The sequence below is a fragment of the Euleptes europaea genome, chromosome 7, assembly GCF_029931775.1.
Source record: "Euleptes europaea isolate rEulEur1 chromosome 7, rEulEur1.hap1, whole genome shotgun sequence".
Taxonomy (NCBI): Eukaryota; Metazoa; Chordata; class Lepidosauria; order Squamata; family Sphaerodactylidae; genus Euleptes; species Euleptes europaea.
The window spans coordinates 21,408,037-21,552,215 of NC_079318.1; the positions used below are offsets into that span (position 1 = coordinate 21,408,037).

At 43.2% G+C, this 144,179-nt stretch overlaps 1 protein-coding gene and 1 non-coding gene across 3 annotated transcripts; both read right to left on the reverse strand.

Moving 5' to 3' along the window:
• Positions 1 to 21,354: 21,354 nt before the first annotated feature.
• On the reverse strand, positions 21,355 to 59,605 carry FRMD1 (FERM domain containing 1). Of its 2 annotated transcripts, none has more exons than XM_056852787.1 (13): positions 59,486 to 59,605; positions 52,271 to 52,361; positions 45,760 to 45,839; positions 43,521 to 43,597; positions 37,451 to 37,637; positions 33,847 to 34,002; positions 29,762 to 29,827; positions 28,790 to 28,858; positions 27,928 to 28,102; positions 24,763 to 25,095; positions 24,505 to 24,618; positions 23,600 to 23,679; positions 21,355 to 21,681 (listed from the first exon to the last, which is right to left on the reverse strand). In XM_056852787.1, the coding sequence occupies exons 1-13, from the start codon at positions 59,552 to 59,554 to the stop codon at positions 21,394 to 21,396; spliced, it is 1,785 nt and encodes a 594-aa protein (XP_056708765.1). In that variant the 5' UTR covers positions 59,555 to 59,605; the 3' UTR covers positions 21,355 to 21,393. The 2 variants fall into 2 exon arrangements, with proteins under 2 accessions (XP_056708765.1, XP_056708763.1); XM_056852785.1 differs by having other exon boundaries at positions 21,355 to 21,684.
• Positions 59,606 to 92,205: 32,600 nt separating this feature from the next.
• Positions 92,206 to 92,281, reverse strand: TRNAA-AGC (transfer RNA alanine (anticodon AGC)). The gene has a single exon. It is a non-coding gene; the product is annotated as a tRNA-Ala (tRNA).
• Between the last annotated feature and the right edge of the window lie 51,898 nt (positions 92,282 to 144,179).

Below are 144,179 nucleotides of genomic sequence, written 5' to 3' on the forward strand. Positions count from 1 at the left end.
CCCTAAAGCGACTGTGCGTTTTTGCCCGTTATCTTTCGGCACTAATTCAGCTTGCACTGTGGAAGTGGTTTGCTTTGAAGTAAATTAGAAAGAGCTGTTGTATGTACTGCAGATTTTTCATAGTGCAAAGACTTTGAGCGAGATTGGATCCAGCTGCTGTAGCCACATCAAATTCTGCCGGTAATCAGAGCATAGAGAAAGAGCTACTCTGGCCAGGGGTAAAATGGTATACAGACTTGAAAAAAGAGAGCCAACTATACTTTGCCCATCGGTGCAAGCAATGACTGATTCACAAAACCTCAGATTATATATTCAGGGATGGGGGGGGGTGAGTGAAAGGAAGCTCAAGGATAGATCTGCCAAAGGTCCTAGATCTGCTTCCTTTTTCACTAGCCGTACATCTATGCTTCAACAGCAACCTGGTGCACATAAATTAAACAGGTAAAACTTTCTACCTATATATATTCCAACCAGGGAAAGAGTAATTTACGTAACTCTTCATATCAGATGGCAATCCTAGAAGGTAGAGACATGGCATTCTCTATATATTGACTTCTCCAAAGCCCTTCTTTACCCTACATGTCCCAAACAGGATTGCTACCTCTCCTTGGACAAAATAAGTAAATAAATATAAAAAAAAAACCCTACCCTGGCAATGGCTAATTTGGAGGATGCACCAAATTTTCAATTGTATTAATTTCCATTCATGACCACAGTATTCCCAAGATTTTGAAACTAAAAATGGAGTGTATTAAACCCTCTTTTCCCTACTCCCACCCTTTACTTTTGTAGCACTTGGGGACAAACTAGATGTGATATTTGTCCCATGGTACCACAGGAACTTGCAGCCATATGCCCATTCCCCATGTTTAGCAATGCCACAGGGACTGTGGATGGGGACCACAGTGGGTGTGGGGAAGGGCACCTGTTTCCCAAAACACACCATTTTCCAGAGGTCTGCATGTGTAAACATTCAGTGCACATGCAGCTGCCCGAGAGGGCAACTAACACCCTCAGATCATTTAAGCTCTGGAAAATGGTGTGTGGGAGGGAGAGCACCCCCTCCCCACACACCAGGGCCTCAGTCTGAATTGGGGCCCTGTGGTGCTGAACTGGGGCCCTGAATTGGGGCCCTGTGGTGCCAATGGCCAAAGCGGCCATTTTCTCCAGGTGAACTGATTCTCTATCGCAGGGGTGGGGAACCTTCTTCCTGCCAAGGGCCATTTGCTAATTTATAACATCATTCAGGGGCAATAACCAGGTGTAGATCTCCCTGTACGGGGGTGGGGGGGGAGAGGCTAGGGTTGCCAGGTCTCCAGCCACCACCTGGAGGTTGGCAACCACAGGGGAGGCCATGCAGAGGAGGCCTGGAGGGCACCCCACTCCCCCCTCCCAGGTGGGAGGGCAGCCAGCGGTGGGCCCCGAGCAAACAAGGCGCCAGGGGGGTGCAGCCCACAGCCGATCCTCAGGGAAGGGAGGGAGGAAGGAAGAAAACAGAGAAATGGAGGGGGAGAAAAGGACGGAAGGAGGCAGACAAAGAAAGAGATGAGGGAATATCCCTAAAACGCCAGAAATGATGTTATTAAGTATTATACCAGAAACAATATTAACTCAGAGATCTTTCTTGATATATGCCACTACAGCTGCAAGATTGGTTTATGCAGCAAAATGGAAACTTTCAGAGATACCGGGTAAGACGGACTGGATAAATAAAATGTTGGAACTAGCAGAAATGTCTAAACTTACAGCATTAGTAAATCAAAAGGAGAATAAAGTATTTGTGGGAGAATGGAAGGCATGGACAATATATTATCAAAATGAATTTAAATTGGAAAGTATTGAAGGTTATGTTTTGTTCTAATTCAATTGATTAAGGTAGAAATACTATTAAGATTAATGATTTATATTTTATGAATTGCAACCTGATTTATATTTGAAGTATTGTATTGAATTAGATGCAAAGGTGACAATAAAGTTATCAAAAAGATAGAGGAGGAGAGAGGGGAAGTCAACATAAATATATGAATTAATTAGTTGTATAGAATAGAGAAATATTGTTTATATCATACAATTATTTAAATGAATGATGGAAACTACTGTAATATAAATAATAATAAAAAAAGTTATTAAAAAAAGAAAGAGATGAGGGAGAGAGAAAGGAGAAAGAGTGACAGAAAAAGAGAGAAAAGCCTTCCCCCCCACACACAGACACCTGCACACGCTGGCCCCATGCAACCGGGCCCCAGGCTCCCCGCCTCCCCCAACACACACACACGCACACACACACACACGGCAGCACACGCAGCCCCGCGTGACTGGGCCCCAGCCTCCATGTCCTCCCACCTCCCCGAGTCCACAAAAGGCCTTCCAAGCACGATCGGCTCCCGTGCGCATGTTCCACTGCCGGGAGCCACCGGCCTCTCCCCCCCCTCGCCACTTGACAGGCGGTGAGAGGGGCTTACAGTGTGCAGCAGTGTTCCTGCATGCCGCGACTGTAGGGGGCAGCCTTGGGGGAAGCGTCCCTCCCCCCTCCTCTCGCTGACCAACAGTCGACGAGAGGAGGTCCAAAGGGCACCGCAGCCCCAGGAACACCTTCGGGGAGGGCCGCTCTGTGCTGCGCCTCCGCGGCTAAGCCCTGGAGCTCCCAAGGGCCACTGAAAATGTCCTTGGGGCCACATATGGCCCCCGGGCCGGACGTTCCCCATCCCTGCTCTATCGGCTTAGGGTTGCCAAGTCTTTCTTCGCCACCGGAAGTGGAGGGAGGGGAGGGACTTCAATGCCATAGAGTCCAATTGCCAAAGCAGCCATTTTCCTCCAGGTGATCTGATCTTTATCGGCTGGAGATCAGTTGAATTAGCAGGAGATCTCCTGCTACTACCTGGCAGTTGGCAACCCTATATCGGCTGGAGATCAGTTGTAACAGCAGGAGATCTCCAGCTAGTACCTGGAGGTTGGCAACCCTAAGTGGGGTGGATTGGAAGGCACCCTCAGATTGGGAGCAGGGGATGGTAGCTGCCTTGGCTTGTGGGCCAGATAACAGTGCTCAAGGGGCTGTTCTCCCTTCTAAAATGCATATTATATGCAGTGTAGCCAGCCAAGCAATGCAATTGGAGGCAAAGGCAGACATTGTTATAGCCAAGTACCAGCAGTTAAAGGGTTATATCACCAGTCCTACTATAAAGCACTGTCAATTGGAGGACCGTCCAGAGGTCAGCAGCAGGGTGCTAGACTCTTAGAAGTTACAAGAGAAAGTTATTGGCACAGGAAACAGACAGCATTAAACAACTTAAAGACATTCTTTTTGCCTCTGTGTTCTCTAATGAGGATTAATAACCGATGCCAGAAAGAGAGCCGTCTGCCTGTCTCAAGGGAAGACAAATACTTAAGTCAGACCAAAATCACAGCTGAGGAATTGTAAGGATTGAAGGCTGTGTGGACATTTCCTCTGCGAGCATCTCAGAAGACTTGAGACCTGAAGGAGAAAGGAGTCTTTCAACTGTGAAACTGTTTTTAATGCAGAATTATAAAGAAGTTCCCAAAGCAGACAAATATCAAGTTTTTTTTTAAAAAAAGACAAAGATATTTTAAAACCATTAGATGGTTTCTGGCGTAAATGGCAGCCTTTTTATGACAAATACATATGATGATTAAAATTAACCAATTGTATTTGGCAGGGCATGAAGAATTAATCAGATATTAAAATGTATATATACATGTATTACCAATGTAGAGATTTAGGTAGAACTAGGTAACGATTATAAAGTGAGTAATCATTTGACTGAGTGCATAACAGACTTTCTTTTGTATAATGGAAATTTTTTATGAATTTTTATGAATTGAATTGAATTTGGATATTGAATATCAATTACTATTCTGTTTCCCTTTCCCCAATTTCCCTTTTTATCTATGTACCCCAAAACCCATCAACAATTTTTTTAAAAAAAAGATATTTTAAAACTTTTAAGATATGCATGTTTCAAAAAAGTGTTTTAAACATCTTAATATCACTTATTTATTAGTTGTTTCAGACTTCTCTTAAAAGCTCAGTGTGGTTTTGCAGCAATAAAAAAGGGAAAAAATAAAGTTTAAAATCTTCCTTTGTGCATCTATTGGCGTATCTGTTTCTTGAACTCACTGTGCTTCTGCTGGGGTGAGCCCCTGTACTGTAGAAGCTGTATGCATATAGGATGCTTGCTTGAATGCTGAAATAACATGGCCCCTATAAGACAAGGAGTCTTCAAGGTGGCAGAAACACAAGCAGATGTAACTCTGTAGTGATGTATACAAGGGGCTCTACTTATTTATAAATCAAAATGTTGTAAAGGCTATAGAACTATAACCCTGATCTAGAATGGTGCGTGTCTTTCAGTGTGCATACATATGTGCCAGTCTCTCATTCTGCGCATGCAATGGGATGCTTCTAATGCAGTCAGAGGATAGGACTCGCAATAATGGGGTTAAATTGCAGGCAGAAAGGTACCGGTTGGATATTAGGAAAAAATTTTTTACTGTAAGAGTTGTTTGAAAGTGGAATCAGCTACCTAGGGAGGTGGTGAGCTCCCCCTCACTGGCAGCCTTTAAGCAGAGGCTGGACAAACATTAGTCAGGGATGCTCTAGGCTGATCCTGCGTTAAACAGGGGGTTGGACCAGATGGCCTGTATGGCCCCTTCCTCTATGATTCTATGCGAGTACAAGATGCTCAAGCTACAGAAGTGCAGCCCTTGGTCACCCTCTTTGTATCCACCACATATTTCTGGATCAGATCAACAGAACTGGAAAGCTGCCTTGTTCAAATACCTGCCCACACAAAGGGAGAGGGCTGGTAGCTGCTTTATACCTTCTCCCCCCCGCCCACCTTGCCTTCACTGATCAAAGCATATGATTCTGACCCAAATGTGCCAATGGATAAATAGCAAGAGAGGCTTATGGATAAACAATTATCGGTGACTTGTTTGTGGGTGCATCTTCCTTCAGAAAAAAACTTGACTATAACTAACCTTCCAATACTACTCAGGGATCTGTCTTTTAATACCAACTTCTCAGGAAACCTAATCAAGAATATAGTCAAAGCCATCTTCTGGCCAATGTTAACAGATGTTAGTCAGACCTGTCACTCAAGTGACTCAGTCATCGCATCCGAGTCCAGGGATAGCTCAACCACCAGGCAAACCTAGGCAATTGTCAAGGGCACCAGATTTTGAGGAGCACCAAAAAGGCCTCCTCTTCCTCTTGGACCTTTCTCTGGGAGGCTGAAGGGAAGCTGTTGGGGCTGGAGCTGTCTGGCTTCCACTGCCTGTGGCCACTGCTCCTGGAATCAATGGGGAGAAACAGCCACGTAACAAAAGAACTGCGGAGGTGATCAGCAGTACCCAGCCAACTCTTGCCTCACCTCAAGCCCCCAAAGTAGGGTTGCCAGCTCTGGGTTGGGAAATAACTGGAGATTTGGGGGCTGGAGCATGAGGAGGGTGGGGTTTGGGGAGAGGAGGGGCTTCAATGGGGTTTGATGCCATAGAGTCCAATTGCCAAAGCATCCATTTTCTTCAGGGGAACTGATCACCTGGAGATCACTTGTAGTAGCAGGAGATCTCCAGCCACCACCTGGAGGTTAGGTGATGAAACAATTCGACAGAAGTCCGGTTTTCTTTCTGTTTCGGCTTATAATGACAGCCTTCCTCAGGGGCCACTATATAAACAAAATGACAATGTGCAGTATGACGGCATATACAATAATCAAAAACATGCTTACTAAGAAAGAAAATTATTAAAGCACTTACACGCTAGCTGTAAATTACAATGCTTCAGCGTTGGCAAAGTAGCCATGTTACCGCCCCAGTTAAATAGAGTACAATCATGTGGGTACAAGGTATGGCTCGACTTTAACAATTTAAAGATACAGAGTTCTAAATATAATGAAAGCACTATAGCTAACACACATGCAATTATACAGAGACATCAAACAACAATTATAAACACTTACAGATAGCATGTTAAGTCTAGCGCAGTATTTAAGCCTTTAGGATACAAAGTATCAAAGAGTTGTATATATTTAGATTCTTGACATTTCAAAACTAGGTCAAGATCTACTCTATCATGATTGTGTGCGCTTACAAAGTGCCATAACACAAAAAAGGACAAGTCCTCATCAGAGTGATTTTTCTCAAGAAAATGTGGTGTTAAAGGCGCCTCAGCTACTCGGTTCCTCAACCTGGACCTATGTTCGCTGATGCAATACTTTATGGGTCTCGATGTTTTACCAATATACCAATATTGGCATGTACAAATTATACAATAAATCAAATTATGTGAGTCACAATTATTAAAACTGCGTATGGTAAAGATTTTCCCTGTAGTTGGGTTGGTAATTTCTTTCATGGTCAGCATAAATCTGCAGCTTAGGCAAGAGCCACATTTATAATTACCATTAGGCAGGTTTGATTTGGTGCTCTTGCAATGTGTGTTTTGTACTAGCATGTCCCTAAAAGATCTCGTGCGCTTGTATGCCACACGAGGTGGCAATGTACATCCTGGTAGGTGCTGTACCAGGTGCCAATGTCTATAGATAACTTGTCGAATTAGAGAAGACATTGATGTATATTGCAACACACAAGTAAGGCGTTCGTCCTTCTGAGTGTGTGATTCTACAAGTAACTCCGCTCTAGATTTCCGTTGGGCTTTACACTTTGCTCATTCTATCACATGTTCTGGATATCCTCGATGCCTTAAATCTTGTGTGAACTGCTTCATAGATTGTTTATAGTCTGAAACCTCAGATGAATTTCTTTTGAGCCTTAAAAGCTGGCTAAAGGGAAGATTGTCCTTTAGGTGGAGCGGATGAAAAGAGTCATAATGTAGAAGAGTATTCCGTGCCATTGGTTTGGTATAAGGACGGACACCCAAATTACCGTCAAGTTTCTTGTATATGGTAAAATCTAAATATGGGATTGCTGTATTGTTATATTCACCACAAAGGGTGATGTTAGGATCTTGCAAATTAATCCAATTGCAGAATGCATGAAAGCTGTGTGTGTCAGTCATGACCAGAAACAGATCATCCACGTACCTGACATATGAAATGATGTTTTTGCTGAATGGGTTGTTATGTAAAATATGCGCATGGTCAAAAGCCACCATATATATGTTGGCTATAGACGGAGCACATGCGCTGCCCATAGCAACCCCATGAGTCTGCATGTAAAATGTATTGTCATATACAAAATAGTTTTTCTCTGTTACAATGTCCAACAAATTCAATAAAATTTGAGTGGGGGGTTGTAAAGACGGGCGGGTATCAAGAAGTGTCGCAATTATTGTCCGTACCTCGTCCGTCGGTACATTAGCCGATAGAGATCAGATCACCTGGAGAAAAATGGCCACTTTGGCAATTGAACTCTATGGCATTGAAGTCCCTCCCCTCCCTAAACCCCGCCCTCCTCAGGCTCCACCTCCAAAATCTCTCGCTGGTTGCGAAGAGGGACCTGGCAACCCTAAGCCAACAGAGCAGGGATGGGGAACATAAATACCCTAGTATTTACCCATGAAATAATAATATAAGCATGGGATCCTAGCAGGGCCAATTAGGTTCAGATTTATCCTCAGACTGTTCTTCTACCACTTCAGGGTGTAAAACAAGGTTTCGTGGTCTGTGGTCAGTTCACTCCCCAGGGTTGCTCCTCCATCGTTGAAATAATAGGACAGCAACCCCTATTCTGCCCAGACCTCTCCCTTGTTACTTCAGGAACTTTGCAACTGCATTAAGACTGCTGAATAAGGTCATGTAAGACAGTTTGCTTCTTTAATCAACGGCCCCATATCAAGGTTATTTATTTATTTATTTATTTATTTGCTTTATTTGTACTCCACCTTTCTCCCCAAAGGGGAATCAAGGTGGGTTATACAATTTTCCTCTCCTCCATTTCATCCTCTTCTCAAAGAGAAAACACAACCCTTGCCCTTTTACCTACCCCCCCACTCCATGGGTAGGACACTGAGTGCTCTTAACAAACAGTCTAGGGTTGCCAGTCTACAGTTGGCACCTGGAGGTCTCCTATTATTACAATTGATCTCAGACAACCAAGATCAGTTCCCCTGGAGAAAATGGCTGCTTTGGAGGATTGACCCTATGGCATTATACACCGCTGAGGTTGCTCTCCACGCTAAACTCTGCCCTCCCCAGGCTCCACCCCCCAAAATCTCCAGGTACTTCCCAATCTGGAGCTAGCAGCCCATTGAATTCTGATTTTGGATTAGCCTGAGGGAGGAATGTCTAGCATAACTGGGATGGCTTCCACTAGGAATCATCTGATTTTCTTATTGCTTTCCCCCAAAAAATGTGTGCGGTTTTATATGCAATCATAACTCAGTAAACCCTTAAATTTAGTATTTTGCACTGCCTCTTCCATCTATCTTCATTTCCCTGCTTTTCCCCCCTGTTGTTTTTATATGTTCAATAAAGATTAAAACGCAAGTTCTGTCTGCCTCACTGTCTGCTTCTACCATGAATCCCTCCCCTGAGGTACTGCCCAGATTTGTGTCTGTTCAAGTACAGATCAAAGGTCTCTTACCCCAGGAATCTGGAGGTGGCCTTGTGAAAGAACATCTACTCCCAAGGTCCCCCCATAATAGGATAGCTAGAGGAAGAAAAATCTCGGGTAGGGGGAGAGTTCTAAAGATCTTTTAAATAAATTAGCTTTGGGAAAGAACAAGCTATTGAAAACATTAGTTAAAGAGAAAATGGCAAAAACTGTCTAGACAGCTGTTTCATAATTTAAACATTCTGGCGTACACATTAGTTTGTAACACTGATTTTTTCCTTCTTGTCTGGCTGCCCTCAGTTGCCTTTCAGGTGGCTTAATATAGGAAAAACAAAGCATTGGACAACCTCCCATATCTCAATCCAGAATGCATAGCCCCTGAGAACTTAGTGGTGTTAGAGAAATTCTCAAGTGGTAGGAACAGTCATTTGAAAGACAAACTATTATTACAGGCACAACACCTCTGGGAGAATTTATAAGAGAAAAGCAAGTGCCCCTTCAAGTGAGAGCAAAGTTGACTATGCTCAGGGATGTAAACAGCAAACACCAAAATGTACACTGCTAATCTCCAACAGGCTTCAGCAGCTAACTCACGCAGCAGCTTGCAGTGCAAAGATTATGAGCAGAAGCCGTCCCCTGACAAGAAGGGGCTATATAGCTCATTGGCGGAGCACATGCATTGTTTGTGTAAGTCTCTGCCATCCCCAAGGAGCCCCGTGGCGCAGAGTGTTAAGCTGCAGTACTGCGGTCCCAAGCTCTGCTCACGACCTGAGTTCGATCCCGACGGAAGTTGGTTTCAGGTAGCCGGCTCAAGGTTGACTCAGCCTTCCATCCTTCTGAGGTCGGTCAAATGAGTACCCAGCTTGCTGGGGGTAAAGGGAAGATGACTGGGGAAGGCACTGGCAAACCACCCCGCAAACAAAGTCTGCCTAGTAAACGTCGGGATGTGACATCACCCCATGGGTCAGGAATGACCCGGTGCTTGCACAGGGGACCTTTACCTTTTTTACCTGCCATCTCCAGTTAACAGGCTGTGGAAGACCTCTACCTTAAACTCTGGAGGGTCACTACCAAAGTAGACAAAGAACGATGCAGTAAAAGGCTGCTCCTTATATAAAGAAACGGCAAATCAAAAGTTTTGTCCAAACTGGAGCTGTGCTAACATAATTTAATCATCGGAGGACTTGCTTCAGCTATGTATGTAGAGATCTGGTGACTGGTGTAGGTACCAACAAAAATTGTGTTCAGATTGTACCAGTTGCAAAATCATGTGGCTGTGGAGACAGACATCTGGAATTATCCCACATTCAGTCTTTCTGGTGTATGTGAATTGGGTGAGTTGAACTGTGGATGCAGTGTAGTGTTGTGGGTAGAGCGTTAGACTCAGCTAGGGTTGCCTACCAGAGAAAGATTAATGCCCGGTGAATGGAGAAACAAGCACACTGTGAGAAAAACCACAGTGCCTGAAAAGGCCCCAGGAGTCCAGCTGAACAACCAAACAGCATTCCGTGGAAAAGTGAAAACTCTTGAGTGCTATTTGACAGCTTACTGAGAACTTCTCTAGATCGCAGCTCAAACACACACTCATGTTGATATGCAGCATTTGCTGTGCTCTTGTTTTCAACTCTCTGCACTTTCAACATCTGCCAAATGTTAAGCAACCCTGATTCACATGACCGTGATCTGACCCATGCCTAGGGTTGCCAGGTGCCCGCTGGTGGCAGGCAAACCCCCGGCAATTTGCCCCTCTGCCCACCAACCACCTGAGGCTCAGCAGGCAAACGTGCATGTGCATGTGCATACCGCCTCATGAGGGGCCTTATACCTCTTAGTTTGAGTGGTAAAAGGCTGCTTTACCACTCAAACTTAGAGGTATAAGCCCCCTTGTGAGGCGGTGCTTCCGGTTCTATACCGGAAGTGACACGCGTGTGTCAGCGCACGCACACACGCACACTTTTACGCTACAGCCTTCCGGTGAAGGAGAAGAAGGACCTGCAGCCCTACCCATGCCAAATAAAAAAAAAGTGGGACCCACCTTGGCCCACATCCTTTTCTTGCCCCCAGTCATTAAAACAACCACTGCGAAACTGAACACTATCACTTATGTTTTGTTCTTGATACGATGACCAAAATAATGACCTGGTATCACGGTGGCTTAGCTAGAGATTTTGTGACCTGGTACAGAACAGTAACTCTTAGAGTTGCTAGCCTCCAGGTGGTGCCTGGAGATCTCCCGCTATTTCAACCGATCTCCAGGCGACAGAGATCAGTTCCCCTGGAGAAAATGGCCATTTTGGCAATTGGACTCTATGGCATTGAAGTCCCTCCCCTCCCCAAACCCCGTACTCCTCAGGCCCCACCCCCAAAATCTCCAGGTATTTCCTAAGCCTAGGAGGAGGAAGAGGAAGAGGAAGAGGAAGAAGAAGAGGAGGAGGAGGAGTTGGTTTTTATATGCTGACTTTCTACCACTTAAGGGAGACTCAAACCGTCTTACGATCACCTTCCCTTCCCCATAATAGACACCCTGTGAGGTGGGTAGGGTTGCCAGCTCCCTCTTCGCCATCGGTGGGAGATTTTTGGGGCGGAGCCTGAGGAGAGCGGGGCTTGGGGAGGATAGGGACTTCAATGTCATAGAGTTCAATTGCCAAAGCTGCCATTTTTCTCCAGGTGATCTGATCTCTATCGGCTGGAGATCAGTTGAATTAGCAGATTTCCTGCTACTACCTGGCAGTTGGCAACCCTAGAGGTGGGTGAGGCTGAGAGCGTGTGACTAGCCCAAGGTCACCCAGCTGGCTTCATGTGTAGGAGTGGGGAAACCAATCCAGTTCGCCAGATTAGCATCCACCGCTCATGTCATGTGGAGGAGTGGGGGAATCAAACCCGGTTCTCCAGATCAGAATCCACTGCTCCAAACCACCACTCTTAACCACTATACCACGCTGGTTCCCAGTAACTCTGCACCTACATCGATGGACAAAGATATCCAGTGCTGATCAAGTCTGTACTGCATGTGCCTCAGACTGGTGCTGATGTGAGAAAACTGAACCTGGGATCAAGTTCCAAGCTAGATTTCCCTTTTTTTAAGAACAGGGGCTCTAAGTCTTTAACAGCTACATTGTGGGCAGCAATCAGCCCTCTATCACGACATGTCCGTACTGGATACGCTTGATTTTCAGTAATTACACTGGTAGGTAGGAAAGGTGGTAGCATGATTTCAGACCAGGTGCATATGAAGCAATTCAGGTTGTTCTTAGACATTTCTATTGTAGATGAATGTGACAAATTTAGCTGGGTGGACCTGGATTTTTTCATCCAGAAACCGGTTCCAGATTTCGAGTGCACTTTTGACATTATGACAATCTGGATGGTTCTGGGTGGTTCCAAAAGATCCATTGGCTTCTTCAAATAGTATGTAACTGCACCCCCCACCTCAGCAGTTCCACCATAATATCATGGCTATAGTGAAGGCAACCTCTGGCCAAAACACCCCTGGATCGGGCCTCACCAAGTCTCCAGAATCAGCCAACCACAACCTTCTGATAAGAGAGAAAGGAGTTTTCACCAGGCTGCCTCAAACAGAAGGCTCAAGGAAGCCATGACACCACCCACCTAGATCTGGCTGACTCCCACCCCAATCCTAGAAGGGAGGCGGGCACACTCCATGCAGGGCCTGAAACACAAAGGAGTATAAAATCCAGCAAAGGGCAAGGTGTGTGTGTGTGAATCTCCTTCAACACCTGTCAGGATTTCCAAATTCAAATTGTGTCAGCTGCATCTAAAGTTGGACTAGGTATGTATGGAGGTGTGCCTGTTTCTGAGTGGAATACCATGAGGTGCTTTTCAATTTCCTTGGCGTGAGCTTAATAAACATGACTTGTGTATTCAAGAACTTACTGCCTGGCTTTCTCTCTTGTCTCCATCCCACACCTATGGGAAAAAGTCCTGCTGGGTCAGAGTGGATTTGTCTGATCACCCTTCTAACTCATTTGCACTGGGCCTGGGCTCATTTTGGCCTTGACATCTCCATGACATATCCTACCATATCTCAATCCTGATGCACTAGGGATGCCAGCCTCCAGGTGGGACCTGGGGATCCCCTGGAATTAAAGCTCATTTGCGGACTATAGAGATCAGTTTCCCCGAGAAAATGGATGGTGTCGATGGTCGACTCTATGGCATTGTACCCCACTGAGATCCCTGTCCTCTAGAGGCTCCACCCCCACATCTCCAGGTGTTTCCTAACCTGCATCTGGCAACCCTACCTCCTCTTCTCCCGACGGAGGCCAGGGAGAACCTGGCGACCATACAATACACTGACATCACTCCCCATGTGCCCAGAAGTGATGCTGGGGATGTTGTTTCTTCTGGACAAAACTCTATGGCTAAACCATAGAGTTTTGTCCAAATGCCAGACCATCCCCCTAGTGTCCCCCGGCAATGCACTGATGTCACTTCCTGGTGCATGGGAAGTGACATCAACATGTAAGTGGCGACATCATTACATTGCCACCAGTAAGTCCCCTTGCCAATTGCCAGGTCCTGCCTGGACATCCTAGCCAGAGTTCTGTTTCACAAACTCATTCAGTTTCCAGCACTGGATTCAATCCCATGTGTCATACTACAGCCTTTTTGGTAAAGGAAATCTCTTTGCACGCATGACACAAAGTGGAATGATCAAAAGGCCATTGCACATGTGCAGTAATAGCTAATGTGCCTCTAGAACCAGGACTGAACCACACTTAACTTTTCTGGTGCATTCCAACCCCGGTTGGAACCGCATATTTGGTGATGTTTCTAAGATCAGCGGCCTCATATGTTGTTTGTTGTAGCAGCCACAATACTTTAACGAAAGACCCTTGTACCCTCCTGAAAAATTAGGAATTCACATTTTCATCAACTGACATTCGGTTGGTTATAGTATATTTGGTTATACTATATTGCTCCTTGCTCCTTGAGTAGTTTAACACAGGATGATAGCAGGATGGTTCTGAGGCGTAGACATTTTTGCTTTACAAACTTTTGTGCTGTTGCAAGTACATTCAGATCTTAAATTAGTCTACATATTATGCTAATCTATTAGTCTATCTGGAATGGCGAATAATAAATAGAATCAGAAGAATACACCTCAAAACAAATACCTTAGAATTCTAGCTTTGGCAACTTGCCATACTAATAAAAAGGAGCAGAATTAATATCACGGACCACCAAAAAGACAAATAGGTGGGTTCTAGATCAAATCAAACTAGAAGCTAAGATGACTAAACTGAGGCTATCATACTTTGGTCACATTATGAGACATCAAGAGTCACTGGAAAATAATGCTAGGAAAAGCTGAAGGTGGCAGGAAAAGAGGAAGACCCAATACGAATGAATTGGCTCAATAAAGGAATTTACTTTATTTTATTCATTTGTACCCCACCTTTTCCCCCAATGCAGACTCAAAGCAGCTTACATCATTCTCCTCTCCTCTATTTTATCCTCACAACAACCCTGTGAGGTGGGTTAGGCTGAGAGAGTGCGACTGCCCCCAGGTCACCCAGTGACCTTACAAGATCAGATGACTCAACTAAGGTTATCATACTTTGGTCACATTAGGAGAAAACAAGAGTCACTGGAAAAGACAATCATGCCAGGGAGAGTTGAAGGCAGCAGGAAAAGTGGAAGACCCAACAAGAGATGGACGGACTCAATAAAGGAAGCCACGACCCTCAATTTGCAAGACCTGAGCAAGGCTGTTAATTATAGGACATAGGGTCACCATAGGTCAGGAGCAACATCACAGCACATAAACAGTTTTTTTTTCCAGATCCTTTATTATTTTATGACATATGGTTGAGCCACAGCACTACACCAATGCCCTCTTGTGTCCCAAAGAGACAGTGCAAGCAAGCCAACACAGGCAATACAGCTAAGATAAGAGAGGATTCATTCTTTTCCCATCTTTATGTTATGAAACTGGGTATTTTTTAATAGTGTGAGCTTACTGAAGAACATTGGGGCCAGATATTCTAGAGAATTTACATCCATGCAGTGCTTTTAAAAATGCTAGGTGTAGGTGAAAATGTTTCACTGGAATCTCTTTACTGTGCAAACAAAATGTAATGACCATGTTGTTAAAAACAACAGATGTGTAATGTACACCATTTTTTCTTTTCTTTTCAACTTTATCTGTCAATTTATTCAAAGATGGTTCTTTGGGTGGAGGCCAGGTTCCTGAACATGATCAGGCTAACAGGAATTACCGTACCATCCTCCAAGACTTTCTCTTAAAATCCTACTATGTATGCTATAGTCGGCTACCTCATGATTATACGCGCTGTCAGTGGATCAAAGAAATACTGTTGATTAATCACCTGCCTTTTAGTGATTTAAAAGACATACTTTAAATCCACATATGTTTAAATTCACATATAATCAACCTGAGTCATGAATTATGTGGATAATTTACAAAGCAATAAACCATTGCTGCCCACTCATAAATAGAAAGAAACAGATTAATCCAGAAGCCCATGAATGGAGCTTGCATTTGTGGATGAGGAAGAAGGGGGGTTCACTCCTTTCCCCTCCCCAGTCCAGGCCCCTGCATGCCCTATGATGCTGGGAATAAACTTTTGGGGGGGGGTGTCGAATGGACTCATGGAAGGGAGGAGAACATGGGAAGATCTGTGATACTGGCACTAGTGTATTGTCAGACCTGAATCACTATCGGTCATTTTTTTTTAAAAAAGTTCCCTTTAATGGGAAATTTTGGTGATCTTTCAGGTTTCTATTAGACTTGAATTTTGGTTTTGCAGGCTGCAGCTAATGTAGAGGGCTAGGGGAATAAGGAAGCCCTTAAACCGCCTTAAGCCATCACTCCCCATACACCATGATCCCAATCTGAATTAGGCAAACAGGAATCTGGGAAGCATCGAACTCCCAGACCGCATCTTTCAACGGGACCCAAGGATGTACCTGGGAAAAGTGTATCTGGTAGTTAGAACTATGTTCTGAGATAGAACTATGTTTAAGGGCCCAGGCTTAATCTCTACCATCTCCAGTTACTGGATTTCAGCTAGTAGTCAGTGATTTACTTCCACAGACCCGGCTTAAATGGACTAAATGGACCAGTGGCATGTGTCTGTCTGGTAGTTAGGCCTGTCTGAGGCAGCTTCCTATATAATATTAATCTTCACATTTCCCTTCTGTAAATAGATAAAAGTATTTATGTGCATCAGCCAAAGTACCATAGCAGATAAATACTATATACCTGTGTAGATGGAAAAACTGTAGTGATCGGAATGCTGATCTCCCCCCACAAAACAGTAACATTAAAAAATGCATTCATAGTAATTTTAATTTTTCAGCTGGATAAAAAGTCAAGCCAAACTAAGGGGGGTGGGGAGAAATAATGTGGTCAAGAAACAGTTTCAAGAAGGTCAGTTGATATTAAAGATTCAAACATGTAGTATTCTTAGTTAGAGATTAAGGGTAATACTATACAGCCTGAACCAACCACTGAAGGGAGCCAAAAATGTCAATAAACATGCCGCAGCTCAATAACCTATTGGGTTCCCAAAGGATGGCAGGAAATGAATGTGCCAAAGAATAGCAAGACAGAAACCAACTCTTCGAGAAAGGGAAATTTGAGCAGGTACCCAAGTATGACTTGAATAGCAATCTTTTTTTCTCTTTAAAAAACCCAGGTTTTCACATTAAAAAAATTAGCAGTATTCATGTTATGAGGACAGGTCTGTGCATTTATAGACTCATAGAGTTGGAAGGGGCCGTTCTGGTCATCTAGCATCCCTGACAAGTGTTCATCCAACCACTGCCTGAAGACTGCCAGTGAGGGGGAGCTCACCACCTTCCTAGGCAGCCAGTTCCACTGCTGAACATCTCTTACCGTAAAAAATGTTTTTCTGAATATCCAGCCAGTAAATTTAAACCCATGAGTGTGGGTCCTATCCTCTGCTGCCAACAGGAACAGCTCCCTGCCCTCCTCTAAGTGACAGAGCAATCATGTCCACTTTCAACCTCCTCCAGACTGGACATTCCTAAGTCCCTCAGCCTTTTCTTGTAGGGCTTGGTCTCCAGGCCCCTGATCATCCTCGTTGCTCTCCTCTGCACCCGCTCCATTCTGTCCACAACCTTTTTGCAGTGAGGCCCCCAGAACTGCACACACTATTGCATACAGTACTCCAGGTGCGGCCTAATGCGGTGTACATCAGGACTATGACATCTTGCAATTTGCTACGCCACTGTTGATACACCCCAAGATCACATTAGCTTTTTTTGCCACTGCATCACACCGGCTTCTCATATTTGGCTTACAGTCCCTCCGTACCCCAATATCCTGTTCACACACACTGCTACCCAGAAGTGTATCTCCCATCCAGTATACGTGTTTATCATTTCCCAGATGTAGAACTCTGCATGAAGATGGTTGGTCAGAATCATCTTCAGGCAAAAATAGCGCTTGATGGGTGGGTTAGAAATGCAGGTGGAATTTAGGAAGGGGCCTGGGGTTGGTTATGTTTAATTGACCAGATTTAGGCTGGTCCTGACGAAAGGTATTACATGACTTTTGTGTTTACAGATTTATGACAAACTGCTTTTCTTGTGCTTCTCAAGTAAGATGAAGCGCAGCTTCATACAAAGCAAACTTTGAACATAGAAGGCCCTTCTGAAAAGGAAAACATAGATAACCTTTGGATAGATGACACACTTCATATCTGATGATCGGACATACATGCTATGTACTATGGACTAAAGTAACCGATAAAAGTGATGGAAGTAACAGATAAAAGATATGGGAAATGTAGACTTAAATGCTTGCCCAGCCCTGAAACTCACTGTGTGGCCTTGGCAAACCTGAGAATTCTCAGTCTAACTTACCCGCATGACTATTGTGAGAATAATTTTCTTAATAAAATAGAAAATATGCTGACTAAACTATATAGAAAATATGCTGACTTAACTATACACACACACACACATACAGAGAAACTTCCATCAATGCAGATACTTAGCTGGGATTGTAGCCAGAGGCATTTCTGGCATGGAAAGAAGCGTGGAAGAACCGGCTAGCTTATTAGGAGCAACTGAATACTGTCGCTTTCTCTGGTGCTAGCAGGTAATTAGCCTGGGCACGACAAAGGATCTTCCCTCCTTTATGGTATTCCCACAACAACCCAGCAAGGTAGGTTAGGCCGAAAGAGAGTGACCGACCAAGGTCACCCAGTGAACTTCCATGTCAGAGTAAGGGTTTGGACATGGGATGACAGAACTGGGTGTCCCGCTGCTGGTACCAGACATGTGCACAGTGGATGATCTGACCATGGGGCCAGGAACGCGATGGCTATGATGGAACATGTATTTGATACGCAACTTCTCTTTTGCGATTCATAACTCAAAGGCACTTTTTACATTCTTATTCCACACTTATATAGCACACATTTAACTCTGCTTTTCTAGCAATCTCTTTATTAAGTGTGTACATTATATATATATATTTGTGTATTTATATATACATACATGTGTGTGTTTTTCCCCTCGTACAAAAGATTTCCTTTCATGGAAAGGAAGAACGTAGAATGACTGCAACAAGTATCTTATGGCCGAACAAGTATTGACAGCTGATTTTCATATTTTCAGTAGATTAAAAGAGGCTTTCTTTTCACCCCCATACTACTGCTAAGCTCAACAAAAAAACTGAAACAGGGGGTTACCGCACTTTGTATTCCCAGCGACGTATTAAGAGTTTGAAAATGTTATAAAAAACATCGCTTTAAAGGGGTTCTTGGATACCACAGCTAATAAATGGTTGGAAGACGTCTTCACAGCGAAAGGGGCCAAACAAAGTGCGAACAGTATTTTTTATAACGTTTTCAAACTCTTAGTACATCGGTGGGAATACAAAGAAAGTGCGAACAGTATTTTTTAATAACATTTTCAAACTCTTAATACATCGCTGGGAATACAAGTGCGGTAACCCCCATAACTTCAGGATTAAAATAAAAATAGATCAGAATTCGTAAGGTCACGTGAGTGAAATAAGGTTGCGTAACTGCCATCAGAAATGCTGAAGCGTTTTCATTAAGACAAGCGGAACAGTTTCCAGGACTGGCTCTCATATTACCCTGGACACAATCCAGCCAAAGTTCATCATTTTTAAGTACCACTAATTTAAGTGAAAAAGAGTTAGGCATGTCAAAGTGATTAACTTTGGCAGAAACAGTCCGGCTCGTGATTGTCCAAAAGAAGTAGCCGTCACATTAGACACAATTTGGGTAATCCCCTCCCCCATCATCTATTTTCAGGAATCAAGACAAAGTATGCAAAGTTGCAGGTTCTTCATTCTTGCTAACTATAAATAAATATGAATATATGGATAGAAATACAGAATTCAAGAGCTTGTATAGCAGTCTTGAGCAATGGGCAACATACAAAGGAACTAATCAAACATACAAAAGTAACCCAAATATGAAGAATAGTGGCTGACATAATATCTGGAATGCAGTGTCATAGTTTCAGTAAATAGGGCTGCTAATTTCTAATAGTTTAGAGCAGTGGTTCCCAACCTTTTTTTGACCAGGGACCACTAGGACTTTTTTGTTCGGTGCAGGGACCCCAAGGTTCAAAATAAAAATTCCAAGAATTCGAAAATAAACTTTAATCATAACTGTTAGTTAAACATTAAACTTAGAATAATATTTGAATATATTTTATAATAGAGAACTTTTAATTAAAAATATTAATTTATTATGGGTTTATAACTTTGTTTCGCGGACCTTAATTTAGTTCTCGGGGACCCCTGGGGGTCCGCGGACCCCCGGTTGGGAACCAGTGGTTTAGAGAATTAACGGTTGGTTTGGTAGATGTCAGGCTGGGGAAAGGAGACAGATGTCCCAATCCACTGGGAAATTCTTTTGCACAAGCTCTGTAGAAGAACAGCTTCCATTCACTGCTACAGGGCATACGCAAGAGAATGTCTATGGATGTCACTAGAGTTTCCAATTTTGCAATTTGGTGGTGGTGAGGAAACAATAAATCTATAAAGAAATCTTCAACTGAGAGAGCCTGGGATTTTCTACTGCAAAAAAAAGTTCAGTGCCACACAAATACTGCACGCGGTCTAAGTTATATTCTAAAATTCTACATCAAAATGGGCTCCGATTTGAGATAATGTAATATTAATACTGAAAATTCCAGGCAAAAGCAAGGCTATAAAGATGGCTCTCAGTCAAATGCGTGTGCAACTGATTTCCTTGGAAAGTACTGTATGATGGGGGCACTCAAATATGCAGGTCATTGATGTCAACAAGTGATGAAATGCATGTATGAACTGGCCCTCAGGAAAACAAATCATATAGGAAGCATATGAAAAAGCTGTTTTGCACTCCTACTAGAAATTAAGACAAATTAAGAAAATAAGAGTTAAGCTGAAAGTTGTCAGCATGATTAAGAAATGAAGCAACGCTCCACTAGCCAATATTTCAGAATTGGGGTAGTCAAAGTGCAAGGATCTATCATTATCAATATATCTAATTCTGAACCTGATCCCCATGTAAATTGATAGAGCAAGTGAATGGGGCCAGGTTCAGAAGAAAGAGATTTTTCTACAAACTCAGACTCCGCCAGTGTGGTGTAGTGGTTAAGAGTGGCGGACTCTAATCTGGGTTCGAACTGGGTTCGATCCCCCACCTCTCCACATGAAGCCTGCTGGGTGACTTTTGGTCAGAGTTCTCTCAAAACTCTCTCAGCCCCCACAGAGGCAGGCAATGGCAAACCACCTCTGAATGTCTCTTGCCTTGAAAACCCTATAGGGTCGCCATAAGTCAGCTGGGACTTGACGGCACTTTCCACCCCCACAGTCCCCACAGGTTTGCAGAAAAATATGAAGGCTTTACAAAAATGGATGGGGTTAAAACTTCCTCAAACAAAGGAATTTGTTATTTCATAAAACTAGACAGGACCTCTTTGCTTCCATTCAAAGTAGCAATCATAGAGAAAACTGAGCAGGGTCGCATTGAAATCAATGCATGGCAAACTGCATTTGCATTTCAGGTTGCAGCATCATCCTTGTAGAACTCCAGCAGAACCAGTATCTTGACCTAAGGAACATATTGCTCAAAGGGCACATTCAATGTCATATTGATCTCCAGGATCAAGGCATCAAACTCTTGGCCCCTGCATTTTTAAAAAATTGAACATTTGGATCAATTTTGATAATCAATACATCATTTGTAGGCTTTGCCTCTCTGCTAGTTGTTCTCACTCTCTGCTGCTCCTCTTCTCCTCTTTCTCTGCAAGAAACAGCTGCATAGGACATTTGGTCCCTTCCAACTCTGTGACTTGGTGACAAGCGTTAGGTTTGAGAAAAGAAAGTTTATCAAGACAACAGCAATGGAGTGATAGAACTTCTACCTGGTAGGCAGCTGATGAGGGTACATTTGAGGAAAACCAGCTCCATACCCACTGAAACAACATGAAGACCAAGTGGCCAATACCTTGGACCACCGCTGGAGAATTCCAGGCAAATATTTCTGTATCCCTTACTGGTATTTTAACTTATTTGTCCATCAGCCTTTTTAGTTTGAAAACTGTTTCTGCCAGTAGTCCAGGATTCCTCAGATGTTGACTGGGAAAGGTACTGATGGTATGGTTTTAACTATTAATTTGCACTTTAATTAAGACTGCTAGACAGAACAATGGAAAGCCAGAGAGGTTGTTTTTATCACCTGGAACAAGAATGAAGGGCAAGCATCCCAGATGATGAGGTATGTATAACGGCTTTCATTTCCCACAAGTTTCATAGCAATAGTCATTTTGTGTGTGTATATTCTTCTCCAAAATAGTCCAAGAGGTCTCCGAATGTGATTACACCACAAATTCCTCTGGGAGTGGATCTTCTCCCAAGAGATCTAGAGACAGACAGTTCATGGACCTCTTCCCATATAGGGCTGACTTGGTTTTGCAGTCGGCCGTTGAATACACACAACCATAGTTGGCCAGCTTATCCTCTAAGGTACAACCAAACGTGTAGCTATGGGAGGTATCTGAAGACAATGTGGCACTTAATGGTGGATGAAGATGCTTGTGAAGGCGAATGTCATCTAAACTTTGGCTGTACTGGTCTGGACTCTTCATAGCTTTGGACTGCGCCACCTGCTAGTTTAAGACGGGAGAATATGTTAAAAACAAAGCAACATGAAATAAACAAGTAGAACAAAGTAAAAAGATCATACACGCGTGATCTCCCAAAGCATCTCGTCTCAAATTGTTAACATTCCTCTCATCCTCTTTAAGGAAATTGCCTTGATGAAGCTGTGAACCATTATGGAATTGTGAAGTCACTCAGTTATTAATGCCTAGATTTGGAGCTCAGCACACGGTGTCCCCACTGGCGTGGACAATGAACCGTTGGAAAGGAATCATTTAGCTGAAATGACAGTGCTTGTCTAGGCAGCAACAGGAAGGAAAGGGTAGCGTTTCATGAAGTTTAATTATCCTAAACACAAGGTTCGTTCTCATGCTTGTGTCTGCATCATAGCTCATTTTTTTTATCTTATTATTGTCAAATGGCTTCTTCGGCCCCATGAAGCAAGATCTAGTATTTGTTATTCTGCTCTAGGTTCTTTGAAAGTTAAAGGTTTTTCAGGATGATCTTACCCCATCACAGGCCATTAAAAGAAAGATTTACCACGTGAAAATATCATGGCAGGCCACACTTCAAAACCTATGGGAAAACCTCTATTTGTGACAGACTTGAATCTCTAAGGTTGTACTGAATAAGAAAATAAGAACTGGATTGTCCCAGAAACATTTGATTTTCAAATGTGGCCAAGCTCTCCTCTCTGGTTTGTCCTCAACATCTGGTGTTCAGAAGTACGTTGCTTTTCACCACTGCAGCTCTTTTTGGCAATAACAGTTTATTTTATTTACTTATTATTTAATTTCTAGCCCACCCTCCCTGGCCAAGACCAGGCAGGTCTAATGAATATGATTCTTGTTAAGTATAGCTCTTAAAAGGTAAAGGTCCCCTGTGCAAGCACCGGGTCATTCCTGACCCATGGGGTGATGTCACATCCCGATGTTTCCTAGGCAGACTTTGTTTACGGGGTGGTTTGCCAGTGCCTTCCCCAGTCAACTTCCCTTTACCCCCAGCAAGCTGGGCACTCATTTTACCAACCTCGGAAGGATGGAAGACTGAGTCGAAAGGATGGAAGACTGAGTCGACCTTATTAAAGCCTTCCAATAACACTTATGAAATCCCTCTTAAATCCTTCCAAGTTGGCAGCCATCAACTCGGAAGGCTTTAAGAGGGGACTAATTGTTACCTAAAAGCAGGTCCTGATGAGTTATCCCCAAGTAGGCGCTATAATGTCAATGCTTTAAGCACATGCTTCTCTCTCACCCTCGCTCTCTCTCCCACACACATGCACACCCTCTGGGGGGAAAAAAGAGGCTGGCTGGATTGTACCCAACAGTTTATCAGGATCAGTCCTTCATAGATACACTTCTTTGAAAGTATAAACCACCTGGTTGATCTTCATGGATTATTAAAACGTCAAATGAATCAATCCTAACTAAATTTCCTTTGCAACTGACAACAGAGGGAGTTTAATCTTACTTTCAGATCTCAGCTGTTGGGAGACGAAATTTTAGAAATGTTCTTAGCTGAGCAATTTGTGCTGGAACCGCAAACCAAGAATAAACAACCTTGCTTTGGCTCATGGTCTCTCCTTAGGATGGCAACCACATTTTGGGATATAAAAACATTAACATTAAAATTTAGAGTTGAAAATGTTTTTATAGTCCAGAATATTATTGCTTAAAACTCAACGTAAGATTCGACTTCTGGAAACCCAATCCAATAGCTAACCCCAACCCTATGCCTTCTTTGTTTTGGGTTGTATCCAGCTTCCAGTGATTTATGTTATGTTTTATGCTTAGAAATCAATATTTCGCAAGACAAAAGTCCCAGAGCCTTAAACCCAGAATTCCTGTATTATATTGTAGTCACTCATTTTGCTACTGTAGGGTGCAAACAAGAAGAGTATGTGTTGCTCAGCCTTTATCTTACCTGATGAAGGGATTCCACACTTTGTCCTTTGACTTTTATTAAGGTGACCTGGACTACTGAAAGAGGGTTCCTATTAAATGCTGTGGGAACAAAAAGAGAAGTCATCAGAATTGTAAGAGCAAACTTAAAACAAAAATGTGGACTGAAGCGTGCAGAAATGGGATGTGCAGAAATGAACTACAGAAGCTGTGCATTACAACTTCTAGAAATGGGATCCAGGTTGAAATTCTAAATTTGGTGGAGAAAATCAGTTTCTTATTCATGAAGGTGCTTTGCTTGCGGAGAAGCATATCAATAGTAGAGGGCGCATGAAAAGCTCACAGTTCTCTGTGGCTCCCAATTCACATTGCGGCCTGTCTTTAAGTAAAGGTAAAGGTCCCCTGTGCAAGCACCGGGTCATTCCTGACCCGTGGGGTGACGTCACATCCCGACATTTCCTACTTTGTTTACGATGTGGTTTGCCAGTGCCTTCCCCAGTCGTCTTCCCTTTACCCCCAGCAAGCTGGGTACTCATTTTACTGACCTCAGAAGGATGGAAGGCTGAGTCAACCTTGAACCGGCTACCTGAAACCAACTTCTGTTGGGATCGAACTCAGGTCGTGAGCAGAGCTTGGGACTGCAGTACTGCAGCTTAGCACTCAGCGCCACGGGGCTCTTCTTTACAACCTTTTCAAATTACAATTCTCTACATACCCTCTCAGATTCCTCTCAAGCCATTACCCTGCTTTACCCCCACCCCCACACACAAATTTGGCCAAAAGGTGCTATTGGGATATTTGATACAAATCGAGTTACTCTAAGCTCAACAATGTCACCAGTTTTAGCTAGAGAATTGGGAAGGCTTTAAAAGTAAAATATGAAACAGGATGCAAAGTTGAAAAACGACTGTGGAAATGTCAACTCACTTTGACAGCAAAGACCGCCTACTGCAAGAGTATCCACAGACATTCCATTCATGGCCTCTTCTGAGTGAAGCTCGTCCACAGATACCTCTTCTGGCTCATCCACCTGTTCAGCTTCTAGAAAAAAGGGAAGAAGTTGGCGTGATGACCCATCCTTCCCTAACCTCACCCCATTCGTTCCATTTACCATCTTTCTCTCTTAATTTTACTGCCGCACAAAGAGAAACAAACGGTAGCCACTCCATCCATTCCTTCTCTTACCATCATCCTGGGAGTCGTCTGCTTTGCCTTTGCTGCCACTATCAACACCAGAGCTGCCATAGCTGACGGTTGAGCTACAGGACTTCTCCTTCTGATGAACCCGATCCATGATGAAGGGTTCATCCACAGACATTTCCACGGACATCCGATGCCTCGAGTCAGCCTCAATGCCAGATGTGTGTGAACTGCCATGGCTCTCTGTTGACTGCCGAGACAGACAATTGTTCCTTTCGCTTCCTCTGCTGCTCCCGCTGTCATGTGAATGCTTGTCTGATGGATCAAGATCCATCTCCAATGTGTCGCTGATGTAAGATTCTCGATATCGTTTCTTTTCTACAAAAATTGGGAAAGTGAAAAATAAAAAAATTATTTAATAATGTAACATGCCCCTAATGTTAGGGGATAGTTATGCAAATCTATCCGGTTTCTCTGAAGGTGAAAAAATGGAAAGGAGGACCAAGAGCTATTAACAAATGGGGGAAAGAGGGGTTTAAAACCAAAACAAACAAACAAAACAGCAGATCAAGGCTGCCTAGACTCCTCTTGCTTCTAATTTACCCTTACATCTTCTTACTATCATACGAGTCCTTGCCATATTTCAAAATTTCGTGCAGAACATAGGATAAAAATACCCAGATGCGTTTATTTGAAAAAACAAAATGTGAATTCATTTCTACTGGTTTGTGTTACATGAGCGCAAAAGTGTAAGTTTCTTGGCAATTTTTCTTGTGGTGTATCAATGCTCATTATTTTTGATGTCTTTTGTTTATTAGAGCCATAATGTAACCAAAGGTAGTAATAACGGAAGCATTGGACACCACTTACATACACCAGAAACATCCCCAAATCTGGTAGTTTACTACCTTAAGAACACACAAAGAGTTTCAAATATAAAAGATGCTGGAATATGCAAATATGGATAAGATGACTTACTTTATGAATTTAGACGACACACAAAATGTTGAGCAATTTAATCAGAAATGGTTACCATGGTATACTTATATATCTTCAAATATTTAACTCTAACATAACTTTTCTCCTTTTCATGTCAGTGAAAGTTACTTATGTGTATACATACTTTACAGATGACTATTTTTAGAGAAATTGACCACGGTTTATCTTAAATATTATCTTAGTAATATTACCGGCTGCTTATTATGCACAAAAATATACATGACTACTTTTTATCGAGTAAAAATAGAATAGAAATTAACATTTTGAATCAGCAGTAATAACTACAATAAGTATAACATAATCTAGGTACTACGTTTTCCTATGTGTGTATATCAATGATTGAGACAATGTCGTTTATTGCAAACGGATGCTAACTTTTCCCCTTCCCCTTCTTTCCTTTCTGTATTCCCTAAAAAAAAAAAAAGAAGGTTCAGATATAACCGAGGGCCCATTCAAATCCTACAGCTCCCATGCAAAGTTAACTGCTTCCACAAGGTGGCACGCCATCAACCAAATAATACTTGGCGGCCATAAAACAGATAGCAAAATGACCAATTAACATACAGAAAGGGGGTCAGGATAATAGCCTCAGTTAAATGCCTGGGCAAATAAAAGTTTAACTTGGCATGTAGAAGGCAAAAGAGTAGGCAGCGGGCAGACCTATAGGGAGTGTGGCTTCCTTGACTGTTTTCAAGTGTGTTAAGTTGTTATTTTTAACTGATACAATTTGAGTAGGTAAAATATAACAAGAGGAGCCCTGTGGCGCAGAGTACTGCAGTCAAAAGCTCTGCTCAAGACCTGAGTTCGATCCCGACGGAAGTCGGTTTCAGGAAGCCGGCTCAAGGTTGACTCAGTCCTCCATCCTTCCAAGGTCGGTAAAATGAGTACCCAGCTTGCTGGGGGTAAGGGGAAGATGACTGGGGAAGGCACTGGCAAACCACCCCGTAAACAAAGTCTGCCTAGTAAATGTCAGGATGAGATGTCACCCCATGGGTCAGTAAGGACTACCTTTACCTTTTTAAAATATAACGATTTGAATATTTTTAAAGCCTGATTTATAACAGCTGAAAACTGGAAAGGGAGGATATAGAAATAAATGACATGCTTGAAGAACGTTAATCAAAGGATTCCATTTGAAAAAATGAAGCCTGAGGAAAATTGGGGCCCCTCACACAAGGGCACAATTTTCTGCTCCGGGGATGGCTTGAAGAAGGAGGACCCCCCCTAGCAACAACCTTTGCTTGCTAAAGTAGGGCTGCCTTGTCATAAGAACATAAGAAAGGCCCTGCTGGATCAGACCAAGGCCCATCAAGTCCAGCAGTCTGTTCACACAGTGGCCAACCAGGTGCCTCTAGGAAGCCCCCAAACAAGACGAGTTCAGCAGCACCATCCTGCTTGCACTCCACCACACCCAATATAATAGGCATGCTCCTCTGATACTAGAGAGAATAGGTATGCAGCATGACTGGTATCCATTCTAACTAATAGCCATGAATACCCCTTTCTTCCATGAATATGTCCATTTAGGGTTCATAGATGACTGTGTACCCCCTCCTGTGTCCTCCCCTCACATGCTTGGATTCCCTCCTTCCTTTCTCCTTTCCTGGCACACAGAGGACAGGAGGACAGGAGAAGACAAGGGAAAATGAGGTGCCAGGCTGAGAGTTTTTTTAGTTCTTCTAGAAGAGCTAACTAAACTCTCAACTTTGCACCTTGTTCTCTTTCTCCTGCCCTTTCCTGGCAAGATGTAGTTTGATGTCACATATGGACAAACTACAGTCTGCTTGGAAACCCGAACGGAAGCCCAGGGTTTGACTGTGGTTTGCAAGTCTGGTTTCCAGGAAAGGACACAGGGAAAAGGTAGTAGTGTATGAGGGAGGAAGAAAGGTAGGAGCCCATGGAGAGTTCCTGGACCTTTAAACCACGGGATGGATGACTGCAAACATTTCCAATCTGAAATTACCCTGACTGAACTGTGGATCAAAGCAGCTTTCTGACCTGACTTGTTAAATAAAATTGACTACTGGTTATTGGGGAAGGCACCGGCAAACCACCCCGCAAACAAAGTCTGCCTTGGAAACGTCGGGATGTGATGTCACCCCATGGGTCAGGAATGATCCGGTGCTTGCACAGGGGACCTTTACCTTACCTACTGGTTATTAAACTGACAGCCATTGCCCTCTGCAAAAATGAACCCTCACTATCACATACCTTCTGCATCTTCAAGCATCTGTATCTGCTTAAGCACGGGCTGGATGTTAAGGAACAGCCGATGGCTGTTGCTGAGCAGCTGAAGCAAATGCCGAGAACGGAAGGGACAGCCTGTATAGTAAATCAGCTTCCGGGCAGAAGGCAAACCATCTGGCTGGATCACAAATTTTTTCCCCTAGATTGCAAAAGGGAGAGGGGATTGAGGAGAACATCAGAGTGAGTTATCAAGATTAAGTCTCCCTAAAATTCAAAATATTCTCTTAGAAATACAAGCAGCACCGCAGGTATAAATGTTTAATGGGGGCAGAATGTCAGGGCTTTGGCCTGTTCTTGCTTCCCAGGGATTCTTTAGTGTTTGTGCTTTCGGTTTAGCCCGGCCAAGCACCTGGACCGTATTGAGTCTTCAGCCGTGGGAATCCTTATCTTCGGGTTGCCTGGGCAGCGCTGGGCCGGGACACCAGAAGAAGTGCTTTTAGTCTAGTAACTTTCCTAGGAAAGTATTGCCTGCTTTGCTGTGCCTGTGAGCAGTCATGTCTGTAGTCTTAGCCTGCTTGTCTTTGAATAAAGCGTTTTTACAACAGACCACACCTGTCTGAGTGAGTCCTTTGCCTAGATCGAGAGGCGGACACCTGAGCTTGACAGAATGATAAGAACATGTAAAGAGTCACTGCTTGAGGCTGGTCACAGACATCGAACCCCCCTTCCTGGAGTTTTTACCAAAGCCTGGGCATGTTCTGAAAGCAGAGCAAGACAAGCGCATGGGTTTAACTTTTTACTGTCTATACGTGTTCTTTTTAAAAACCACAGTGTGGTTCAAATAACAGGCAAGTCCAATAGCATTGTCAAGTTCTTCAACACTCACCAGAAATGCGAGTTTTCCAATATGTGACCAGGGGAAGTCATAGAGCAGCTCTCGAACATGGTTCACATCCTATAACATTATCAAACACCCAGGAAAAACGGAGAGATAACATTGTCAGAAGTATAATGGAGCCAAGGCAATGCAAGGAGATTTCACAGGCTGCAAAAAAGATGGACATGCAACGAAGTCTAGGGTGTGTGACCAAGGTGACAAAGAGAATTGCTGGGGAGAAGGGTCAAGCAGAATTATTGCAGTATTTCAAATATTTTTTAAAACTCTTTCCCTTGCACCTGGAAACCTTGTTGATGGGATTAGAACCAGAAAAACTTAGAAAAAAACTTAAGACCTATTTAGGTATATGACAATGGCGGCAAGGGTTGTCTTCGCAATGATGTGGAAGCAAGAGGAGATTCAGATTTGCATATTCAAAGTAACACATCCAGTTCTTCTGGAATTCATTCATCTTTCTTCCTCTCAACATGGTGGTTAATTTGGCAACAGAGAAATGGCAACAAAAAATGTCAGAATATGCAGTGATGGCCAAATTAACCACCATGTTGAGAGAAAGAATGATGAATGAATTCCAAAAGAACTGGATGTGTTACTTTGAATATGCAAATCTGAAGTTATAAAGTTAGACATCAGTATGCTATAATAGAGACTAGATATTGTTATCTTGGAAAGAAAGACAGTAAAAGCTAAAATCATTAAGAAATTAAACAATATGTTAAGAAATCATAGTTTATAGCAGAAAGGATAGATAGTTATTATGCTGTTTAATATGAATCTAGAAATACTAAACAATAATGTAATAAGTAAGACGGTTGTTTATGGTGATGGTAAAAATGCTAAATATTAACCCTGGAAAAAGCCCAATCTGTATGTGAATGGGAATGTATGCAGTTTATGCTGTTATGTATTGTTAAAAACTAATAAAAGGTTTATTAAAAAAATATTGTTTTAAACTCTTACCTGATAAATCTGTATCCCTTTAAGGGTCAGGCCCAGGATGATAGTAGGGCGATCCTCTTTCTTATCCTAGGATATAGACAGAGGCGCAGCATGAAAAATAAGTTGGCGTCCACCAAGAATGCTGTTAGCAGGCATGGCCGGATCACCTTTCATTGGATACGTATATTGGTTAGGCTATGCCTCTTCTTGGAAAAGAAGGATCTTGACAGCCCTCACCCATACCCGTGTAACCTTTCAGATTCACTACCGAAAGACGCTATCCACAAGACTGTCCTTGAAAGCTGCTCAAAAACTTTCAGCGGGTACAGAATGCGCTGCTTGCTCCTGGAGGATGCAAGCACCTAGACTTCAGTTCTCGGACAAGTGTACTAGTCACAGGTCAGTTTCAGGACTCAATTCAAAGTGCTGGTTTCATCCTTGAAAGTGATTCATAACTGAAGACAGGTATACCCACAGGATCACATCTCCCCATACGGTTCACCCCCCCCCCCCACACACACACAGAAACAACCACTGCCAGTTCAGATTTCCATTGGGTACCCTGACTAGTGGTCCATAATTGTGAGAGGTCAAGTTGACCACAGCGAGGAGGAGCACAGGGGTGGTGGAGTGGCCTCCTAGAGGAGGGTCATCAGAGCTCGCGTGACTTTGAAAGAAGATGCGTAATTCAGAAAGGCATTCGGGAGGGGAGGTTAGCTGATCTGACTACTTAATTGCTGCTGTTACCAGACATTTTAGCTGCTTGTAATTTTGTTTTTATTAATAGCAGGCATGTGGTTTTAATTAAGTTTGCAAGCTCCCTAGAGCATGGGATGAGGTAAGTTCTAAATATTTTAAATCAGTGATAATATAACAGACTGCGCTAACGGCACACTGGAGTTCTTTAGCTGCACATCTGTTTCTTTTGGGAATGATTTAAATATGTCCCCTTTTTAATTTGCTGCGGAGCAACTGCAATAAAGTCTAGACTCTAGAGAGCTCTTTTTCTCTCAAATTTTCGTGCTACAGTAAAGGCTATATTCCATAAAAGAATAACCCATAGTGGATGCACTGATAAGTCCCCCCCCACACACATCTTATGCCTAGTTATTAGGGTTGCCAACCTCAAGGTAATAGCTGGAGATCTGCTATTACAACTGATCTCCAGCCGATGGAGATCAGTTCACCTGGAGAAAATGGCCACTTTGGCAATTGGACTCTATGGCATTGAAGTCCCTCCCTTCCCCAAACCCCGCTCATCTCAGGCTCTGCCCCAAAAACCTCCCATCGGTGGCAAAGAAAGAACTGCCAACCCTACTAGTTGTACACGTGTTATAAGATTCTCCCAAAGGTTAATTTCAAAAGTCTGCTCTGTTCATACTGTATGAAGTCAATGGCCTCAACTGCTTCAGGGATGTATTGAGCAAGAGGGAGGCTCACGCATGCCCAAGGAGGGAGGAACATCCGGGTAACCTCATTGGCTGCATCCAGTTTTTGATGAACTGTTGGGTCATGCTCCAAAGGAATACTACAAAGGCTACAAAAAGGAGTTCAGCAGGGGGCAAGCAGCACGTATGCCCTTGGTTGCCCACATCTGCTGTAGCGAATAACCATCCTCTGAAAAACAAACTGTGGCTTTAACTTCAGTAATCATCTCTCTCTCACTTTTTAAATTCAAGAATAGTTCCCAGTTTCTCTTTTACCCCACCTGTGCTGTTACTCCTAAAATAAGGCACTCGCAAGAATTTATCAAAAGCCCAGAAATGGGCCTTAGGAAACAGGTGACTTAGCCCATGGAAGAGACAACTGTTAATAATGACTTCGTACTCTTGGTTGTACTCTATACCTGGGATTTCTGGTGTTAGCACAGAGCTGCAAAAATAGTCTGTCTTTCCCTATAGCCTCTAATGAATAGTGGTAATAAAAAAATTAATCTATTAGTATATGCAAAAAGTGCTCTCTCATAGACACACAAACACACCCCAGTATTTCAAGTCAGGCAGGCATTCAAGTATTACAGCAACTGATTTCTGATCTTCATCATTCCTGGGCATAAAGCATGTCAAATCTTGCTGAACGTATTCCTTCTCAAGTATTCTTACAGCTGTCTTAAGGAACACTTGTGCTGTGAGAAAACACAGGAGGGGATAAGGGATACCCAGACTTTCAGTATCTTTAACACTTGCGTAGCGTAGGGAATTTTTGGCAATGAGCTTTTGGAACCCCCTGCAGCCATGTGACATGGTAAGCTGCACTTGTTGAAATCCTCTTTTCTACACAACCATTAAAGTAGCCTTACTTTGGAAAAGCTGGATGTCTTTGATTTTGTCAGCTGCTTTGAGGCACTGCTGGGAAGTGGGATAGAAACTGCAGAGGTAACAACCAGGGTTGCCAACAACCTGGAGGGAAAAAAACCCCCCACTATGTGGTGCCCCTTTAACACAGGCTTAATATGTGGAAATGCACACATTAATACAGGCACAGTGAGACTAGAATTTCAGATCGCTCTCTAAGAGGGTCTCGAAAAATGCTACTGGTATGTATGGTTTTGAATTATTATTCTAGATATTGTGAATTAGATACTTTAAACTGAATTAGATTTATTTGACTATTATATTTGAAATGGATTTTAAAACTGAATAGTATGTAATACTTGTTTGCTTTATTGCATACATTGTAAAATGTCATTGCATACATCGTAACAAAGTGTAAAGACTTTGTAACTTGCATTTACACATTTTTATTGTTAGTATCTCAGTAAAAAGACTTGCTTTTTAAAAGTAGGTAAAGTCGTTGAGTCCTGCTTAGTGAGTGACTGGATGAATAAGATAACATATCACTTCTCAGGAAGTGGTCCTTTCTAAGAGCCTATCACTTCAACAGCACGACCAGCTTCATGGGCAGGTGAAGCTTTTCATGGTACAGAGATTAAATAATCATCCCATTCAGCCTCTATTAAAGGACATTTGTTCTTCAGGTTGTTGGCAACCCTAGTAGTAACTTGACTAGAATTTTACCTTGGAGAATATTTTTGTTTGAGAGGCAGGCGCCACAAATATTTTAATAAATAATCCAAGCACAAATTGGAAAGTCCTTCCCTCTGATTTCACAGCAAATGCAACTCTTAACTTAAATAATATTGCTTAAACAGCCAAAAGGCCACAAGCAGCGCCGCACTGATATAATCCCCCAAGTTAACCCTTTTTACATTTAACTACCGCTCACACAAGTTTAGCCACTAATAATGTGATTCTTTTATTGGCACCAAATAACCACTGAACTAAACTTTGCGGGGAGAGATAAAATTGATAAAGTAGGAGTTGCCCTAAATATTTTCATCCCAACGACAACAGTACAGCAAAACATGTTCCAAGGACTCTGTATGGCCATCCCCACATATGCAGCAAATGCAACACTAAAGAAGACATGACAGCTAGATAGGTTTTGCCAAGCTTTTTGATAAAATAAGGGCCTAAGGATGTGTTAGGCTGGAGACCAGTGACAGGATCTCCCACTGTACCTTTGAACCTCAAGAGCAGATGTGGGCGGGGGGAGACTTGGACTTGGGCTGGGACACTGAGAAAAGAGTTTCATTCCCCTTGAAGCCACCCCCCAGCTGCAATTAGCCCTGTTCGGGTGGGGGAGAGGAATAGGTGGGGGTGGGAACCTCTCTCGTCATTACTGCCTTTTAGGGTCTAAAAATACATGGAGAGGTCTGATCGCAGATTTCCAGTGGGATCCCTTTAGGAGCCAGAGGACAAACTGGATCAAAACAATTCTACACAATATCCTAAATAGATTGTGATGGCTATCATCAAACGCTTTGATCAGGAGAATAATCAGCTAAACGATTAATGTATTAATCAATTTTAATCTGTGAAACTTAAATTGAAGGGCATATTTCTTTTGAAGGTTATTTTGGCTCTGACTTAGTAGTGTGATCGAAAATGAAAACGTTCACAGCCTTTCCCTCTAACATGGAACAGTACTTCTGTATTAAATTCCAAGGTCCCTCGGCCTTCCTTTAATATCCCCCCAATAAAAGCCCCTGTGAGGTTTTAGTAAGATATGTTTAAATAGCATTGATAATCAACCAAATACTCAACCTTCTGCAATCTGTAGAAGTGAACCGGCACATCTTCCAGCAAACAGGACTCCTTGACATATTTCAGAAGAGCTTCTTTTGTGGTCAGGCCCTGCTGCTCTCGGTGGATCTCTGGTGCATGCTTCAGGATATAATCGCTCCCTCGCTTTGCAATTATCTGCCACCAGGAAAAGAAACAATGTCAGCAGCTTCCTCGGCTTCTGGCTCTACAGTTCCACGAGAGAAGTCAGCTGGGATTCATTGCGTGTTATGTGTGTGTGTGTTTGTGTGAGTTCAGAGAAGGGTAACCCACCCACCTCCAAACTTACAGAAACTTTTCTGCTAACTTAAAACGGTGCATAAGGTTAACATAAAACACAGCTTAAATGTTCCCCCAGAAGAAGAGCCATCTGTTTAATTTGCCAACTGAATATTGGGAACTTTTAACATGCTTGTCTTTTCAAACATGGTAACAAACATTTAAAAATCACTACTGAAGAATTCATTCACAGTTAATGGAAATTTTACTCACTACTTCTAACTATGATCTTTGCCCTGAGATGGATGGCCCAGGCTAGCCTGATCTCAGAAGTTAGGCAGGGTCAGCCCTGGTTAGTAATTGGATGGGAGACCACCAAGGAAGACCAGGATTGCTATGCAGACAAACGCAATGGCAAACCACCTCTGTAAGTCTCTTGCCTTGAAATCCCTACAGGGTCGCCATGACTCGGGTGCGACTTGATGACACTTTACAAACACACACAAGTATGATATCTGATTAAGACTGCAAGATTTAATTTGGAATGTGAGGATTTCAGCAGTTGTACATTCTTTCATCCCACTGAAGCACAAGAGAAGCAGAATGTGATTAACTTCTTTCTGCACAAGTACAAAAGAAGAAGAAGAGTTGTTTTTTATATGCCGACTTTCTCTACTACTTAAGGGAGACTCAAACTGGCTTACAATCACCTTCCCTCCCCACAACAGGTACCCTGTGAGGTAGGTGGGGCTGAGAGCTCTTAATAGAACTGTGACTAGCCCAAGGTGACCCAGCTGGCTTCATGTGTAGGAGTGGGGAAACAAATCCAGTCCACCAGATTAGCCTCCACCACTCATGTGGAGGAGTGGGGAATCAAACCCGGTTCTCCAGGTCAGAGTCCACCGCTCCAAACCACTGCTCTTAACCACTACACCATGCTGGCTCTCACAAGGACACACAAGAGCAATGCTCTATATGAAATTCATTCTCCAACTTTCTATTTCCTATCAAAGCCTCAAATACTGGTACTTAAATGACTACCGAAAGGTGATCAGGAGTAAAAACCTACTTCGGTCAGACAGTATAAATCAAAACTGCAATACAGACAATGGAATTAGGTACAAATAACTTATTCATTTTATTTATTACATGGCACTACTCAGACTGAGGCCTGCTTGGCTTCAGTCATGTGCCTGCTGTATCATGTGCCTTCCAACCTCAGTCTGGAGCCTGCTGAGAAAGAGCTCTAGTGCCTGTAACCATTGTGAAGCTGAAAGACATTTCAGTGTAGGGTTGCTAACCTCCAGGTCGGGCCTGGAGATCTCCTGGTATCATAACTGATCTCCAGACGACAGATCAGTTCCCCTGGAGAAATGGCTGTTTTGGAGGGTGGTCTCTATGGCATTATGCCCCGCTGAGCTCCTCTCCCCAAATCCCTCCTACTCCCAGGCTCTGACCCCAAAATCTCCAGGAATTTCCCAACCTAGGATTGGCAACCCTATTTCAGTGAAGCAGGAAGCTGAACTGTAACCATTGAAGGTCCAGCCAGCCATGGGTAGCTTTATGCAAATTAATACAAAGAATGGCAAAATGCAAAGTTCAGTGATGTCCACCATTCCTCTCTCCTGCTTCTGGAAGTCAGAAATCATTGGAAGGTGAGAGGGCAGAGCCAGCAGGAGGCCGTGCCTGGAGAGGTCTGGAAAGGGATTCTCTGCAGTGGCTCATAGCCGATAACAAACTGGATAGTGCTACAGTCCCTTGCAAACTTCAATGAGCGGAAGATTTTTTTCAGCATTCCCGTGAGACGACTAATTCGTTCCCCCCCATTTAGGAGGCATTCCTTCCAGCCTGGATCTAAAACGTAGGCAAAAAAGGCTCACTGTATTTTCAGCTGTAAATCTTAGCTCTCCTCTTTCTCGGCTATCACTCACCATAGAGTAATTTCAAGCTCTTTTTTTTTTTTTTTGCAAGTGAATAATATTCCCTTGAAGGGGGTTGTACCTGCCAAAGTACAAGCAATTTCTTTAATCACAGGGAAGTTCCATCAGGTAGCCTTGCTATGTCTCCCTCTCTGTCCCTAATAAGACCTTATAATTATCCTGCTGCCAGGAGGCCCGGTCTTTCTTAACCACCTCCTCAGCCAAGGGCTCTGAGTCTAGGAATCCTCTTCCTGAACAAGATTACCCGCTTGCTGTTTTGCATCCCCACCCCTTCCTGGCATCATTACTTTCATTCTCCATCACGCTCTACTGCAATCCTGAGCCATGGAGCTGAACCGAAAATTTTTCACGTCGCTGCAGTTGCCCCAGGGACAGAGAGAGAGAGAGAGGTGTGCCGCTGGATGTCACATTCCATCTCTGGCGGTAAATTATCCAGGAGTCTGTTTGCAGGTGAAGAACGGTGTGGCTGGGATCTGCCTTAGACTTTGGCTTGTTTGCACGCTTTAAAATGTGTTGTGATAAGAAAAGATCTGTACTCCCAGCCAACAAACATATTGCTATAACCAGCTGAGAAGGGCAATCCATGAAGTAGGGCAAAGGTTGGCTGGGACTGAGGTTGCACTGGGATATTGTGCCAGAAAGAGAGCTCATTAATAGGAGGAGTCTGGACTTGCTATTGCTCTTTCTAACCTGCCTCCCTGATGCACCTCGTTCCTGCTTTTCTTGGTTGTCAAAGGATGATACAAAGTGTTATCACATGGGGATTTTTGGTTGACATGACTGGGTCAATCAATCAATCAATCAATCTTAATTTTACGGTCATTTGACCAAAAACAGAACACATCTAATCAAGAGTAACATAAATTTGTAATAAAACAGTATCAGTCAATCGAAAAGTCCACAAAATAAAATATATCAATAAAATCCCATATCTAAAAAGGTAAGTAAGCTAGCTTCTAAAACGTTTATCTGTCAAATTGTACCTATTTGTACATTACATACTTTCGTGCCTTATATATCAGCACAAAATCTGGCCACACTCCTCAAAGTTTGGGTGTTACTATCTTCCAGTAGTCGTTGGATACAAATTTTATCAGGTAGCCCTGTATTATTTCTTAGAATTTCTTGAATAGTCTTAGAACTTAACTCATGATGGAGAGGGCAGTATAAAAAGATGTGTTCACGGGTCTCAATTTCTTCACCATTGCACGGGCAGACTCTCTCGGAAAGAGGATGACATGCCTGGGGTATTTCCATAGTTCTCAGGGCACTGTGTCACCAATTCGAGTGAGTTAGTTAAGAGGGGTCAATTCAGACACGCTGCTAGCAACCACAGTATTCAGATAAGAACTGGAAGGGGGGGAAGAAAAACTTCTTAAGGCTTCATTCAATCCCAACCACCTTGTCCTGTTCTCATGGCGACTTACCCATTGCGGAAAATAAGTCTGGGGTTGAAAATAGTTCACGCTATGTAGGTTTTCCTGGTAGTCACCCACATCCGCTTGCAGACCGTAAGCAGCCAGCAGGAAGTAGATTTCTTCTTTGTTCGGGCACCGAGACCTCAGCACTTGGTCCCTGAGATTGCAGTAGTAATAGTGCCGCGATACCTTGTCACTGTAGGAGTCAGAAAAAGCAACATTCCTCAAAAAAGCAGCAGCCCCTGGAAAGAAAAGCAGCCACCAACATGGAGTTCCATTGCTACACAATTTATCATTCTGAGGACAACCTATGTAAAGGCATCGTTTTATCGCCAGCATCTATCACTGGGCAAAGGAAAGGTGAGAGCTAGGGCAACGTAGCAGTTAAGAGAATGCAGCGGTGCCTCTCCAGGAAATGCCCTACTGAGCATGCGTTGCTTGCCACATGGTGATACTCTCAGCCTCACTTACTTCACAGGATTGTTATTGCAAGGATAAACTTGAGGCTGAACAATGCTGTAAGCTGAGATGGTGGGGAGTGGGGTAAAAAATCATTATGGGGTGAGGTTATTGCCTTGAATAAAGATGGACATTTTTGTTTATACAAGGTTTCACAGGAAGTGGGAGGTTTACATTAGTCTGCATTTACGCAGCTAATCAAAAACAAAAGTCCTTTTTGGAACAAATTATTTCCTTGTTCACAAATTGGGTAGAAGGTGAATTGATATTGCAAGGAATTTGAATGAAATAAAGGAGATCTCCTTGGATTCCTCTTCAGGTGTACAATCACAAAATAAGATCCCCAAGCAATTTAAGAATTGGTTAAAAGATGTCATTAACTGATGCTTTTAGACTTAAGTACCCGTTTAAAAAGGATTACACATATTTTTCATACAGGTATAACTCTCACTCATGCATTGATTATATCTTTGCAGATTTAAATTTAAGAGGATATAAAATCTTAATAGTAGCATTGTCTCTGATTGACCATTCTCCCATTGTTCTGGAATTTGATATTAAGTGACAGTGTAAAAAAACAGAATCGAGGTTTAAATAAACTTTTATCACAAAATGAAAAGTACTTGGTAGAATAAAATTGGAGATAAAGTCTTTTAAAAATTAAATTCTCGCCAAGAAGTTAAATATACAACAATTTGGGATTCATTTAAAGCATTTATAAAGGGAATTCTAACATCTCACTCAAATTATATTAAGAAAGAAAGAGATATGGCCAGAAAAGAATGAACTTCAGATCTTAGAATAAAAGAAACTAGGGATAAAACTACTAGATTTGAAGAGGATAGAAAGATGTGGGAATTTGCCCAAGATAAGTTAAAGCTCTATGATACTTTGACAATTGCAAAATCCGTACTGTATGTAAACTAATAGATATTTGAACACAGTAATAAACCACGTAAGATCATAGCAAAACTGCTGGAAGAAAAAGGACGAGGTTATAAGACCCTCAGAAATAGAACATGGCATGCAAACACAAACAGGTGTGCAGACTTCAAGGGAATTTCAAAATTCCTGTTCAGATCTGTAAAAGGCAGACAGCCCTGAGAGGGAAAAAAAATAAAGACATTTATAGTCTCTCCATCCCTAATTTGTTATCAGAATATAGGGAATTCTTAGACCGACCAATTTCTAGATCAAAAATAAGAAAAACGGTCAAGAATGTAAAAATAGGTAAATCACCTGGTCCAGATGGGTTCAGCAATGAATTTTATAAAAGTTTTGCTGAGCAACTAGTCCCACATTTAGAAAAACTATTCACATATATGCAAAATATGTGAGAGGCCTTAAAACACTGGGCAGTTTTAAACTTAGCTCTTATCTTAAAGGAGGGCAAAGATCCACACAATGTGTCATCTTATAAATAAGCGGCTAAAAGAAAATATTTTAAGACTGGCAGAAAAATAAATTAGACAGCAGCAAGAATAACCTTAAATCTGAATATATCATTAGTAATAGTCAATGATAATAGATTTTAAGAGTATGAGCTCAATTCTTTGCTTTATTTCTATTTTTTTAATTGAACTGGGTGTATGATAATTGATGGATGAAACACTTTTTTATGTTATGCATTGTTTATTGATGCGGGAAGGGAAGGAGTGTTTGCTGCTACAGCTCCTGGATTGGGATGGAACAAGGAGCAGGTGGAGGCAACAGTGAGATGGTGCTGGTGGCAGAAGAGGCAGAGCTGCTGGTCCCCATAAACTACCAGCTGAAAATCTCTGTTTCACCACATTACAGACCCAGCCCTGAGAGAACAGACTATGATCCAGAAGGTCCCTGGTTTCAACTTGACTTGTAAGATAGAATGCAACACTTCATCTACTGCATGTGTGAGGTACCTGAAGGTACAGACTGATTTGACTAAAGTGTGTGACATAGGGTTGCCAGGTCCCTCTTTGCCACCGGTGGGAGATTTCTGGGGCGGAGCCTGAGGAGAGCGGGGCTTGGGGAGGAGAGGGACTTCAATGCCATAGAGTTCAATTGCCAAAGCGGCCAGTTTTCTCCAGGTGATCTGATCTCTATCGGCTGGAGATCAGTTGTACTAGCAGGAGATCTCCTGCTACTACCTGGCAGTTGTGGAGAAACAAAGGTATCAAGCTCACAATAGTAATGCAAAAAGTGCTCTATTATTTACAAGTGCAAGCATCAAAAATATCATGAACATATACATATATAACACAATGACAATGTGTAGCTGAAAGCTACCCGAAGAAGACAAATGTTTGCAAAAGTAAGTACAATGACTTGTTTGACAACTTTCTTCTTTTAGCAGAAAGCAATAATGGATCCTAGAAGCAGGGGAGGCACGCCTCTGCTGAAGCATTTGCGGGATGATTTAAACGCTTTCGCCGTCCGAAGACAGCTTCGTCAGCCGGTGGCCTCAAACTGTTGCTCCTATGATAATATAATATAATAAAGCAGTGTTGCTAAATAGAGAATTCTCTTGAGAATTTGTTTTGCGTTTGGTTTGCTTGATGAAAGAAATGATCATATTTATTTAATACCAGCTTAGGCTTATTTGTTTTCTTATTTTGAGCCTCATGCTGCCTCCTTCTCCAGTCAAGTACCTGGAGGTTGGCAACCCTATTAACTAAGGAGCTTACGGAAGCAGTACAATGAAGGCAAAAGGGACAGAAAAATAGCAAGAAAAATCCTAGGAAGAAAAGACTTCTGCCCTCTGCTTAACACAAGCAAAAAAGTGGGCTTGTTCAGGTGTAAACAGGAGGTGTTTACATAGGTTAAAAGGCTGCACCTAATTTTAGCCCCTCTGAAAGCCAGGCCCTCTTAGCTTACTGAAGGGCCTGAATGTAGCCTGCAGCCATGATGAAAACATATTCTGTCAGTTGCTCAATTTTAACGTTTAGTTCTGCATGGTCAGGTAGGGTGGCTTTGTATAGTAGGCATCTTGCATTCCAAGTCAATAGAGCCTGCTCAAATGCCAAATTTTCCTACTCCTCCTGCATTCCTTTTCTTCAGTATCAGAGCTGCAGAGGAAAGCAAATGCGGTTCATGACACAGATGCAAAAGCCCCATAAAATAAAGTTGCTATCGTGTGTACAGGCACTAGCACTTTTCTTCACTAATGCACCTCTGAGGGGTACTGCATGCTTTATGTGACAGCCATGCTCTCCATGCCAATGTTTCCTGCAACGTATGTGCAAAGTGTGAGAGACACATGTCCGCAAACACCTGTGTGCTCTGGGCTGAGGGCTACAGTCCAATCAGGGATTCCAGTTGCATATAAAAAATGCTTAAGGAGATACATCTGTCATTCACGAGTTTTACAGCATTGCTGCAGAAACTGCTGGCGTAACTCAAATTCAATAGTCACAAAGTGTGGAGCAGTTGTTACTAGTGCTGTCATCAAGACAGAGTTCATATAAACACAGTGTTGCCACTGGAACCTGTACTAGTTAGAAGAGAAGATTTCCCCTCTTTAACTTATCATGCTAACTAAAAAACAATAAATATACCATGGTGTTATGGTTAAGACTCGTGGATAGAGTTACAGTGGCTGGAGGATTCAGTCAAATCACATTGTCTTGTGGTTGATTTCTTTGATTGCTGTGTTGTTCATACAATTTGCCTTGTTAATTTATTCTCTTGTTTCTGTTTTTGTGATTCAACAATTTAGCAAATTTATTAAAGAAATCTTATTCGTAAAACAAGACTGAAATTAAGAGCTGCCCATTTATAAGCTTCACAATTGCATCACATTAATCATCGGTTGCCCTGACCTGGATGGCCCAGGCTAGCCTGATCTTGTCAGATCTCAGAAGCTAAGCAGAGTAGCCCTGGTTAGTATTTGGATGGGAGACCACCAAGGAAGACCCCACCATGGATAAAGAATACTTCTTCACTGAGAAGACGCATATAATCAATTTCTTACAAAACAGAGAAGTGTGTAAACCAGGAAGAACAAATCAAATATTATCACATCTGAAACAGCACTAGGTACTACAGCCCTCTCTTAGCAGCCTACAAGATTCTAACTTCTTGAATTGGCTAGATTATTTTGTCGGAACACTGTTTCCAGGATCAGTAAATAACTGATATAGTCCACTTTAGATATGAAGATTCTTTAAAACTGTTGCTGATACTACAGCAAAATAACTTCAAAGGGAGACTCCAATATGAAACTGCTGAATAAGAATCCATCAAACTCTGACAAACATCTTCCAAGAGATTACCAAGGATCTGGGATTCCTCAACCACTACTGGTGTTATCTAGTTTAGCAAAACTGGGGAGATTGCTGATTACAGTTATTGTGAACAGGTCTCTCTTCTTTTCTTTAAAGAAACTGAGGTAGAGTTCCAGTAGGATCTCTGCATACTGGAAGAATGGGCATTAAAATGATAAATGAGATTCAATGAGAGCAAGTGTAAAGTGATGCATATTGGGGCAAAAAATCCCAACTTCACATTTACACTGATGGGATCTGTGCTGGCAGCGACAGACCAAGCAAGGGATCTTGGGGTGGTGGTGGATAGCTCAATGAAGATGTCAACCCAGTGTGCAGCTGCAGTAAAAAAGGCAAATTCCATGCTGGCCATAATTAGACGAGGAATAGAGAATAAAATACTGCCCTTGTACAAATCTATGGTGAGACCACACTTGCAATACTGTGTACAGTTCTGGTCACCACACCTAAAAAAGGATATTACAGAGCTTGAGAAGGTGCAGAAAAGAGCAACCAAAATGATTAGGGGACAAGAGCAACTGTCCTACGGGGAGCGGTTAGGATGCTTAGGGCTGTTTAGCTTGGAAAGAAGGCAGCTAAGAGGAGACATGATAGAGGTCTATAAAATTATGCATGGTTTGGAGAGAGTGGACAGGGATAAATTTTCTCCCTCTCCCAAAATACTAGAACATGGGGTCATCTGCTAAAGCTGGAGGGTGAGAGATTCAAAACAGATAAAAGGAAGTATTTTTTCACACAACGCATAGTTAAATTGTGGAACTCCCTGTCCCAGGATGTGGTGATGGCTGCCAGCTTGGAGGGCTTTAAGAGGGGAGTGGACATATTCATGGAGGAGAGGGGTATTCATGGCTATTAGTTAGAATGGATACTGGTCATGCTGCATACCTATTCTCTCTAGTATCAGAGGAGCGTGCCTATCATATTAGGTGTTTTGGAACACAGGCAGGATGGTGCTGCTGCAGTCGTCTTGTTTGTGGCTTCCTAAAGGCACCTGGTTGGCCGCTGTGTGAACAGACTGCTGGACTTGATGGGCCTTGGTCTGATCCAGCAGGGCCTTTCTTATGTTCTTATGTTTATTACATTCCAATTTTACATAATTACAATTTACCCTGTATTATTTCATGGCCCTGACTTCGTGGTACACAACTGTTAACATTTAACAGTTTTGTGTATGTGTGTGCGTATTTGCTATCAATTATCAAAAGTGAAAGAATAAATGGGAAAACTCTGCATTAAGGAGACAGTGTTAATTATAACCCATAAATGCCAATGTTGCTCTCCGACAGTAGAGTGGTGGCAAACAGAACAAAACAAAGATAAATGTATATAGCTCATTTCAAAGAACAAGACAACCATACCTTATAACCCGTCCATTTTCCACATAGTACTGCACTCTAAAGAATGTAACCAGGGGAGGGCTGAACTTCTCTGTTCCCTTCAACAGAAACAGAACATAGAGTTAGTCAATTCCAAAATAAAGACAGCGCTTTGTGTCTCTGTTACCACTAGGAATTCTCCCCCTTTCCTTTTAACACTTTAACTCTCAAATGTGCTTAAGTAACCAGCTGCCATTTTGAAACCACATCATCTATTGGCTCATATCAATGATACTGGGGTGAACAAGGATTGCAGTTTTGTGGTTCTCTCCAGTTTTCTGGTTCTCTCCGGTGCAGTGCAGTGGATAGGGCATTGGACAAGGATCAGGGAGATCCAACTTCAAATCCTTGTTTGAGAAGCAACAGTCTGCTAAAGTCTAGTTAATGTAAATACAGCTGAAAAACTAGTTTAGTCTACTTGTACCCCAGGGGGAGCTGTGGACCATTCTCTAGCGTTTAAGTAGGGTTGCCAGGTTCCCCTTCCCCACCGGCAGGACCTTTTTGGAGTGGGGCTGGGGCGGTGATCCAGTGTGCGCGGCTGCGCGATTACATCACTTCTGGGTTTATCCCGGAAGCGCCGCATTTCATGGCATGCTCTAGCACTCTCACCCCCAAAACTCTATGGAAATCCCCATCATGATACAGTGCTTCTCGGGTAAACCAAGAAGTGACACAACTGCGCTGTGCGCGGCCATGCATGCACAGGATCGCCAGAGAGAAGAAGCAGAAGAACTTTGGCCAAGTTAATTGCCCACCAGAACCGGGCAGTTGGTAAGTCTATGTTTATTGAATGTTTTTTCTTGTAGTTTAGCCTGCCTCTTGTTTTTCTTTCTCTGCTGTGTGTTAGCATGTGCTTGTGCTCTGAAGGCCTCTCTATGTATCAGTGGCCTGCAGTCAATTGTTGCCCCTTGCAAATCCTGTTGCAGTATAAGTCACTGAAAGCCAACTCCAAAGCCTGGGTTTGGATTATTTCTCAAATTCTGCCGACAATCCTCACTCTATCATGGAGGTTCGCTGGGTGACCTTGGGCCAGTTAACTCTCTCAGTCTAACCTACTTCACAGGGTTGTCACTGTGAGGATAAAACTGAGGTAAAATAGGGTTGCCAACCTCCAGGTACTAGCTGGAGATCTCCTGTTATTACAACTGACCTCCAGCCAAAAGAGATCATTTCACCTGGGGAAAATGGCCACTTGGGAAGATGAACTCTGGCATTGAAGTCCCTCCCCTCCCCAAACCCTGCTCTCCTCAGGCTCTGCCCCCAAAACCTCCCGCTGATGGCGAAGAGGGACCTGGCAACCCTAAGGTAGAACAACGCTGCTTGCTACTTGGGTGTGGGGGGAGTGGGGTATCAAACGAATACATAGCTCTTGACTCTGGACTAGATGACCCTGGTGTGGTCTCTGCAGCAGTTAGCTACTTATCCCCATACTATGAAAAGATTTGGTGGCTAATTACTGTAGATCAAGCCACTGTTGTGGGATAGCTACAGGGGTAAGTTGAAAAGCCGGCAATCCTACCCACACTCTACCCATAGAATCATAGAGTTGGAAGGCACCACCAGGGTCATCTAGTCCAACCCCCTGCACAATGCAGGAAATTCCAAACTGCCTCCCCCACCACACCCCCAGTGAACCCTACTCCATGCCCAGAAGATGGCCAAGGTGCCCTCCCTCTCATGATCTGCCTATGGTCATAGAATCAGCATTGATGACAGATAGCCATCTAGCCTCTTCTTAAAAACCTCCATGGAAGGAGAGCTTACCACCTCCCAAGGAAGCCTACTCCACTGAGGAACTGCTCTAACTGTTAGAAAATTCTTCCTAATGTCTAGACGGAAACTCTTTTGATTTAATTTCAACATAGCATGTTCCCAAATTTTTGACCATGAAACCATTGCTAACTGACTTCTGATAAACTTACAGCACAAACACTTTGCAAACTTGACTGGATGGAAGTCACTGAACATTGAGGCAGCTGTGGAAAACCTAGTTTAGTTCCCAACTGTGTCACCTTTGTTTGATCTTGGTGGTACTGAAGAATTTTAAACTTCCCAAAAACAGCAGTGAAAAGAAGACTGACAAAACAACATGTGTGGAACAATACCTACGTGAAACAGGAATCTTCATTCCAGTTTCTACAAAAGGAAGCCTCAGTATACATCACAGTCACAAACTTAAGTAAAAAACATATAATTTATTTTGCTCGGACTCTTTACTTACTTTGCTTGTCTCTTTCTTCCATTCCTTTATAAAGTATTTGCAAAGCTTCTGCTCCAGGTCAATAAATACATATTCATTGTCTGAGAAAGAAACAGAAGAACCAGTAGAAAATGGACGACTTCAAGGCCAAACAGAGACATCTTTCATTATGATATGTGCCAGTAAAAAAAAAAAACCTTCTAACATCAGTGTAGGGCTGTCGATTCGGTTCGTCCCGAACCGAAAAACAGCCGAATTCCCCCTGATTCGGCGGTTTTTAGTTCAGATGGAACCAAACTCAAAAAAGGTGGGAAAACGGGGAGCTGAATTCAGCGAGTTCGGTGAATAAATTCGGCAAATTCGGGGTTCGGCACAGACTCTAATCTGGAGAACCGGGTTTGATTCCCCACTCCTCCACATGAGCAGCGGACAATCTCTCAGAACTCTCTCAGCCCCACCTACCTCACAAGGTGTCTGTTGTGGGGAGACGAAGGGAAGGCGCTTGTAAGCTGGTTTCACTCTCCTTAAAGGTAGAGAAAATCAGGGTATAAAAAACCCAACTCTTCTTCTTTTTCTTCTTTTTTACTGGTTCATATGTAACAGCAAACTGTGGGCCAAACTAGATGTGACGGGGGCTCCACAGGCACCTATACATGCCCATCCATTTACGGGCAGTCTATTTTTAAATAAAAACAGAGTGTGAGGGCAAGGGGAGTAGACCTGCTTCTTTCCTCCTCTTCCTGCCATCTTCTACTGTAAGGATTTTTTTTTACCCACCTCAGAAGAAGAAGAAGAGTTGGTTTTTACATGCCGACTTTCTCTACCACTAAAGGGAGAATAAAACCAACTTACGATCACCTTCCCTTTCCCTCCCCACAACAGACACCCTGTGAGGTGGGTGGGGCTGAGAGAGCTGTGACTAGCCCAAGGTCACCCAGCTGGCTTCATGTGGCGGAGTGGGGAAACCAACCTGGTTCACTAGACTTGCGTCCGCTGCTCATGTGGAGGAGTGGAGAATCAAATCCGGTTCTCCAGATTATTGCCCACTGCTCCAAACTACCGCTCTTAACCACTACACCGTGCTGGCTCCGACAACCGAAGGAAGCTGGGCTGGAAGGAATGTGATGAAACTGTAAGAGCACAGAGAGATAAGACATATGAAGTTGCCTTGTGCTGAATCAGACCCTTGGTCCATCAAGGTCAGTATTGTCTACTTAGACAGGCAGCAGCTCTCCAGGGTCTCAGCCATGTCTTTCACATCATCTACCGCCTGATTCTTTTAGCTGGAGATTGAACCTGCGACCTTCTGCATGCCAAGCAGATGCCCTACCACTGAGCCACGGCCCCTCCCCTGACAGGGGAAGGGTGTGGCTTCCTTGCCTCCATTGTTGTTCAAAACTAGATGCACACTCTCTGATTTCAGATACGAACAGGTAGCCACACCTATACATCAGTTTTATGCACTGCTTGGTACTATGATTAGTCCCAAACAAGTGCGGTCTGTAACGGGAAGAAGAATTGCACGAGTGAGCCAGAAGCTCTTTCAAGGCTCATTCACATAACACAAAACCATGGGCACCTAAACCAAGCCTCCCTCCAACCCAAATTAACAAGGTGAGAACCAGAATAAGAAAACCAACATAATGGCAGGTTGGGAGGCATTTAATAAATTACATTGATCACGGACATACAATTATTTTAATAGGAGGCCAAATTCGTTTTGTGTTCTTAATTTACATTTTATACAGTTTAACTGCTTAACAGTGCAATCCTTAGCAAAGTTACACCTATCAAAGTCTGCTCACTTCAATGGATTTATCTCGTCAGATCTCAGAAGCTAAGCAGGGCCAGCCCTGGTTAGTATTTGGATGGGAGACCACCAAGGAATACCAGGGTTGCTATCCAGAGGAAAGCACTGGCAAACCACCTCTGTTAGTCTCTTGCCGTGAAAACCCCAAAAGGGGTCGCCATAAGTCGGCTGCGACTTGACGGCACTTTATACACACACACAGCTGAGCTGTGGATTGCACTGCCTGTTATTTTCAGTGTTGTTGTAAAACGGGTTATCAGGTTTTGACATCAATAAAAATTGAATACAGTACACAGAGAAGGTGAAAACAATTTACTTTACCATCCCAGAGCAATAAAGAGGTGTATTATAGACAGAGGGCAGCGTGGGCTCCAACAGCAGTTTTCCAGCTGCTGATTCTGGTGTTCTGTGCGATACTCCTCACATGGGGAGGCAGGTACGAGTGAGTGCTCACTTCTCTGCAGCTCCAGTCTAGTACAGAGCAGCTTACTCCTAAGTAGTGCCAGGACTAGGGACTGTACAAGCATTGTGTCTCAGCAGAGGAGAGAATACAAGTGGTCTGCACAAGGAAGTAAACTGCCTTACCGGAGAATAGAACAGTCATTTCCAAGTGGTGCCTGTAGATACTATCACCCTGTTCACAAGTTACATTGGATGCACACATAAACTGTGGACAGTGTACACTTTGATTTCCTTTATACATGTGTTAAAAAAAGTCTCAAGTTACATTCAACCCATGAACAGCTGAACATGTGACTGAAACCACACATTTATCCAGGTACTGGTCCCTGATTTCATTCGTAAGGTGAATGCACGGTGGCTCTTTCTTACAAACTGATGTACACATGTTCAAGGACGTAAGTGCATTCACTGTAACATGTGAACAAGGCACCTGCCGATGGGAATCTCAATACTCATTTGCTTCTTCAACAGAGTATCTCTTCCTCAAAGCAAAGAGCCAGCCCTAGTTTTCCTCTGCCTCTTTGAAGCAGGAGGTACTTTGGAAGAACCCTGCAGGCATTTCCTTTCTTGTCTGCAGAGAGTACCCATTCAGAGCAGCTATCTCCATCATAGGAGAATGCTTGACTTGCTGTCTCCTAAGATTGTCTTATTGGCTCCAGCGTAGAGTTGCCACGCCTGGTATGGTAACTAGATGGGGAGCGCAGCAATAATATGATGTCACTTCCGGGGATGGGTGGTGGGAAGAACCCCAGAATCGCTATCACACCTATGTAGGAATCACCGGACACTCTATTGTAAAACCATAGAGTGATTCCTAGAGAGATGTGACACTATTTCCTGGTTTTTCCAGGAAGTGATGTCATGCTGTTGACCTGGTGGCAATTTTTATTTTTCTCCTGCCGCTGCTCTTAGCAGAGGTGTGAAACAAGAGCCAGGAGCTGGGCCTCACAATATATATACCTCACCAATATATAAAATGGCCAGATGTTCACTACATGGAATACAATGTACACTACACTAGATTAAATACAATGGCTTCGCACACTTGCTTGGACCAGTCACACTTTCTCAACCTAACCTACCTCACAAGGTTGCTATGAGGATAAAATGGAGGAGAGGAGAACAATGTAAGCCTCTTTGGTCCCCACTGGAGAGAACGGTGGCGTATAAATGAAGTAAATATCTCTATAAATACACGGTACCTTAATGTTTAGACATGTACACATATATGCCTCAGAGATGTGATACACCCACCTCCAACTTACCAAGATTTAAATTCTACAGGCTGAAACCTGAAGAATGGCAAATTTAACAACTCACTCTAACAAGATTTTCATAATGAATCCCCCCAAATGGGAAAAATGAAAGACAATGATTTACCAGGGCCAAGGATCAGACAATAGGGGCTACCCCTCTTAAACAGAAACAGCTGGGGCATATGCTTGCGCCAAACAACTAGTTGAAACCCAGCAACGCCTGGATGAGAGACGCCCTAGGATCTCCCCAAATGCCACCATCAGTTCCCATAATGGAAGAAAGGCAGGATCTAAACCTAATAAATATAATAAAAATGAGATGTCTATAGCCCATCTTTATATTTGATTGGTTGTATCATTTGTAATAACCTGACCTGGATGGCCCAGGCTATCCTGATCTCGTCAAATCTCAGAAGCTAAGCAGGGTCAGCCCTGGTTAATATTTGGATGGGAGACCACCAAGGAAGACAAGGGTTGCTGTGCAGAGGAAGGCACTGGCAAACCACCTCTGTCAGTCTCTTGCCATGAAAACCCCAAAAGGGGTCGCCATAAGTCGGCTGCGACTTGACGGCACTTTACACACACGCACACAACATTTGTACTATCTCAGAGCATTTGTTGTCCAAAAAGGACTTGTTGAGGTACTTTTCTGAGAAGTGGAGAACTAAAAATGGAAATGATTTCTTATTTATGGGTTGGGTGAGGGGAGGAGGCAACCTACGGGACTCATTAAGCCACTTCAGAACGTTATAAATTGTGCGGGATCCCCCTGCCTTCCTCACTCCCCCTCTTCCCCCCTCACAGCCTGCAGTCTTGGCCATCCTCCCTTCAGTGCAGGAATGTAGCATAACATTCCTACTCTAATGAGGTTAATATTGTCAAAATGCCAACTTGCGGTGTAATCCTCAAGCTACAGAAGTGAAAAGCCCTACCCCCAAACTTTCTTACATAAAAGCTCATTTTTTTTAAAGTGGATTAAAGGTGAAGCTTACAAATCTTTGTCATATGGTTGAGGTGCCTCTTTTTTTTACGTATTCTTCCGATTAAATGAAACCTGAGCACAAATTCAATCCGCTTAAGGCAGAAGTGGAAATAACATGCCTTAATCAGGTACACACATTTGTAGGCTTTAAACCAGTGGTTCCCAACCTTTTTTTGACCAGGGACCACTAGGACTTTTTTGTTCGGTGCAGGGACCCCAAGGTTCAAAATAAAAATTCAAAAAATTTGAAAATAAACTTTATCATACCTGTTAGTTAAACATTAAACTTAGAATTATATTTGAATATATATATTTTATAATAGAGAACTTTTAATTGAAAATATTAATTTATTATGGGTTTATAACTCTGTTTCGCGGACCTTAATTTAGTTCTCGCGGACCCCTGGGGGTCCATGGACCCCTGGTTGGGAACCAGTGCTTTAAACTGTCCCTTGCGAAGCATACTAACTTTGGAAACATTGCGCTGTTTGGGGCACATGGGCTTAATTTGTGCCAGGGTTCAACCTCATAATCCGTAGTGCCAATGCTCAGCCAGTGAAATACTCCCATTGAGAACATGCAGAGTATATTTCCTGCTTCACATTATACAGCTAAAATTAGGGAGGAAGATTTCCAAATAGAAACAGGGGATTTCCAGGCAAACCTGCGTCCCCACAGCTTATTTCAGTAACAAAATATCGTGAGGCACTGATAACAACTGTGGAGATGGTCATCCCATGCAGAAATTAGAAATGTTTATGTCCGCTTGCTTCCCCCCATTCCACATACTCAAAGGCCCATTTACACAGGGACTGTGGAGTAAATAGTCTGGGACTACCATCTTTAAATTTTATTTATCTTCATTTATATCCTGCCTTTCTCCCCAATAGAGACTCAAAACAGCTTATGTCAGCCTCCTCGCCTCCATTTTATCCTCACAACAACCTTGTGAGGTAGGTTAGGCTGACAGCGTGTGACTGGTCCAGGGTCACCCAATGACCTTTCGCGGCTTAGTGGTCATTCAAACCTGGGTCTCCCAGATTCTAGTCTGACATTCTAACTACTACATTTAAAATAAAACAAAACACTGTCTTCTGTTGTGTTTGTTTAACTTGCCACAACCCACCTCAAAGGTCCACCTTTTGGGATGGATGTAACTGATCTGAATGAAATGCATCCTTCATGGAGCTGTGATGGGCTAGGGTTTTGTGTTGTGTGTGCACTTAGCAGCCAGCCAGATTTATGCATGAAATGGCCCTAAGTAGACATGGGTAGCTAAAACATCCTTGGCTTGCTTAAGTATATGTTGCTAATTTAAATACCTGTGTAATCCTAAACTTGTTTATCTCTGTAGAAACCTCTGGGAGAGTAATACATTTTAAAGGAACTCTTATAGTGAGAAAAAGGGGAACAAATAATAAAAGATCCCGTTTCTCCTGTCGCTGTAGAGCTCTGACAGAACTGGGAATCAAAATGTCAACGGTCTGCTTTCTCCATCAGGTTTTCTACGCCTTAAGGAAGTTATGTGTGGGTCATCTAATAAACTGGTGCTCTCCAAGTATCAAGGTGATGTGGATTAGGTCCAAAAATGTTCATTTGGAAAAATTCTTCTCTTCTTCCAGATTTTGGTTCAGAAAAACATTAGTTGTCTTTGGACTTCAGAGTCTTTATGATAGCCTTGTCAATATTGTCTCTTGTTGTACAAGTAATACTAAACTATAGCTAATGGTGCCAAAATAAATGATTAAAAGAAGAGCTACTAGAAAAATGGAAATACATTCAAAAGCATCTCTTTCTCTCTCTCTACCCCTGAATAGATGTGCTCACAGATCAGTGAGCAAAGGAAACTGACATGATTTTTAGTGATACCCAGAGCTACTGACCATATTCTGAATAACTTCTGAAGCACAGGCACAGAATCAACATGCTACAGATCTCTGCCAAATAATTTACTTCCATATTCATATATTCCTATCCCGTATATTCATAAGAATGTAACTTTTCCATAGAAACCTTCCTTACTTTTTAAGACACTGATACCGAACAAGTGAGGATCTTTAATTTGCAGTAAGTCACAAACTTTCTGGAAGAGTTCCTGTCCAGTGGCTTTTAGCTGCAAAAACAAAAACAAAAAGAATTTAATTTAAAAGAAATTATAAACAATCTAGTATTTCAATAGGTTGCAGCAGAATTCCCTGGTCTGAGATGATTAATGGACACTTGGATATTCTGATCAGAAAACTAGATGAGGCAAAAAACCAAACTTTTTTTTTGGGGGGGGGGAACTGCCTCATGACCGAGTGTGCCATTGCAACATGACATCAGACAGCATGAACTGAACCCACTGCTGCAAGCATGGTTACAATTTAATTGGAACCAATCATGTCTGGAGTCTTGAGCAATGCCTATTGTTCACATGTCTATTTCCTTCACAATTAATGGGCTTAAAGAAATGTATTGCTCCTTACTTACTCAACAATTGGACACTGGAGATCCAAGTGCAAATCTGATCAACCATATAAGGTCGCTACTTGGTCTTGAGGAACTCACAAACGGTTTTCAGAAATTCTGAATGGGAAGCAGGGTCACAGCTGGAAGCGCCATCCCCAAGCTTATGCACATGGATTAGAACCCAGAATTCTGATTGTGCAAAGTTACACACACACACTCACACACAGAGATGGAGGCAAGTTCTGTATAGACATTCCAATGAATGAACATAGATTTAACACGCCATTGTGATGCCGTGACATGTAAAGCACATCGTACATTAAAAAGGGTTAGCAAAATTGTTGAGTATAACAAAGTGGCGTAAACTCTGTTCTTCCCTTCCCTTTCCCCCCTTCCCTTCTTTGTCCGTTTCCCCTTCTCCTTGTTCCCTCTGTCTCTGTTCCTTGGAGGACCTGGGAATTGCTGGGTTGATGTTGGTCTCCTGAGTATCACCTTAGACCATCCTCACCATCGAGGATATTCTTGTCATTTCTAAGAAGCGGTTATGGAGTTAGGATGCCATCTTGTTAATCTAGAATGGACAACTGGTTTAAAATTGTATGTTTTAATCTTGCGTTTACATTGTAATACATTGTGAGTTGTTATTGTTGGAAGCGGTCCTGAGCCTTGCCTTGCAAGGAAAGGGCAGGGTATAAGTTAAATAAAAAATTTTTTAAAAGTGGCACAGCTCTGAAGATTATACAATTTATGCAGCCTGTAAAAACACCTCAGAACAGGTGCTATACTTTTTTTTCTTGATATTCTGTATTGAACATGAGTCTGTCTGTGTTTATGAGCATTCTTCTTTAGCTAGGAATTAATGTTCCCATTCAACTTTCTCTTTTAACAACTGCTAAGAGCAATCTAGAATCAGAGGTTTAAAAATTCTGTCAAAAAAACCCAGCCTTTCAGGCATCAATATTTAGTCAGCATGCTAAAGAGTCATTTTCGAGACTGAAAACCAACACACAGGAGAAGGTAGGGTTGCCAGGTCCCTCTTCACCACCGGTGGGAGGTTTTTGGGGCAAAGCCTGAGGAGGGTGGGGTTTGGGAGGGACTTAAATGCCATAGAGTCCAATTGCCAATGCGGCCATTTTCTCCAGGTGAACTGATCTCTATCGGCGGAGATCAGTTGTAATAGCAGGAGATCTTCTGCCGCAACCTGGAGGTTGGCAACCCTAGGAGAAGGACTTTGGACAACTTTTTGAAGATTATTTTAAAGACATCACATGCTCAGGAGGAAAGGAGTACAGATTTGATGAGTGCCCGGGAATGCAAACCTACTTAGATCTAAACCTCACCACATAGAACAAGGGCAAGAGTCCAGTAGCACCTTAAAGACTAACAAAAATATTTTCTGGTAGGGTATGAGCTAGAATGTATCTCAAGAAGTGAGCTGTGGCTCACGAAAGCTCATACCCTGCCAGAAAATATTTTTGTTAGTCTTTAAGGTGCTACTGGACTCTTGCCCTTTTCTGCTACTGCAGACAGACTAACACGGCTACCCACTGTGAATTATCTACATAGAACAAGTGACAGAACGTCTGTTTAGTGCACTGGTTCCCAACCAGGGGTCCATGGACACCCAGGGGTCCACGAGAACTAAATTAAGGTCCGCAAAACAAAGTTATAAACCCATAATAAATTAATATTTTCAATTAAAAGTTCTCTATTATAAAAATATATTCAAATATTATTCTAAGTTTAATGTTTAACAGTTATGATTAAAGTTTATTTTCAAATTCTCGGAATTTTTATTTTGAGCCTTGGGGTCCCTGCACCGAACAAAAAAGTCCTAGTGGTCCCTGGTCAAAAAAAGGTTGGGAACCACTGGTTTAGTGGAATATAATATTTCCATGGACATTTTGCAGCAATCGGTACAGGAATGAGCAATTCATGCCCAAATCTCTTGTATATCACGAGAAAGATCTACCTTTGACCTTCTTGAAGCCCAGTCAGTAACCTCCCTTGTTGGAATGGTGCAAGGATTAATCAGGGTTTTACACAGCAGTCTGAAAAAGCAACGACTGATGCAAACCCCATTTGATTATCACTGGAAGCTGAACCAAGATCAGAACTCAGGTTTAGCGAGGCACTTAACATGTGTTAGGCTGCGGGGTCCTTTGTAGCACATGTTATGAGGAAGTAAACTATGCACAAAGTATTTTAATCCTTCTGGAGAAACTTAATCAATGTGTGCAGTAGTAGAGAGAAGGAGGGGGGCAGAGCAGATAAGGAATGTTTATTTTAAGCCTAGTATCTAAGATCGCATTTCTGGAGATAAGAGCCTATCAGAGGAATTCGATCCACCTCTTTCTACTTAGAAAGAAGAGCCGGCCGCCTCATATTGGGATAAACAGGCAAAAACTGATTTTATTAAATTACTTAGTGAGTTATAGAAATTAGCATTTTTTTAATATTTTTATATTTTATAGTAACAAGTTTGAAACTGTCATAGCACTTCTTCGGAAGTCAGGTGAAGGGTCACAAAAGGTGATAGGTGGTAGGAAAAGGGGTATTTTAATAATGATACTTTTAATTGTATTAGTGAATATATATGGATACTCCTGGTTTTTCTTATTGTTACTTTGGTTATTATATTTTGTTGTTGTTGTTGTTGTAACAATTGTTATTTTTTTTCTTTTTTTTCTTGTCTTTTCTTTTTTATGTTATAAAATTTTTTTAAATAAAAAATTATTAAAAAAAAGAAAGAAAAGAAAGAAAGAAGAGCCCTTAGGACATAACCAACTATGGAAGATACTGTAATGATAAAGGTCCATCCAGCGGAGGCATTGAAAAATCCACAATTGGATCCACAGCACCTTTTCTCTTCCTAAATAGCAGAGGAGTTCCTGGATTTGGACCAGGAGACCATGGTGCAGTAGGAAATAGGTTTTAACCCTTTCCCCTGACTGCGGCCACATTGCTGACCCCAAACAGCCCCCCTCCAAGTGCTCTTTGGCCAAATGGAGAAAACAGAGAGATACCACCTGAACGAATTCCCCCAACAGTCCTAACAGCAGCTCCAGAGAGACAACTGAGGGCGGAGAAATGGTGCAGAGAAAAAGTTAATTGCCTCAACTCAATGCTGTGGCCCCGGTCTGGGGCTTCCCATGGCTGCTATCCCCAAAAGGAAAATAGGCCAGGGATCCAATTACAGATTTTACAGTTTCTTGTTATAGTTAAGACTTTATTGGTGCATATTCCAGCATACAATGCTACCCATGACAACTACTTCCAAGCTGCAAATTATATGCAGCAGCTAGGGTTGCCAACCTCTGTCAAGCCTGCTCTCCTCTCTCTGCATTTGGAAGTGTTTTGTCTGCTCGCAGATGCTTTGCTCAAGGATTGTTTACCTAACTGTTGCATTCCTCTCCAGCCTTTGATGCCCGTGGGAGCCTGGCACCGTTAGCCTGGGGTTGCCATGGGTTGCCATGTCAACCTGTACTATCTGGTATGACCTGTATGACCACTATTCCTCCATATATTCTGCTGTATGTCCTTGCCTCCCCATTCCTGCCTTTTTACTTCTGCAAGCTCTGAATACCTGTATGTTTTCCAATAAAGTCAACTCTGCTTTGGACTACCTGCCTGCGGATGTTGCTTTTGGGAGTACTACGGGGACAAGTGCTTACAACCTCCAGGTACTAGCTGGAGATCTCCCGCTATTACAACTGATCTCCAGCCGATAGAGATCAGTTCACCTGGAGAAAATGGCCGCTTTGGCAACTGGACTCTATGGCCTTGAAGTCCCTCCCCTCCCCAAACCCCACCCTCCTCAGGCTCTGCCCCAAAAACCTCCTGCTGGTGGCTAAGAGGGACCTGACAACCCTACCGATTTGTCCAGTTGCGTAGGATACCTTTCAGCTTCTGCAGTCTGAGGATGTGGACAGGATTCTGGGAACTCTGAGACCTACCACCTGCTTGTACAACCCTCACCCCTCCTGGCTGCTTAAATCTGCCCGGGGGGCTGGAGGACAGGGTCCAGGACAGAGAAAATGCCTCAGTGAGGGAGGAGGTGGTCACTCCAGCCTTGACGCGGGCAGTGGTGCATCCACTCCTAAAGAAATCTGCCCTGGCCCCAGGAGAGTTGAAAAACTACCCTCCAGTCTCAAATGTATCATTCCTGAGCAAGGTGATTGAATTAGTGGTGGCTGGCCAACTTCAGAGATTCCTGAATGAAGTGGAAAGTTAGATCCATTCCAATCTGGTTTCAGGCCTGTTTATGAGACTGAAATGGTCTTGGTCGCCCTGGCGGATGACATGCACCAGGAGATGGACAGCAGGAGTGCAATCCTGTTCATTCTCCGGGACCTCTTAGTGCAGGGGTGTCGAACTCAATCATTACGAGGGCCGGATATGACATAAGCGTCACTTGGTCAGGCCAGGCCATGCCTCGCCAGCCCGGATCAAGAGTAGGGGGGTGGCTGCCTTGGCTGGTTCGTGGGCCGGATAAGAGCTCTCAAGGGGCCGGATCCGGCCCCCGGGCCTTATGTTTGACACACCTGTCTTAGTGGTTTTGATACCATAAGTCATGGCATCCTTCTGGATTGCTTTTCAGGACTGGGAGGAATTATTCTATGGTGGTTCTGGTCCTACCTCGAGGGTAGGTTTCAGAGTGTGGTGCTGGGGGACTCTCTCCTCTCCCTCTTGGCCTATGGGGTTCCCCAAGATTCCATCTTGTCCCCTATACTTTTCAACATCTATGCAAAGCTGATGGGAGAGGTCATCCAGAGATTTGGGCTGAGGTGCCACCAATATGCAAATGTTAGCTCTATCTTGTGCTACCAGGTGATCCCAGGGATGCTCTGGAAACTATATGCAGGAACCTGGAGGTAGTTTTGGAATGGATGAGGCTTGCCAGCTCCAGGTTGGGAAATACCTGGAGATTTTGGGGGTAGAGCCTGAGGAAGGCGGAGTTTGGAGAGGAGAGGGACTTCAATGCCATAGAGACCAATTGCCAAAGTGGCCATTTTCTCCTAGGCAACTGATCTCTGTTGCCTGGAGATCGGTTGTAATAGCAGGAGATCTCCAGCCACCACCCAGAAGTTGGTAACCCTCCCCCAAACTCCACCCTCCAAATCTCCAGGAATTTCCTTTCCTTTATCCCTTAGAAGCTCCTTGATCCATTGATCTGGAACAGCATAAATCTAATGTTTGAGGGATATAAGGACTGAAATAAATCTTGCCACTGACAATGTAGCCTTGGAATCCCTGTCACTTAATAAAAAGGCACTATGTCAGACACAGAGGCATTAGATTTATATGTTAAAAGGGGAGAGATATAACGTGATCAAAGTTCCTCATAGAAGCGGCATTCCAAGAGGGCAGGAGCTAATGAATCAATAGAGCCAGAAGAGCAAGGACAAGTATGGTATGTTCTGGGTATGGTATGTTCAAAATCCTGCCCTGCATAACCATAGAGGGGCTAGCATTCAGTCTAGCTAAACAGAAGGCTCTAGAAAGACGAGGAGTTGTCAAATAATAAGTACAAGTGCGGCCAGGAATTTCCAAACCCAGAGCTGGGATCCCTAATTGGAATCCACAAATCAATCGTAAATTATTAAGTGCGTTAAGCCTCCCCTTTGCACTTTGTAGTCTGCCAGTGCCACTGCTCATTAATATGTTATTTTTTTTATTGTTTGCTATTCTCTAAAATACCCCCTTAGCCCTTTATGCTGCTCGTTTTCAAGCTACTTTCAAAGGCCGTGTTACTGGAAAACAGAGTGGGAGAACACAGAACAGCCCCTTTGATAGTATACTTTGATCACGCACAGCTGTGCGTTATCTCCCCTCCAGGGATGGCTTTAAAGTGCTCCGTAGCTTTATATCTGTCAATAGCAACACTTTTAATAAGCTTTGCTTCTTCTGTTGTTTACACATTTATTTTGCAATGCGTGTTTCATTGGCAGCACGGATGAAAAGGGAACAGGCAGGTCTGTGCACGAGAACAAGTTGCTGACCAATTCAGATTGTATATTTTTGAAAGGTGAACAGGTGCATGGCGCATAAAGGGGAGGATCAATTGCCTATTACACAAATGTGAAGAAAATAATACATTCCCCCCCCCACCGCCCCCAGTGACACCAAGGTGGTTTTAAAAGCATGGAAAGTGAGTGTTTTTTAAAGCTTTAACAGAAGAAATTACTACAATATTTCTTTAACATACTACCCCTTGCAGACAGAATTCTTTGATTTCAGTTCACACTTCGGTAGGTTTCTAATTTTTATGGAGACATTGTATGACATAATCACCACTTTATTCTGCCCCAAGCTATAAGGCGGCGGTAAAACTATGGAAAACACAGCTTCCAGAATCAACACAGCTAAACCAACACAGCTCAGTGCCACAGTAAGAAACGTAAACTATTCAATAAGGTCCAAAGTGTGATGAATATTTAATTAACTCAAACGCAAGTGTTCTTTTAATGTTCAAATGGCACAAAACTACTAGAGAAACTAAAAAAAACAATTCAAGGGAGAAACAGCAAACCTCTGAGTCTGATCAGTAAGGCACGGTTTAAACCAATGAAATGTACAAAAACACGTTAAATTCAAGAAAAGAGACACTAGTAGATTCGGTGGTGAGTACCAACTATCCTGAATATCACAGTCTTTCGGGCAGTCAACATATCTCTGAATAATCCAGATTTAATATGCCGAGCTTCACCATTTGCATTAGCTGCCTGAACCCACTCTCGGTAAAATCCCTATTGCGATCTCGGAAGGAAACAGGGAAGCACTCACCCCTACGGCCACGCTGAGCTCCTCTCGGTTCGGCAGGAGGACGCACACTCTCCTGAACTCCAAGGGCATCTTGCTTCGCAGCAGTTGCTTGCTCAGTGCGAAGCCAGTTGTAAACTTCTCATCCCCTCTCCGCCACCGAACGACGCAACGAGCTGCTTCTCAGAACTGAAGCGGGGCTATCTTCTATTCTGCACACCTGGCAAACATAAATCCGTAACGTTTGTTCGCTGAAAGCTACAGGACGAAGCCCGGAACACCAGGAAGCGTGCACATTAAAGGAAATGCTTCAGCTCCATTCCAACTATGACACTAACCGAAGGCTGCATTCATAGTAATACCGTCATAAGTCATTCTAGCATTAGTCAGCTCTTTTGCTGATTAGTGGCTGGTTACGCTACACCGTAGGTGGGAATGCACAGCTCAGGGACGCACTACTGGACCCAAGAAAAAGGCATCTGCAGCACGCATTCCAGTCTTCTGAATCATTCTTTTTGTCCCCCATGCCGAGTATTGTTACCTCTGGATTTTTTTTTTTATTCACTATTTATGTGGACACTTAGCTTTTAAGAACACAGTCTGGTGTGAGTCACTGGAAAGAGTCAGAGAAAGCTGCTCAAGGAGCAACAACACATGGGGGGAAAAAGTCATAAGACTGCAAATTCAATAGTAAATGGCACAACACCAGGGGCAGCATTCCAAAAGGTGAATCAGAGAAAAAGCCGCACGTTCCACTGCGGGTTTAAGATTAGTAGTAAACATGGGAAGAGCCAGAAAGTTTTACTCCGACACCTGATGATTAGACTGGACCAGAGTGGAAATGAATCACACCACAAGTATGCACCGGGCTGTGTAACAAACCAGTCATGGGATCAGTACACCTCTGACTACCAGGTGCCAGGAAGAAGCAGCAGAAGTCGGTTGATTTCATTCCCTGCCTGTAGACTTCCTAGAGGCATCTGGCCAGCCACAACCAATAGGATGCTGGCCTGGAGAGATCCTTGTGCTGGCCTAGAGGGGCTCTTCTTAGGAAACTTTCTCTGGATTCATTTACTTTATTTATAGCCTGCCTTTCTCTTTTTCACCCTGGATGGCCCAGGCTAGCCTGATCTCGTCAGATCTTAGAAGTGACGCCGAGCTGTCCCCAATTAGCATTTGGATGGGGGACCACCAAGAAAGCCCAAGGGCGCTACGTAGAAGCAGGCAATGGCAAACCATCTCTGAACATCTCTTGCCTTGAAAACCCTATGGAGTCTCCATAAGTCAGCTGTGACCGCCACTAAATTATAGGTAACCAATGGAGTGATGGCAGAATGGATGCAATAGGCACACTCTGTCTATCTCCCAATAGTAACTGAGCTGCAGTTTTCTGTACATCCTGATGTTTTCTAGCGTTGCCAGCCTCCAGGTGGGACCTGGGGATCACCCAAAATTAATCTCCAGATGATGGAGATCAGTTCCCAATGAATGCTTTGGAGAGTGGACTCTATGGTATTGTACCTCACTGAGGTCCCTGTCCTCCCTAGGTTCCACCCTCAAATCTCCAGGAGTTTCCCAACCTGTAGCTGGCAGGGGCAGACTTCAGGGGCAGACCCATGCAGAGCTCATTTCAATACTCTAATCTCGAAGTCACATTGGCATGGATCCATGGATCCAGATTGGCAGAGGGCAAGGTAGGGAGCAAACCACCTGCTTCTCACTTACCTTGAAAACCCCTTGCTGGGGTCACCTCACATAAGCTGCGACTTGACAGCACTTTACACACGGCACTTTACAAGGTAAGGAACCATCTTTTGGGTCCTATGAAGAAAGTGTCTGTGTGGTTGTTTTTTGCAGCTGCATTAATTTGCTTCTACAATAATAGAGCTGGGTCCAGTATAACTCCTAGACTTTTAACCAAGTCAGCAGGGGTCAGCTGCACCCCATCAAATGTGGGAAATCCAGTGTCCCTCAAACTTCAGCCTTCTCCACCAGCATTACCTCCATCTTGTCAGGATTCATTTTCAACTTGTTCCCTCTTAGCCATTTAACAAAACCAGTCAGGCAGGGACTCAAGAGGTCTACCACGTCACCAGGCAATTTGGATAAAGAAATATAGAGTGGGGTGTCATCAGCACAGTGATGACAGCCAACTCAAAACGCATGAATGATTTGTCTTAAGGGATTTAGATTGAATCTGAATAGCATGGGGGATAGGACTACGCCTCATGGAACCCCACAGGACAAGTCCCACAATGATGACAACTGGTTTCCAACAGCAACCCTCTGAGTCTGATCAGTAAGGAATGATTTACACCAATCTACAGTACATCCCCTGATACCTACTTCCACCTCTAACCATCTCAACAAGAAGGTCCACAATAAATTCAGAAAGAGCAACAAAGAGGCATGGCCCTTGTCTACTTTTAGACAGAGATCTTCAACTAAAACCACTGGTGCCATCTCCATCCCATAGCATGGCCTGAAACCAGACTGAAAAGAGTCCAGAGCAGATAAGTCATCTAGGAAGACCTGGAGTTGTTCTGCATCAACTATATCATCTTGTCCAGAAAGGGCAAATTAGAGACTGGGTGATAATTGGATAAATCATTCTTCAGTAACAATGCTTTTAGAGTAATGGATGGATGACTGACTGTTTTAGTGGCCAAGAAAAGGTGCCTTGAGTCAGTGCTTGATTTGTGATGGACATCAAGGACTCATTAATGTGACCTGTGCATGATTTCAGCAACCAGGATGGACAACGATCCAGATAACAAGATCAGATCAACATCCATCATCACAACCAGGTGAAATGATCCATAAGTAGACCAAATGATGCACTAGACATTTCTTGTGTCTGAACTGTAACAATCAGCCTTCAAATTGAGACGTATTTGAAAGATTTTATCATAAAATTGTCACAACTAATTACCTGTTCGAGAGAATTTAAAGACTCAGGACAATTTAAAAACTTATGAGTCTGCAGGTGCTGAAATAGTGAGCTTCCTGTAAACTAGCTGATGCAATGACAGCAGAGACTTCAAATTTTTTTGACATAATTGGGCTCCTTAATTATAAAAGGACTGGTGACCTCTGCAGTAGAGAGAAGCTCTGGGGTCAAAGAAGGCTAAAGGATAGATTAATTTCACTTGATTATCATTTTTGGCTATATCTTTTTTAACTCCATCTTGTTGACATTCTGCAATTACCGTATTTTTCCGTGTATAAGAAGCCTCCATGTAAAAGACGACCCCTATATTTTTTAACCCAAAATTAAGAAATCAGGGGTCGTCTTATACATGGGGGTGTACGGAAAAATATGGGTGGAGAAGGGAGCGGGGACCCTGGGAAGGCCAGTTGCTGGCCAGCCAGGGCGACCAGGCTCTTCTCCTGCTCTCTTCCCCACCCGTCAGCTGATGGGCGGTGAAGAGAGCAACCTTCCGTATATAAGAAGACCCCCAATTTTTTTCCAAATATTTTTAGAAAAAAGGGTCGTCTTATACACGGAAAAATACGGTATAGTGAGGCAAGTTCAGACCAACCTGCACTTACCGTCTCCGCAAACAAGAGTAAATTGAACCACACTTTGACACTTCATTCTGGACCTGCTAAACATTTGGTCACTAAAGTGAAAAAAAAAATCACTATGAGAAAAAGGTTATAAACACAAAGCAAGAAGCCAATCAAACGCTGGCTGCTGATGTTGGAACAGCAATTTCTGGTGCAAATGTGGTCACCTGCCCTTCATCACTACATTAGCACCTTGACACGTTTATTTGTTTTTATACATCACAAAGGAGTCTACAGCCACCGTATACCCTTGACCGAAGAACGGGACACTCCTATCTGGAATGGTCATGCTCTTCCACTGAGCAAGCAGCTTTGGGAGGGGCGCACATGGAGTGGTGAGGGAGGTAGGGGACACCCGCCTAGCCAGCCAGATCAGCCGAGTCAACCCTGGCGATCAACGGGGTGACAGATGTCACAGCCAGATCACCCTCACATCCCAAAGGAGTCTATAGAGGCTCCCACCCAAGGCTACACTAAGGTTCATTTTCTGTTTTTCAGGAGGCTGTTTGTTATGCTGTAATAAACAGACCGAAACAAATTACGTGTCAAGGTGTTCCAAATTCTTCCTGAAGAAAAGCCACATTTTTTGACTATGAATTACAAGCAACACATGCACATTTGCTTAGTTGTTACAATAATTTGACTGACTTTTGCTAGTCATACAGAAAGGCAATACATTCAATAAGGCAATGGAGTGCTCTACCTTCCAAACACTGGCATTTTCCCAAGACGCCTTCCCCTTAACCCCAATCCTTTTAAAAGATTTCACAAGGGATAGCCTACACACAGGTCAAACATATATTCACAGTCTTGAGACTATAAACACTTCCTCTATAAAACAAAAGTTGACGTTTCCAGAAGGAGAAGAGTTGGTTTTTTATATGTTGACTTTCTCTACCACTTAAGGGAGTCTCAAACCGGCTTACAATCACCTTCCCTCCCCCTCCCCACAACAGACACCCTGTGAGGTAGGTGGGGCTGAGAGAGCTCTAACAGAGCTGTAACTTGTCCAAGGTCACCCAGCTGGCTTCGTGTGTAGGAGTGAGGAAACAAATCCAGTTCACCAGATTAGCCTCCACCGCTCATGTGGAGGAGTGGGGGATCAAACCCGGTTCTCCAGATCAAAGTCCACCGCTCCAAACCACTGCTCTTAACCACTACATCACACTGGCTCTCTCCAGCATGCTGAATGCTTATTGCTATACTTGTATGATGTAACAGCAGAATTACAGAATATGTTAGCCCTTTTCAGATGTTACAATTACATGAACCAGAACAAGCATGCACATTTCCAAGTGCAATTGCCATTCTGTGTAAACAGGATGGCCTCATGTTGCCCAATTCACACGTAATGGCAAATGCATGCATCAGGAGCATCACAGGTAGCATGAGCGTCCACTGGTGGGCTTCTGGTACACATGGCTATAACATATGAAAAGGGCTCACCGGTCCTGCAGATGGGTGATGGCAGTTTCGGCCCTCCCAGTCAGGTATTATGAACAGCCATCGAGGAACACAGGAAGGCTCCCCTCCTAGACAGTGCTACAATTCAGCTAGCACTGTCCTGTGGTTGCCACACTGACCATCAAGGACATACATAGCCTTAAGAGCACCGCACATTAGGCCTGCATGAACTGGAACCGACCTTTCTCCCCAAATTTGGGATTATCTGGAGAATTCCAAAATGGTTACAAGTCTGAGTCAGATCTGCAAAAATAAAACAACCCATGCTGCGTTTGAAATATTCTGCTTACTGTGGCTCAGCCATATAACATTATGGGAGTCCAGTACATGATGACACACAAATCATAATGGCTGAAAAAGAATAGCCTCAGGGTGAAGGAAGCAGAAACATATACAGCAGAGGAAAGAGTTAGAATTCATTAAGGTTCCTAACCTCCTAACACAGATGTAATCTAAAGGGGAGGCATGTTTCCAGAAATTTCAAGGGATGAAAATATTTTGATGTTGGATTTTCATGATGCCCACTAAAAACAACACACCTTTAAGTAGGTAACCCATAGTAATTAAAAAGTGATGGGCACAGCTTAGAACCCCCAAGGTTGATAAAACAGAATCGATTAATACTGTATCTAGTACATTTCTATACATATGTATCCTTTCTTCAAGATCAGGGCAGTGTACATATCTCTCCCTTCCCCCATTTTATCTTCACAATAACCTTCGACTTGAGAGTGGGTGACTGGTAGGGTTGCCAATCTCCAGGTGGTGGCTGGAGATCTCCAGCCGATAGAGATCAGTTCACCTGGAGAAAATGGCAGCTTTGGTAATTGGACTCTAAGACATTGAAGTCCCTCCCCTCTCCAAACCCTGCCCTCCTCAGGCTCCACCCCCAAAATCTCCAGGTATTTCCCAACCCAGAGCTGGCAACCCTAGTGACTGGCCCAAGATCACCCACGCACCAAGCTGTATGGCAAAGTGTGCATTTGAACCTGGGTTTCCCAGAACCTAGTCTAACGTCAATCATTGCACCAAACCATCACATATGGAACCCAGATTCCACATATTCCTAACTTCAAAAGGTGTGGACAAAAAAGATTAGAATGAGATTATTTTAATCTCATTACATTTCGATGGAGTTACACCTACTGAGCCTCCCTTCTTAAACCAGAATCTTGTTCTGTTAATGACTGAATGACTGGAGGGCAGGGATGCAAGGAAAACTCTCTTCTTCTTCAGACCGATGCTGGAAAGTCAGGTGAGTACCGTGCAACACAAACTAACCCAATTATGAGTCGTAAGAACATAAGAAAAACCCTGCTGGATCAGACCAAGGCCCATCAAGTCCAGCAGTCTGTTCACACAGCGGCCAAACAGGTGCCTCTAGGAAGCCCCCAAACAAAACGACTGCAGCAGCATCCTGCCTGTGTTCCACAGCGCCTCATATAATAGGCATGCTGCTCTGATACTGGAGAGAATAGGTATGCATCATGACTACTATCCATTTTGACTAGTAGCCATGGATAGCCCTGTCCTCCATGAACATGTCCACTCTCCTCTTAAAGCCTTCCAAGTTGGAAGCCATCACCACATCCTGGGGCAGGGAGTTCCACCGTTTAATTAAGTCCACAGACTTGGGCTGGTCTCAACAGCCAACCATTTTGTCTAGTAGCCAGCAAAGTGAGGCTCTCTGATTTACTGATCCATAGAAATACAGTAGGTATATCCCTTTCTAACCTGCTGTCTGTGAAGGAGCAGCAGCAGCAGGTAGATTATGTGGGTAGTAATCCATGCCCTCCAATTCATGGCAATATATCCCCATTCCAGCAAAAGATAAAGAATGGCCTCATTTTGAAAGGTTTCTTGAGGGTGATTTCCCCCCTTCTAAACTGACTCTTATGGTCAAGCATCCTGGAGACCAGAGTAAATTTCTGCAGGCAGGCAATGATAAACCACCTCCAAACGTCTCTTGCCTTGAAAACCCTACAGGGTTGCTACAAGTCAGCTGTGACTTGACAACACTTTACACCACCACCACCGTAGGGAGCAGAAGAGCATGCTGTCAAAACATATTTCCTGTTCCCATCAATGAAAGAGGTTGAGCCTAATTATCTTCCAATATCTTCCAATGAAAGATTAAAATCTGCAATATTTCACAATAATCCTCAAGGCTGGGATTTATCCTGCACAACTCCCTGGAATAACCCACACCCAAATGTCATGATTGCACAGATATACCAAGGGATTGCAAAATTTTATCCGAGGAAAAACATCTCCCTTTCCACAGTGAGAAGAACTGCCACAGACTGTGAGCAATATCAGGGGTTAAAACAATGACTGACACTAAACTAGGGATTTGAAACATAAGCTTGGGTGCAAAGTGCTGTAGTTTTGTGTATTCAGTGGGGTTTCTGAGCTTCTGCAAGTCACTGCCCAATCTCATGGGGCTTTCAGGTGTAGTCCTGATGCAATACAACAGCCTTTAATCAGTGGAAAGACAGTAGGAGCTCTACGCATCCCAAAGGCTCTTCATCTGCTAGCCATGGCCTTTAACTACGGTTGCCAGGTCCCTCATCGCCACTGGCGGGAGGTTTCTGGGGTGGAGCCTGAGGAGGATGGGGTTTGGGGAGGGGAGGGACTTCAATGCCATAGAATCCAATTGCCAAAGCGGCCATTTTCTCCGGGTGAACTGATCTCTATCAGCTGGAGATCAGTTGTAATAGTAGGAGATTATTAGCTGCCACCTAGAGGCAACCCTACCTTTAACCTAGATAAAGCCTGGGAGAAAATTATTAATAAGCACACAAAGGAACAAGTCCCGCTGAAGAAGAACCAGTTGGTCTTCAAGAAAGGGAAGTTCTGCCTTTTGAAGAAAGGATTCTAACAAGCACCTGGTGCAGGGTGATCCAGCATATATTATATACTCTGACTTCTGAAAACATCTTGACAAACACATTAATTGAAGACTCCAAGTAAATTCAGCAGTTGTGGAAGAGCATGGCTCTTCTTTTGGGTTAGTAACTAGTTAAACAACAAGAAGCGGAGGATAAGAGTAAATGGACAGTTCTCACAGTGGAAGTAAGTAAGCAGTGGGATCTCCTGCACATCTGTATTACGACTGGTGGTACTGAATATTCATAAATGGCCTGGAATCAGTGAGGATCAGTGAAATGGGCAAATTTATGAAGTACACCAAATTATTCATCTTGGTGAAAACCAAGTCAAACAATGAAGAACTCCAAGAAGATCCAGTCTCATTGAGTGGATAACAACATGTTAAAGGAGGTTCATTATGAACATTGAGACAGAAATATTTCCTAGCTTTACCTATATACACTGATTGTGTCTGAACTGATAGTAACTGATGGTGACGAAGGTACCCGCTCCGTCTGATTGTCCTCAGAGGCCCTGCTTTGGTTCCCCCTGCCATCTGAGGCTAGATGGGTGGTGACCAGAGAAGGGCCTTCTCTGCAGTGGCCCGAAAACTTTGGAACTCCCTCCCCATGGAGATTCATCTCTCCCTCTATAGGTGTCTTTTGCCATGAGGTGAAGACTTTTTGTGTCATTTGACATACCCCCAATAATGATTTTTGGCCCACCTTTTAGTGTTGTTCATTCACGGGTTTTGAATTGAATTTTATATTTTAACTGTATTTTAATTGTTCATATGTTGTAATGTCCGATGCTTTGTGGACCCTGATTGAGTGGAAAGGTGGCATTAAAATATTTTAAATAAATAAATAAACTAGGGAAAGAGATCTCAGGATCATAGTGGCCAACTCTAAGAAAAATCTATTCAGTGGGTAAATTCTGTGCTAGGGATTATGTGGAAATGCGTTAAAAATAAAACAGCCAGTATAACATCCTTGTATAGATCTATGGTGAGTCTGCATCTGGAGTACTGTGTGCAGTTCTGGCTACTATATTCCAAAATGAAAAGAACAAAAGTGCATTAAAATGGCTACCCAGCAATCGGGATTGTCACACTTTCTCTGAGAGAAAAGGCTAAAGATTTTGAGGGTTTTCAGTGTAGAAAACAAGAATAAGTGGGGACACGACAGAGGTTTATAAAAGTATGCATGGCTGGAGAAAAAAGGGCAGAGCAAAAGTTTTCTTCCTCTTTCAAAATACTAGTTCACGGGCAGTTCACTGAACTTTAATGGCAATATAAAAGAAAGCCTTTCTTTACCCAGTTAAACTGTGGAACTTGCTGCCACAGGATGTGGGAATGGCTACTACCTTTAAAGGGGAAATTAGCCAAACTGGTGAAGGATCACCATGAACGGTCCTATGACCCAGGATGGCTGAATACGGCCTTCCATGTTCAGAGGTAGTACTTCTCTGAATACCAGTTGCTAGGGGCCAGTAGCAGGGAGTCCCTTGGCCCTCTGTCCCCGTTTTTAGCCTTCTGAGGCATCTGGTCAGGCACTGTTACTGATGATGGACAAGATGGACCCCAAGACTGATCCAGCAGGGAGTCTTCTTACGCTATATTTTTAGAGATTGTGCATGTACAGTTCTGGTAGTTCACAAATCCCGTAGCATTGTGCATGTGAAATAGAGACTACTACATATGGACTTTTACTCTGTCTGTGAAGTTTCCTCTATTTCCCTTATTTCCCTTTCTCTTTAGTTCTATCATGGCCATCTATTAATTTTGTACTCTGTTAACCTGTTAGGTTAGTTCCACCTAAGCCAATCAGTTTGCAACTGCCACGATCTGTTCACTCAGCTGTTACGCACTATCCAGGTAACACGGCAGTCTACAACGTAATCTAGTTTTGGAGGATGTTCCTGGAGCTATGGAGTCAGAACGGGGCATCTTTTTTAGACCTAATTTGTGGCCATTAAAAACACACACGCTTAATAGCACAATTACAAGGCCAACTGGTCTCGTACAGACAATCATAGCACCACGGACACTCCCCAGGGCTACTGATCCTTTAAATGATCAGTGCTTCCAAACATAATTACTTCCTGTCCTTACACAAGCTATTGGAATCAGGGTGGCCAACCTCCAGATGGGGCTTGGAAATGTCCAGGAATTACAACTGATCTCCAGATGGCACAAACCAGTTCTCCTGGAGAAACTGGGGAATGGAGACTATAGAATTAAACCTTCCTTGGGTTGCAAGCTCCAGGTTGGGAAACACCTGGAGATTTTGGGGGTAGAGTCTGAGGAAGGTCGGGTTTGGAGAGGGGAGGGACTTCAGTGCCATACAGTCCAATTGTTAGGGTTGCCAGGTCCGTTTGGGGAGGGGAGGGACTTCAATGCCATAAAGTCCAATGGCCAAGGTGGCCATGTTCTCCTGGTGAACTGAACTCCATCGGCTGGAGATCTGTCCTAATAGCAGATCTCCAGTTAGTACCTGGAGGTTGGCAATCCTACCAATTGCCAAAGTTGCCATTTTCTCCAGGGGAACTGATCTCTGATGCCTGGAGATCAGTTTTAACAGCAGATCTCCTGCCACCACCCAGAAGTTGGTAACCCTTCTCCCTCCCCCAAGCTCCCCCCCCCCCAAATATCCAGGAATTTCCAAATGCAGAGCTGGGATCCCTAACTGGAATCCACAAATCAATTGTAAATTATTAAGTTGCGTTAAGCCTTCCCTTTGCACTTTGTAGTCTGCCAGGTCCACTGCTTATTAATATGTTAGTTTTATTGTTGTTTGCACTATTACGATCATCTATGGTAAATTTTTTACAAAAACCAACAATGACCAGCAACTTTGGCTGGCTTAATAGAAAAGAAGCCACACCACCCTCCCAAGGGAGCAAAACCTGATAATTAATCTTTGGTTCATGAGTGCCCCATGGCACAGAGTGCTAAGCTGCAGTACTGCAGTCCAAGCTCTGCTCACGACCTGAGTTCGATCCCAACGGAAGTAGGTTTCAGGTAGCAGGCTCAAGGTTGACTCGGCCTTCCATCCTTCCAAGGTCGGAAAAAGGAGTACCCAGCTTGCTGGGGCTAAAGGGAAGATGACTGGGAAGGCACTGGCAAACTACCCCGCAAAACAAAGTCTGCCTAGTAAACGTCGGGATGTGACGTCACCCCATGGGTCAGGAATGACCTGGTGCTTGCACAGGGGACCTTTACCTTTATCTTTCATGAGTGCCAGTAGAGAACTGGCAATGCAGCTCTACCCCCTCCCCTAAACAGGAAGCAATTAATTAGCTTGAAAAACAAAGGAACAAAAGGGAAATTGCGAATGTGGGGAAATATATTGATTTATGTCTTCGACTTTTGACTCGCCCTCCCGGACAAAACCAGCGTTTCATTAAGCTCTCTGTGGACTCACATTTCATTTCTGTTTGCAGCTGAAAGCAGGAAAAAAAACCCAATTTATAAAAATTAGATTAAACTAGCATTTCTGGATCCCCATCCTGACCGGCACATGACTTGCTAAAATAAGAAAGTACAGTTGTAATTGTTTATTCAAGAATCGTTTGGTGAATCCGTAATGACTGTGACTGACAGGAAACGAGATTAATATATAAAACTGGAATGGCATTTTATGCGTTACATTATGTTTAAAGCTTCTGGCCAGAAATGTCCTGTTCTTTAGCATTTCACCAGCAGACTAGCAAACATATTTCTAAAACGTATATTTAGCAAAAATATTATCGTTCTCAAAAACAAGTTCCCACTTACCCTATTACAGTTATCACTAAAAAAGAAGTTAGAGAAAAATATATGACAAAATAAGAAACATGACAGAGCAGTGGCTTTCCTAAGGCCATTTCATAACCAAATATCCCTTTTAAAAAACTAGCTATTGATCTGAATAATGTTACTCTAACAAATATGCAACCAGATCCTACATACCCTTACTCAGAATTCAATGGGCCTTCTCCCAATGTTTGCATAAGACCGTGCAGCCCTAGTCAGAGAAATGTTAATTTTTATCCAGAGTGTTCAGAAACACTACAATTATTCCCCTGTAATTTAAAATTTCAAAAGGCTGAACCAATGTATGGTCTGTTAGGGCTTTATTGCCATCCAGACAAACTGTCTGAAAAATTACTACTATCTCTACTCGTTCCATTTACTGTCCATTAATTTAATTTTAGGGCAAAGCAACATAGCCCAAGATAAAAAAAAAGAAAAAAGAAGATAATTGGTGGCAAAGGCAAATGCTGAAGCAGAGGCTACACTTGAGACAGCAGCAACTACCAATCTTGGCTTCAGAACAGTCAATTTCCGCACAGAGCAATATTCCAAATGGATAGTTCCCATGCATTCCAAGTCCGTAGGTTCCACTCTGTAGTTTAGCATTGTATAAAAGACTGGTATTATACTTTTCTCAGACAATCTCCTCTCAGAGAATTCTTAAGGTTACAATCAGTACCTCTTAATTTTTCAATACATCCACAGTGTATGGCGCAGACCACATTAGCCTTAAATACCTAGGCCTTTCTATCATCACCACCTCCGTTTTATTTGTTCGTTTTTTCAACTTATAACCCGCCCTCCCCGGCCGAGACCAGGCTCAGGATTTTTAATGTGGATTTGGTGTTAGTGTGAGGGTCACACCAGGGGAGATGCTGGAAGTTCTGTGTACAGAGCTCCCAATGTATGTTTCGAACACCAGAACGCTTATGTTTTCCCAGCTGGGAAAATGGTAATTTCCCCAAGGCCATTTTAGAGGAAGAAAATGGGCAGGGGGGTCCTTAAACATTTACACTATGGTCTTCATCCCAATCAGGAACCCATGCCCCATATAAGTGAATTTTTTTTTAAATCTTGGGAGCTCTGTACCCAGAACTCACAGTACATCATCTGGTTGGACCCCTTCACATCACCAGTTCAGGCACTGGGTCATATAAGAGGCTGCTAACTCTGAAATGATCACAGTGGTGCTGTGGCTAGAGCATCAGGAAACCCAGTTTTAAATCCCCACTCAGATGACTTTAGGTTTGCTACTCTCCACCTCACCTACCTCACAGGGTTGTGGTTGTGAAGATAAAATGGAGGGTAGAACAATGTTGTAAGTCGCTTTGGGTCCCACTGAAGTGAAAGAAGAAGAATTGGTTTTTATATGCTGACTTTCTCTACCACTTAAGGAAGAATCAAACTGGCTTACAATCACCTTCCCTTCCCCTCCCCACAACAGACACCCTGTGAGGTAGGTGAGGCTGAGAGAGCTCTAACAGAGCTGTAACTTGCCCAAGATCACCCAGCTGGCTTCTTGTGTAGGAGCGGGGAAACAAATCCAGTTCACCAGATTAGCCTCCGCCGCTCATGTGGAGGAGTGGGGAATCAAACCCGGTTCTCCAGCTCAGACTCCACTGCTCCAAACCACTGCTCTTAACCACTACACCACGCTGTTTAATCTCTAAATAAATTAATAAATACCTTTTTTAAACTTCTACAGTCATAGCCTGTGAGTTGGTCTGACTCCAGCTGACAAACCTGAAGGACCATAATTAAGAAGACCAACTTACGGAATGGGACTGGTCTCTTACAACATGTCAAATATCTGCAATTTTTACACTGTAAAAGTGTGGGGACTGCCAACAAATAACCTTTAAGTATAGCCAACCTGCCATCAATGGGCTAGATGTATGTTCTCCACCAAGGCACAGGTCAGGTCAGGTCACTCAACAGACATTGCTCAGATAGTACTGATGGATGTCACTTGCTCTCCAGATAAGAAGGGCACACATGGTTGCCAGCCGAAGCCTGCCTGCATTATGTCAGTGATTCTCAAATGATGCATTAGGAAGTCAGTGCTGGAAAGCCTCTGGAGTCTCTAAGTAACTACTAGTAGTCAGCACAGTAAAGCTATTAGGCAAGTAGTTAACTGCATAGGTAGGTAACAGCAGCGTCAAAGACAGACTGACAGGTTCTTTCTAAATGATTCACGCAAGAGGATGTAAGTTTAGTGCTAAAGAATCTGGTTGTTTTACTGGATTATAATATACCTTAGTTCCTTAACTTGGCTGTATGTATTATCCCTCCCAAGTCTATGCACAAATGGACATATTCCTGCTGCAGACTGTAAACATAAACAGACGATGGGGGTCAATCACCAAGAATGAACATAAATGCCACAGCACAGAGTATCCTTGAAAGGTTTTGAAATGGAATATCCTTCAGCTTAGGGTTGCCAGGTCCCTCTTCGCCACCGGCGGGAGGTTTTGGGGGAGGAGCATGAGGAGGGCAGGGCTTCGGGAAAGGAGGGACTTCAATGCCATAGAGTCCAATTGCCAAAGCGGCCAATTTCTGCAGGTGAACTGATCTCTATTGGCTGGAGATCAATTGTAATAGCAGGAGATCTCCAGCTAGTACCTGGAGGTTATACAAGAAATGAAGCACCTCCGTGCTAATACCTTAAGGTTTGGAAAATAGCACTGGAAAAAATCAGTACAATGGTACAAACATTATATTGTGTTTCAAAACAGATCAACAAACAAAGTGGACTACAAAACAGCAACACATTACAAATATATACAAAATATACAATCCAGGTTTGATGCAGTCTATAAATAGTGCAATCTTCTTGCAAAAGTGGATGGGGCCGTCCCCCATCCACTTTTGCATAATGAAGACTTTGTGATCATCTATACATGTACCTTATGGACTTTTCAAATGAATTTTCCTACATGTATATACTAAGAAGATTGCACTATTTATAGGCTGCATCAAACCTGGATTGTATATTTTGTATATATTTGTAATGTGTTACTGTTTTGTAGTCCACTTTGTTTGTTGATCTGTTTTGAAACACAATATAATGTTTGTACCATTGTACTGATCTTTTCCAGTACCTGGAGGTTGGCAACCCTATTTTACCTAGAAGGACAGACCTTCAGGCTAAATGCAGTTCCCATAACACTTACCTCTGGGCTCTTGTTAGAATCAAGTTCTGTTTTTTAAAAAAATAAGAAGTTTCCAGCCTTCATGGTTTCAGAGCAGCAATATGAAGGCAGTATATATTAAAAGATGATAGCACCAGAAAGCAAGCAAGAATAGAATTTCTGTTAATCTACATTATACATAAATTATTTCCATTACACTGTTCTACAGTATATGATTAGTTTCTGTTCCATCCATCCTTGATATATTTCCATTATGGCTACTCATGTCATGCAAGGTATCTACTCCTAATTTAAGCGCTGTGTGGTAAATATTTATCAAGAAAGCATCAATGTAAACACTGTTCAGAAGATGAAAGCTGAAGTTGCAGCAACCACCTTTCATAGGCCTATACAACTCTCCTATTTGTACAAAAGTTTCACCCGCAGTACAATGGATGGATTGCCTCACCTTTCCCTGTGGCTACAATTCGCCCTGCAGCACAATAAATTGGAATACTGGCAGATCAATTGATTCTCATTATAATTCATTAGTTTGTCTCTGTGAAACTCTTGGGTTCAATTGCTCTCCGGTAAATATAGATTATGACTACCAATGTGATTTTAAAATGCTTGTTAAGGCTGCATAAATCTGGCTTATGAGCTTGGGGCCAAAATACTGCAGTTATAAGAACGGTTACTGATCAGCCCAGATGGATCCGGTTTGGGTGTTTCTTCCAAAGAAACTGCAAGCAAGCACCTCCAAATGGCCTACTATGCACATGAGGCTCCAGTAAAGGCATGGTGGCAGCAGGGGCTCAGTTGAAGAGGTGCTTTTGAGCATAATTTTTGGGGACCCTAGTAACATTCATCACTTTCCCTTTTTTGTATTGGTCGCTGCTCTATCCAGATGGTTCTGTTGCTCTTCGGCAGTTTATTATGTTGCTTTCTGCGTTGAGTGTTTTCACTAATATTGGTTCATTTCAGTTGGGCTACCCACCTTCTGCTTTTCAGTTAGCCTAAGGGTACAACAGATAAATAAATAGGGTGTACCTAGCATATTTCAAATGTTCAAAGTGCGTCACATGTTTTTATCTCATTAATTCTGACAACAATGCTCAAGTTTTTACCCCATACTGTACAGGGGTGGGGTTTAGGCTGAAGAACAGTGGCTTTCCTAAGGCCACTTCATAACCAAATAGAGTTTATTTATTGTAAACATTTTTATGCCACCTTTCCACCCAATCACGGTCCTCAAGGGGGTGCATTAGAACAATTAAAAGCAACATTAAAATTATAAAATAACCCAATAACAGCACATTAAAAAACAACACCAGAACCAGAGAGGAGGGCCAATGACCGTTATTTGGGATATGACAAATGAAACAGAAAAGTCTGGATAGTCTTCAAGGGCAGCTCCATGTATAGCGAACTGCAGTAATCTAGATGTTACCAGAGCACGTATCACAGTGGGAAGAAATTTTCTGCTCAGGAGGGGCTGCAGCTGGCTCACCAGATGAAACTGCTGAAAGACACCCCTGGCCACTGCTTCTGTTTGTTTATCCAACATGAGGCTGGGGTCCAGGAGTATCCCCCAAGCTACAAACCTGCTCCTTTAGGTGGAATACAACTGCATCCAGAACAAGGGATGACCCATTTCCTGGGTCAAACCTTCCCCCCACCAGTACCACCTCCGTTTGGTTGGGATTAACTTTCAGCTTGTTAGCCAAAACTGGCTCCAGGCACCTGTTCACGGTGTCCACAGCCTCCCTGGGATCTGCTGGTAGCGCGAGATAGAGAGCTGAGTATCATCTGCATATTGGTGGCAACTCAGCCCAAACCTCCAGATGACTTCTCCCAACAGCTTTTGAAAAGTATGAGGGACAAGAGGAAACCTTGAGGAACCCCATAGGTCAGAGCCCAAGGGGCAAAGCAGCACCAAACTCTGAAACCTACCCTCAAGGCAAGACCAGACACACCACTGAAGGCAGGAATTTCCCAGCTGAAAATTCACACTCTCAGGGCATATGAAAAGCACTGCCTTTCCCAACGTTTGTTGGCGGCAGCTACTTTTCAGTGGTTGCCTTCCCTTTGGTAACATTGCAACTCCGTTTCGAATCAGATTGGCTTTTGGGGAGGGGATGTACCTTTTGGTGGCCAAGACTGAGTTAAGTAGACAGGGCTAGGTTTTAATATTTGTCATACTTGGAGTTGTCTAATTAGATGTTAATTTAAATTTAAAATGGTTGATTAACCGACAGTTAACTATGCCCCACCTCTCCAAACAAATAAACAGCCAAGGTGACCACAAATTACCCATTGAATGTGTACCTGTAGAAACCTTATGGCACCTTACAGGCTAACAAATCTGGCCTGAAGAAGGGCCCCACCAACCAGTTGAGAAGGAGTGAGGGAACATACCTGTCCCAACAGTCATAGTTACCATAGGCTGAAAGCTAGCCCTCTGCTTCACACTGAAGGACTTACTGGATTGCATGGCAAACACTTCCAGAAAGATTCTGCGTGAGAAAACTTTGTAGGCATTTGTGATGCTTGCTGCCCTGATAACTGGAACTCTCTTGTCGTCACCTGTAAGCTGCCATTCAACTCATCAGTCTTGTCGGTCTCTGTCTCTCTGGCCTTCCCTCTTAAATGGAGCATCTTTCATATCTTTTGGGTGCCTTACGTATTTGGCTCTTTAGTGGCTTCTACTATTAGGTACCCCCTGACCTGGATGGCCCAGGCTAGCCTGATCTCGTCAGATCTCAGAAGGTAAGCAGGGGTCAGCCCTGGTTAGTATTTGGATGGGAGACCACCAAGGGAATACCAGGGTTGCTGTGCAGAGGAAGGCACTGGCAAACCACCTCTGTTAGTCTCTTGCCATGAAAACCCCAAAAGAGGTCGCCATAAGTCGGCTGTCACTTGACGGCACTTTACACACATTATTAGGTCAGAACATTGAATGCTTGGTATTATTGTGATTGCTTGAAACTTGCTAAAACGTCTTGGCCAGATAGTTTGCATTATTCCTCATAGTAAATTTTGGTTTGGATTTTCATCCCATCTCATTGTACCTTCTAATACTGTATCACTTAGCCCCAGGGTTTATTAGTAGTGCATGCATCCAGGGTTTAAAGCCAGGTGTAGACAAGATTGCCAAATGGAGGTTGGGAAAATCGTGGAGATTATGGGGGTGGAGCCTGGAAGGGCAGGGTTTGGGGAAGGGATGGACCTCAGTGGAGTATAATGTGAAAGAGTCCCTCTTCCAAAGTGGCCATTTCCTTCAGGGAAATTGATATCTATCATCTGGAGATCAGTTGTAATTCTGGGAGATCTCTAGGCCCCACCTGGAGGTTGGCAACCCTAGGTGTGGAACTTAAGCCAGTAGCTCCTTAGGCTTCAGGTATGAGTTGGAGATGGAAGGTTGCTTCCTTAAACTTATTTTAACATTGCTTGAGGTTTCAACTGGACTGTGGGTCCCATTCACAAAGTGCTAGTTTTCTATTCACATGGAGTTTTTCCATGCAAAGGAACATTCACAGCTTCTTCTACCACAGCTTCTGTCCTATGGAATGGGCTCCCTGAAGATGTGAGGGGTGTAGGTGGGTATGTTATATCTAGAGGAGGCACTGCAAGGCCATTTTAGTTACTAGGGCTTTTCAGGGCCTGCAGCAGAGTGGTAAGCTGCATTAAAAAGCTCTGCTCACAACCTCAGATCGATCCCGATGGAAGGCAGTTTCAGGTAGCCGGCTCAAGGTTGACTCAGCCTTCTATCCTTCCAAGGTCAGTAAAATGAGTACCCAGCTTGCTGGGGGTAAAGTGTAGGTGACTGGGGAAGGCACTGGCAAACCACCCCGTAAACAAAGTCTGCCTAGTAAACGTCGGGATGTGATGTCACCCCATGGGTCAGGAATGAGCCGGTGTTTGCACAGGGGACTACCTTTACCTTTAGAATTTTTAACAGAAGTGGGGTTTTATTGTACTTTGCATGCTTTACACTACAGGGAATGGCAGGGTACAAAACTGGAATAAATAATGCGTGAAGTGCTGCAACCCATTCTGTCACCTCTTTCTCCCACATATGTTAACCAACTCCCAGGGCGAACAAGCTGTCTGGGTCATTCTCCCTCCCCAAATCTCTTTTATATGGTGTCGGTAACAACACTATTGTCAAACTCGTGTCTGATCCATGTGAATAGATTCCGTCTACAGGAACTGTATTCTGTAACAAAATAACATTAACATTTCTTAATGCTTACGAATCCTTCTTGAAGCAGGATGATTATCAGAGATGGTTCTCCAATGGCTCTTTCCAAGTACTCATCAGAGCTTGGAGAAGGGAGCCTCACCCAGCCGTGGGAGGGAGCAGGTGTGTGTGTGAAGATACAGCAGTTTGAGTGGGAGAAGAGAGGACAAACACCATCCTGACTCAGGGGGTGCAGCAGGATCTCTCTTCCAGGGCATTTGCTGTGAGGTAAAGGATCTATAGCCTGCGAGAGTTCCTGTTTGCTTCCACTATCTAAAATAAATATTACAAATATGCCATACAACTCCAGAGCCAAACCTAGTAAATTCTGTCTCAGAAATCTGCACTGATCAGAGAAGTGGGGAGCACCTAAGAATCCTGACCTACCTTACAAGTTATTGTACCTTCATTGCAGGGCTACTGGTTAATTTTAGTCTCGTAGACAAAATGAGAATCACTGAGAATTAACAGGATGAATTTTAACGTTAAACTGATGTGCACTGGGGGCGGGGTGCAAAAAACCCTATTATTCGAGACTGATCACCAGACAGATAAGAGCTAATGCCGAGGAAGAGACTAAATACCAAATGCCGTCTGTCAGCTTTTGCAGTTCCAGTAATTTCAGCCAGAGGTTTGCCGGCTCTTTCAACAGGAGACAGGTGTTTACTGCCAGTTCCCCAGGGACACACTCCACATCTTCATTGGAGCTGGAGTTTTGTTTTAATCAGATAAGAAGATAATCTTTTTGTGTAGCTGCAGAGCAGCTAGCTATTGGGGGGGATTAACAAAGGAAGCTCCCTACCATTCCTAGAAAAGCAGAATGCCTCCCTTCCTTCTCAGCCAGAAAACTCACAATCTTCATAAGATGGGATCCTGAACTGTACCAGTTCAAAGTGCAGGCGGGGGGGGTTGGTTCCTCTTTTTGTTAATTCTCCACACCCTTCTTCCCCCGCCAATTAAAATAAGCTCCACTTCATAACAAAATAAACTCTTCATAAAGGGTTTAATGCGGCTGTAAGCCAGTTGTCCGAGAATTACATGTCGCATTGCAACTCAAAGTATCATAGAATCATAGTCGGAAGGGACCACCAAGGTCATCTAGTCCAACCCCCTGCACAATGCAGGAAATTAACAACTACCCCCACATCCCCAGTGACCCCAACCCTTCATTTGGTTGCCCACATCTACCTCCTCGTTCTGCATAACATGTAGAATAACACTTCTTTCAGATCTGCCTCAGCCTCACATGAGATATTTTCCCTAAAAGGGTGGTGGTGGGGAGACATCGACTATCACATGTGAAAATGATGCCGCTGTCTACTTTATCATCCGTATAGGTTTGGGAGACAGGACACATACCTACTTCCATAAAAGTGTACACCCATGACAAAATGGACCCTTCACATATGACAGAATTTATCTGCACAGCCATGTAGGAAAAATATGTGTGAAGGCACCCTCAGACATGCAGCTCCCATTTCAGGGCTACAGCAAACAGCAGGTATCTTTTGCCAAATGAACTTCCTTAAAAACCGTATTGTCCTGGCACATCTGAAATTCGAGAGAAGCTTTTCTTTCTTTTTTAAAAATTAAAGTTATCTTGCATATCTATTCACAGCAAAGAATGAATCACTTAGGCCATTTGCGCACAGGAGGTTTTGGCTTGGATTTGCCACTCTCTGGATGCCCATTTCCCCCATCCGAATGCGCAGAACTCTGCATGGGGGCTTAGTGTTGAGTTCTGAGAATTCAGACGGGAAAAACGTGCATCTAAAGAGTGGCAAATCCAAGGCAAAACCTCCCTTGCACAACTGGCCCTAGATGCAATCTAGTCTTTACACTGAGACTAAAATCATACGGAAAAGAACAGCTTACTATGTCTCCCTCACATAATGTAGATTCAACTACAACATCAGAAAGAAAAGTCGGGGGCACTATTAAGTAAAGGTTTAAAACTCATTCCTGCCTTTGTGATAAAAAGTGTACCACTAGATTAATGAGAACAGAACATTTGGCGAGATCCGTTCGACCTTACAACATTTTCAGTCAAAAATTGCTCTCCCAATGATCAGCTGTCCAGATTCCCCCCCCCCCCGGAAAGAACTGCATGCTGCTTAATGATGAGCTGTCCAGCTGATCATTAATAAATTGCTCTCCCATTAATAAGTTGCTCTCCCATTAATAAATTGCTCTCCCAATGATCAGCTGTCCAGCTGATCATTAAGCAGCATGCAGTTCTTTCCAGGGGGGAATCTGGTTAGGAAAGCTTCAGATCCGCAAAGATCACTAACAGTGCATTCCTAAGGAGAGCTCCTCCAGTCTAAGCCCATTCATTCCAACGGGCTGAGACTGGAGGAACTCTCCTTAAGGAATGCGCTGTGATGCTGCGTTGCTCAAACAAGGGGTAGTCAAAGCGTTCAGCATGCAACAATTCAGGGAGTGCAACCTGCAACTCACTGCACGAGCCTGAAAACCAGAAGGTTTTGCGTTGGATTGGCCACTCTTTAGATGCCCTTTCCCCCCACCCATATTCTCAAAACTCAACAATAAGCCGCCGGGCAGAGTTTTGAGAATTCAGATGGGGGAAAAGGTGCATCTAGAGAGTGGCAAATCCAATGCAAAGCCTTCCATGAATAAATGGCTAAGGCGACGTGCAAAAGCTGCAGCTGACCCCCCCCCCCTCCAGTTTAAACAGATTAATCCCCCGTCTGCAAACCCTAGCTGTTCCACAGCACAACCCCGAGCCTGTTGCCATCAGAAGCCAGGAACGCTTGCGATGGTTGCAAGAGCTCCAGAGAGGCGCTCCAGCGACCGGCAGTACTTACAAGAAATGTCCTGCAGCGTGCAAAATATATGCGTCTGCATGCATAGATCTGCCTGTTTTTTTGGAGTGTCCCAAACCGACCGCTTGCAAACAGGAGGGCAACCAGCTTTGTTGCCTTCTCGGTGGAGCCCACGTGGAGAGGCGGTGCCGGGAAGGAGTCATCCCCCCACCGGGGGGAAATGGAACAGCCTCTCGCTCCCACTCGCCGCCAAACGATTTGCAAACTTGGGCAGGCTAGGTCGATCCGTTTCACTGGTTGCTGAATCCGCCCCGTATAGTATGTCTAGGGTGGACAATGGTGCATGTTGGGGCAAAGAAATCCCAACTTCCCATCTACGCTGATGGGATCTGTGCTGGCAGCGACAGACCAAGAAAGGGATCTTGGGGTGGTGGTGGATAGTTCAGTGAAGATGTCAACCCAGTGTGCGGCTGCTGTAAAAAAAGGCGAATTCCATGCTGGCCGAAAGGCAAATTCCATGCTGGCCATAATTAGACGAGGAATAGAGAATAAAAGTGCTGGTATCATACTGCCCTTGTACAAATCTATGGTGAGACCACGCTTGGAATACTGTGTGCAGTTCTGGTCACCACATCTAAAAAAGGATATTGCAGAGCTTGAGAAGGTGCAGAAAAGAGCAACCAAAATGATTAGGGGACTAGAGCCACTGTCCTATGGGGGGCAGTTAGGACGCTTAGGGCTGTTTAGCTTGGAAAGAAGGCGGCTAAGGGGAGACACGATAGAGGTCTATAAAATTATGCATGGTTTGGAGAGAGTGGACAGGGAGAGGTTTTTCTCCCGCTCCCATAATACTAGAACGGGGGTCATCGGCTGAAGCTGGAGGGTGAGAGATTCAAAACAGATAAAAGGAAGTATTTTTTCACACAACGCATAGTTAAATTGTGGAACTCCCTGCCCCAGGATGTGGTGATGGCTGCCAGCTTGGAGGGCTTTAAGAGGGGAGTGGACATGTTCATGGAGGAAAGGGGTATTAATGGCTATTAGTTGGAATGGATGCTGGTCATGCTGCATACCTCTTCTCTCGTTTCAGAGGAGCAGGCCTATTATTTTGGGTGCTGTGGAACACAGGCAGGGTAGTGCTGCTGCAGTCGTCTTGTTTGTGGCTTCCTGGAGGCACCTGGTTGGCCACTGTGTGAGCAGACTGCTGGACTCGATGGGCCTTGGTCTGATCCAGCAGGGCCTTTCTTATGTTCTTATAGGGTTGCCAGGTCCCTCTTCACCACCAGCGGGAGGTTTTTGGGGCGGAGCCTGAGGAGGGCGGGGTTTGGGGAGGTACTTCAATGCCATAGAGTCCGATTGCCAAAGCAGCCGTTTTCTCCAGGGGAACTGACCTCTGTCACCTAGAGATCAGTTGCAATAGCAGGTGATTTCCAGCCACTGCCTGGAGGTTGGCAACCCTAAGTATGTACATTGTTCCTTTCCAGTGCTGATTAACTGCGAATTGTAAAAGGTGTAGTGGTCAGATGTAAGACCTGAATTCTCATTCACCTGTCAACTTCCCTGGGTCGGGTTAATGTGAGGATAAAATTGGGATTGCGGAGGAGGGACTTTGTATGTCTCCCTGAATTCCTTGGTGTAACGGTGGGATTAAAACAAAATTATAGAAAAGGACACACCTCTAATTAAAGATAAAGATAAGTTGGAGACACATTCCCCAGTGTTTAGAGCTTCATAGCTGTGCTGATAGCTCATCCTTATTTGAATAGTCTCCCAACAAATATGTATAAACTAACAGTGCAGAAATATTTCCTATTAAACCTAGATTTGAACTGTCTAGAATATGGAAGAGCTGGAATATGGAACTAACCTTGGGCCAATAACACACACCTAGCCTAACCTACAGTGAGGAGAAAAAGTATTTGATCCCCTGCTAAATTTGCTCGTTTGCCCTCTGACGAAGAAATGACCAGTCCATAATTTTAATGGTAGGTTTATTGTAGCAGTGAGAGACAGAATAACAACAGAAAAACCCCCAGAAACCCAGAAGACAAAAGTCAGAGATTGATGAGCATTATAATGAGTGAAATAAGTATTTGAACCCTTTGCAAAAGATGACTTAGTACTTGGTGGCAAAACCCTTGTTGGCAATTACAGAGGTCAGACTTTTCTTGTAGGTGGCCACCAGGTTTGCACACATCTCAGGAGGTATTTTGTCCCACTCCTCTTTGCAGATCCTCTCCAAGTCAGTAAGATTTCGAGGCTGATGTGTAGCTACTCTAACCTTCAGCTCCCTCCACAGATTTTTGGTAAAGTCTGAAGAGGGCCATAGAGCCCATCCTTCAAAGCAGCTATTTTCTCCAATCGGACAAATCTCTGTTGTGTGGAGTTCAGTTGTAATTCTTGGAGATCTCCAGGTAGAACCTGGAGAGCCTGTAAAACTGGAACCATGGGGTTGTTGGTAACCCTAGACTTGGCAGCAACCATACAACTTACATTACTCAACTAGGCCTAATCTGCTTGCTGGCTACTGGCTACTGTTCAACAGCAGCCACCCTGTGAAAGCCAGTATGGTTGAGCAGTAGTTTTCCAAGACAGAGTCTGTGGTGGAGAGGGGGGACGGAAAACCTAAGAGAGGGACAGATAAACATTGCTTGGTTGTTGGGTGGGAAGGAGATAGGGTTGCCAACTCCACATTGGGAAATTCCTGGAGATTTGAGGGGAGGAGCCTAGGGAGGGTGGGATTTGAGGATGGGAGGAACCTCAGAAGGGTATAATGCCATAAACTCCACCCTCTAGGGATGCCAGGTCCCTCTTTGCCACCAGCGGGAGGTTTTTGGGGTGGAGCCTGAGGAGGGCGGGGTTTGGGGAGGGGAGGGACTTCAATGCCATAGAGTCCAATTGCCAAAGCGGCCATTTTTCTCCAGGTGAACTGATCTCTATTGGCTGGAGATCAGTTGTAATAGCCTGAGATCTCCAGCTAGTACCTGGCAGTTGGCAAGCCTACCACCCTCCAAAGCAGCCATTTCTTCCAGGGGTCCTAGGGTTGCCAACCTCCAGGTGAGGGCTGAAGATCACCCAGAATTACAGCTGATCTCCAGATGACAAACATCAGTTCCCCTAGAAAAATGGCTGCTTTAGAGGGTGTCAGGGTGAACTCTATGGAAGGAAGCACATGTACTCAGTGCCTGGACTAACCGTTGTTGAGGTGCACCACAGAAAAATTCTGGGCTGTACCATGAGCTCTCTGGCATATGATTATATTAAGCTGTGACTTGACAGCAGGAAAAAAAATGAATGAAAGACCTGTCTGAGCTTCAACCATGGTTTTATTAGTAGGGTTGCCAGGTCCCTCTTCACCACCGGTGGGATTTTTGGGGTGGAGCCTGAGGAGGGTGAGGTTTGGAGAGGGGAGGGACTTCAATGCCATAGAGTCCAATCGCCAAGGCAGCCATTTCCTCCAGGTGAACTGATCTCTATCGGCTGGAGATCAGTTGTAATAGCAGGAGATCTCCAGCTAGTACCTGGAGGTTGGCAAGCCTATTCATTAGACAAACGATGTGTGCTTGTAATATATATCTATTCAGATAGTAACATGTATTGTCCCTAAGTCATTTGCTTTTTCTACACAGATCTTCTGTGATTAACAATCAGAGCATATAATTTATATAATGAACTGTGGCTTCCCTATCTACTATCTACAGTAGTTTCAGAGGGTAGCTGTGTTGGTCTGCAGTAGAACAGCTAGGTTCAAGTTTAGTGGCACTTTAGAGACCAACAAGATTTTCAAGGTATAAGTTGAGTTTCGATCTTGAAAGCTTATACCCGGGAAATCTGGTTGGTCACTAAGGGGCTACTAGACCCAAATCTAGCTGTGGCAATCAAGAATTTCTCAAGTAATGTGTTAATTCTACCACCTTTTGAGAAACAGGCTTTCTGTGGCCCATATAGTGTTTGTTGGAGACTTCTGTGAACTTTCACCGGAGTTGCTGAGAGCTACCACATGGCCCCAAGAAAAATGTTCCCCCTGCCCACCTTCAGCCTCCTCCTCTGCTCCCCACTCCCTTTAAAAGACACAGTTGTTCGGTTTAACCCTTCACTTAAATGGAAAATAGCAAGTGCTTTGTTGCTGCAGGAGGACTCTTATTATGATTTCAAATCAAGCAAAAATTGATTTCAAATCGAGCAAAGTTGGCCAGGAATCCTCTGGGCATGGGTTTTTGCCATCTTCTGGGCATGGAGCAGGGGTCACTGGGTGTGAGTGGGGGGAGGTAGTTGTGAATTTCCTGCATTGTGCAGGGGGTTGGACTAGATGACCCTGGAGGTTCCTTCCAACTCCATGATTCTATGATTTTACTAAAATATTTAAATAAGAGATTATGAATTCCTAGAAGAGCTTCTGGCTGTCCTGAAGTCCCTAAGTTACAGGCATCATGCTGGGAGGGAGAAGGAGAGCAAAATAAGGCAGGTGGGCTGCCTGGCGTTTTGTAGCTCCAGGCTTGTGAAATGTTGTACCCCCAGTTCGTTCTTCCTTGGCAGCCCTCCCCTTTTCTGTTTCTACATTTTTTCAGCTGAAAAGCAGAAGAGGCAACACCTCTGAGGACTGGTGGATTATGTGTTATGTGTTATGGTGTGAAGGATTACGTGTTACTACGTGTTACTACGTGTTATGGTGTGAGGGTTCATTTAAAGTGCTGGCCATTGTGGAAATGCCATCATCTCTTTTTAGGAAATCCAGTTGTATTATCTTAATTAAAATAAACATTAAAACACACAAGAAATCATCATACGATCGATGATTCCAATTAAGCCTTGTACATATGTAAAGTGCCGTCAAGTCACAACGACTTATGGCAACCCCAGCAAGGGGGCTTTCAAGGCAAGGGAGAAGCAGAGGTGATTTGCTGCCGTCTTCCTTGGTGGTCTCCCTTCCAAGTACCAACCCTTCTTACCTTGCGAGATCTGCTGAGATTGGGCTGTACCATGCCACCTTCCCTTCAAGCCTTGTATACATAGCCAAATTACATAAGTGATCTTGAATATTAGCATTGCTATTGGATAGTGTTGCCAAAAGTACCTTTAACAGAGGCGGGCAGCCCGTTCCTGTACAGAATAAGGTGGCATCTATGCAGGGCAGGGCCCCGGTGCCAGCACAGCCACACCAACAGGGCTTTCCCAGAAGCCCGCACTGGCATGGGGGGGGGCATTCCCTGGGATGGAGCCACAGCCCTTTCGCCCCGGGAATGCCCCCTTGAGCGGCGGCGTGGATGCGCCACCTTTTTTGTGGTGCAGCCTCACTGTTTTCAATGAGGCATTTCCCCCGGTTTTCTTTTTCTTTTTTAAAAGGCTTTTTTTTGTTTCTGCGGTAGCCGGGAAGCCTCTGAAGAGGCGGTGTGGCTCTGCTGCTCCCGGCCGCTGCAAATCTACCCCCCCCCCTCTTCAGGATTGCTCTCCTCACGTGTAGAAAAGGGCAGTTGAAGAGTTTGATGGCATTGAGATAAATGACGTCGCCTGGTCAATAATATCCCATTGAGTCTCTATAAAAGGGACAGGATTTTTTTGGCTGCCTGAGTATTGAGTCCTCCAAGGTTTTAACATGGCTGTTGCTTAAGTGATGTGTTGACCTGAAACTACATCTGGTAAACAAAAGTTGTTTTATTTTGCTGGGAATCCATAGCCTGTTGATCGTGAACATCCATGGCTCCATACAGACATCATGATGAATGACAGTTTGATTAGTTTGCCCAGTCAGGCTGCTCAACAAACTATGGTTAATAGGTGCTAAAAGAGATTTTTAATCCATACTATATATTCTGTTTGCTAAATGCAGGAGTCATTATTAACTGGCTTCTCATTACATCCCAATTCTGAGATCCTAGCTTGTTCACAGCACTATCCCTCTCAGCCTCAAAGAGCCACTGTTGGTTGCATATATATTTCTGTGTATGCATTCAGCGGCTGGTTCAGACACAAGATTGGCTTCCTGTTAACCATGATTTTAAAGTGGGCAGTTTCAGATTTTGATTTAAGGGAAGCCCTGGTTGGCTTTAACCATGTTTAATGTTGGTGGCAAGGAAGTGCTTGGATGTAGCTTAGAGATTAGAGTGCTGAAGTTGCTGCAGGATAGCAAGGACTACGTGGAGTGAGTCCACATTTCTGAAGCTGAACCCCGATGTATTAGGGGTGCTTAAGGAGCCAGTACTATGTCTGCACTAGATCTGCAGGGGTATCCGACTGTCAAAAAGCAATCCGTATGCATATAATTGGGAAAAATAATCCCTTCATCTTTGTACAATGCATACAACTTCTCCCCCTCCCTTTATCTCTAGACTTTAGTATCTTGAAGATGCATATATTTACTTTGTAATACAGAACTATGGCTGAGGATGAGAGATTCTTGTTTGGTAGTGATGTAGTCCATGTTAACTCCATAGTGTTAAATCTATAATCTTTGGTCAACTGCTAACACTAACACTTATTCACTAAAAACAATGGTAGTTGTAAAGGTTTTTGAAAGCTGGGGTCTGTTCCACCCAGGAAAGGATGACTCAGAAGTCAGAAATCTGGGGCATCCTTATTCCACACATTTAGTAAACAGCAGACCAATGGGAGGTATGTGGAGAGAATCAATAGGGGACACAATTCAAAGGGAATAATAGGTCATTCATTCAAGAAAGGTCTAATCTTTTTGATAGCAATTGAAAAGAGGGCACGGGGTAGAATGCTATTTCGTCAGTTGCTGTAGTGAGCTGAGAATCGTTTTTTTTTTACCCAGATAATTTTTGTTCACTGGTTATGTGCTTCTGTTAACATCATATGAGTGATGAGGCTCAAAACCAGAAAAGAGTCTTAACAAATGTCTACAATGTAAGAGCAGTAACTGTATATTATGCACTCAAAATAATTATTAGAACTGTACCTGAAGTTCTCTCTTTGCAAACCTCACTCTCTTTTTGGATTGCCTTCTTATTCATTCTGTGGCTATGTTGGCACTCATTTAAATGGATGAATCTCCATTTAAATGAGAGACAAAACCTGCTCTTTCAGTAGCTAGGTCTGTGCATCTTGGGAGTGCAGCTTGAATTTTGGAGCAAAGCCACTGAGTCCTGAAGGCTGTGTGAGATTCACTGTATTGTTGTGGCCTGAGCATCCTGATGGGCATCCCATACCTTTTATTAAGATACTTATTCTTTCCTCTCTTCTTTCCATATTTTTCCTCCAGCACTTTCTTTCCCCCCCAAAAGATCTTTAAGAAAATAGTTTAAAGTGTGTGGGTGCAAAGTGCCCTCAAGTCGCTTCCGACTCATGGCGACCCTATGAATCAATGTCCTCCAAAACGTCCTATCTTTGACATCCTTGCTCAGGTCTTGCAAATTGAGGGCTGTGGCTTCCTTTATTGAGTCAATCCATCTCTTGTTGGGTCTTCCTCTTTTCCTGCTGCCTTCAACTTTTCCTAGCATGATTGTCTTTTCCAGTGACTCTTGTCTTCCCCACTCCTACACGTGAAGCCAGCTGGGTGACCTTGCGCTAGTCACATACTCTCAGCCGCACCTACCTCAGGGTGTCTGTTGTAGGGAGGGAAAGGAAAGGTGATTGTAAGCTGGTTTGAGTCTCCCTTAAGTGGTAGAGAAAGTCGGCATATAAAAACCAACTTTTCTTCTTCTCATAGTGTTACTAAAGTACGGTCGCCTCAGTGTAGTCATTTTAGCTTCTAAAAAAAGTACTGATACATAAAGAATTGATACACATATAAACATTATTAACTTCTGTTGTTTTTAAAAAATGACAGGCCCTTCATGCTATTGGAAGATGTAGAAGATTGAGCTGTTTTGATGTCATTGTCCTGAAAGTGGAATTTCTGGAGTTTCACCTGGGTATGACGTTAAGGCTTTGGTTTTCCACCTCTCTGTTAATTTTTAAGCATGTTCCAAATAAGTGGCATTCCATAAGGTGCAAGAATTTAGCCTGATCTCATCAGATCTCAGAAGCTAAGCAGGGTCAGCCCTGGTTAGTATTTAGATGGGAGACCATCAAGGAATACCAGGGTTGCTGTGCAGAGGAAGGCACTGGCAAACCACCTCTGTTAGTCTCTTACCATGAAAACCCCAAAAGGGGTTGCCATAAGTCGGCTGCAACTTGATGGCACTTTACACACACACAGGAACGGTATGATTTTTTAAATGTAACTGGCTTTTTAAAAAATGCCCAAACATCTGCCCCTGTGTTCCTGATTTTCTGTAAACATGCATTTTACATATCAAAACCCGGGATCAAAATGGGAAATGGGGGGTCTGGAAGATCACATCTTGGGATGTTACCTGGCTACCATCTCCTTGCCCATTTAAAAATGAAAACATCGCACTGATGTTGTGTGTGGAGGGCTTGAGAGGGCACATCAGGAGGAAGACGTGACTAGAGGCAGCTCCCTCACTTGCCAAAGCCCTGAAACAAAAGCAATTGACTGGAAGCAATTGTCTCAACTGAAACTGTTTACGAATTCCTGTTCATTTCTCTGTTTTCTCTGCAAGCCAAAGTGAGACAAGATGAGTTCTTCAGGCCCCAGCCTTTGAAAGACATGGCCCTAGAGGCAAATAGCACGAAAGCTTGTCTCCTGAGAAGCAAGGGGAAGATACTGCACAAAGCAGAGAAAGACTCTTATCCAAAAATAGCCTTGCCCAAGGAATAAAAATGCAGTTGCATTTACATAAATTCTCCCCTTCGAATAGGATGGATTTTGTTCCTTGTGCAAAACTCATCCAGCCCAGTTAAGGATGTTACAAAAATTCTGATGGCCTGATTCTGCAAGCTTCATTACCCACAGAGACATTAGGAAGAATTTCTAGAAATTAGGAAGAATTTTCTAACAGAGCGGTTCCTCAGTGGAACAGGCTTCCTCTGGAGGCGGTGAGCTCTTCTTCCCTGGAGGTTTTTAAGAAGAGCTTAGATGGCCATCTGTCAGCAATGCTGATTCTATAACCTTAAGCAGATGATGAGAGGGAACGCGTCATCTTCTGAGCATGTAGTGGGGGTGTGAGTCATGGGTTGCCATGAGTCGGAAGCGACTGGACGGCACAACACACACACACACACAGTGGGGGTGTAGGGGGGGGAGGTAGTTGTAAATTTCCTGCATTGTGCATGGGGTTGGACTAGATGACCTGGTTGTCCCTTCTAACTCTATGATTCTATGAGACCATCAATAGGAAAGAAAAGATAAGAAAAATGAGAGTGAAACAGTTTGGCTCTGTATAGACTAGGAGGAATTTCTCAAGCTCATTTCAAAAAGACCTCTCCAGATAATCAGTCTATATAGTGCAATAAATGAAAAGTCATGTACAAGATCCAAGTGTCTTCCTTCAAATACCTCTGTTCTGGGGATATCCATTTCCCTTTCATTTAAATTGTGTTAACATTTATTTACTCGTTATTGTATTTTATGCATCTTTCCAGGAGATCAAAGTAGTGCTCACAACAACTCTGTGGGGTAATTCTGAGAGAGACTGTGATTTGCCCAAAGCTACACAGCAATTTTTTTGGCTGCAAGGATTTGAACCTGGGTGCTCAGTACTGAAGTCCTGTATTAAAAGCTGCTGCCCAAGACTGGATCTTGAATTTTGGAGTCATATAATAGGGCCATTGCAAGATGCAGTCTGGATTGTAGTTGCTTGAATATCAGTGGTACCTGTTTAGGGTTGCCCGCTCTGGGTTGAGAAATACCTGGGAGTTTGGGGGTGGAGCCTGAGGAGCTCATTTGCATATTGGGGGTGGAGCCTGAGGAGCTCATTGGGGGTGGAGCCTGAGGAGCTCATTTGGATGAACTTGTAAAAGAGGGACAATTACTTTGTGTAGTAAGCTAGCCACTGTTACTGAACGTCCGGGGAAGTCAAAATCATCCCCCACTGGTTTCTCTAAGTGTCTCCAATTTTAAGGATAGATTTTGTTCTTTTATTCCATTGTGGAGAAGATACTGCTGTCTGGCCAAGGCAAATGGCAAAAGCAGAAACTTTCATGAGCTTGAATCTGCTTTTTTGGGTGAATGCCATAAACTCATGAACATATAAAGCTGCCTTATACTGAATCAGGTCCTTGGTCCATCCAAGTCAGAATTGTCTACTCAGACCGGCAGCAGCTCTCCAGGATCTCCTGCACAGGGCTTTCACATCACCTACTTGCCTAGCCCCTTTAACTGGAGATGCCAGGGATTGAACCTGGGACCTTCTGCATGCCAAGCACATACTCTACCACTGAGCCATAGCCCCTCCCCAATAATATTACAGTCAGTAATAATACACCATGCAAACAAAGACAATGGTAGGGGATAGAGTTGCCAGGTGGGTGGTTTTGGCGGGCAATTGCCTGCCAATCCACCTGGCTGCTCCGGAGCAGGGATCGCTAGCACTCCTGCACGCAACATGATTATGTCACTTCCGTTGCATTGCCACAGCTGCTATAGAACTCAGACCCCCAAAATTTGGGGTGTCTCCAATTATAAGGATGGATTTTGTTCTTTTATTCTGTTGTGGAGAAGATACTGCTATCTGGCCAAGGGAAGCAGAAACTTTCATGAGCTTGAACCTGCTTTTTTGGGTAAATGTAATGAACACATGAAGGTGCCTTGTAATGAATCAGACCCTTGGTCCATCAAAGTCAGTACTGTCTACTCAGACCGGCAGTGGCTCTCCAAGTCTCAAGGTAGAGGTCTTTCGCATCACCTACTTGCCTAGTCCCTTTAACTGGAGAGGTTTTAAAAAATGGGGAAATCCTGAACACATGAAGCTGCCTTATACTGAATCAGGGCCTTGGTCCATCAAAGTCAGTATTGTCTACTCAGACTGGCAGTGGCTCTCCAGGGTCTCAAGCACATCACTTACTTGCCTAGTCCCTTTAACTGGAGAGGCCAGGGATTGAACCTGGGACCTTCTGCTTGCTAAGCAGATGCTCTACCACTGAGCCACAGCCCCTTCCTTAAAGTAACGAACCTCCCTCCAATGGAGAGGGGGGACCTGGCAACCCTAGTAGGGAATATTATCATAAAGCATGGCCAGAAGGCCCAGCATATGCATGTGTGTTCCTCACATTGCAACACAGAAATAAAAAAAAAAAGATCCTGTCAAAAGAGTATATGTGGACCCTTCTGAACTATTGATTAATTGGCAAAGAAAGGTGAATAGTGTGCATAAACCTGCAAGGAGGGACAATTGCAATCTGTAGTAAAGCAGCTAGCTATTCCCACGCCCAACCTTGTATTGAGGCCAAGTTTGCACTTATGCCACGATGAATTTGTTTGTCTTTAAAGAGCCACAAGATTGCAATATGTGGGATGGAGCCTGAGGAGGGTGGGAGGGGAGAGGAGAGGGACTTTGGAGAGGGGAGGGACTTCAATATCATAGAGACCCAATTGCCAAAGTGGCCATTTTCTCCAGGGGAACTGATTTATGTCAACTGGAGATCAGCTGTCATAGCAGATCTCCAACCACCACTTGGAGGTTGACAACCCTATGCTACACAAATGGTGACTCTCAAAACGGATGCCATGCTTGTGTTTTCGTTACTTTATGATTTCCCCATTTTTTTAAATTTAAATTTAAAAATTTTTGTAATCTATCTTGAGTCTAAGTGAGAAAGGTGGAGTATAGTTAATAAATAAATGAATAATTGGTGCTTTGAGCAAACAAAAATCACGCAGAGCATAGCACTATATTAGGGACTTGGCACCACCTTATTTGTTGCTGTCTACCACCTTGCCTGGGGGAGGGGAGACTGATGGGGGGAATCACTGAGCTTTAGGGTTGCCAGGTCTCTCTTTGCCACCGGCGGGAGGGTTTTGGGGTGGGGCCTGAGGAGGGTGGGGTTTGGGGAGGGACTTCAGTGCCATAGAGTCCAATTGCCAAAGCGATCATTTTCTCCAGGTGAACTGTCATCGTTGCTCTAATGTAGTACAATCACAAGACCCAATGACATCAGCTTTAACACCTTGGGCTCATTCACTTGTTCATACTCCAACTTAATATATGTTGTGTATCAACATTGTCCCTCTGCTTCCTACATTGGCCAAACAGGTCATTCCTTGTGCAAAAGAATAAACTGACACCCCTATGACATTAAAAAGTACAATATTCAGAAACCAGTGGGTGAACATTTTAATCTTCCTGGGCTGATTGATCTAAAAACCTTTTTCTCCTAGAGAAAAACTTCAAAGGGAGAATGCAACAGGAAATTGCTGAATTAGCATTCATCAAGAAAACAGGTCTTAACTAAGACCTGTCATTATTAACTGTAGGTGCTAATTATCTTAGCAGATCTCACCTCTTACAGATGTTTAACTACAGCTCTATCTTTTTCTAACTGGAACTGCTTATCATGCATTTACACATCATGGTCCACTCTGCACTCCTCTTATTTTATGATAATCTTACTTTGCCTGTCTATCAACAGTTGGGAATAGCACTCATGCCCTCTGAGTGGATCGATTATTATTCCTTTGATTGGTTATTGTTTTAAGCTGGTCTATCTGTAACAACTCTTTCCGCCACCCTGCCTCATCTGCAGCTTTGATTGTAAATACTTCCAATTAATGTATTATGGATCTGATGAAGTGAGCTCTCACTCATAAAAGCTTATGCTAGAATAAACTTGGTTAGTATTTAAGGTGCCACTAGGATTCTGCTTTATTTTCCAGACAGTTGCTGTGTCCCAGAATGGTTACCCAACTTCATTTACTATTGGCACATAGGCTGCAGTTCTAAAGACACTTTTCTGGGAGTAAGTCTCACTGAATAACGTAGGACTACACCTGAGTAGACCTGTTTAGGGTTGTTCCCATAAAAACTTGACATTGGTAACTTTCAGGTTGGACCATTGCATTGTTCACGTGGTTCCCCTTGAACGCTGACTAGAAACATCAATTAGTTGAAAATGCTGCTGGCCAGGTTTTGGCTGATTACACCTATCTTACCTGACCTGGATGGCCCAGGCTAGCGTGATCTTGTCAGATCTCAAAAGTTAAGCAGGGTTGGGCCTTGGATGGGAGACTACCAAGGAAATCCAGGATTGTTATACAGAGGCAGGCAATGGCACATTGCCTCTGTTCATCTCTTGTCTTGAAAAACCCTATGAGCTTGACATAAGTCAGCTGCAACTTGACAGCACTTTACACACACACACTCCAACTCCAGCAGCTGCCAATATGTACTCCATTCAAGGTGCTGGTCTTGATCTTTGAAACATAAGGTGGTTTAGGCTCAAAGTATTCCAGGGACTAGCTTCTCTCATCAACAAGAGATGGATTGACTCAATAAAGGAAGCCACAGCCTTCTATTTGCAAGATCTGAGCAAGGCTGTCAAACATAGGACATTTTGGAGGACTCTCATTCATAGGGTCGCCATGAGTAGGAAACGACTTGAAGGCACTTATCACACACACACAGCTTCTCTCATATGAACCCCCAATACTTTTAGTTCTGATGTTTGTTTTATTGACTTTGATGTTAGCATGAACTAATGGGGTAGGGCTCATTTGAAAGCTACTCCACAGCAGTGATGGCAGCAAAGAAGCAGTGTTTTCCCGGCACTATTGCATCCACACAGTGTCAAGGGCCTATTGTGTTCTGGCCAACAGGAAGAGATTGATGTCTATTGATGTCTTTTGCCAGAAGCTGAAGACGTTGGTCTTTCATCTGGCATACCCCCAATAACAGTTACTGGCTCTACTTCTTGTGTTGTTTGTTCACGTGTTTTAATTGAATTATTACTTTAAAATAATTTGTAATTGCTCACATGTTTTAATGCTTTTTTTGTGTTTGCCGCATTGTGGACCCTGATCGAGTAGAAAGGCGGCATAAAAATGTTTAAAATAAATAAAATAAACAAAGTTGCAACCAACTTTAAAAATTGACTTTGAAGAGTCACTTAAAGGTAAAGATAGTCTCCTGTGCAAGCACCGGGTCATTACTGACCCATGGGGTGACGTCACATCCCAACGTTTACTAGGCAGGCTATGTTTACCAGTGGTTTGCCAGTGCCTTCCCCAGTGGCCCCATACATATGTAGTAAATAAATACATAGTATTGTAAATAATAATAAACAGGACTGAACTTCAGGCATGGAGGGGCAGATGAGCCAATCTGTGTCATCTGGTGTGTTTCTGCCATGTGTCTCCTACTGTTTGAATCTCCCACATAGACTTTCCAGTGTTGAACGCTGCAACAACTGAGGCAGATTCTGGAGTGTAAAGTGTGAACCAGCCTTGGGGGATGAATGTCTAAATGACTGTCCCACAAGCCCAAGTTCCCAGTGGATTTCTCCACTGCACAAATCAATGCATAGAGGAGCAAGAATCTATCCCCAGTCATTTTAATTAGAGCTGATTTGCCAAGGCAAAGGGTCACACTTTTCCCAGCCTGAGACTCAACTGTTTGAACATGTGGACATGTCAGCGATTGCTGTTTTTCCCCTTAAAAAAGGGGTTCAAAGGATTAGTTCACCTTGTAAGTTAACAATTTTTATGTCCGCTTGTAAAAAGGTGGTGGCAGTGGGGAAATAGTTGTCATTTTTAAATACAACCGTCCTGGACCACCAATACCTTTGCAAACGAGGAATGTGACTCCACAATCTAATCCCTCACAGAGGGTCAATTTGTAGCTTTTCATGTCCCAAATGGGATAAAGCCCACAGTCTCCTGAGGCCCCTGAAGAAAACCAGGCAGGGCACAGGAAAGCTTTGTGTGCTAAAGTGTTAACCTGCATGCTTAAGCAATCTGCCGTCGCTGTATGTTTCAGACTGTCTCGGCCACGACATCGGTAATCCCATCAACTTCGAAGAGAATGTAAGGTTAACCCTCTTGTCACCCTGTCATATATCAAACTGATATAACCGGCCTAGCTCAGTTAGGGTCATCTGAAGTATTCCCCACCCCACACACACACAAAGATTTTCGTGAGCAATTGCAGAATCTTTGCCTACTGCTTTTTCATGCTTCCATATTAATGGGAAAAAAAAGTATCACAGAGCTGGAATGGAGGACATATTTACACTCTTTCACTAATGCAAAATAAACAGCAGGAAGCAGCTGTATTGGCTTAAATTTGTCATGCACCGGGCTGCTAGATTTTTTTTAGGGCCCCTTTAACCTAAACTGCAGCCTAGCATGCAGAGATTAAGCAGATGACATTTCTCCTCGAAAAGTAAATTCTTTGATGGGAAGGCTTCTGACCATTCCTGAATTTCAGAAATAACTCTATTCAGATTTGGAATGTTTACTATATTTATGAATTCTAAGGGATGCGAATGCAGCAAATTGACTTTATGCTTCATTAATTTCCATTGGTGTCTGGGTGAGTGCACACCACTCCTTATCTCCCGGTTCACAGAGACTGAAGTACTAGACTCATTGTTTTTACTTCCATTGGAATTACCTAAAATCACAAAATCATGTACCTTTTTTTTTTTTTTTGCCATCAAGTCATAGCTGACATATGGTGACCCCTGGTGGGGATTTCAAGGCAAGAGATGTTTAGAGGTAGTTTGCCATTGCCTGCCTCTGCATTGTGCCCCTGGTATTCCTTGAAGGTAGGGTTGCCAGGTCCCCCCTCTCCATCAGCAGCAGGTTTTTTTGGGCGGGGCTGGGGCAATTGCATGTGCGGCTGCACACAACTTGACCATGTCACCCCGGAAGCGCTGCATCGCTGCTGCCTGTTTGAGTGCTAAAGGGGCAGTGGCAATGTGGCGCTTCCGGGGGTAAACCCAGAAGTGACATGATTGTGTTGCGTGTGGCCACACATATGTGTGATCCCTGCTCCAGAGAAGCCTGGTGGATTGGCGGGCAACTGCCACTATTCCCTGCCTGCCACTATCCCTCAGCTACCCTCTATCTGTCTTTCTGTCATTTTGTTAATCCTTATATTTAGGTCCCTGCTAATGCTGCTTTGGGGTAGCAAAACACATACCAGTTTAATTCCTGTGATTTACTCAGCAGCCCAGCTTCCTGGCTTTGCTGAACAGAAGTCTTTGGTGCGAAACTGACATGGCTGTTGTGCCATTTGGGACACGTTTCTTACCCATTTGCAGGTGCAGAAGGCTTTGCTCAGATGCTCAGTGTGGCAAAGCATAGGAGGAGAGGTGGTCCTCTAGATATAAGGGTTCAAGGCCATGGAGGGTATTGTTTGTGATAACAAGTGCCTTGAATTTAACCTGGTAACTGATAGGGAGCCAATGAAGCACCTGCAGAAAGGGTGTAATACGTGTAGTCTGCCTAGCTCCCTAATAGTAACTGAGCTGATTTGGGATTGTTTTAACCAATTTTATTTATTTGTACTTGGATCTATCCTGATGTATGTTTTTCTTTCTATATGCCAATAAAGGCGTGTGTATGTAGTAACTAAGCTGTGACATTGTGTGTCATCTGGAGCTTCTGAGTTAGGATTGCCAACCTCCAGGTATTAAGTACCTCCCCTCCCCAAACCCCACCCTCCTCAGGCTCCGCCCCAAAAACCTCCTGTTGGTGGTGAAGAGGGACCTGGCAACCCTATTCTGAGTTGACTTCAAGGGCAGGCGCATGTAGAGTATATTACAACAACCTAGTCTCAAATTCACCATTTGGCACAAGTCAAAGTAGGGTACCATTGTCTGGGCTAAAGGCAAATGAAAGAAACCATTTTGTGTAGCTGCATTAACTTGCTTCTCCGGCAATAATGGGGATTCTCCTACTTCCCATAAGCTCTTAACTGAGAAGGGTCAACTGAGCCCCATCAAATGTGGGAAGCCCAGTGTCCTTCAAGACCTAAGCCTTCCCAACTAGCATTACCTCTGTCTTGTCAGGATTTAGTTTCAACTTGTTCAGTCTTAGCCATTTAACAAAAGCAGTAAGGCAGGGACTCAAGACCTCTACCTCATCCAATCTGGATAAACAAATATAGAGCTTGGTGTCATCAGCATATTGATGCTACATTTAAAGATACATGCTCATTCTAAGCAACATCCATGCTCACAAAATATTAAAACCAGAAGCTGCCCTGAGATTGCATGAGAGGGGAACAACTGAATAGTGTATTCCAGAGGCAGCCAGAAACTTCCAGTACATTCAGAATAATGGCGCTGTACATTGGGCCTTTAGATTGCCTTTAGATTGCAGGTTGAGAAATGCATATTTGAAAGCTCCCCCATGCTACAAAAATGAACTTCCTGTATGTGGACAACCCCCTGACCTGGATGGCCCAGGCTAGCCTGTTCTCGTCAGATCTCAGAAGCTAAGCAGGGTCAGCCCTGGTTAGTATTTGGGTGGGAGACCTCCAGGGAATACCAAGGTTGCTGTGTAGAGGAAGGCACTGGCAAACCACTTTTGTTAGTCTCTTGCCATGAAAACCCCAAAAGGGGTCGCCATAAGTCGGCTGCGACTTGTCGGCACTTTACACACACATGTGGATAACCAGAACATCAGGGCTAGCCTGGAACCATTTCCCCTGATGTGCTGGCTTTCTATGACCAGAGGACAACTGAAACGTTAACCCTCTGCCTGAAACAATACAGCCCAACAAGGCTGTCTCTTGTGATTATTTTGAATGTGTAGACTCTCTCTAAAAGCAGCAGGTATTTCAACATGATAGCTCCGTTTCTGAATAATCTCTCTTCTTCCTCACTAATGCTCCCGTGCTCTGGCTTCTCCCCAACAGCCCCCCCCCCAAATCTCTGTCTCAGCTGCCTCCTCCTTGCCTCTCAAATAGCCACCCACATCCAGCACTCCTTTCTTCCTACAAAGACCTTTTTCACTCTTCACCCCTGATTCTCTCCACCGCCCTCAAGGCAGTCTGCACCTGCAAACCGGGGTCTTTATTGAGCCTGCATTTCCTTGCCTTGCTTAGTAGCCCCAGGGCAGCCAAGAGGTTCCGTTTTGCTTACTCCGTGTTGAAGCTGCTATCCTTTTTGCCACCTGCAGCTCTGCGATGATGGAAGACTTCCAGGAGGGAAAAACAACAACAAGCAAACAAGCTCAACCCCCTCCATGCTTTTGTCGGGACAGCCTTGCCCCGCTAGGCTGCATTATCGTGCCATTGGAGCCCCTCGCTTAGTTTGCATACATGGCATTACATCATCCCACAAAGCATCTTTCACTCAAGGCCCACACAATGGAAAGAGGTGGGCTGCCCTCCGTTTGGGGTTAATAGTTGCCAAGGGAATGCCACATTCCAGCATCAGCTGCTAATGCCCAGAGCGTGCTGTTAGGAGCTGGCCAGGAGCGGGCCATGAGAAACTTCGTGCATACTTGATGAGACCAAAACAAGCCTACTTTCTCCCAAACAACACCCAGGGCATAATGGTGCCTCTTCAAATGTGCCAAACTCTCCAGTTGGGCGGGGGAGGGGAGAGCAGAGGGTTTCATTCTTTCTAGCCCTGTCCCTAGAGAGCAGTGATATTTCAATACTAAGTTTTATTACTGGTAGGCGGGGTGGGGGGGGGAAGAAACACAGAATTTGGTTAGCATGTGACGTCAAAGATAATTTCAGTTAAGGCTTTGGGGACATTGTTGCTGGAAGTGCATTTGTGGAACGTTTCACATGGAGGATGAGCAAAGCATCGAAGGACTTCCTAAAGTAAATTCTGAAGTCTCTTTCACCCACCTTTTCTTTCTGTATTGGCAGCTGAGACCCTTAAATAAGAATGGAACACAAGGCCCTCATTCATCGGAAGCATATTCGCCAACAGGCGAGGCAGCAGAACAGATGGCATATCCAATTGTCATCTTGATGGCAAGCTGGTTTTGAAAAATGGTAGCAGGCAGCTAATGAAGAGCTTTAAAATCTTGAGAAATCTTTTTTGGGTCTGCTCCGCCATGGGAGACATGGCCAACTTGTTGATTAAGAGAGTGAAATTAATAACTGCCAAGCTATCAGAGACTTTGAAAGCATAGAACACTGCATACTGGCATCTTGAAATTAATGGGATTTGGTCACTGGAGCACCTCCCTTCAAATCCTACATATTTTGAACCCTAGCATATTGTTCTTTGCTGACTACATGCTACAACATACTCCTTTTGCGCCTTCATTCCTAGGTTCCCAGACAATGGGGTGGGATCCCTTTTCAAGGAGATGTGAACCAACTAGAGGGGAAGTCTGAACTTCATTGGGGTATGGGTAGAGTTGCCAGCTCCAGGTTGGGAAATACCTGGAGATTTTGGGGGTGGAGCCTGAGCAGGGTGGAGTTTGGGGAAGGGAGGGACTTCAATGGGGTATAATGCCATTGAGTTCTCCTTCCTAAGTGGCATTTTCTCCTGGTGAACTGATCTCTGTCGCCTGGAGATCAGTTGTAATGCAGAGATCTCCTGGTACCACCTGGAGGTTGGCAGTCCTAGGTATGGGGAAGGACATCTCTGGTATGAACAAGGGACTCCATAGAGTCTTGAATGCATCAATAGATTTTTTTCCACACTACATTTGTGGATGAATGAAGAAGATGGAGCAAGAGACTGAACAGTCACAAACAAGGTCAGGGACATGCGGTGACATTAGAGGCCACTAATTCAAAAACTGTGAGAGGATATAACTTCTACTTTGCATGTAATTTGATGTATTGACTGCTACCACAGGGTGTGGTTGAAGTCTGGGGCTAGATGACATGTAAACGTCAGAGAATTTTTTTCAAAGATGGAGGCAAAATCATGTTTAAGGGCTAACTCAGTCTCTAAATACTGGTGTCAGGATGAAATGAAAGCGGAAACCTTAGGCTGGCTAAACTTTCCTGACCATACCAGTAAATATAGAAAAGGGAGGCTGTAATTTCTAAACCACAAATGGTTTGGGGTCTGGAGCCTCCACAGAAAGGGCATTCAATGCATGGGAAGGGAAGGACAATTGTCAGAATGTGGTCTGAAAGCATATGAAGACAGAGGTGGAATTGGACATGATGGATAGGATAATAATTGCTCAAATGTAGATAAAGGCAGAGAAAAAGGAGGTGGTTAATTTTGCATTGGTCCTGATTCATGACGTTGTAACCTCTGCGTGTGTGTGTGTGTGTGTTAAGTGCCGTCAAGTCACTTCCGACTCATGGTGACCCTATGAATGAAAGTCCTCCAAAATGTTCTATCTTTGACAGCCTTGCTCAGATCTCGCAAATTGAAGGCTGTGGCTTCCTTTATTGAGTCCATCCATCTTTTGTCGGGTCTCCCTGTTTTCCTGCTGCCCTCAACTTTTCCTAGCATGACTGTCTTTTCCAGTGACTCTTGTCGTCTCATGACGTGACCAAAATACGATAGCCTCAATTTAGTCATTTTCGCTTCCAGGGTCAGTTCAGGCTTGATTTGATCTATAACCCACTGATTTGTTTTTTTAGCAGTCCACGGAATCCGTAACACTCTCCTCCAACAACACATTTCAAAGGAATCTATTTTCTTCCTATCAGCTTTCTTCACTGTCCAGCTTTCACACCCATACATAGTTGTAACCTTAGCAAACAATATGTTTGGAAATTGAATTTACCCTGCTCAAATTGCCAGGTTTTCCCTGTAGTTACCCCCAACCTGTGCATTCTTTCTTTGTATTTTTTTTTATTTTAAAATAAGCAAGGTTTCTTTAAAAAAAATTTTTTTAATTATAGTTTTCAAAATACAAAGAAAAAAGGGGAAATTAGGGAAAGGAAAATAGAATTACATTCACTGTTTTTCACCGGCACACGGACTGTTTCATCATCTACATAGAATGTCTCTCTAATCTATTAATGGCCTTATTTCCTAAATCTAATACAATTTTCTTATACTACATCAATTCTTGTTCTTAATAACTCTGTCTAATAAACATATTTCTGAACATCAGAACATCAGTATCTTTCATAAAAAGGCCGCCATCTTTGTGTGTGTTCTTTGGTCATCTCATAATGCAATATGGCCAAAAGTCTTGCCATCATTGCGTATTCATGCATTTTTGTAATCCACATCTTTAAGTCAGGTGTCTCCTTGTCCTTCCATTTCTGTGCTATTAACAGTCTCGCAGCTGTCATTGCATATTGATAAAGTTCTTTATACTTTACAGGTATTTGAGTTGGAGTTATTCCCAATTAAAAAATATTTAGCTTCCAATTGAAAGCTCGTTTTCAACATCTCTTGTATTTCTTTATGTATGACTTTTCAAAAAGCTTGAATTTTTTTACATATCCACCATTGATGGAAATATGTTCCTTCTGTTTCTGAACACTTCCAACAGTTAGCCTGGTTTGCTTTGTACATCTTCTGCAGGTCTTTCGGAGCATAATGACATCTAAAAAACATTTTATACCAATTCTCTTACTGCTTGTGATCTTGAGAATTTAATATCTGTTTTCCACAGTTTTCCCCAAATTTGCATTGGAATCATCTCCCCAAAGGTTTGCATCCACTTCACCATACATGTCTTTACTTGTTCTGATGTGGTGTCTATAGCCAACAATATTTTATATATATTTGACAAAAGGTGGTCCTGATTTTTCGTAATCAAAGTTTCAAATTCAGTCAATTTTCTTTGTTTGGATCCTTGTAAATAGTCCTTTCTTAATGCATGAATTATTTGGTGATTGTAAACCAAGAATTTTTTACATTTTTACATTTTCTTCCTGAAGTTAAAATGAGCAAGGTTTCAAGCAATTTTGCTTCTGCACAGTTGGGGGCATTCGGCTTTGCAGCTGGCTGGATAACTGCCACTGTTAATGCATCCTCTGCATTGTCTGACCTGCAGAGATTGCATATTTCCCAGAGTTATCATGGGCAGGTCATGGTTTATTTAAAATCAGCTACAGTTTGAGTATGGGAAGGAAGGCGGCATGGAATATAGCCCATTCTCATCAGATCTTGGAAGCTAAGCAGGGTCAGTACTTGAAAGGGAGATCATTGAGGCAAATTGCTTCTCGCTTGCCTTGAAAGCCCCTTGCTGTGGTCACCATAAGTTGGCTGTGATTTGATGGCACTTTACACACATACACACAGTTTGAGTATATGCACTGATTGTGCACCTGCACATTGATAGCATTCATCAGATTGATATGCTACTGGACTGAACTCTATAGTTCCGAAGTGGTGTTGTGCGCATGTGCCAAGCATTTGTGATCCAGGTTAGAACATTTGAGTAAAATGAACATGTTTGTCTTTAGGATGAGGCAGGCAAGATGTGCAAGGTTAGAACAGCAGAGAGACAAATCACACAGATCTCCCCCCAGCAAGACTGGGACATCCAAGGAAAACACCTGCTTTTTAAGGTAGCACTCTAAAAAAAACATAATAATTGTATTCTGGGATATATTTCTACCCTAAGTCAAATTCCAGGGTATCTTGAGTTAGAAAATGTCCCATGATAAATAAAAAATGTTTATGGTGGCATAAGACATTATGTTTTGCAACACCCAAAGCCCAAAACAACACTTTCACACGAGATGCAAAATAATTGCATTAATTTTAACATTAAAAATGGAACATTTTGTTGTTGGTCTGGGACATTTTTCTACCCCAAGCTCATTTCTCTCTGTGATGAAATAGATATCCTCCAGATTATCAGGAGGGGCCATATCTCTCTGGAACATTTAAAATACTTCCCAAGAGCAGTGTTTTCTGGGGGGAAACTCACGGGTACTTGTCATAGAATGCATGTCATAGAAACTTAATGGTGTAAAAACACTGTGTTTTAATTAAAAATGGAACATTTTGTTGTGGGTTTAGGACACGTTTCTACCCCAAGAACATCTCTCTGTGGTGAAGTAGATATCCTCCAGATTATCAGGATATGACATAATTTATCTACCCATGGTTATCCTACCCTTCCTCTGAAGTGCTCAGGGAGGGAGGCATGCATGGTTCTCCCTTTTGTTATATTAATTACCCTTCCACCAACCCTGTGAAGCAGATTAGGTTTAGCAGAAGTGGGCCACGATCTCCCAGTGAGTGAAACCCTGCCTTTCACAGCCATGCCCCATTAATGTGCAGTTTAGCTTTCGCCGTTCTGCCTTTTCTCCGATTGCCTTAAAAGCAGTAAACAAGCATCCCTTTGGAGGAGGTTGTCTTCCTTCTGCTACATGGCAATGGTACACAGTTCTGCTGATGCTGGGTCAGCATTTTTATCATCTGCAAAAGCCAGGAGAGCTGCAAGTTGCTGCTGCTTGGGCTGACAAGCATGAAACATGTTCAAAAAGAGGCACTCTGGTTTTTCATCTCACATGACCTTCTGTTAATGAGCAGCCTGAAATCAGCTCTGGTAACCAAATGCCTGCAGGCTGACCCTTGGTGAGTGTGTCTACAAGTCAGCCCCAGCATTCAGAAGATATCCATCATCTTAAAGACATCCTCCTCTGGCTTTGAATCAGTAGGTAAAAACGTAGCATTCCACAGACGCAAGAACCCTCCAAGGCTTCCTGTCTAATTGCTTCCCATAAACAGCATCAACAGTAACAAAGCCCAAGAGAAAACCCTTTAATTCAGCTTTGCCGTGTTCAGTACTGATACCTCCCTAGTGACACAAGGCTTCCATGAAATATGAAACGAGTGATCAGCTATATAGAGATGATAGTTTTTCGGTGAATGACAGATGAGATCTTGCCATGCTGGTGGTATTATATTCACTGATATATCTGTTTGGGTTTGCTGCTGAACACAGCTGTTATGGGCAGTTGGCGTGACCTCCCTCTCTTCTATGTATATTCAGTAAATGCATGGACAAACATCTGGGAAGCAGCCATGGCATAGTGAGGGAGAATCACCTTGGCATGCAGAAGGTCTCAGGTTAAATCCCCGGCATCTCCAGTTAAAAGTATCAGGTGGTAGGTGATGTGAAAGACTTTTGCCTGAGACCCTGGAGAGCCACTACCTGTCTGATTAGACAATACTGACCTTGAAGGGCCAGTAGTCTGATGCCCATGAAGACAGCTTCCTGTGTTTGCACATGTCCATGTTAGTTTAGTTCTCTCACATTCTAACAGCATTAGAAATGCCATCTCTTCCAGCTCTGTGAGGTTCATAGATCTGAACATTTTGCCATTGCTTTAAAGCAGTGGCTCCCAACCTTTTTTGACCAGGGACCACTAGGACTTTTTTGTTCAGTGCAGGGACCCCAAGGTTCAAAATAAAAATTCCAAGAATTTGAAAATAAACTTTAATCATAACTGTTAGTTAAACATTAAACTTAGAATAATATCTGAATATATATTTTTATAATAGAGAACTTTTAATTGAAAATATTAATTTATTATGAGTTTATAACTTTGTTTCGCAGACCTTAATTTAGTTCTCGTGGACCCCTGGGGGTCCACGGACCCCAGGTTGGGAACCAGTGCTTTAAAGGAAAGGAATATTTCACAATGCTTTTTCAATAAATGATTTTCATGTTCTCAGAAGTGTAAAATCTAAAATGCTTGAAGTGCTGAAAGATGGTTATTGGAACAAGAATACCTGGAGTTTATTAATGTTCTTACAATTGATGGCAATAAATCTGAAAGAATGTTGTCCTTTGTCTAATAGAAAACCAACCCAACAATCTTACTTCAGAGACTTGGAAATAAGCCAAAACTAGACGTGTGCCGCAGCTTTTTCTGTAGGACTGTGTGAATGAGAGTCAAACCGTTTTCTTTCCCACGTTGTTTTGCTACATGGTATTTGGAGGTGGGCCTCCCCTCTCCCAGGCCCTGAAACTAATCCCCCTTTAAATTGTCTTTTAACACCAATATCTTCTTCAGGTGTGTCCAAGCCTCTTCCTTTCAATCAACTCTTGGCTGAGGCAGATGGTATATTTCCTATCCTAAATCCCCTCAGGAATGAGAAGAAAAAACATTGGCATTGTGTCCTAAGCTACCACAAGCAGAAACTAATTTGGTGGGATAGACTACTTGCCTTTGGGAAAACCAGACTAGAGGAATATTACTACGGAAATGGAAACTCTTGGAAACCAAGACATAGCCCTCACTGATGTGGTAAATCTGTGTCTGGGCAGTACTCTTTCAAGTGGCAGGGGTGGGAGGCTCTTGAATTCCAGCAGCAGTGCTTGAATTCTTTGTTCAAAACTGTATCTTGCACACAGAAACCAGGAAGATGGCTTCTATCATAGCTGCTCTCCCTAACACGGTGGTAGCTTTCTCTGTGTTCGGCTGGGCAGCATCTGTCATGAGGATCAGCAACTAGCTCATTGTGGTTTGAAGGCTGAAACCCGAGAAACCTTCCTTGTGGAATAACTCCTATCAGCATCCCTTTTTGGCATCTTTGCTGAGGTAACCCAAGTCAGACCTGCTAAGCCCTTTCAGAAGGTAAATTTCTACATCAGAACTGATTTACATTCCTGCCATCCTAAAACGGTATCTTCCTCCTCATAGTCTGATTTTATCAACATCAAGCCAGAACAACATCAACGATCTGGTAATCTGCTAGTTAGTGCAAGGTAAGCAAGCAACTAGCCTGGGGACAGAAATAATTTTTAAAGGCATGTATGAACACACACAATCATTTGTCAACATGTACAATATAGCAATACATACAAGTAAGAGAACATGAATCTGCCATTTGATCATTCTCATTCCCATTACTTTGAGCCCCAGCCCTAAACCAGGCAAATAAACTAAATTCCTGTGTAAACTTCATTTACACCTTTCTACTAAACTATTCTTCATATCATTCTGGTTCTACATAATAATTCTCTCATTGATGGATGAGATTTAGGCTTACTTTTTGTGCTGTTCGAGTTTTTGATTATTACTCAGGTTTTCTACATAATCCATTAAAATTATCCCTGGACCCAATGGTACCTACACCCATGTCACATGATAATCTTTTCAAGGATATGTGTTGAAAAGATCTTAATTAGTAGGCATGTCCATCAAATGTGCAGAAATCCTTCATCCCCAACTATCTGCTCTTTCCAGCCCGTACATACATGAGTACACATGAAGCTGCCTTATACTGAATTAGACCTTGGTCCTTCAAGGTCAGTATTGCCTACTCAGACTGATAGTGGCTTTCCCGGGTCTCAAGTGGAGGTCTTTCACATCACCTACTGCCTGGTCCTTAACTAGAGATGCTGGGGATTGAACATGTGATCTTCTGCATGCCAAGCAGATGTTCTGTCACTGAGCCACAGCCCCTCCCCTGTATAACTGTTTAAGCCTCTAATTTAAAATGATAATTTTAAATTTCTTTCAGCATACTTGGCACAAGGTGATATGATCACTATCTGCTTGCATGCAAAAATACTCCCAAATCATATTTGGTATTTCATATTCCAAATCTCTATTTCAGCTATTCATGCCAGACCATTATTTAACAATTTCAGAACCATTAATTAGGACAATCTTACAAAATGTTTGACTCCTCACACATTACACTAGCTTAGCATCAGTTAATTATAACCCAAAGAATCAAAGACGTTGAGCGACAAGCAGATTTAGCAAGGGCGCCTCAATTCATGGCACCCTTCCATTCTAAATTCATCCTTGCACCAGCAGCCTATCTCCACTATTTAGAGATAAATAATTATAGAAGGGCCTTTACCCTGGCCAAGTGTGCAGCCTTACCCTCTGCTATGCTAGAGGGGAAATTAAAGAAGATACCCTGGGAGGAGAGATTCTGCCCCTGTAAATCAGGGGACTTAGAAACTATTAAGCATGCCCTCCTGAATTGTAATTTTTACACATTACCCCGTTCTAAGTTTATTGAGCCCCTCTTATTGAGAATGGGACCTGACAGGGCAGGAGAAAAGATTGAGATGCTCCTACAAGGAGATAATCCTTCAGTCACTTTACAGGTTGTGAAATTTTGCATAGCAGCAATGAAAATTCGTCGCCATAGAACAGCCTCTTAGCCCAATTGGCAGATGTATCTCGGCTGTTATTTCTCTTTTTAAGTGTTATAAGACTCGGACTGTAATTCTTTGTTTGTAAGAATATATTAGTCTATGTTTCTTGTTTTATCTGGCTAATGGCCGTAAATAAACTATCTATCTAGCTTAGCGTAAATAGTGGATGATCTGTGTAGATTTGCATTTTCCGTAGTTATGTTCCAATTTGTACCTCCTATATTTCAAAGCCCCTAGATCCTGACCTTCCCTCCCCCCTCAAAAGCTGCATAAAATGACCACATAATGAGGATCCACTCATAGTACCTGGGGGGGGGGCAGGTGACAGTGTATGAAAGTTTATGTTGGAATAAAAATGTGGTTAGTCTTGAAGGAGTCTGAAGTCTCCTGTTTATATATGAACATTCAGAACATTCTTGATTTAACTTAAACCAATCACCCTCCCATTGCCAGTGGTTATTTTAGAAAGTGGTTCGAAGGAGGCAGCACATACCATAGTTGTTTGCATCCACTTCTGTTCTCTCCCTGTTGCCTCTGGTCAAATAGATTTTTGAACTAACACAAAAACCTGTAAAGCCAGTTTACCAGAGGTGAAAGTGGGATGAGTCTATATACCGGGAGCAATGACTCCACTTTCAAACTATGTTCACTTCTGGGGGGTGGGGGGACCTGTTGTTTGTCTCCAGCCTAAGCTTTGCTCGAGGCCATCCACATGTTGCTTAAGATTAGAACTCGCAAGCAAAGCAAAAACACAAAAAAACACCCCTCCTTCAAGTCTGCTATTATATATGATGAAGTATGCAATCAGAATACAAATTAAAAGTTTACATTTAGGACCTCATGCAAATAAAAATACTAGTTTTGCTGGCTTTATTTTCAGTCTGGGACAGTAAGTAGAGCATTCTGAGTCACAAGGAGATGTTGTTAAGTAACCTCTAGAGTTTTAAATGTTACAGGTATGCAACAGGATTAATGAAGCTACCCAAGATGCATCTTTCTGGCATCAGTACCAGTATTTGCCCCAGCCAAAAAAACTCTACTAAATAGAGTGGAGCAGGAGGAATTCCACTACCTTACATATTGAAGCTGAGGAATTTTTCCACACGTTCAAGTTATGCCTGATTTTCTTGGGAGTTGATCCACAAGCATTGGAATCAGTCAATCGATCATTCCTTTATTGGCATAAAAAGGCACAATACAAAAGAATACGAAAGGAATGGAAATATTAAAAGGTGCCCTTTAAAAAATAGTTAGTAGTTACATCGAATAACACTGTTTGTTGATACTACCATCTAATTAACTGTTTGGCGGGCTTTTAAAATAAACTTTAAAAACTGTGCCACCGTCTCCAATATTTGAGGTGAACGGTTGTTCAATAAATAGGTGACATTAAAGGAATCTGGGATATTCTGTCTATCAATCAACAGGAGTCTTAATAGTTCATTGCGAACATGGGAATAATTATGGGCAGGGTTTAGGGTTGCCAACCCTCCAGCTACTAGCTGGAGATCTCCTGCTATTGAAACTGATCTCCAGTCGATAGAGATCAGTTCCCCTGGAGAAAATGGCCGCTTTAGAAATTGGACTCTATGGCATTGAACTCCCTCCCCTCCCCAAACCCCACCCTCCTCAGGCTCCACCCCCAAAATCTCCCACCAGTGGCGAAGAAGGACCTAGCAACCCTAGCAGGGTTCTTCTGCTTGTTTGCCCTTTCTGTGCATTTTTAAATTTATGGAATCAGTTTTATTTCTTCTGCATGTGGCTTAAATAATGTGGATTTTCAAGGGAGGTTGTTGTTATCAGTGGTGTCACAACCCCCCACTTTTAAAAAAGGCGCTAAAATATCAATATAATGCTGTAGTGTTGTAATGATAGTTTAAGCAAGTTCCCTGAATTCTCAGCTTTAATTAAAAAAAAAAAGTAAGTCTCTAGCTCCACCCTTTTGGAGATAAGCCTTATAAGGGGAAATGATGATGACAGTCCAATAATTGAAAAGTCAGCTGGAGATGGGTAGGACAAAGAAAACCGATAGAAACATTATGCACGAAAAAAAAGCAGACTCAAAATTGGCATCCAGAATAACATCAGTGTAAAAGTGGTCTCAAACGAACTGGGGAAAAAACTGGGGGGCGGGGGAGAAACAAAAACAAAGTGAAAACTAAAGGCACAAAAATGCATGAAGAATTCAGGGGAATACACCAAAACAGTATGGACCCAGAACCGATGAAAAAAAGGCAAGTGGAAAAGTCCAAGCAGGGAGAGATTAAGGAATGCTAACGTCCTTAGCAATGTTAAATCTAAAATGCCCTACAACATTTCCAAAAATGGCCATTTAGTATTTTAGAAACCTTTTTATATTTAGAGGCCCCTCATAATCTGAGACCCTTAGTTTGTGCATAAATCCAGGTAACGTCTAACTAATTAAACTTTGCTATTAAGTCCACTTTGTCATGGAAGCTTGTCGGGTCACCTTGGGCCAGTCAACATACTCTCAGCCTTCCTCAAAAGGTTGTTGTGAGAATAAAACACAGGAGAAGAAAACAATGTAATCTGCTTTGGGTCCCCATGGGGGACAAAGGAGTAAATAAATAAACATTCCCAGAGGCTATCTTTACACCAATTTTGCCCTAGTGTCTCAAAGCAATTCTTGTTTTGATCATCACAATTTAAACTGAATATAGTACTCCAACTTCCTAAACCTGTTTCGTAGCATGCGCATATATTTTGGATCCCAAGATGAAAAGAGAACAAGACAAATAAATGACACCTTTTCCTGTGATCACCCTATGTCTGACTAATAGGGCTGTAAATTATTTTATATGCTGTTAAGCAACATATACCCAAGGCAGACTGTAAACTTACATTTACAGCGAGTAAAGAAGGAAATAGTTTATCAATGGATCTCATTTGTTTTGAGATAAGAGTTGCAAGAATATTCTTCCAGATCAAAGGGGGCATGTGTTCCTCGTGAAAGAGAGCAGGAATGGTCAGAGAGAATATAGAGAAGAGCGGGAGATCATTTTGTTTAACTTCTTGCTCATCTTAGTGATAAAGACTTAAACGAGGGATAAAGAACAGAACAGGCATCCTACTAGTTCACACACACACAAAAACCAAGTTGTATCAGTCAGCCAAGCTCAGCAGAATCCTAGCTAAGCCACATGAACCCTTGGCTTACTTTACAACAGGCACTTCAGTGCAATGCAGGATTTCCAGTCCCCCACTGGGGGGGGGAGGGAGGGATTCCCCATCCCCAGGTCCCATTTCCCGTCATCACTCCAAGACAAATTTTTAAAATGGCCATTGGCCCACTGGCGTGACATCTCTTCCAGGAAAACCCAGAAATGATGTTGTGCCTCTTTAGGCATTGCCTGAAACTCTATTGTAAACCATAAAATTTCTGGTGATTCCTAGAGATGTATAACATCACTTCTGGGATTTACCTGGAAGTGATGTCACGCTGTTGCAGACGGCTTAGCCCCCATGTCCCCTCTTGCTAATGCTGTGGAGCGAAAACCATCACTGTGTATGTTGCCAAGGCGTCACAGACGTTGCCAGTATAAGCCTGTTAGCGCTTTTAGGGTTTATAGTCACTAGGAAAAAAATTGTAATGTTGTACCCCCTGTATCATAACCCCTGGTATGTAATGTAATGGTACCTTTTGTAACGCTCTGAAATGACCTGTATTATGCTGCCTCCCTGACTTCCTTAGTATCCCCTAATGATTTTTGCTGCCTAAGACCTCTTAGTTTAACCAGAAGAACAGGTTGGCTTAGTTATGTCTGGCAGAATGACAAAAAGGTCACTGCTTGGGTGTTAGGGTTGCCAACCTCCAGGTACTAGCTGGAGATCTCCCGCTATTACAACTGATCTCCAGCCGATAGAGATCAGTTCACCTGGAGAAAATGGCTGCTTTGGCAATTGGACTCTATGGCAGTGAAGTCCCTCCCCTCCCCAAACCCCGCCCTCCTCAGCCTAAGCCCCAAAAACCTCCCGCCAGTGGCCAAGAGGGACCTGGCCACCCTATTGGGTCAAGTCAAGTTTATATAAAACCGTCATAGACCAGAATATAAATAAGAACACAATTAATCCATAAGTAAAATAGCTTACATACTACCAATATACATCTTATTAAAATACGAATTTACATAAGGCATGGGTGTGGCTGGGAGGTAAAATGGGATCCTTTATTCTAAATAAAATGGCTGTTTTTACTTAAATAGAAGTATAGTTTATTGAGAAGTATAAAGCTTAATGATTTCAGTGTAGCCCAAAGGCAAAATGGTTTCCTAGCTTCTTGGTTGCCAGATAGAGGCATGTCTTCTTTACTCCCTTTCTCCCCCTCCCCTAAATGGCAAGTGAGGCTTAATTTCCTCACTTGCCCCTTAGGGTAATAACTTCCACATGAAGAAAAATGCAGACTTCCCTTCACTCTCCCATACCTCACCGTCTCTCCTTGGGCACACATAGCCAGCAAGGACACACCCTCTCCCCTAGGGTAATGCTCCCATCCAGTCATATAATTCTTCACTCACTCGCCCACCCACCGGGGCCCCCTCTTTCTTACCTTAGAAGCCTGTATCTTAAACTATAGCAAACATACCTTCAAAACCCCATATTAATTCACAGAAAGAAAACACACACAATATTTGCATAGCAAAACATTCCAACCAATATTGCTATTTTCTTGGTTTTTAAAAGCTGCATAAAGCGAAGAAATCAGTAAGGGAAGATTTATAAGCATAGGGATGCCAAACCTTGGCTGGCAATTCTTGGGGTTGGAGACACTCTAGGAATTTTTTTTTAAACCCTATGGATTTACCATAGAGATTTTGAAACTCCTAGAGCATCATGATGTCACTTCCTGTTCTGAAACAAGATGTGACGTCCACATCTTTACAGTGGCACAAGATTCTTTGTTGTTTTGACTGCAGTAAACTAACATGGTTACCCCACTCCCCCCTTGAATTTGTCCCATTTGTTGGACTTCTAACACTTAGCTGCTAAAGAGATTGGGGAAACGGGGAGTATCAAAAATAACATGCCTTTGTGTGGGAATAAAAAAAAGAGGAATTGAAAGTTAGAGAAAAGGTACGGACCACCCTGACCTGGATGGCTCAGGCTAGCCCGATCTTGTCAGATCTCAGAAGCTAAGCAGGGTTGGCCCTGGTTAGGATTTGGATGGGAGACCGCCAAGGAATACCAGGGCTGCTGTGCAGAGGAAGGCACTGGCAAACCACCTCTGTTGGTCTCTTGCCATGAAAACCCCGAAAGGGGTCGCCATAAGTCGGCTGCGACTTGACAGCACTTTACACACACATGGACCACCCTTAGTAGGTAATAAAGAGGTGGCATTAAGTTTGTATAAGAAAGCCATACATCTCTCTACAGCCTCGGTTTATTTTTGAGCTTATCTATCTCTTCTATTGCTTTTAAACCTCATTTAAATTTCTCCCCCCACCCAAGTGCTAAAGTGAATTTATTTCTTCACTGAAGTCTCCTGGCCCAATTTTTTTTTTACTTCTGTTAATTAAGATAAGAGCATTCCTTCTTTATCAAACCAGAACTCATATCAGAGATAAGATTTATATCAAGTTAGCTGTAAATCTATTAAGATTAGAGCTGATTTATGCAGCAGAACAAGAAAGAGATTGTACGTATTTTTCAGGGTTTAACAGGAGAATCAAAGTCTTCAATGTTTTATGTAGCTGGAATTAGGGGGTTCTTTTTGGGCGGGGGCTATCAGGAAGTTGGGGATCTGGTCACTGCTCATTTTGCCTATGAGTTAGCAACCTTTTCCTTTGTGGGATGGAGATAAGGAGGATTCAGCAGAGGATGGTGCTTTGCTTTGGAATGCCTGAACTGCAGAGCTGGGATACCACAGCAAGGTTGGGGCATCTCCAGGGTGGATTCTGTAGCCCGCTCTGCTCTATGTAAGTCAACGTGTCTGCAAAGCCACAACTGTAAATTGTTGTGGGGCCAAAATTAGGATGCTAGCCTTGAAGGGGGAAAAAGCAGCTCTTTTGTTCTTCAACCCAGTTCTTTTGAGTTATCTTATGTAAACCTTGGGCAACTCTGCTGGCTGACTGTCTCCCAGGTGGCACCATAAGACGGAGCCAATTAGGTGATAACAGCAGCCCAATTCCTCAGGCTATGGTAGTGGAGGAAGTGTTTCTTCTCAGTTTCGGGTTGGAATGAAAGGGAAGAACTCATTTCCAGCCCAGTATCTCAGAATCTTTCCTTCCTGTGTTTTTATTTAACCTTGAACAGTAAGAAAGAATTGGATTATGTTTTCAACTTGGAATGCTCCAGAGTAGAATCTGTGCTGCCAACTGGGGAGCTTTTCCAACCACCTTCTTGACTAGTTTTGCCAGCTCCGGGTTGGGAAATGTCTGGAGATATTTTTTTGGGGGGGGTGTGTGGAACCTGGGGAGGGTGGGGCCTGGGGAGGGAAGGGACCTCAGCAGGGTATAATGCCATAGAGTCCACCCTCCAAAGCAGTCATTTTGTCCAGGGGAACTGATCTTGATTGTCTGGAGATCAATTGTAATAGCAGGAGATCTCCAGATGCCACCTGGAGGTTGGCAATCCTACCTAGAACCTTGGATCTGTACCCATCTCATCTGCCTTAGTTTCACTGCAGCACTAAGGGTGCAGGTCTTGTTGGAACCATAGGCATGCATATAACAGAAGAAGAAGAAGAAGAAGAAGAGTTGGTTTTTATGGTTTTTTGATTATATTAAATTCATACTGATTAGATTTCAGAAGCACAAAGAAAAATCACAGTATAAAATGCCACAAGAGAGGACTTCTTTGTGGGGGTTTTTTCCCCTGATTGACAACATAACATACACTGTGGGGCATTATTAATCTGGTTTAATGTATTACAAAGTCCTGATTTTGCAAATTGCTTGTTAACACATTACCTTGTCAGTGATGAAACAATACAGCAAAATTAACCGAGAAACTACAGCGAATGGGTTCAAAAGAATCAAATTAAAGAATTGAACTGAATGAGCCCTTCCAGTTGCAGCTTCAACTGGGGACTGGTCAATTGTTTTCCCCGCAGAACAATACTGCCACCAAGTGACCATTTTTTAGCTTTGCTTTTAAAGAAACATGTTTCTTCAAATAAAAAATGCGACAATAGCATTCCACTGCACATAGTGAGGTCTTAATAGGACTTTGAGTCTGGTTTCATTAGACAAGTTCCTTAGGAAACAGAATATGACAAAAATGCTGTAAATTGTCTTGACAGGGGTATTTTATCCCTCATAATATGTATGTTTTTATTGTCCATTAGATAAGGGAGATGTAAGTATATTAACAGTAATACATATGTTGTGCTAATCATATTGCAGATCATGTGCATGATGAGGCTGACAATGCTATCCTAAGCAGACTTACACCCTTTTATGTCCGCTGAAGACAATAGCCCTCTAACTCTGTTTAGGATTTCACTGTTTACGAGTTGATGACTGAGGTAATATATGGGAACTTCCCAACTCATACCCCACACTTGTATTTATTTAATTATACCCTATCTTTCTCCCGAATGGGGACACATAGTGGCTTACATCTGTGTGTGTGCGTGTAAAGTGCCTTCAAGTCGCAGCTGACTTATGGCAACCCCTTTTGGGGTTTTCATGGCAAGAGACTAACAGAGGTGGTTTGCCAGTGCCTTCCTCTGCACAGCAACCCTGGTCTTCCTTGGTGGTCTCCCATCCAAATACTAACCAGGGCTGACCCTGCTGAGCTTCTGAGATCTGACGAGATCAGGCTAGCCTGGGCCATCCAGGTCAGGGCAGCTTACATCTAGGGGTGTGCATATCAACAGGCCGAACTGGAAAAAAAAACTTTTCAGTATTTTTTGGGGGAGGGGTTGCTGGTAAAAAAACGGTGCCAATAAATGGGAGTCGAAAAGCAGATCCCCAAATAACGCTGAATTTATTTGGCATTATTCAGGCCACTTTGGCTCCGCCACCATTTTGTAAACCGCCCTCCCTCTCCCCTTCCTTCGTCACCTGAAGCTGGCTGGATGTGCTGGCCTCACTACAGGTTCTGGGAGTCTTGGACTTCAAAGTGGGCAGTGATGCTAAACTGTGCCATTTTTGGTTTAGAGTTGCTGCCTGCTCCGAAGTCCAGGACTTCTGGAACCTGCAGTGAGGCTAAAGTGAAGATTGCAGCTGTCTCCTGGCTGGGAGGCAGCCTGATCATCACTCCCTCTTCGCCCCAGCCAAACCCCCTGTGGAGCTTGACTAGGCTGGGGAGGGAAACTCCCAGCCAGGAGGCAGCCCGATCTTCACTCCCTCCCCACCGATCTGAACCCCCTCAGGGTTCAGATGAGCACTGCTTGCCAGCTCCAGCCTTCTCCAAGAGCCAGGAGCCAGCGTGCAGTGTCCATCCAAGGAGGCAGAAGCCAGCAAGCAGCGCTCATGTGAACCCCAACACCTCTCGGGAGCCCAGCGTTCGGCTCTGAGCACGTATTTTTCAGGTTTGGGTTTTATAAAGCCGAAAATTTTCAATTTTCTCGAAAAGCCGAATCTATTGTAACCTGAAAAATACTCCCCCCCCCCAGTAAGCTGCGCACCCCTACTTACATCATTCTCTCCTCCATTGTGAGGTAGGTTAGGTGAGAGTGTGTGACTAGCCCAAAACGGGTCGCCATCAGTCAGCTGCGACTTGAAGGCACTTTACACACACAAGATACCTGGCAGACCTGCATGCTCCTGAGGCCTAAGTGTATAATTTATACAAAGAAATCCTATATATCTATGGCAATTATATTCTGAAAGGTGATCTTAATCAATGGGACGGCAACCTTTTTGAGCCTGCAGGCACCTTTGAAATCCTGATGCAAGATGGTAGGCCCAATTACATGGCTGCTGTAGGAGGCAGCGCCAACCACAAAATGTCAGGAAATGAGGTTATGCATAACTCTATAAGTAACTCTTCAACATTTGAGGCAGAAGCTCTTAACAATGAACATATTGTTTAAAATATTTTCTTGCATACATACAACTTAACTTCAGTCACCCAGTGAAGACCTTTGTCCTGTGGTGGCAGCTGCTCCTGTAGCAACTTTTTAAAGCCCCACCTGGCTCCACCCCTTTTCTGTAAACACTTGCTGGGTGCCAGGAAAGGTGTTGGAGAGTGCCATGGTACTAGGGTTGCCACATCCCCCCTCCCCTCCAGTGAAAGATTTTTGGGGTGGGGATTTCTCATGCTGGGCCGCAAGTGACACGATCCCATCACTTCCAGTTTACTTCCGGAAGCACCACAGCACAATAGGATGATTTACCACTCAACCCCCCCATTTGAGTGGTTAATCATCCTGTCACGCTGCGGTGCTTCCAGAAGTAAACCAGAAAAGATGGGATCGCGTTGCTCATGGTCATGCACACGATCCTTGCTGTGATCTGGCCAATGGATTGGCGGGCAATTGCCCACCATTCCAAGCCACCTGGCAGCCCTACATGGCAACCATGGGCTCTGCTTTAGGGACTCCTGCCTTAATAAATATGTTAACGCTACAGTCTGCAACAATTGTTTTAATTTGGCTTTTAATTTTTTTAAATTGAGTCAAGAATTACAGCCCATTCCTGAGCTGACAGCATGCGGAGTCTGTGGGGAATAGGCGCAGCAGCGCCTCTTCCTAAGCCGATACATGCAAGCTGCAGGAAAGAAAAAAGCCTTTTCGAGACTATTTTTGTTTTCAATGGGGCTAAAAGCCGCATTGGAACAGCGAGGCTGCGCCTGCTCAAAAGCAGGCACAGCAACGCCATTCCCGTGGTGGCCAGGGCCAAAACAGGATAGGAAGCCACCTAACCAGTGGCTCCTCCCCCCGGCCTGCCCCCGGAATGCCCCCCTGCGCTCGGCCGCCGGTGGGACTGGCCTCCCCGACAGCGTAAGTGCATGTAATCGCGCAATTACATGCACTTACGCAAGCGGCGGGGTCATGCCTCCTCCTAAGAGGTTTCGCTCCCCCCCCCTCAGGAATGGGCTGTTAGTGACTGGAGAGAGAAATTATGGATGTATACGAGGATGGCCAAATTAACGGAATTCCTACATGGGAAAGATATGGAAGAATTTAAAAAAACGTGGGCAAAGGCCGTCACATATTGGGATAAACTGGCAAAAATGGATTTTACTACTATAATTAGTGAGTTATAGAAACTAGTTTTAATATTTTTATATTTTATTGTTAATAGATATTTTTAAAACTGTTTAGACACTTCTTCGGAAGTTGGGTGATGGGTCACTTTTTTAAGGTGGGTGGAGGGTCGAAGGGGTATCTTTTTGAACCTTATAATTTTGTAACCATGAATGTATTAATCAGTAGATATAGATACTCTTTTGTATTTTCTTTTTTAACTTTTTAAAATATTATTATTATTGTATATGTTTGTTTTGTCTTATGTTATAAAAATTATATATATATAGGAATGGGCTGTTAGTCACATTCACATATATATTTTTCATCCAAAGGATAAAATAGCACAAATGGATTCACAAATTTTTGCCCTTTTCCTTTTACTTCATACTGAAATAGATATGATGGAAGACACAATCACAGAAATAAAGTAAAGGGCTCCGGGTGGTGAACAAATTATAAGAAAAGAAGGTTGAAAGGTGATGGGATTTTAGCAAGGGCCAGATCATTCCAACAGGGTTAAATTTCTCTCATACCTGTTATACAATCTAACTAGTGGAATTGTGATGAGTGCTTTCCCAGTTGTCTTGCTAGTTCTCACTCATTGTGGCCTGCACATAGGAGGATCAAATCTGAGTGACTTATCATCAGTGTTTTTCCCCCCTTAAAGGCTGCAATTTTCCCTGATGGTATCAAAGTTTGTCACAGCAAACATCTCAGAGTCAAGAAACAAAAATAAGTTGAGCTTCTTGACATCCTCCCAATAAGTAAAGTGAAGGTGTAACATCACCCCATGAAGACTGTTAGTCACTATATTCATGAGGTAAATTTCTTTTTTTCTGAACATACCTCCAATAAGGAGGTCGGAAATTTCTCATGATCAGCAGGGACATCAAAAATTGAAGCTATGTTTTAGTCCTATTTCTTTTTGTTTGTATTAAAGCTACTACCAGGAAAAAAAAAACAAAGGGGAAAAATCACTATGAAGTTATAAAACAATGTAATCATTCTGTTGAAAGAAATGTTTATGTCCCGCTGACTTTATCACCCCAATAATAAATATGAGAATTCATATTTGTTACACGAAATAAAGATCAATACTCAATTTCCCCACATTCTGTCCCAAAATTTCATCTTGAAACAGAAGATAAAATAGGACTGTTTACAGTCCAGTCGGAAGCTGACACGTTCCTTAAAGATTCTGGGTCACCCGTGAATGGGTTTAGCCCCACGTTTTTGGTTTTCCCCAAGTTGCAGTGTAACCTAGGGCTGTTGAATTTAAAAAAATTCGGTATAGTTCGGATTCGGCCGAATTCGGCCCATTTAGATTCGGGATATGCTGAAGTCCGAACTCCCCCACTTCGGATCCGTTCAATTCGGCGGGAATTCAAAGTTCGGAAAAAAAATTTGGCCGAATAAAGCCATTAAAAACACAATCGCGCCTTTCCGCGGCTCTGGGGGGGCATTTTTGGGGTTAGAGGTCCCAAACTTTCAGCAGAGCTTCAAAGGACGTTTATTGAAAGACTCCCCAAGTTTTGTAAAGATTGGGTCAGGGGGGGCTGAGATATGGGCCCTGAAAGGGGTCCCCCACCCTTAATGTGCATCTCTCAGCAGAGCTTGCCGCCCACGCACAAAGCTCCCAGCCCCGACAACAGTTTGCAAAGCAACACAACCTTGTAAAACAACACCTTTGCAACAGGGAAAACCAGAAGACACACAACTGAAACCTTCCCCCTCAAACCAGGGGGGAGAGACTCGAGGGGGAACACACACCCCAGGCAGAACCGACGAAAGCCCCCTTTGGCTTCCCCCCCACCCACAGAAACTGCTCCCTCCCCCCCCCACACAGACTCTGCTTTCCCCCCACACACACACACACACATACACAGGAGAAAAATTATAGATTAAAGCCCCCAAAGGGGTCTTACTGTGGCTGTCTTCTGTTCCATCAGGAGGGGCTGGGGAGAACTTGTAATCCAAGATGATTCCAATTAGGCACGGGACATTTTGCTCTGGAGAAGATGCACACAGGATCGGCTGATCCATTCATCCCAATAGGGAAAAGGGAAAAGGGGAAAGGGGAAAGGGGAAAGCCCTTATCGCGGGACCCCCTGACCCAATGTTCACAAAACTTGGGTGGTCTCTTAAGAACACTGGTCTGAAACTCCGCTCAAAGTTTGGGATCTGCACCCCCAAAAATGCGCCCCCTGCAGCCATGGAAAGAGAAAAGGGGGGAGGCGATATTTCTGCCCCCACTGAACCCATCTTTACAAAACTTGGGTGGTATCTTAAGAATAATTGTCTGAAGCTATGCTGAAAGTTTGGGGGCTATATCCCCAAAAAAGTGCCCCCTGCAGCCACATAAATGGAAAAGGGGGGGAGGGAAAAGGGGGAGAGCCCATATCTCGAGACCCCCTGGCCCAATGTTTACAAAACTTGGAGGTATCTTAAGAAGCTTCATCTGAAGCTCCACTGAAAGTTTGGGGTCTGTACCCCCCAAAATGCGCCCCCTGCAGCCATGGAAAGAAAAAGGGGGGAGCCCATATCTCGGGACCCCCTGACCCAATGTTTACAAAACTTGGGGGGGTATCTTAAGAAGCTTCATCTGAAGCTCCACTGAAAGTTTTGTGTCTGTACCCCAAAAAATACGCCCCCTGAAGCCACAGAAAGGAGCAAATGTGCACAAGCACCCCACACACACACACGAGGATTTCTCTCTCTCTCTCTCTCTCTCTCTCCCTGGCCGGGCCGCACATCAGCTGATTCCTCCAGTACTCAATCCTGACTGATTGGCCAGAAGAGGACCCAGCTTGGCCACCGATTGGCCGGGGGAGGAGAATGCTGCTTACTGACGGTTATGCTGCTTACTGACGGCCCCGAATTTGCCGGATTTATTCGCGAACTCCCGAACTCGCTGAATTCGGCCCCCCCGGTTGCCCGCCAGTTTTGAGTTCGGTTCGTCCTGAATTAAAAACCACCGAATCAAGGGAAATTCGGCTGATTTTCAGTTCGGGCCGAACCGAATCAACAGCCCTAGTGTACCCCTTCACTTTCTCCCAACTAAGTGAATTTCTGAAATTCATTGCTATGGAGGAAAATAAAATTCTGCTGTTGGAGAAGATATTATAGATGAAAGCTGGTTTTTATTCAGCAGGGTTTGTCCTCCTATATACTTGATATTTTTTCTTTAATAATGCTTTATATCAATTTACCTATAAAAGACATTAAGCTAACCAGCCTGTAATTTCCTGAATCTCCCCTGGATCTTTTTTCCCCCCTAAAATGGGAGTTACACTGGCCACTCTCCAGTCCTCCAGTACAGAGGCTGCTGCCTATCTTAGTTAGATTAGCAAATGAAGTAAATAAATTTTCTACTTGTTCATAAATGACCTGGAGTTGGGAGTGAGTAGGAAAGTGACCAACTAGGGGTATGGGCATTAAAATGGCAAATGAGATTCAGTGTGAGCAAGTGTAAAGTGATGCATATTGGGACAAATAATCCCAATTTCACATATACACTGATGGGATCTGAGCTGGTAGCAATAGACCAAGAAATGAACCTTGGGGTGGTAGTGGATAGTTTGATGAAAATGTCAATATTACAATATTTGTAGCCGACTCCTTAAAAAGTGTACATATGATATATAATATCACTTTAAGGCTTGGATCCTGCCTAGATTTCCATGGGCACAAGAGGGAGGTTGGATGGTTTTCGCCAATTCTTCTCTCCCAGGGCAGCCCAAAACACACTGCCAAATGCTGCTCCTAGGGGACAGGGGAGTCCCAGGAATAGCTTTTAGGGGAGGGGAATTGGAGGTCTCCCATGGATAAGGGAGTTGGGGACCCCCCTTTGTACTTGCAGAAATCTAGGCAAGACCCACACCTAAAGTTCAGCCTGAGATTTAGTAAAAATGCAGTTTTGGAGGAAAATTTGAAGACCTGGCTAAAAGCTACCCATTGCAAGAATGTTTCAGCAAGTATCATGCCTGTGCATAGTTTAATTTTGGGGATCAGATGCTCAGCAGCACAATAAAGTACTGATACTGAATGGGCTGATTGACGTTTAATAGATCGTGCTGAGTAATAAATGGGCTGACTTGCAATGCAGCTGAAGCAGCCACGTTTAACGCCACATCTCATAAAATACATGGCGTTTGCCTTTGCTTGAACGTTGTACATCGTGCACTGAAGCTTGACCACCGCTAGAGCTGGAACCAAACAACCAGTAAAATACCCTGCAGTTAATGGGCATGTAATCCAAAGGACCGTTACAAGATTCAGTATCAGTTTCTATTTACTCTGATTGAGATGAGGTTTGGGTTCAAAGGCCAGCTTTATTCTTTTTGAAGAGGGTGAGGCTGTGTGAATGAAGACATTCTCCCTGCACCAAGGGGGACGTTATTTTCTCCTGTTGGTACAGAGGCTAAATAGTGCCCTTTATCGCTTCACTGGCTCATCTTCTCCTAGGGTTTTTCCTGGGTAAATAGACTGACAGGAGCTGAGGAACCATCAATATTGTAATCATTGGTTCTTCAGGTCCAGTTAAATGTAACCACAGCCTTCTTTGTCCTTCTTGTTCCTGCATCTAGAGCTGAAGCTTAAAGTGTGCTTCCAACAAAGGCTTTCTCTAAATTACTAGCCCGGGGCACTAGAGAGACACTCTGTTTGATCATAGCCTGTCCTCTTTTCTGCGAGAAATTCATTTGTTAGGATTCACAGAGAGCCCCTATAACCTTTTTGGCCATATGAATGGGCCATTCTTCATGATCATCAGTGATAAGAGGTTAAATTACTGCAAAACTCCTTTGCCATTTAAGAACAGAGAACAGGAAACATAAAATCATGCCCTTTGTGAAATTTATTATAAATCTTCATAGAAAGCCGTGACATCGGGGAGTCCACCTGATAACTGTTTCCTAAAGAAAGTCTTAACTATATGTTGGCAGGGTTGCCAACCGGGGAGACCACCTGATAACTGTTTCCTAAAGAAAGTCTTAACTATATGTTGGTAGGGTTGCCAACCTCCAGGTAGTTGTGCAACCCTAAGGAAATAATCTCAGTACACTACCACAACTTCTCTTTTTAAATATATTTCTTTCTTTCAAAGTTTCTTTCTCCAAGTATATATTAATTTTAACCTTTTAACTTGTCTTGACAACTTGTACAACAACAAAATTATAAGTTCTGAATACAGTTAAACTTCACTATACAAACACTTCACTATGCATTATCCCTTATCAGAATCTTTAACACTGAGGAGTACATTTAGACAATGAGTATGTTTTCAACAGCACTTTCAGTCCATCAGGGAGTGAATTAACTGATGAACGAAGTGGAATTGTAACAACATTCCTACAGATGTAAAAGAGACAATGTCTGGCAGGATTCCTGCAGATCCTAGCTCTTTTTAGCTCAGGTTGTAACCTCATGCTTGTAGATGCCTCTCTGTCACTGAATTCACTGAAACCTACCGTGGTAATTTAAGCAGTGATGAATCAACACACCAAAGAATGAAAGCATCTGCACAGAGACGCATGCAATGTGGAAGATCACATAAAGCATCAAAGTGGATAAAAGTCATTGCCAGGAGGGAGGATGGGGACCATAAATAAGTTAGAGACACTGGAAATTGCTAACAAAACCAGCTAACAATTAAGTAGGGTTGCCAACCTCCAGGTAGTAGCTGGAGATCTGCTATTACAACTGATCTCCAGCCGATAGAGATCAGTTCACCTGGAGAAAATGGCCGCTTTGGCAATTGGACTCTATGGCATTGAAGTCCCTCCCCTCCTCAAACCCTGCCCTCCTCAGGCTCCGCCCCAAAAACCTCCTGCTGGTGGTGAAGAGGGACCTGACAACCCTATATGTTGACTATTAACATCCATAGGAAAGTTTTGTAGTCACCCTGCAGCTTTTACACAAGCACAGCCCATCCACCAATAGTCTTGATCTGAAATCTGCCTGACAAGTTTGCCTTGTGATTCAGAAGTGGAGACTTCTGAGTGTCTTCTCCTCGCAATCTTGCAATATTTTCACTAAAGAGCCTTTATGGCCCACTGCGATTTGTCTCTCCTAAGAGAAACTGCAGAAATGGAGGGCCAGGGTTGCTGTCTTGGGATGCAGGATGCAGCCTCTTACACGTTCTTAAATACAAAATTACTTTCGAGGATAAACCAAAGATGGAGACAACTATATAAGGCAGAAAACTGGTGACTTCACAATGTTTTTTAAAAGAATGCTTTTAAGTCTGAGAGCTGTGAATGCAGGCTACAAACCAGAGGAAGTCCATTTTAAAACTGAATGCACATTCTAGCAAATATACATTGTACAATAAGTTGTGTGTGTGTGTGTTAAGTGCCGTCAAATCACTTCCGACACATGGCAACCCTATGAATCAATGTCCTCCAAAATGTCCTATCTTTGATAGCCTTGCTCAGATCTTGCAAATTGGGGGCTGAGGCTTCCTTTATTGAGTCATTCCATCTCTTGTTGGTTCTTCCTCTTTTCTTGCTGCCCTCAACTTTTCCTAGCATGATGGTCTTTTCCAGTGGCTCTTGTCTTCTCACAATGTGACCAAAGTACGATAGCCTCAGTTTAGTCATTTTAGCTTCTAGGGTCATTTCAGGCTTGATTTGATCTATAACCCACTGATTTGTTTTTTTGGCAGTCCACAGTATCCGTAACGCTCTCCTCCAATAACACATTTCAAAGGAATCTGCTTTCTTCCTATCAGCTTTCTTCAATGTCCAGCTTTCACACCCATACATAGTAATAGGGAATACAATGACATGAATTAACTTAATCTTGGTGGCCAGTGACACATCCTTACATTTCAGAATCTTTTCTAGCTCCTTCATGGCTGCCCTTCCCAGTCTCAGTCTCCTTCTGATTTCTTGGCTGCAGTCTCCCTTCTGGTTGATGCTGGAGCCAAGGAATAGAAAGTCTTCCACAGTTTCAATTTCCTCATTGTCAGTCTTAAAGTTGTGTAATTCTCCTGTAGTACTTACTTTTGTCTTCTCGATGTTCAGCTGTAGTCCTGCTTTGGCACAATAAGTTATACATGTGGGAAATTTAAGGAAAAGATTGTGGGTAAAAATGGCCCTAGAATAATTATTAAAATGTGAAACTTGAAGATGATGAAAATACCATTGGCCACCAGTAGGTGGCAGGAAAGTCTTGCACTATTCTCATTTATTGAAACTCTGGAACAGAAAATACATTTTATTTTAGTTGATTTCTCTATTTAAAACAGTTCTATGCTGCCTTTTCAAAGGGTCCCAAAGGCAGTGAACATCAAAACATTTTCCTCCATGCCCATTCCCTTATTTCCTTTGTGGGAAAACGTTGAGTGGAACCAGCACAAACTATCCAATCTGGTGGAATTCTCTTTTCATCTGATCTTAAATCAACTCTAAGCCAGCGGTTTGGAGGGGTACCACTCCCAATGGGTTCATCAACACTTCTTTTTGTGAAAGGCCTTATTAGCACAGTAAATGCTCTGGTTCTGGGAAGGTTTGTGATCAGCAGAACATTAGTTCCTAGGCACTACACATGCTTTATAGAGCCCCATCTACGAAGGCACAAGCCTGCTCTTAGGGCAACGTTGGACATAATTGACTGTGTAGAAGGCATGACTAAATTGTTCTGCAGTATGACTGATAGCAAAAACCGAACAAAGGGAGACAGCCCTGTGGTTACCATAAAACAAACAAGTTCTCTTGGACCATGTCATGCAGTAAAATAAATTTTGCACCAGTTAACCAACCAGGCATCACCTGGCAGTAGTAGAGACAGGGATGTAATAAATCATAATTGCTTTTATATAGAGGCCTACCACAATCCATGCATAATACAATAAAATCATATTAAATGATTTTATTTATATAAGCCGGCAAACCAGCAATTTCTTTTCTGCCCATTGGATGCATACTGCCTTGGCAAGAGGAAGGGCTTGTTCTACAACAGTCCACTGCAAATAGGATTCCTGAGGAAAATTTATAGGGCCATTTCCTTTTCCTAGGCAGTGCAAAAACAGTTCTTTTTCGGAGGGCATTTGTTAACTGAAGTGAGAAGCCTAAAGGTAAGGGATATGGATCCAAAAATTCCTGTACTGAAAATATACATAAAAATTGCTGTTTTGAGTCATGAGCATGATTTCCAGAATGATAAACACAAATATGGAATTATGTATTATGTAACCCCCGCAATACATTTTGTTTCTGTGTTTGTGTACTTACTATCACCAGCAGCAAAAAGTGTCTAAATGAATGAATTTTATTTGCGGTTAAAGCCCAATAAATGCACACCATATGTAACAATCTTACAGCATTTCAAATAAAATAGGATATAAAAACATATCAAAATTAAAATCAAATTGCCGCATAGTAATTTAACGATTATCTCTTTCCTATAAACAAAACAGCCATCAGGTTTCTCCATTTTTGAAATCCAGTAGTTTAAGCTCAACTTTATCTGCATCTTTGATTTTTAATTTACTACGTATTTTAATCTCCGCAAGGCAAAATTTGGCAACCTGTCTTGTGGTTGAAGGGTTTCCGTCCACCAGTAGTTTTCCAAGTTTATACTTGTTAGAATAACCAGATAGATTTTTCAATAGTGGGGATAATATGGCGAATCGAAGCTGATTATAAATAGGGCATTTGAAGAAAATATGCTCCCTAGTCTCGACTTCGCCGAGTTCACATGGACAGATCCTCCTCACAAGCAGAATCTTATTATATCTACCTTCCTTTACAGCAGATGGTAGTACATCACATCTAGCTAATGTAAAGATTCTACGTAATTTGGTTACACTTAGCTGCGTAAGATATGACAGCGGCGCTAATATATGTTTTTTTGTAGATGATAAAATGCCAGGTGTCTTAACTATGTCATGCTGCCATTCGATGTCCTTTACCCTTTGTCTTAAAGGCAAAGGTAAATATAAAGGTCCCCTGTGCAAGCACCAGGTCATTCCTGACCCATGGGGTGATGTCACATCCCGACATTTAATAGGCAGACTTTGTTTACGGGGTGGTTTGCCAGTGCCTTCCCCAGTCACCTTTCCTTTACCCCCAGCAAGCTGGGTATTCATTTTACCAACCTCGAAAAGATGGAAGGCTGAGTCAACCTTGAGCCAGCTACCTGAAACCGACTTCCATTGGGATCGAACTCGGGTCGTGAGCAGAGCTTGGACTGCAGTACTGCAGCTTACCACTCTGCGCCATGGGGCTCCTACCCTTTGTCATACTATTTGTTTAATATGGTTTTTATCTAGTTTTTCTTTGATTCTTCTAATTTCCCAGAAAATAGTATTTCTCTCTTCCAACTGGATCTTTGCAAGAGACTAGGAGTGATCCCAGCCAATTACCATGGAAGTCAAGCCCCGGAGAAGTAATTCTAAGGCCCTCAGCTGCTGCTCTGAGCCAGATGACATTTTCAGAGGAATTAGAGACCACCACCCACTTAAATAGCAGTAGTAAATAATTAAGGTACTACTACACTGGACACCCAGCATGAAGACATGTGTCTCATAGCACTTAGATGTCTGATTAATCAGATGCAACCGCATACACATGTTGCAGATTTTTGAAAAATCCAAACTATTTTCAAAATTTGCAGTGATGGGGGTGGTTTTTTGCAAAGGGGAGGGACTTCAATGCCAAAGAGTCCAATTGCCAAAGCTGTCATTTTCTCCAGGGGAACTGATCTCTATTGGCTGGAGATCAGTTGTAATTGCAGGAGATCTCCAGCTATTACCTGGAGGTTGGGAACCCTAAGTGGGGGAAAAGCTGCATCCAGTCACAGCAGACAATACTGACAATACCAGAGGTCTGACTTGGTATATGTTTACTCTCAGAGTCCTAGCACGGTTGCCAGGAGGCCTGGAGAAAAATGTCCCATTCCTTTAATAGAGGTTTAATGGGTTTCTACCCATTAAACCTCTATTAAAGGAATGGGACATTTTTGAGCAGTTGAAGCTTTTCACTACATGGAGATAAATAATATCACCTGGTAAGCTTTAACTCCTCAAGCCTCTGTTAAAGGAACAGGATTTTTTCCCCTGCAGACCTCTTGGCAGCCCTGTCCACATCCCAAGTTGTCTTGTACCCTAGACAAATTACACGTCCCCTAAATGTAAGGTGCCAGCTCCGGGTTGGGAAATAACTGGAGATTTTGGGAGTGGAGCCTGAGGAGGGCGGGCTTTAGGGAGAAGAGGGACTTCAATGCCATAGCAAATTGCCACAGTGGCAATTTTCTCCAGGGTAACTGTTCTCTGTCGCCTGGAGATCAGTTGTAATAGCAGGAGATCTCCAGCCACCATCTGGAGGTTGGCAACCCTACCTAAATAGTTATATAATAGGTTGAAAGAGGGATTTTTAATAGCATGAATTAAAATTTAATGAGATCACAAATATCTGCTTCCACTAACAATGTTCTGCCCTATCATCTAAAGCTCCCTTCGCTAGTAAAAAAGGGATCTGTGTTTCCAGTAATAAAGGTGGAGCCACACAGAGAAATATTTAAAAGATTTCAGATTAATCCCCCCTTTTGTGTTTCTTTCAAGCAGCGCTCACAGAGGTTTTAATGGAAAGATTACAGCCCTAGCCTTAGTGCATATAATGGTTTCACTTTATGAATATAACATTTGTTCTAGAAAGCTTAACAGTGACAGAAAAGGCTGGACTGCGGCTTTATAAACAGTACAAGTTCTGGATAGAAAGTGGAAGGAATGAGTTGTTTTAAACCCTGCTAGCCACTGGTCCAATAAGACTCATTTACAAATACTACAAAAATGTATGTTTTGTTAATTTGCCCACACTGGCTCCCTGTTGTCTTTTGGGTTCCCCTGAAACAGCTAGCTGTGCCCAGCATATCTTTAAAAGACCTCCTTCTCTGTCATATTCCACCATGATCTCGAAGATCCTTTTAAAGCCTCTTGAATTTGCCATTTATATATATTAGGTTCGGTTAGCAAGGGTAGGCTTAGAAACATTCTTGATAGGGTTGCCAGGTCCCTACTCACCTTTGGCGGGAGGTTTCAGTGCAGATCGTGCATGTGCGCGTGTGCACAGCAGCAACCCTTTACCACTCAAACTATGAGTTTGAGTGGTCTAAGGCTCCTTGCAAGGCAGTACTTCCGGTTGTAAACCGGTTGTAAACCGGAAGTGCTGAGTCGGCGCTCGCGTGCATGATTGCCCTCTGGCCCTCAGCTGGTCAGCGGGCAGAGGGGCACATTACTGGGGGTTTGCCAGCCACCAGAGGGCACCTGGCAACCCTAATTCTTGAGGAATGTCTCTTGCTTGCAGAATTCTCTTCACCTGCAGTATCTTTGTTCCTTTAAGTGGAACGATCTGGGATCTCATTCATTCAAAGTATGTCCTCTACTACTGAGCTGCATCTCTCTAGTTGTCATAATGAATTCATTGTAAATTGTCTGAGTATGAAATTGCTATTTGTCAGCAGAGAAGCTTTATGATGGTTGAACTTACACTTACCGTTGCTTTGCTTTGCATGATCATTCCTGATTTATGATACGTTTCTGCCTTGGAATAATAAAGCAAAGCCTGTTAATATCAGCAATATATGTCTTTCCCCCTTGACTTCTTTCAGGTGTTGCGTTCTGTGCCACATAACATTTGCTGTGTCAGACGGGACTGACCCAAATAATGTATTTGTTTATTAAAATATTTTGATCCTGCCATTCAAGCATTTATTGCCACAAGGTGGTTTAACACAAATATAAAGTATATTTTGGCACTGGAGGCAATATAAATGGCACTGCTTGGGTTACAATCAAGCCTACACCTTTATCTCCCCACACCTTTAATGTATGTCCTGCTTCTGCTTTTATAGATACAATTACCAGAATGGGAATGGCTTGTGGGGGATAACAATGAACGAACACATTCCATGAACTTATCCAGCATGGTGTAGTGGTTAAGAGCGGTGGACTCTAATCTGGTGAACCGGGTTGGTTTCCCCACTCCTCCACATGAAGCCTGCTGGGTGACCTTGGGCTAGTCACAGTTTTCGCCAACCTCTTTCAGCCCCATTTATCTCACGTGTCTGTTGGGGTGGGGGACGGAAGGCATTTGTAAGCCGCTTTGATACTCCTTAAAGGTAGAGAAAATCAGGGTATAAAAACCACCTCTCCTTCTCCTTCCTCATTGTTGCTGAGCTGGAATTGGTTCAGCCAGTCAGCTGCTGCGTGCCACTTAGGGTTGTCAGGTCCCTCTTTGCTACCGGTGGGAGGATTTTGGGGCGGAGCCTGAGGAGGGCATGGTTTGGTGAGGGGAGGGACTTCAATGCCATAGAGTCCAATTGCCAAAGTGGCCATTTTCTCCAGGTGAACTGATCTCTATCGGCTGGAGATCAGTTGTAATAGTAGGAGATCTCCAGCTACTACCTGGAGGTTGGCAACCCTAGTGCCACTGTAACAGGAGGCCCAGTGTCTCTGCCACCTCCTACTCTCAGGACTGATGACATCATGACGTTTGGTTGCTCAAATGGCTCTAGGAGTACCCAAGTCTGTGCTGGGTGCTGCTATCCATTAAGCACCTGTGCACCACCACAGCAGCAGCAGCCCGGACAGCTCCTATCAGGAGGAGATGGTAGAGCCACAAGGGCCGTTACTGCAATACAGTTTGCACTGAAACCAACGGAAACACAAATGAATCCCATAACTGAAATGAACGCATGAAAGGACAAATAGATATGTCTGAACAAATATAACAAACATGACAAATTTTATAGTGAAAATGTATACAAAAGCAAACAAAATATGCACATATTAAGTTAGTGGCCCTCATCCCGCATAAATGACAGGAAGCCACATAACATCAGCTTCATGCGGCAGGAAGATCATAACATCAGTGGTACTTCATTGGTCTAGTAGATCTTGAGTGGGGTACTACTGCAGGGTGTTTTTTAAGCCCAGTATTCTTCAATGCTTTTATCAATGACTTGGACAAAGATGTAGAATGAATTTTCATCAGACTAGTAGAGAAATGCTGTCACTAAATGTAAAACTATGGATGACATCTTTGGGTTGTTCTTTGACAGGCCCCAAGTGATTCCAGATTGAGGCTGCAATGTATGTGTGCGTGGCTGAGCAGCTTCAGGATTTCCTGGATGAAACATTGGCCCTAGATCCATTCCAATCTAGTTCCAGGCCAGGGTTTGGCACTGAGACCTGGTAGCCTTGTGTGATGACCTCTGATTACATCTTGGCAAAGGTGGGCCAGTACTGCTGATCCTATAGGATCGGTCACCTGCTTTCAACACAGTAGGGGTCCCAACATGGTACCTGTGGGTGCCATGGCACCCGCTGACATCTTGCTCCTGCCAAGTGTTTTTAGGAAGTAAGTGGGGCCTTCCTTCAAAGTGTGTGGAATCACATTGCTTTTCTCCCTCCCTGCTAAAGTAACAACATTCTACACTATCTCCACATTAGTGGCCATAACCACATTAGTGGCCATAAGCACATGACTATGTAACATGTGGCTAGTTAGACTGAGCCTGCTGAGTTCATTTAATTTCTCAGTGTTGTGCCATCAAGTCACTTCTGACTTATGGTGACCTTATGAATTAATGACCTTCAAAATGTCCTACCATTAACAGCCTTGCTCAGATCTTGCAAACTGAGGGCCGTGGCTTCCTTTATTAAGTCAATCCATCTAGTGTTGGGCCTTCCTCTTTTCCTGCTGCTCAATGAACTCAGACTAGGGTAACTCTGCATAGGATGGTACTGAAAGTGTCTGAAACAAGTGAAAGCATTCATGAGAAACTGAGTTTTCCCATGATTCTTGGGTGAGGAAGCTGGCAGCCATTACAGACTAAGAAAAGTAAGTACTTTTAAAATTCTCCTGGGGGGCATTTTTCGAGGTAGAGTCACCAAATTCACAGCGTAGCTGCAAGGGACTCTCCTTGCATGAACCCCAAAGTTTGGTAAAGTTTGGGGCAGGGGGTCCGATTTTATGCGGTCCCGAAGGGGTCGACCTCTCTATAGCGAAGCAGTGTAAACTTTACCATGCTTCTCTATGGTGGAGGGAGGTGACCCCTTCAGGACCCCACAAAATTGGACCCCCTGACCCACTCACCAAACTTTGGGGTTCATGCAAGGAGAGTCCCTTGAAGCTTCCTTGAAAATTTGGGGAGTCTACCTCCAAAAATGCCTCCCCCAGAGCTCATTAAAAAAATTCACATAGGGAAAAGCCTGAGGAATGCTGAAGCCAGAAAAAACCGAATACCTACTTGGCTGATTCAGCAATCGGCTATATGGCTTTGGCTTTATTCCCAGGTTTTGATATTCAGTATAACCAAAACCTGAATTTTGCCAAAACGGCGAATTTCGGGTTTATTTTCGGTTTGGGTTTATCGATATGCACAACCCTAGTTAATACATGTCTCACCTTGTGAGATAGCGTTATGGTAGAAGTGATTAGATCCCCCCAAATCATTCATTTTCTATTTAAAAGGGAAGACAGTAACTGGAGCAATTGGACTCCGTCAGCTCCATCCAGGGATTCCTGATATGTGTGGGGCAAACCCATTGACTTTACCAGTCGGGGCAATTATGGTGTGTCTAGGTCACCTGCCTGTGACAGACATTATGGTTCTTCAATAAAGCTTCTAGTTTAGGAGCTCTATAAACTACTGAAATGGGCAGATCTTTTGACTGCAACTATGTATCCTAGTGTTAGAGACTCAGGGAAAAGACAGATGCTTCTGAGAGCTTACTTGTTAATGAAATATAGAGTGGAGTGTCATCAGCAGAATTATGAAATCTGACCCCCAACCCATGGATGCTCTCGTTAAATAGTTGATACAGATGGTAAATAATATAGGTGAAAAAACAGAACCTTAAAGGACTTCACGTGTGAACCTACAAGGAACTGACTCAGCCTCTCCAATGTCTCTGTGTCCTCTTGGACAAGAATGACAGAAAACAACTGGAATACCATCCTCCTTCACACCCTCCAGATGACTCAATAGAATATAATTGTCCACTATTATTTTCCCCATCTGGAAGGTGCTAGACAGTGCCTGATTGTCCATCGACATCTTTTGAGGAGTTATTATATGGGATCATGCAGAATTTCATCTTATCCCTGGTGGGTTAGATTGCACATCCAAGTTAACAAAAACTACATTTATTATTATCTTTATTATTAGCATCAGTACTTCTCTTACTAGGTACAACTGGAAGTAATCCAGGACCCCTGCAGTAGGGGCTTCTTGATATCTGCTATAAAAGGCAAAATCTCTGTGCTTACACAGACTGTTGTTGCTTACGTAGAGTGCTCTTCTGCTCATAGAAGAGAATAAAGAATGGGAATGTTCTGCATGTGTGGTGTGCGGCCCCATGTAAAGATTCAAAGCTTGGCATGCATATTAAAGATGCAGAATCATGGTGGTTGCAGACTAGGGCTGCCTGGTCCCTCTTCGCCACCAGCAGGAGGCAGAGCCTGTGGAGGCAGAGCCTGTGGAGGGTGGGGTTTGGGGAGGGACTTCAATGCCATAAGGTCCAATTGCCAAAGTGGCCATTTTCTCCAGGTGAACTGATCTCTGTCAACTGGAGATCAGTTGTAATAGCAGGCGATCTCTAGCTAGTACCTGGCGGTTGGCAACCCTACCACAGACACTTATGGGAATGGCTTAATTGTGGAACAAGAGCTGCTCTGTGCAGAGCTCTTTATTCATAGCAAGAATTTTGCACGTAATCCATGTACTTCACAGAAAGCTTGGCCCATGTAGTAGAATTCCTATGAAATTACATAGTGCATCCTCATTAACACTGAAGAAGTGAGCCTATGATTCATGTTAGTGCAGTGCCTATAAAGATAGTTATTATTAAGCCAATAGCAGATGATGCACCTGGGGTGTGGAGATTGTGGCGAACAATGCCAGTTTTCTAAAGGGATCCAGTGACGCACTCACCAGGATCAGACATGCTTTAATCGGTTTCTTGATTATTTGGATAATGTGCACAGTCTGTGAGAGAACAAACCAGGCAAGAGGAAGCTTCTGTGCGTTGATTTATATAACACTCTAGGCGGGGATATCATAAGTTTCTATAATGAAAAGGGTTGTGGGGGGGAAATACCCACATACAGAACTGTCATCATATGGGACATTTTAGAAGTGTAGCGCTCTTGCTGTGCCTAACAATAAAGATGGATCTCCATTGTAAATGTACTGAAGTTAGTTATAAGTAGGGGCTGTTAGTCCTCTGTGGTTCAAAGCATGTGAGCCTTTCTGTGGAATCTAGTTTCTAGTACAAAATGTGCATTCTTGACTGTCTTCAGTTTTATGTTTAAGATAGACATGTTTCTAGCCCACTTCACTGAATATATTCAGAGCAGTATGTTTGGAGGGCTTTATTATTTTAGAGCAGGGGTGTCGAACTAAATTGTCACGAGGGCTGGATATGACATAAATGTCACTAGGTCGGGCCAGGCTATGCCCTGCCAGCCCAGACCAAGAGTGGGGGAAAGCGGTTGCCTCGGCTGCCTCATCGGCCGGATAAGAGGTCTCAAGGTGGTGGATCCAGCCCCCGGGCCTTATATTTGACACCCCTGTTTTAGAGGATCCCTCCCTCGTGGCTTTATGAAACAATTTTACATATTTTAAAATATCTGTCTAATTTTATGAACACAGATTTTGTGATATTTCCTTTTGCCTGTAGGCCACAAATAAGGTGCTCACTCAGGCTCGTGCTCTTAGGTTCACACCACAGGGACAGGTGCGTTCATAAACGACATCCATTTCTTAACAAGAAGATATAGGGATGGGAGCAACTGGTTTCATGACAAGGGAGCTCATGCAGTCTGCAATTTTAACTAACAAACAGAACTACGGAGCGGGAACTGAACCAAAACCCACAAACATTAAGGGGGAAGGGTGCAGATTGTTCCATTGTAATGTATACAATAAACATACCACATATTTGAGCTTTGTTTAAATGGGGGGGCGGTAGCTGGTGAGAACATGCTCTGCTCAAGATACATGAAATCATTTGTAATTTTGGGGTTGGCTGTCATCACTATTTTGACAATGTGTGTGTGTAAAGTGCCGTCAAGTTGCAGCCAACTTATGGCGACCCCTTTTGGGGTTTTCATGGCAAGAGACTAACAGAGGTGGTTTGCCAGTGCCTTCCTCTGCACAGCAACCCTGGTATTCCTTGGTGGAATCCCATCCAAATACTAACCAGGGCTGACCCTGCTTAGCTTCTGAGATCTGACGAGATCAGGCTAGCCTGGGCCATCCAGGTCAGGGCATTTTGACAATACCTAGTTCTATATCTCCTTGCCCAAATGTCCTGATAGAGGTCCTGAATTGCTGCCTGACTGCTATAGTTAAATGGCGAAGAGTGAACGAATTACAAATTAATCCCGATAAGACAAAGGGTAATTAATGCTGGTTGGGAAGGCAAAGACCTTGAAGGACATTGGGCTCCCCACTTTCCATGGTGTTCAGCTGATTCTTGCTGATTCAGTTGTGAACCTAGTAATAAAATATGAGGGAGTTTCAGAAAATAATGCAAAACATCTACCCCTATTAGGGTTACCAGGTCACTCCTTGCCACTGGCGATTGGGGTGCATGCGACCTGTGAAAAATGCCGACATCATTTCTGGGTTAACCCGGAAGCAATGTGGATGCTCTAGCAATTGCCTCTGAAACTCTCTGGTTTCCATAGAATTTTGAAGGCAATTGCTAGAGTGTCCAGGTCGCTTCTGGGTAAACCCAAAAGTGACATGGGCACATCATACGGGTCATGCGCCCGCCGATTGTGCCCACCAAGTGCACCCACTCCCACTGGCCATCTTCCACCCACTGACCAGCTGAGGGTCGGCAGGCAGCCCTGTGGCTTGGCGGACATTTGCCCGCCCCCACTGGATAATTGGCAAGCCTAACCACAATCCAGATGCCATTGTATTTTTAAAAAGTCCTGAATGGTTTTTTTCACAATGTGGATGGTGCTGAACATTCAAATATACATCTCACCAAAGGTTACACAGTGGATGTAGACAACATCATAGTTGGATGCAGATTCTTATGCATATTTTAATATTCATCTCATTTACAACCATGTTTCATAATGCAGCAAGTGATACATACTGACATTTCATATAGATTTGATAGGGCAAGGATGAGTTATCAGTTCTTAAATAAAATAGGAGGGATCTAAGTTATATTGGGAGTAGGTAAGAAATGTAGTAAAAAGCTTACTTAAAAACCCAAACAGGAAAAAAAAAAACTGGGATCTGGGGCATGGGGATAAGAGGGCTTTTCACTTTGGTTCACAGCTATGATTTTTTTAATAATCAAAGTCAATTACCTCATTAAAGAAACCAGCTGTAGCCTCATTATTCACTTCTTTAAAAAAAAACTGAAGGATGTCTTGGGGAGGAGCATGAGCTAACAAGTATTACTCAGGAGAGTCTCAACTGGCTTTGGATGAGCGTTGTGACTACAGGTTTTTGAAATGTGATTAACACATTAGGAATGAAAGGAAATCATCAGCTGAGGCTGTTAGCAACTGAAACGTCCATCGCCAGTAGTGAACACAAAGGAACAGGTTAATTTGTAAGGTTTGTAAATTTGTAAGGTAGCTTTGCAAGGGAGTACACAATCTTTCAGAAATATTGGTCCCAAGCCATATAGGGCTCTTTACAAGTCAACACCAGCACCTTGAATTGTGCCCAGAAACACAATGGGAGCCAACATAGACAGGCCAAGATTGGAGTGATATAATGCCTACAGCTCATCCCAGTCAAATCCTGGCTGCCTTTTTAAGGGTAGCCCCAGGTAGAGTGCACTGCAGAGTGCATCTGATCTGAAATAACCAGGGCATGCACCATAGTGGCCAGATGTTTCCTGATCAGGAAAAGCCACAGCTGGCTAACCAGTTGAATCTAGTAAAAGGCACTCTTGACCACAGCTGTCACATACTTATCCAGCAGTAGGCCGGGATCGCTTTACTCTGCTCTGGTTAGACCTCACCTAGAGTAGTGTGTTCAGTTTTGGGCACTGCAATTTAAGAAAGATGTAGACAAGCTGGAACGGGTCCAAAGGAGGGCAACAAAGATGGTGAGGGGTCTGGAGACCAAGTCCTATGAGGAAAGGTTGAAGGAGCTGGGTATGTTTAGCCTGGAGAGGAGAAGACTGAGAGGGGATATGATTACCATCTTCAAGTACTTGAAGGGCTGTCATATAGAGGATGGTGCCGAGTTGTTTTCGGTTGCCCCAGAGGGTCGGACCAGAACCAACGGGTTGAAATTAAATCAAAAGAGTTTCCGCCTTGACATTAGGAAGAATTTTCTAACAGTTAGAGCAGTTCCTCAGTGGAACAGGCTTCCTCGGGAAGGGGTGAGCTCTCTTTCCCTGGAGGTTTTTAAGAGGAGGTTAGATTGCCATCAGTCAGCAATGCTGATTCTGTGACCTTAGGCAGATGATGAGAGGGAAGGCATCTTGGCCATCTTCTGGTCACTGTGTGTGTGTGGGGGGGGGGAGGTAGATGTGAGTTTCCTGCATTGTACAGGGGGCTGGACCAGATGACCCTGCTGGTCCCTTCCAACTCTATGATTCTATGATCCAAGAGCACCCTCAAAATATGGACCTGTTCCTTCAAGGGGAGTGCAACGCCATCCAGAACAGACAAAACCTTTAGTTCCAGGTCCTTCCACTCACCCCGTAGCACTTCTGTCTTATTAATATTATACTGGCAGTTTTATTTTCAGCCCCTTTTCTAATAAGCCCTACCATGGATTTTACCTTTTCTTTGATCACAATATAAATAAGTTGATATTTTCTGTGAGTTGTCTCCATGATTCCAAGATATCGTTCCCAGGTAGTCAGAACTCAGTTAGTGTATATGTGTTAGGCTGACATTGATTTGTACACATTAAACTGCCTTATACTGAATCATACCATCAGTCCATCAAGGTCAGTATTGTCTACTCAGACTGGCAGCAGCTTTCCAGGATCTCAGTTTGAGGTCTTTGACATCTCCTACTGCCAGGTTCATTTAACTGGAGGTCCTGGGGACTGAACCTGGGACCTTCTGCATTCCTAGCTGATGCTCTACCACTGAGATACAGGCCCTTCCTAATTTCCTCCATTATATCCCATTTTCTTTTTTCTTTTCTTTTTTTAAACAATGTTACATAGGCTGTCAACCAAACCTCTGGGATGAAGTCTGATTTTAATTATGAGTTGCAATTTTTAAATAAAAGTTCAGAAATTTCACCTTCATATCTTGCAGAACTCTCAGGTTATTACAATCTGAGCCCAAGTATAATATGTCAGCTCGAAAGTTTCCTCCTTTTTTTAAAACCTTTGACACAGCTGCTGAGATGCCCTTCCTAAAAATAACAGTTTAGAAATGTGTGTCTCTCCAATGTTGATCCATAGAGAAGGCTGATACAAAAAATGTACTTAGCCTGTCTGCAAGTGCTCCATCCTCCTTCGTAACTCTGTACACAATTTTGGCTGCTGTTCTCCCACAAGTAAGCCCCAAAGAATAAAATGTGATTTTATTAGGATTGTTCTTTTTGTCATCTAAAGGTTCTGCTACCTCCCTGTCTGATCTCTTACTCATATAGTATTTATAGAAAATATTTGTTGGGTATTTTTATGTATATTTGTTTCGCCAGAGTTTGTGCCCTCTGTTAGTTTCCTTATTTGAGTAAATCTTTTGCTTTAAAAAGGAAGTCTTCTTTACCCAATTGATGGGTGAAAATGCACGGTCGCTTTAGCCTCCTTTATTCCTTGTTTCAGCCAGGATTTAGTCAGGATCGAACGCTCGTTCGGCGAAAACGCATGCATTCGATCCTGGTTGAATCCTGGCTGAAAAAGGGAATAAAGGAGGCTAAAGCGACCATGCGTTTTCGCCCAATGTTTCTTCAGTGGACTTTACAGTTATATACCATGTGCCAGACACCGACTAATTCCTGGAAAGTAACTCCACAATTTGCACTAGCAACACAAGGTGGAAGTTTAAGCATTATAGAAACAATATGGGAATAACCAGAGGACAAGAGCAACCACGGCAATCAGATAATGTCTAAATCAGGCCTTAGAGAGCTTTGAGTTCCACACCTCTCTCAGAAATAGGTACATTTATGCATGTTTGGTGGTTTTGCAAAAAAATAAGGAGGTTTTGGAGATTAGTTTTGAACGAAACGAATGATTTGATTAAATTAAAAGTTAAGAAAGACCCCGCTTTTTGTTTATTGGGAATACCAAAAAAAGATTTGGATAAAGGTGACAGAGTCATATGCCAATATAGTTTTGCTGCAGCAAGAATTATAATTGCTAAAAAATGGAAGCAGTCAAATAAACCTTCAATTAAAGAGTGGCGAGAGAAATTATGGATGTATATGCGGATGGCCAAAATTACAGCATTTCTATATGATAAAGATATGGAGGAATTTAAAGCTACGTGGGCAAAGGCCACCGCATATTGGGATAAAGTGGCAAAAACGGATTTTAAAAGTATAGTTAACGAATTATAGTATAAGATGATTTTCAATATGATATAATAATAGCTTTTTCTTTTTATATGCCATAACACTTCATCGGAAGTCCAATGGTGGAGGGCACTGGTGGGCGGAGGGGTTTTGTATTCGGGGCACATGTTTTATAAAATGATTTGAATATTGTAATAATGGATAAATTGTGTCCTGATTATGTAACTTTTGTTTTCTTTTTATGTACATGTAATTTTTATTTTATTTTTTGTTTTTTGTTTTTTTTTATTTTTGTGTGTTTATTATGAAAATAATAAAAAAATTTATAAAAAAAAAAAAAAAAAAAGAGAGCTTTGAGTTGATAGTCCACCAAGAGATTTCTTCAGCTCCTGTCACCAGGAATACCTAACTTCTCCACACACAAAAATTTACACTAATAACAAGCTCCTAAACCATCACTGAAGAGCCAATGTAAATGATTAGCTATGTCAGTCAGTTAATATGTTAATCAGACGGTGGAAATATCCCAAATCTGAAGAATCTTCTAAGGAAGAACCTTGGTAGACATGTCCAGACAACTATTTGAAATGAGAAAGCTGACAGAAACATGACAAGATCATCAAAACATAAGCTGCTCACATCTTTTATTTCACAAATTTGCAAATGGCTAGGGGTTCCCCTTGATGACAGATTTAATTGAAAGTGTGCCATAAACACCAATTATATTATTCTCTTGAAAAGAGCATATTTTCAGATGAAAGCAGTCAACATTACTCCTTGTTCTGCTCTTAATAGCACCTTTCATTCTTTATGCTAAAATGTAGCTACACGTATATCTGATCCATGGTGTATTTTGCCCACGTTGTGAGTAAAGTAATTTTAAATGTACCGAATGCCAAAGTAGAATATATACCCCCCCAAAATGCAATGGACACCCTACAGACTAGGCTTAGTCACACAACAGTATCTTTTACCGGCAAAAGCCAACTTCACCTGAGGTGAAAGTGGGGAGAGTGAGGAGACCTCTGACGGCTGGAAAATACAAGCATAATCAAAGCAAAGCCCTGAAGTAGTTGGTGGGGTGATCACGAGGAAACAGCCATGCATTGTGAAGATAAAATGGAGAGAAGGAGGTAACAGTTAGAGCAGTTCCTCAGTGGAACAGGCTTCCTCAGGAGGTGGTAAGCTCTCCTTCCATGGAGATTTTTAAGAAGAGGGTAGATGGCCATCTGTCAGCAATGCTGATTCTGTGACCTTAGGCAGATGATGAGAGGGAGGGCATCTTGGCCATCTTCTGGTCACTGGGGATGTGGGGCGGGGGAGGTAGTTGTGAATTTCCTGCAGGGGGTTGGACTTGATGACCCTGGTGGTCCCTTCCAACTCTATGATTCTAAGCTGCTTTGGGTCCCCATTGGGGAGAAAGGTGGGGTATAAATGAAATTAAGAAATAAAAGGAAATGCAGTAAAGAAAAGTGTTGTGTAAGGATATTATGTGTGGGGCCCTTCTGCATACACTCTGGGGCTTCTGGAACCTTCTTCTTACCATGAGCCTCCACGCTACTGAAAATACTACATCCCAGCATTGTAGTATTTCCAAGAAGCATGAGGAACTTCTGCTGCAATCGGAAATAAGGGAAACCACTGGGACTCTTCGGGTCCTGCTAATGAATGGTGTGGAAAAAGCAAACTGGAATGGATCTATCACTAAAGGCAAATAACAGGCCTCATGTCATGTTCCATAAATTTATTTTTACAGGCAAGTGAGGGAAATGGTTAGAAGATAATTCCAATAAATGTTGAATACCAAAATGGTCAAAGAATTTACCTCCATTCTCAGAAAATCACTGGTCTTCAATGTTTAAGTTCCCTAGTGTCAGGATTTGACAGAGGTTTTAGAGCTGAGATGTCGTCTGTGGGGATTTAGTTTCTGTGTTCAAATCAAAGGAGCGAACTACAAAAAAAAAAACTAGCCAGACCAATGAGGAGGCCCCTTAACAGCCATAGGTCACTGAGAGTCACGCAGTTCTTCTTGACCCCTATAAAAATCACCTGAACAACTATGCATTGGTGAGGTCAGGCTCATTACTGATTGAGCAGAAAGGGAGCTTACACATGTGTTATCTGCCCAGGCTCAGCTGCCACTTCTCCATAGTATCATGATGCATCTGTGTACCTCCTGGGTTTCCCCCTTCTTTCCTGTGGTATTTCCCAAACGTGCATTGCAATGACGTTTTGGGAAACCCAAAGTAGAATCCAGATGGAAGGAAAAGTCCAAATCTTCCTAATCCCACCCATATCTAGGGGGGACCAGCCCTTCTTCTATAGCAGGAGACTTCCCACACCCTGCCTCCAGTCACCTGCAGCTGCTGCCTGGTGCGGCAGCACGATAAATTGTGAGTAGAAATGATATCACATAGTCATATAGCCAGAAATATCACACATCACTGCAACACTAGCAATCTTCCCAAATTTTGACGTAAAACGACAGAGTTTGGGTTGATTGGTAGACTGCTGTGGCAACACTGTGATGTCACTTCATGATAAACACGTATATTAGGTATCCCCAACTGTGTGATGTATCCTGCCCTTTGTTTAGAGCTGGGCCTAAATCTATTAGAAACCAGAGCATGGATATGCATAATTCAAGTTCTGGCTGCGTCTTCATTTCCGGGCCTCAGAGCTAGGGCTGACATGGTGGCTCCTTTCCGATAGCTTCCATTCATCCTGGAGAGAAGTGATCTTAACCAAAATTAAGTCCATCGGAGTACCTTTTGAATCCCTTCTTCTCCTAAGTGAACAGCAAGCTTACAGAATGCTCGAACAAAGGATCCTAGACATCGAAGGACAGACGCTACAATCTATGGCTCTGAGAACATGTTCTCCACTGCTCTTTGGGATTCTCCCAGGAAGAGGTAGACTGTTAAACTACTTCTCCTCCCTCATTCTTCTGACTCAAAGACGCCAGTTCATGCTTGCGCGTTTAAATCTCCTACCGTCGGCAGTAACAAGAGGCAGATACACCAATACTCCTTATGAGGAGAGACTCTGCTCCTGTTCCAAAAAACAACCTAAATCGGTAGCTCACATCCTTCTGCATTGTGAATTACATTATTTAGCAAGAGAGGAATATATAAAACCCCTCCTAAAAGACAGTCGAGCTCAAACTGATGTGAGGCTTGTACATTACTTACTGAATGACTGTAATACTCATGTGACTTGGTCGGTAGCTAGATTCCTTGAAGTTTCATTAGGAACATCGCACTAAATGGGCCTACCCACCAGCGTGCTTTATTTGACGATGCAAAATTGCTGATATTCTAGATACCGTGGCCTTTTGATTGGATAAGCACCCAGAAGTGACATCATGATATTGCCCTCAAAAGCTCTCAACATCAGTGCCATTTCCTCTCTACAATTCATTGGTGGCAGCCACTTCCTCCCTGCAATCCAACTTTTTTTGTGGGGGGCGGGTTGTTTGTTTTTAATCAACAGTTGAATACATTGACAGCATCATAAGATTATAGCATTATGATGTTGTTATATTGTTATATAAAATTTATAGACAAATTTGGTATCCTCCCAGATTCGTGGCTGAATTCTATCATAATACCATTGTTTAAGAAAGGTGATCCCAGTAAACCAGAAAATTACAGACCAATTAGTTTTTTGTCTATTATAGGAAAGCTCTATGCCAAGCATCTCCTCAAGAAATTATCTGAATGGATGGCCCTTCATAATCTCCCAGGGAAAGAGCAAATTGGATTTTTACCTAACCATTCTACAACAGATCATTGCACAGTTCTTGCATTTTTGGCAGGAAAATATCTTAAGTTCCCTAGAGGAAAGTTATATGTTGCTTTTATCGACCTTCAAAGAGCGTTTGACACAGTCGATAGACAGATTTTATGGGAGAAACTATGCCATATGGGCCTTGATCAACGCCTTTTGTTTTTATTACGTAACCTCCATACATCCAATACCTGTCAAGTTAGATTCGATGAGGGGAGCCTTTTAACCCAAAAAATCCCGGTGACAAAGGGCGTAAAGCAAGGCTGTGTACTGGCACCATCCTTATTTAATTTATTTATTTCAGATCTCCCTGCTTTTTTAGCTAATACTGATGGTCATGCACCTAAGCTAAGCTCTGAGAAAGTCCCTATTCTGTTATATGCGGATGACGCAGCAGTCCTATCCCTTTCAAAGATGGGTCTTAAACGTTTATTAGCTTCTTTTATCCTATTCTGTAAACGGAATTCTCTATCTATTAATTTTGATAAGACCAAGATCCTGATCTTTTCTAAGACTTGGAAGCAATCAGTTTGGAAAATTGAGGGAAGAGAAATCGAACAAGTGAAAACGTTCAAATATTTGGGGGTCTCTTTTCATTATAATTTAAAATGGATTGCACACCGTAATCAGTCCCTAACCTTGGCCAAAAATAAGATGGCTGC

Bases quoted from the DNA above. Each gene is read 5' to 3' on its own strand.
- FRMD1 (XM_056852785.1), bottom strand. From the start codon at position 59,554: ATGCCCTTGGAGTTCAGGAGAGTGTGCGTCCTCCTGCCGAACCGAGAG. The intron at 29,828-33,846 runs GTTGAGTATTTG...TCTATATCCTAG, and splicing joins ACTTCTACAGATTGCAGAAG to GATAAGAAAGAGGATCGCCC. The intron at 24,619-24,762 runs GTAAGAGAAGGA...CCTTTTTTCTAG, and splicing joins AGACGACTCCCAGGATGATG to AAGCTGAACAGGTGGATGAG.